General features: G+C 41.5%; 12 protein-coding genes across 26 annotated transcripts in view; 6 read left to right on the top strand and 6 right to left on the bottom strand.

Annotated features, from left to right (window-relative positions):
- LOC116044182 (myoferlin-like) overlaps window positions 1–26,954 on the bottom strand; it is a 30,029-nt gene extending 3,075 nt beyond the window's left edge. Inside the window, exons 1-47 of one of the 4 annotated variants that reach the window (XM_031291188.2) lie at window positions 26,692–26,954; window positions 25,761–25,816; window positions 25,270–25,361; window positions 19,959–20,067; window positions 19,762–19,855; window positions 19,486–19,646; window positions 19,061–19,189; window positions 18,816–18,878; window positions 18,047–18,097; window positions 17,904–17,934; window positions 17,127–17,242; window positions 16,867–16,993; window positions 16,585–16,688; window positions 16,407–16,475; window positions 16,078–16,121; window positions 15,378–15,460; window positions 15,137–15,175; window positions 14,678–14,802; window positions 14,440–14,553; window positions 14,143–14,320; window positions 13,911–14,035; window positions 13,620–13,729; window positions 13,314–13,506; window positions 13,007–13,162; window positions 12,699–12,830; window positions 12,442–12,605; window positions 10,930–11,044; window positions 10,517–10,619; window positions 8,323–8,465; window positions 7,943–8,113; window positions 7,610–7,697; window positions 7,455–7,532; window positions 7,135–7,316; window positions 6,387–6,545; window positions 6,123–6,224; window positions 5,867–6,028; window positions 4,800–4,965; window positions 4,629–4,702; window positions 4,435–4,494; window positions 3,365–3,376; window positions 3,180–3,278; window positions 2,943–3,071; window positions 2,655–2,810; window positions 2,461–2,552; window positions 2,188–2,358; window positions 1,930–2,078; window positions 64–203 (exon numbers count right to left, since the gene is read on the bottom strand). In XM_031291188.2, the coding sequence (XP_031147048.1) occupies window positions 64–203; window positions 1,930–2,078; window positions 2,188–2,358; window positions 2,461–2,552; window positions 2,655–2,810; window positions 2,943–3,071; window positions 3,180–3,278; window positions 3,365–3,376; window positions 4,435–4,494; window positions 4,629–4,702; window positions 4,800–4,965; window positions 5,867–6,028; window positions 6,123–6,224; window positions 6,387–6,545; window positions 7,135–7,316; window positions 7,455–7,532; window positions 7,610–7,697; window positions 7,943–8,113; window positions 8,323–8,465; window positions 10,517–10,619; window positions 10,930–11,044; window positions 12,442–12,605; window positions 12,699–12,830; window positions 13,007–13,162; window positions 13,314–13,506; window positions 13,620–13,729; window positions 13,911–14,035; window positions 14,143–14,320; window positions 14,440–14,553; window positions 14,678–14,802; window positions 15,137–15,175; window positions 15,378–15,460; window positions 16,078–16,121; window positions 16,407–16,475; window positions 16,585–16,688; window positions 16,867–16,993; window positions 17,127–17,242; window positions 17,904–17,934; window positions 18,047–18,097; window positions 18,816–18,878; window positions 19,061–19,189; window positions 19,486–19,646; window positions 19,762–19,855; window positions 19,959–20,067; window positions 25,270–25,361; window positions 25,761–25,816; window positions 26,692–26,779 (5,304 nt within the window). In that variant the 5' untranslated portion in view covers window positions 26,780–26,954. The remainder of the gene's footprint in view (window positions 1–63; window positions 204–1,929; window positions 2,079–2,187; window positions 2,359–2,460; window positions 2,553–2,654; window positions 2,811–2,942; window positions 3,072–3,179; window positions 3,279–3,364; window positions 3,377–4,434; window positions 4,495–4,628; window positions 4,703–4,799; window positions 4,966–5,866; window positions 6,029–6,122; window positions 6,225–6,386; window positions 6,546–7,134; window positions 7,317–7,454; window positions 7,533–7,609; window positions 7,698–7,942; window positions 8,114–8,322; window positions 8,466–10,516; window positions 10,620–10,929; window positions 11,045–12,441; window positions 12,606–12,698; window positions 12,831–13,006; window positions 13,163–13,313; window positions 13,507–13,619; window positions 13,730–13,910; window positions 14,036–14,142; window positions 14,321–14,439; window positions 14,554–14,677; window positions 14,803–15,136; window positions 15,176–15,377; window positions 15,461–16,077; window positions 16,122–16,406; window positions 16,476–16,584; window positions 16,689–16,866; window positions 16,994–17,126; window positions 17,243–17,903; window positions 17,935–18,046; window positions 18,098–18,815; window positions 18,879–19,060; window positions 19,190–19,485; window positions 19,647–19,761; window positions 19,856–19,958; window positions 20,068–25,269; window positions 25,362–25,760; window positions 25,817–26,691) is intronic. The other 3 variants (XM_031291191.2, XM_031291192.2, XM_031291193.2) reach the window with 3 other exon arrangements.
- A 1,525-nt stretch (window positions 26,955–28,479) lies between these two features.
- Window positions 28,480–41,949, top strand: LOC116044237 (WD repeat-containing protein 49). 3 transcript variants are annotated; one of them, XM_035997396.1, is made up of 17 exons: window positions 28,480–28,916; window positions 30,112–30,358; window positions 30,536–30,682; window positions 31,944–32,066; window positions 32,159–32,330; window positions 32,461–32,507; window positions 32,635–32,772; window positions 32,944–33,132; window positions 33,915–34,106; window positions 34,274–34,747; window positions 34,907–35,056; window positions 37,281–37,465; window positions 38,055–38,194; window positions 38,884–39,032; window positions 39,134–39,345; window positions 40,972–41,139; window positions 41,852–41,949. In XM_035997396.1, exons 1-17 carry the CDS (start codon window positions 28,846–28,848, stop codon window positions 41,877–41,879), a joined length of 2,832 nt encoding a protein of 943 aa, XP_035853289.1. In that variant the 5' UTR covers window positions 28,480–28,845; the 3' UTR covers window positions 41,880–41,949. The 3 variants fall into 3 exon arrangements, with proteins under 3 accessions (XP_035853289.1, XP_035853290.1, XP_031147129.1); XM_035997397.1 differs by lacking the exon at window positions 40,972–41,139; XM_031291269.2 differs by lacking the exons at window positions 40,972–41,139; window positions 41,852–41,949 and having other exon boundaries at window positions 39,134–39,412.
- Window positions 41,950–46,972: 5,023 nt separating this feature from the next.
- fam20a (FAM20A golgi associated secretory pathway pseudokinase) lies at window positions 46,973–57,192 on the top strand. 2 transcript variants are annotated; one of them, XM_035997400.1, is made up of 12 exons: window positions 47,691–47,784; window positions 48,350–48,473; window positions 49,061–49,254; window positions 49,528–49,578; window positions 51,452–51,530; window positions 52,343–52,435; window positions 54,209–54,324; window positions 55,391–55,571; window positions 56,149–56,258; window positions 56,358–56,439; window positions 56,523–56,582; window positions 56,746–57,192. In XM_035997400.1, the coding sequence occupies exons 1-12, from the start codon at window positions 47,706–47,708 to the stop codon at window positions 57,014–57,016; spliced, it is 1,440 nt and encodes a 479-aa protein (XP_035853293.1). In that variant the 5' UTR covers window positions 47,691–47,705; the 3' UTR covers window positions 57,017–57,192. The 2 variants fall into 2 exon arrangements, with proteins under 2 accessions (XP_031147130.1, XP_035853293.1); XM_031291270.2 differs by lacking the exons at window positions 47,691–47,784; window positions 48,350–48,473 and adding an exon at window positions 46,973–47,340.
- A 2,532-nt stretch (window positions 57,193–59,724) lies between these two features.
- Window positions 59,725–71,584, bottom strand: LOC116044257 (cAMP-dependent protein kinase type I-alpha regulatory subunit). Its single transcript, XM_031291300.2, has 11 exons — window positions 71,319–71,584; window positions 69,491–69,706; window positions 67,527–67,697; window positions 67,314–67,405; window positions 67,138–67,199; window positions 67,001–67,047; window positions 66,741–66,899; window positions 66,518–66,578; window positions 66,159–66,280; window positions 64,995–65,076; window positions 59,725–62,310 (listed from the first exon to the last, which is right to left on the bottom strand). The coding sequence occupies exons 2-11, from the start codon at window positions 69,662–69,664 to the stop codon at window positions 62,138–62,140; spliced, it is 1,143 nt and encodes a 380-aa protein (XP_031147160.1). The 5' UTR covers window positions 69,665–69,706; window positions 71,319–71,584; the 3' UTR covers window positions 59,725–62,137.
- Window positions 71,585–72,685: 1,101 nt separating this feature from the next.
- Window positions 72,686–81,353, top strand: LOC116044323 (WD repeat domain phosphoinositide-interacting protein 1). 2 transcript variants are annotated; one of them, XM_031291436.2, is made up of 12 exons: window positions 72,686–73,113; window positions 74,401–74,483; window positions 75,412–75,578; window positions 75,688–75,784; window positions 76,417–76,514; window positions 76,642–76,734; window positions 76,812–76,882; window positions 77,350–77,457; window positions 77,937–78,101; window positions 78,189–78,296; window positions 78,470–78,609; window positions 79,960–81,353. In XM_031291436.2, exons 1-12 carry the CDS (start codon window positions 73,028–73,030, stop codon window positions 80,079–80,081), a joined length of 1,338 nt encoding a protein of 445 aa, XP_031147296.1. In that variant the 5' UTR covers window positions 72,686–73,027; the 3' UTR covers window positions 80,082–81,353. The 2 variants fall into 2 exon arrangements, with proteins under 2 accessions (XP_031147296.1, XP_031147295.1); XM_031291435.2 differs by having other exon boundaries at window positions 72,687–73,113; window positions 75,409–75,578.
- On the bottom strand, window positions 80,696–93,624 carry arsg (arylsulfatase G). Of its 2 annotated transcripts, none has more exons than XM_031291433.2 (11): window positions 93,484–93,624; window positions 88,678–88,917; window positions 88,170–88,405; window positions 86,520–86,634; window positions 85,381–85,527; window positions 83,974–84,188; window positions 83,686–83,766; window positions 83,448–83,556; window positions 83,166–83,286; window positions 82,974–83,064; window positions 80,696–82,049 (listed from the first exon to the last, which is right to left on the bottom strand). In XM_031291433.2, the coding sequence occupies exons 2-11, from the start codon at window positions 88,902–88,904 to the stop codon at window positions 81,769–81,771; spliced, it is 1,623 nt and encodes a 540-aa protein (XP_031147293.1). In that variant the 5' UTR covers window positions 88,905–88,917; window positions 93,484–93,624; the 3' UTR covers window positions 80,696–81,768. The 2 variants fall into 2 exon arrangements, with proteins under 2 accessions (XP_031147293.1, XP_031147294.1); XM_031291434.2 differs by lacking the exon at window positions 93,484–93,624 and adding an exon at window positions 89,378–89,422.
- On the top strand, window positions 90,784–97,501 carry LOC116044320 (monocarboxylate transporter 7-like). Of its 2 annotated transcripts, XM_035997399.1 has the most exons (7): window positions 93,031–93,107; window positions 93,516–93,670; window positions 93,771–94,011; window positions 94,115–94,258; window positions 94,396–94,524; window positions 95,274–96,269; window positions 96,496–97,501. In XM_035997399.1, exons 3-7 carry the CDS (start codon window positions 93,774–93,776, stop codon window positions 96,780–96,782), a joined length of 1,794 nt encoding a protein of 597 aa, XP_035853292.1. In that variant the 5' UTR covers window positions 93,031–93,107; window positions 93,516–93,670; window positions 93,771–93,773; the 3' UTR covers window positions 96,783–97,501. The 2 variants fall into 2 exon arrangements, with proteins under 2 accessions (XP_031147290.1, XP_035853292.1); XM_031291430.2 differs by lacking the exons at window positions 93,031–93,107; window positions 93,516–93,670 and adding an exon at window positions 90,784–91,042.
- Window positions 97,502–97,597: 96 nt separating this feature from the next.
- Window positions 97,598–101,165, bottom strand: LOC116044326 (archaemetzincin-2). Its single transcript, XM_031291440.2, is given in 8 exon segments — window positions 97,598–97,967; window positions 98,536–98,697; window positions 98,901–99,067; window positions 99,387–99,515; window positions 99,929–99,961; window positions 99,964–100,101; window positions 100,890–101,090; window positions 101,093–101,165. Coding segments are annotated over 8 exon segments (1,065 nt in total). The 3' UTR covers window positions 97,598–97,805.
- A 5,636-nt stretch (window positions 101,166–106,801) lies between these two features.
- On the top strand, window positions 106,802–109,667 carry si:dkey-21c1.1 (protein FAM104A-like). Its single transcript, XM_031291437.2, has 3 exons — window positions 106,802–107,548; window positions 108,007–108,112; window positions 108,389–109,667. The coding sequence occupies exons 1-3, from the start codon at window positions 107,532–107,534 to the stop codon at window positions 108,644–108,646; spliced, it is 381 nt and encodes a 126-aa protein (XP_031147297.1). The 5' UTR covers window positions 106,802–107,531; the 3' UTR covers window positions 108,647–109,667.
- A 301-nt stretch (window positions 109,668–109,968) lies between these two features.
- On the bottom strand, window positions 109,969–116,934 carry tepsin (TEPSIN adaptor related protein complex 4 accessory protein). Of its 3 annotated transcripts, none has more exons than XM_031291427.2 (13): window positions 116,695–116,934; window positions 116,116–116,188; window positions 115,576–115,667; window positions 115,338–115,431; window positions 113,753–113,820; window positions 113,576–113,657; window positions 112,921–112,992; window positions 112,629–112,820; window positions 112,255–112,441; window positions 111,995–112,108; window positions 111,804–111,882; window positions 111,574–111,708; window positions 109,969–111,459 (listed from the first exon to the last, which is right to left on the bottom strand). In XM_031291427.2, exons 1-13 carry the CDS (start codon window positions 116,731–116,733, stop codon window positions 110,812–110,814), a joined length of 1,875 nt encoding a protein of 624 aa, XP_031147287.1. In that variant the 5' UTR covers window positions 116,734–116,934; the 3' UTR covers window positions 109,969–110,811. The 3 variants fall into 3 exon arrangements, with proteins under 3 accessions (XP_031147287.1, XP_031147289.1, XP_031147288.1); XM_031291429.2 differs by having other exon boundaries at window positions 111,813–111,882; XM_031291428.2 differs by having other exon boundaries at window positions 112,629–112,817.
- An 18-nt stretch (window positions 116,935–116,952) lies between these two features.
- Window positions 116,953–118,854, top strand: ndufaf8 (NADH:ubiquinone oxidoreductase complex assembly factor 8). The gene is made up of 3 exons (XM_031291439.2): window positions 116,953–117,256; window positions 118,331–118,441; window positions 118,531–118,854. The coding sequence occupies exons 1-3, from the start codon at window positions 117,176–117,178 to the stop codon at window positions 118,549–118,551; spliced, it is 213 nt and encodes a 70-aa protein (XP_031147299.1). The 5' UTR covers window positions 116,953–117,175; the 3' UTR covers window positions 118,552–118,854.
- Window positions 118,855–120,776: 1,922 nt separating this feature from the next.
- slc38a10 (solute carrier family 38 member 10) overlaps window positions 120,777–138,659 on the bottom strand; it is a 22,110-nt gene continuing 4,227 nt past the window's right edge. The window contains exons 3-19 of one of the 4 annotated variants that reach the window (XM_031291237.2): window positions 138,160–138,277; window positions 137,893–137,938; window positions 137,615–137,708; window positions 137,219–137,362; window positions 134,963–135,087; window positions 130,645–130,747; window positions 130,195–130,377; window positions 127,896–128,007; window positions 126,637–126,743; window positions 126,382–126,535; window positions 124,638–124,808; window positions 124,172–124,555; window positions 123,982–124,068; window positions 123,162–123,182; window positions 122,667–122,807; window positions 122,000–122,577; window positions 120,777–121,906 (exon numbers count right to left, since the gene is read on the bottom strand). In XM_031291237.2, the coding sequence (XP_031147097.1) occupies window positions 121,358–121,906; window positions 122,000–122,577; window positions 122,667–122,807; window positions 123,162–123,182; window positions 123,982–124,068; window positions 124,172–124,555; window positions 124,638–124,808; window positions 126,382–126,535; window positions 126,637–126,743; window positions 127,896–128,007; window positions 130,195–130,377; window positions 130,645–130,747; window positions 134,963–135,087; window positions 137,219–137,362; window positions 137,615–137,708; window positions 137,893–137,938; window positions 138,160–138,277 (3,117 nt within the window). In that variant the 3' untranslated portion in view covers window positions 120,777–121,357. Of the gene's footprint in view, window positions 122,578–122,666; window positions 122,808–123,161; window positions 123,183–123,981; window positions 124,069–124,171; window positions 124,556–124,637; window positions 124,809–126,381; window positions 126,536–126,636; window positions 126,744–127,895; window positions 128,008–130,194; window positions 130,378–130,644; window positions 130,748–134,049; window positions 134,175–134,962; window positions 135,088–137,218; window positions 137,363–137,614; window positions 137,709–137,892; window positions 137,939–138,159; window positions 138,278–138,659 lie in introns of all 4 variants that reach the window. The other 3 variants (XM_031291233.2, XM_031291234.2, XM_031291235.2) reach the window with 3 other exon arrangements.

The raw sequence follows: 138,659 nt of genomic DNA, 5'->3' as shown, positions 1-138,659 counted from the left end.
TTTTTTTTACAAAATAGCTGTGTCAGGGCATCATACAATATGTGTTAAACGGTGACAACTTACCTGAGAGATATTGGGCTGGAAGCTGCTGTAAAGGGTCCTGGTCTCCACATGTTCAGGGACAAGTCCCTGTTTTCTGAGCACGTGCAGGGAGAGTCGTTCTAGGGCCGGACCCAAGTGCTCATGAATTTCCTTGTTGTCCTCTGGATGTGGAAATAAGTTACCGCTTCATTAAGCTTACGTTATATATGATGCTAACATGCTAAACTGGATGGTTAACACAGTAAACACTAAACCTGCCAACTGCATCATGTTAGCGTCGTCATTGCTTGCTTATATTATATTAGCTTGCAGGGAAAAAATATTTTTTTATGGAACTCAATATACAGTGATGGTGGTTGAACAACTGAGTGGGCCATGGCTTTCAGATGAAGCTGCCTATCCAGCCAGTTGGTCAAACCATTACAGCATAGCCTGAGCAGATACAATGTTGGGGTTAGAGTAGTCTATATCCTTGATGTTACACTTCCGGGATTGCTCCGGTGCTGCAGGAAATTCCGCCGGATGCATGTATTTTCCGTTTCCTTCTGCTTTCTTTGTGTTGGAATTTTAAATGTGGTGGATTAATGAGGACTGTAGTTAACTGCTCCTCAGATCTCTGCAGGGTAAATTGAGACAACTAGATAGACTATCTGTCCAATCTAAGTTTTCTCTCGCGCGACTATTTTGCAGCGGCACTGTGCTGAGCGTAGCGCCACCCATGACGATTCTGATTGGTTTAAAGAAATGCCATTAAACCAGAGTACGGTTCCCTCCCATCCCCGAATGCTATGTGGAGTAGCCAGAGTCAGACCCTCCTTCAGCGCTTTGGAGGAGGGTCTGGCAAAGCAAGACTAAGGTTAAAGAATCTGCTCTTTGCTTGGGTGAGGGTAGGATTCAAAAGGCCTCTTAAAGGTACGTTAGCTCAAGGCTAGAGAATGGTGTTGCCTGTAAGAGGGCTTAGTAGATTAATAACGGCCAGGGCATGGCCATAGCACACAATTCTGAACCCTGTACATAGGCATTCTTTATGGGCCCCTCCTCGCATCCACGGCTATTCATTCTAGTATCATTGTGGGCCCACCTCATATGAGGGCCCTGAATACTCAGTCCCCTTTCCCCCCCCTTTCTGACGCCTCTGACGATTGCACAGCCTGATAGCCACTGCCGGGTCTAATCATAGGTCAAAACATACTTTAACATCAATACTGGGCTTGCATAGGGACACTCACCCAACGTTTGGCACATTTCACTGAGAATTGATCATTTTAAATGAACTGCAAGCTACTATACATTGTGCCAAGGGTAGGGTGAATCACACCAGTGGTGGAATGTAACTAAGTACATTTACTCAAGTACTGTACTTGAGTACAAATGTTGAGGTACTTGTACTTAACTTGAGTCTTTTGTTTTCATGCCACTTTCTACTTTTACTCCATTACATTTCAGAGAGAAATATTGTACTTTTTACCAATACATTATTCTGGCATTACAAATTTGTTACTTTACAAATTAAGATTTTTGCACACAAAACACATGTAGTTTATAAAATACGATGTTTTATTATAACTTAAACTACCCAACAATATAACGGCCTACAAGTCCAGGTGAAATAATTAGACGATTAAACCCAGAACTGTTTGGATCGTTTCCAGTTTCAAAAATGTGAGAATTTTCCTGCATTGAGTACCTATAATTTTAAGTACATTTTCCTGATGATACTTGCTTACTTTTACTTAAGTAACATTTTCAATGCAGCATTTTTACTTGCGACAGAGTATTTTTTACAGTGGGGTATTAGTACTTTTACTTTAGTAAAGGATCTGAATACCTCTTCCACCACTGATTCACACTCATTTACACCATTATGTTTGAAACCATTGACATTACCAAACTCAGCCAGCGTGTATTGTTTGCCATTGAAGGTGAGTGATGTGCCGTTGTCTTCTGTCCTGGGCTTGGACAGGCCTTTTAGACGGGCCAGGTTATTCAGGATCTCAGAAGGCTTCAGCTGGTCCCGCCACTTGTTGATACCAGAACTGAGACACAAAACAGAAATGAAAGTAAAGATCATTCATGACTGCAGGATTTTAGGAATATTTCCTAAATGTTGCCCCAAAGATTGCCCATGCCCAGCTTTTTCCTTACATGCAGTAGGTTTGTGGCAGGCCACAGTAGGAGTTATATCGGGACAGGAAGCGGTTCTCCAGGTCAATCACCGTCTCACCGACCTTCTCGTCGCGGGTCAGGAGATCATAGTCGTAGACGGAGATTTTCAGGTCCTTGTCCTGGGGCAGGAAACACGTCATCTCAAACATCCTAAACAAAACAAAATGTGTGTTTGAGAAAGTGCAATGATTTACCCTTTAAGCAAAACAAGGTGTATATTATATTCTCCATTGCTTATATTTGTCCATTTACCTTCCAAACAGAGGGCTGGTGGTGTTGGGTAAGTAATGGTCTCTGTCATCAACCGTGTTCCTTCCCAGTGACATCTTTATGTATGGATCACACTGAGCAGGAGAGGGAGCACAAGTTCAAGCAGAAAGTGCTGATTGGGCTGCATGTGTCGAAATATGCTGCTTTTAATCTTGGAAATACAGATTCATTCTTACGCTGCCATTATTGTCTTTGGGCTGCAGGTCTATGGCCCGCACCACATAAATCCTGACCAGACACTCCTGAGGTCCGCTCTCTGGCAGCTCTCTGAACTGACGGGGAGGGGGAACAACACCTGGGTCGTCCGACAGAGGGTACACCTTAAATGAACCCTGCAGGTACAAGAACACGCACACAAATCAGATTTTACTTACTGGGCTTGGTCGTGAGCTGAGGAGATTCAGCTCATCTTACAGCTTCACTTTTGCTCGATCCTGATCGAGTGTTTAGTGTTGTTAAACTACCTTCAACTCTCCAACCACAGAGGGGTCATCATCGCCACTTTCATTCTTGCCCCGCAGCAGTTTGAAAGTGCTGCAGAAATCAGTCAGCCCTTTGAACTCTGGGACATCCTCCAGTTCGCAGTCAAACAGCTGAGGATACACAGTCACATTCAAGTCATTTACAACAGCCATGACATACAACACATGTGAATTAACACTATAAAGTGGGTCCTGTGGGAAGAATACAAGCAGACTTACTTTGAGGGTATCGTATCCTTTTTTGAGGTAGGGGCCGCATTTTTGCTGGTCTCCAGTTGAAGCGTAGAATTTGCTCCACCAATCGACTGTCTCTTTTTCCTGAAGATTGAATTGCACAATGTCAATCTTCATATATGGTTCTCTGCATTTGGTTTAAGAATCTGGAGTCATATTCACTTGTTTACCTTCTCTTCAATCTTTTGGAGAAAGACGATGCGATGTGACATAAAACAGAACAGAAGTCACAAGTACATAGACATACAGCAGTAACTTACAAAAACCCATATACACAGTACATACAATAGGCTACAAATATTGACAAGAAAGTGAAAAGGCGAAGGAAAGATTGATAAGGAGATTTGCAATTTCACGATTGACAGCAAATCTGAAAACAAGGGCGTTATCAAAGGGCTGTGTAAGAGTTATGTATATATAATAATAATAATAATAATAATGTTATAAGCTTATTTGCTTTCTTGATAGAACTTAGACGTGAAGAATGATACCCCTCGCATGTCTGTATGCTAAATGTGAAGCCACTGCCAGCAGCTGGTTAGCTTAGTTTATCATAAAGACTGGAAACGGGAGGAAACGGCAAGCTCGTCTTTGTCCAAAGGTAACAAAATCTTCCTAAAGCTCACTAATTAACACGTTACATCTCGTGTGTTTAATTTGTGTAAAAACAACAAGTCAAGGGGGGTTTTGTGCTAGAATATTTCTTGGCTCAACGCAGTAACTTCCTGGAGCCTTTTCATCAATTCACCAACAGAGACTTCAGGAAGTGACTGAGCCTGACGTGTTTTTTTTTACACTTTGGTTTCTTCATGGATTAATTCCAGCCTTTATGCTAAGCTAAGCTAAGCTAACTGGCTGCTGACTGTAGCTTTATATTTAGTGTGCAGAAACGAGTGGTATCACTTTTCTTATTTTACTCTTGGCTGGAAATGAAATAAGCACATTATCCAAAATGTCCAACGTTTGCTTTAAGTAGAATATTGGTAACTGTACTTCCAGCCACGTCATGGCAGTTCGATAGCGTGTGAGTTAACTGCCTGGCGGCCTGTAAATAAATATTTACATGTTAACGCCCTTGCTGTGGAAATTAAATGTGCTCATTAAATTAGTGACAAATTAAGAACAATTACAGCCTTTGTCGAGCTCGCCCTAGCGCTGTGGATTAAGTGATCTCAGACTTCCAGTGTCATGGGTGCACAGCCTTGTGGATTAGAAAGCTATAATAAGTAATCATACATACAAAGTAGGAGGTAGTAGGGGAAGCCATTTTGTTGACAGCAGCTGACATGCTGTACATGAACTGTAAGCCAGAGCAATCACGTTTGTCAAATTTGACTAGGGAAGTCAAATTCTGCACTTTTTAGTGACAAGAGGAAAGACGAATAAACAGTAACTAGTTAGAAACAACACAAGGAATACGTTGGTAGAGTTTACCTGAGTTTCTAGCAGTGGTGTCTTCTCCTCCATGTTAATAGAGAGATGTTTGGAAGGAGAAGCCATCAGAGCCACTGTGGAGGACAACATTAGGCCAAGGCTTGTTGTCTCTCTGTCATTGTATCAGAATGTTCTGAGTCATTTTGTATTATTTTTTGTATGCCTTCTTACTTTTGGAAGACATGGCTCCCTCTGCGGTGACGATGTAAGGGTCACATCTGAACTGCTCCAGAGTAGTGATGGTGCACTGACCCACCACAGGCTTCCTGCCAAACGGACGGTGGTCAATCACCTTCAGCACAATGGGAGGTGTGTACATCTCCTCCTTTGGAAGGAGCTGGATGGAGGGTGTAGAGAAGGTATAGAAAAATATAGTATAACCATTATAAGGCTTAAAGGTATAGTAAGTGATGTTAATCAAATACACTTTTTGTCAAATTTAGCACTATCTCCTAATGGTCACCTAGTTCTTTACGGTTTAAAATACGGTGTTAAATGTAAAACAAACAGAAAGGAGTGCATGAACCACAAAACACTATTTCAGCCAATCGGCAACAGGTGGCAACAGTTGATGGTAGGAGGGGAGGCAGCACGTGAATGGGGGGGGGGGTTGTATTTGTTTGGCAATTGAGTTCAAATTGACGATCTTTGTGCATCACTTACTGCACCTTTAAGTGCAGCACCCAAGACGTTTTGGCCACCACTTAAGCCGATTGAATGTAATTAAATTACTTTTTTCATATCCAATGATTGTAGTTGGTCCCCAGTGGGCTTCTTTAGCAAGTTGTCTTTAAGCTTTTTGAGAGTTTTTTTTATTTATTATTATCTACTCTAATATCTACTCTAATCTAGCTTTTCCAAAGTTTTAGACACAGCTATAACAATGGTCCAAAATTATGTGAAATTGCATTTCCTTGAGAGCGGACCCCTAAACCTCCCTCCAAATACAAATACTAAGTCTTCTACAAATCTAGGGAAAACACTGATATTATGAATTTACAGTATTGTTTAAAAGCTCTAAGACTTTAAAGTTATTTCATGTTGAGGTTGTTTTTTAGGTTTCTAGTGCATATGTTTCTAATAATAATGTTTCTATTGATTTTGGCAAAAATTTCCTTTCCTCATAACTTTTTTTCTCCCAGACGCTTTGATTTCCACACACACACACACACACACACACACACACACACACACACACACACACACACACAGCCCAGCTTGTCCAACCCTGCCATTACCACTTTAATGAAGAGAACAGAGCTGGGGAAGTTGGGATTTTTCTTCATGTTCTTGATGATGGCTGACTCCACCCTCTGCCCCCCACACTCCACCACCAGGCTGGGGGAAGACACTGAAGCCAGCTGGTACGGCTTCATGTTCCTCAGGCCCCATGCGAGAATCTGAACACACAGACACACACACACACACACAAGTGATGTTCAATACATAATGTAAATCAGTTCAGAGGGACGGTGTCTAAAGGTTGTGTGTTACCTCTACAGCAGTGAGCTGCACCACAGGCCGGATTCCCTGAGGAACCATGTAGAGGTTCTCTGCTCTCTTTGGGGGAACCAGGGGAAGATTTGACTCACCCGACTACAAAGACAGAGACAGGAGAGTATGGATAATGCTGACCTTTTTCCCAGTAACTTACGGTAATAAACACTCTAAAATGCAACAACAACTACAGGCCTAGTGAACATAGCTGTGTTTTAATTACTGTAAAGAAGCCATTTCTCCACTACTTTTAGGACAAACCTCAACTTTAAGAATGAGTTCTGCAGCCACCAGTGCCTCTCCAGCCTTTTGACCTTTATGGATGATGGGCTGCCACAGCAGTTTGGGTGTCTGATCCATGCCTGGATTCAACTTCACCAGTGGTGCGCAAACACTGCGGCCCAGCAGCTCATCCTTCCCCTGGGCAGAAGATAACATGTCACGGTTATATTTTCACGCCTTTAGCTGATGGCTCTCAAAACAGGCATTACAGTTTTAGTGTAGAGGAAAGGTGGACATTACTATAAAGGAAGAAGAAGAACAACGAAAGACATCAAGTTTTTTTTTAAAATTGTAATTCATTCTATAAAAGTCTACCTTAAATCTCAAGAGCAGTAAAAGCTTCTGCTTGAGAGATATTTTTTTAAAACATTTTTAGGCCTTTATTGGCAGGACAGCTGAAGACATGAAAGGGGAGCGAGAGGGGAGAATGACATGTAGCAAAGGGCCGCAGGTCAGAGTCGAACCTGGGCCCGCTGCGTCAAGGAGTAAACCTCTATATGTGGGCCCACTATACCAACTGAGCTATCCGTGCGCCCTGCTTGAGAGATTATTACTCAAATAATTATTTATTTTTGCAAATTTAAGTTTCTAAGTGAAGTATTTGTTTTTCCCTATAGCAATTATCTGCAACAACCCACAGTTAGATTTAGGGTACATCATTAAGTAATAAAATCACACATATTTAGTTGTACAAATGCTTTCTCTATGTATATCTGCTACCACCTACCACTTGGTCTTTGTCATAGAACTCCAGAACAACATCAGGGGGGCGCTGAGCAGTGCTCTGGGGGTCTCCATAAATCTCCACATCACTGAAGATCAGAGTTTGGTCCCAGGTGGGGTTCAGTGTTGCCTGCAGGCTCTCTGTTGTCTTACTAAGATGCAGGAAGGAGACGTGTGCATAGGGATCTGCAAAGGAAAAAAACAAACATACGTGGTTTAATGGTCATCTTTTCACATCCATCATGAACAGCTATTTTTGCAGTCTTAATACTGATATTAGAAACTACATTTAATCATATTTTTGACCACAGAGTAGAATCTTACCAGAAAAACTATCTTTGTCCATAGATGCCAAGTTCTGTGCCTGATAGACGTAGACACGGAGATGATACATATGTGATCCTGTGGAGAAAGAACACATTCAGCGGCATATATTTGAGCATGATCATTAATTATGTGTCACTATATGCATCACTCACTGTCAAAGGAGCAGGACACAGTGGGCGTGTTGGCACCAAACAGCTTGGTGGCACCGTCCTTGGAGCCTTTCTCCTCAGTATCAACACCCTGCAGAGTAAACCAAACCAAGTAGACATCTCAGAGCTTTTACCTGTTCATGTTTGTTTAATATGTTTGTTTAAATATTTGGTGACTCAGTGAGCTCAGAACTGGTTTGTGCTTTAATGCCAGCCCTTCTCTGCGACTCATATGTGGACGACAGATACACAGTCACAACTACCTTCATGAAAGCACATCCTGACCCAAATAAGCGGTTTGAATCAGAATTACACATTTGTTTTCCGTTTACTCACCAACGCCCCCTCCAGTTGGAAGATGGCGGAAGCTCCGAGCCGGTTCTCTGGGGCCATCTTCCGCCTCCAGCGCCGTCGACGAAACGTATCCGATGAACGCTCCTTCTTGTGGAACTTCCATCCAATCAGAGAAGAGAATTCCCATCCCTCAGGGTCCCCTTGGTCCCGCTTCTGTGAGCAAAATATTTTAATAAACAAGTAGCTCAAACATGATTTCTATTAATGAAACTCTGAGTGATTATATACTGTGAAATAAAGATACACCTGGATATCAGTCTCCATTAATCTTGATCAAATAATCAGAATTTGCAATATTAGCTTCCTATATTAAACAATGCCACATAATATACAGTAGCACTGCCCTATTGGCCTTTGCTGACCTCCACAACGGCTCCTGGAGGCAGTGCGGCTCTCTTGCGCGCTCGAACCAGCCGTCTCCTGCGGTGGACGTGGTACACCTTCTCCGCAGAGACCCAGGACAGGGGCTTGTCTTCTGGGGGAATAGTGATTCCATACTCCCAGCCTGTGGAGTGCACACACAGAAACATTTACACAAACAATTTGACTTGAGGCCTGTCCTACGAAGCAAGATTTGGCGTTAACGAGGTAACTTCAGGTTCAACCCAGGGTTTTCTGTATCACGAAGGTGGATCACTTGTTACCGGGTTCAATTGCCGTGGTAACTTATGCTGAACACCTAACCTGGTCGGGAACAGGTTAAATTGGAGATCAGAGATCAACCAGTGTAAAAGCACCGCCTACTGACCAATCAATACTCGATTGATAACGGCGTCACCGTTCTTAGAAGATCAGACGGAGCTCGGTGCGCAGAGAGAGAGAGAGAGAGAGAGAGAGAGAGAGAGAGAGAGAGAGAGAGAGAGAGAGAGAGAGAGAGAGAGAGAGAGAGAGAGAGAGAGAGTATTGATGGGTATTTGATGGGTACTATGAAATATATACATTTTAATGGGAGGGAATTACATATCGGCTATTTGTCGGCTTCTTGACCGGTGTGTTGCCAATGTACATCGGTTTGAATTATGTTTTTATATATTTTATTTTCTCTCACGGTCGTTTCCACTGCCAGGGTTGCAACTGAAATAACAGGCTTAAGCAACGGCAGTAACAAATGTACAATGTAATTATGGTCAGATAATGTGCCTGACTGATAGGGAAGATATTGATAAGCGTTGTGATTTACGCATTTACAGCGTCGGCTATTTTTTTGCCAGCTTTCCTTCTGTTTAGGAAGCAGCGACTGTATTGCGTTTTGCCTGCCAAACCGTGTCTGTGTTCTTCACAGTGGTGTAGTCCAGGGTATACGCTGGTATACGGCGTATACCTACTTATTTTTCAGTCAGCATTGCGTATACCCACTTCTAAATCCCCCCTGATGCGCACCATTCAGTAATATCTGTGAGCCTGATTGCCCATTTTTTCCTCAAGGATAGTGAAGCCATGACCCACCCTCCTCTGCCTCTAATTGGCTGGTACTCGCTGCTTTCACTGATTAGATTGGTTAACTTTACTGATGAGCCAATCAGAGGTGGAGTAGGGCGGGTCATGCCGAGGAAAATATCGCTAATACCTCAGGTGCCAGTGAAAAAAAACAAAAAAAAAACTCAGGTGCCGGTGCCACTTGACTACGATAACGACAGCAGACCAAACAACAGCTGAAGAAATAACACAAGCGGCGGTGTGCCACCCCAGTTGATGGAAGACATAATTCTGAGGTAAGTTTTAAGGTGGTTTCCAAATGAATCATTATTTTAAACTACTGGCAAATTGCCAGTGGCAATATGACTGCACATTTAGAGGAGAAGAGATAACACCATGTTTGCCTCATGATAAATACATTTTACATTCATCCAGGCTGCTTGTGTGACCAGTAGTAACTACAAACTGCTCCTAATCAAGTCATGATCATTTTATAATAGTGAGCAAGTAGAAATGACAGATTTTTGGGTAAACTAAATCATAGTCTTACGTGTCGCTGTTTCTAAAACAGGGCTTTTTTCTGGACTACTTTAAAAAAAAAAAAGAAAAAAAAAAAGGTGAACACTGAGAGTATACCCACTTCTCCAGGGACCACTACACCACTGGTTCTTCATAATATGTAGAATTATAATTTGCTCTTCTTATATAAAATATGCGGCTCTAGTAGATGTTTGCGATTGGTCGTGCTGTGCAAACACCACCTCTTATGTGAATGTGCGCGCCGCTGGATTGGGAAACCCTGGGTTGATTGAACTAGTTGTTAACCACCGTCGTGACACAGTTTATGCGGGACCGCGGTTGTTAGGGTTAGTGAAACTGGGTAACTGAAAGAAATCCAGGACATGTTGATCTTGATTCGTAGTACAGGCCTCTGGTTTCATTATTGTTTGTTTTGGATACAAGAACATATAGTTTAAGTTTCACCATATGAGTTTAATTTATTGTTATTATGACTTAGCAAGGAGTTACGAGTGAGTCAGAGCCCTGGTAAACCAAGACGGAGAGGAAAAAAAGAACTAAATAAGAAACATCAGCTTGAAGCACTCTATGGATTTTAGCTGGTGAGGTCACTGTCTGCACCTTGATCATCCACGGCTCTGTTGTCATCCACAGTCCACTTGTCCTCCCACATCCAACCTGGAGGACAATCAAACTCTCCAGGGTTACGGCTCTTCTCTCCATTCTGGGCAACACAAAACCTGGGTTAGCGGCACAAGTTCATTTTTTTCATTTGTTTATTTTCTTCACGTCGTTTGGCCTACTTATATATTAGAACAGGTTAAAGAAGGAAAACCAAGAAAACCTGAGTGGAAATAATGGAACTGCCTCCAAAGTCAATGAATAATTACAGTAAGAGAAAGAGTGCCTGGCTGGTATTCATGCATGTTTTTTTGTGTCGTGTGTGTCATAGAGACAAGGGAAACATTAACTGTGTTTGTGTGATATTTAAAGCCATCAGCACATTTATTTGCATGTCAGCGCGTTGCTCTCACCACATCGGTGAAGGGCTCAGAGGCAGCCTTCCACTCTCCACCAGGGAAGCGACTCTCATTTTGGTACACCTCGTCCATGAATTCAGTGTGTCCAGCATCTGCCTCCGTTAAGAGACTGAAACGCAAAGTCAAACATATGTACCATCTGTGTGTAACTTAAAAACACATTTATCTATAAAGGCAAGAATCTGTGTGTGTGTGTGTGTGTGTGTGTGTGTGTGTGTGTCATTTGAATATCTCGAAAACCATTCATCCATACTACTTTACACTTGATGGGTGTATTGCTGGTTACCCAATGAACTGGCAGTTCTAGTTTGGACAGAGTTCAATATTAATAAACTGTGAATAAAACTAAGCAACTGCCCAATACAATTTTGAAAAAAACACACACAAGTGGTCGCTGTGTGTAGCTGCGGGGGCAGGGCTTCACAAAAAAAAAAAACACCTGCCATTTAAATCCATGCTTTACCATTACTTTATAAGCCTTTTTTTTTTTACAGTCGATGTAATGGTTCCTACAGAAAGGATGAAACAGCATCAACAGGTGTTTAACTCCAGAGCTTCACAACAGACTACCCTAGAAGCAAATGATGAAAAGAAACATACACAAACACATGAACGCCCAGACTCTCGGTCTCCCCAGCACGTTGTACAGCTAGCTTTTGTTGCCGACAGTTGCACCCTTTTCTCCGGCCGCTCTGCGCGCTGTATATTAGCGGCTGAGCCCGGTTCCCGGCTTCCCCACCGCCCAGGCAACGCTACCTACTACTACCTTGATGTGTGACGGCTACATGGAAAAAAAAATAGGTGACACGCCAAATCTTTAGAACAACCACAGCTGATCAACTCCTGATTGCACCGCTTGCAGAAAATTACATCACTTTTATTTTAACGCAGCCTTTAAAACCAGGAAAAGACAACAATTGCCATATAACGATAGCCAAAATCTAAGAAGATATCTAGTCTCATATCACAATATTGATATAATATCAATATATTGCCCAGCCCTACTGGATAGTTTAATGAATATTAATGCATCATATTTTGTGATATTTTGTGAGTAAAATCTTGAATCTGCTACGTAACCAGTAACATGTCTCTGTTCTGTAGTTGCTCACAGAAATGTACCGATAACATTGGCATGGAAAACCAAACAATTACACATGTACATTTGAGTCAAGATTGAATTCAAGAGACTTGCGTTGACAGAGGTAGATAAAAAAAAGTGTAAATAACGTCCAGCTCACTGGTACAGTCTGGTACTTTGTCATTAAATCATGGTCTAAGGCATGAGAGGAATGTAAACAGTAGGGAGCAGATGTAGCCCACTTCCTCTACTTAAGTCCAAAGAATGTGTGTGTTCAGTGGAAAGAGGTAAGACAAAAGACTTAAAACTAACTTGTGTTCTTTTTTTCTCATAAATGTAACTAATCTGAATCATGAAAAAACAAATCAAAAAGTCTTCCTCTTGAGGAGGAAATATGTCAAATCGCTATCTAAAAGTGTACTCACGCTTTCTCTGGGTCAATGAACCAGTCAGATTCCCACTCCCATCCTCTCGGGGGCAGGAAGTGCTCTTGTTTCAGCTTCAGTTTACCTGTTACGTCTGAAAATTTGTGGCGCCCCACTAGTCCCGTGGTTCCCCACTTCCCAAATACCTGGGCCTGGTTCTCGTACTGTAATGCAATAAAGAAGAAAATGTTTGGTTTCAGATGCTGACTGCTGGCTCTGAACTGGGCTATGACCATTTATATTTTGGAGTGATATACCAGCTCAGCAAACACGCTGAAGGTTCCCTCAGAGTACGAGTTGAACTTCTTCTCATGTGCAGACAGACCCAGCCACATGTTGACTCTAATCTGAACCGGCACCTTCAGGCCCTTGTTCTTATCCATGGGGTACTGAGGGGAACAACAACAAATAACTGAATAATTATAGTGCAGTGCCTTTTACAACTGCAAAGGACCAAATTGTTACACCTTTTAAAATTAATTTAGAAATTAAAAGCTGTTCAGACAAAATCTAATAGATTACTACATCAAATGTTCCTCTTTTTTCTTTGACTGCAGATGTGTACCTTTAAAAAGACAGTCTGTATCTTGCCACAGTGCTGACCGCAGGCCTGCTCACTGTATGTGGAGTAGAGTAATTGGTGAGCGGGAATGCGACTGTAGGCCACCCTCTTCTCACCCCGTATCATCCAGATGATCACATCGGGCATGCTGTTCTGGGGCTGGACAAAAGACATATGCACAAATGCAGAATTATGGATCGGCAAAACAAACAATATAATGCTTGGCAACGATATTTTACTGCAGGTCCCCCTCCTTTGTCTGAAGTGGAATTTCAAATGCTCAAATACTTTCTGTCTTTGTACTACGTACTTCCTCTGCCAGCAGTTTAAGTTTGTCCACCCAGGTCTCTAAGTCAGGCAGAGTGTCACGGATCTCTCTGGCCTCCTCTCTCATGCGTCTGGCTCCGTCCTTGATGCTGGTCAAAGCGCTGTCTCGCAGCTTCTTGATTTGGATGTCCAGAGATGTCAGGTTGGAGGAGCTCTCGAGCTCAGGTGTTGGGAAACTGGGAGGAGAGCAGAAATTAATAATTCCAGTCGATACAACACACAAACTGATTTATACTAAATAATTAACCAGTAAACTCTTACGACAATAGAAATGATCTTGATCGTTTACCTTTCTAGGTCTTCAATCAGCTGGTTGAGCAACTTCAGCCACACCTCTACAAGTTGATTTTCGGAGACTTTAGCCAAGATGGCTGTTTTAAATGCCTCCAAGTTGGATTCCTGCAACAACAACAAAATAGGGGTGAGGATTACAGTCTTATCTTAAACCTGACTGACTCTCACACTGACACATGTACACACACGTACCAAACATTAGTACAATACAGTACGATTTAATGGCTGCAAACATATCAATAAATCATAAAGGTCTTGTGGATTACAAGGGGTATTGCATTATTACCAGGCGGTGAGTAATGTAGAGGATGATGTTGACAGAGTCTAGGCGGTGGCTAATGTCCTCCCAGTACGAGAGAACCACAACCACTGGCTTAGTGTTCACCCAGGGCAGGTAATAGTAGTGGTTCCCTAGAGAAAATACACACCACTTAAAAATCCTCTTGACAAGAAAGCAGGTTTTAAATGTGTCTTTAGTGCGTGAACAGATCACATCACATAGTAGCTTCCTCACTCACCATCAAATACAGCACGGCTATACTGAGTGGTGGAGGCCAGCGGTTTGCAGGTGGTGTCCAATTTGTTGCCGTAGTTACCGATGCTGACCTCAAACTGGATTGGCTCTCCTGGTTCCTGTATCATGGAGGCACTGTAGAAGACTGCACACAAACTGTACTTCCTCCTCCTCTGGTACTTCTAAATGTAAACAAGAAAACAGCAAAAGAAAAGAGAAGTTGAAAATATTCAGGGACAAGTGAAACCACACTGCTGTCAAACTGAACCACACCTTTGTCAGGTTTAAATAGTTACATTACCTGCACCACCAGGATGTCGTCGCTGTGGATACTGTCTACTGTTTTGTCTGCATTTCGCTCTAGCTTAGTGGACAGCTCGACCAGAATCCTGCCCCTGTACGCCACTCCTTCTCCCTGCAAAGACATTGATATGAACTGTTGAAAAAAACAATAAAGGGGATGTAGTACAGGGGTAAAAGTGAAAAGAAAGATTACAATTGTAGATAAAATTCTACAAAACCAATCAAGTCTTCACTACATTGCCATAATTGAGATCCTCATAGGGGTCTGGCAGGCCGGTGAACTCTCTGGGGCTGCCGTACAGGTTGACATAGCAGGGCCCAAAGGCGGGCAAGAAACCCACTTCAGACTGCCCTGTGGTAGCTGTGGAGACATGGAGAGACACTTAACCTCTTTATGATTAGATGAGAGCTAAGCTAAGCAAAGCTTTATTGTTAGTAAGTGTGGTATTTGAGGCGGTGGTGATGGACAGACTGAGATGGAAACAGTGAATGCTGGGTAAAGTAGGTGGCAGGCACTACGATAACTAAACAGTTAAACACTTAAATCCTAATACTGACGTCAAAACAGAGCACAGGGCAGATGTTTTGGTAAATGCGCAAGCAAAGATTTAGACTAATTCAGCAAATTAGCATGCACAGCATGCTTATTGTATTACATCTCATGCAACACAGAGCAAAAAAGGACACAGTGGAACCTTCATATGACGGTATTTCCCCACTTCCCGCATGTTCCTCTATTCCAGGAGAAAAAGGACAATTCAAGTACCAATAAGAAGTTAATACACACAGGCACATAACCATAACAATGGATACAGTTTTCCACACGAGGTTTTCACAAAAGATCTGGACCTATTAATTAGGCAGTTTATTTCCAGCAGTGATGTAATAATTTTCATTATGTACTACTTTAAAAAAAAAAAAAAAAAAAAAGAATACCTTCTATCTCTCCACCAGAGGAGGCTATCTTGGCGAGGTTCAGGTACGTGGTGCCAATAGCATCATTTCTTGTCAAACGATCCCTGTAATCACACACACAACACCTTTAGACTCACACTGCACACACGCATAGCACTGCATTGTAATTAACTGTTAACATGCACATTTCAAAATGTAGGGGTTATTGTAATGTTCTGCTTTTTTACTATCTCTATGAGGAAACTACATTTAATTTAAAAAAACAATGTCTCCTTGTTGTTTATGTCTACATGTTTTCAAAAATGTATTAATTGGCTCTGGGATTCGAGAGGGTTTTCAACACCTTCTGAGGCACACATAGTTTTCCTAACCTTTCCTCTTGCACTTATTTCCCCTTCAGCCTTCCTGGACCCAAGTTAGCTGAGTGTTCGCTCAGAAATGCACAATAATGAAAATTGGCTGAGAGACGGTGCCAACAGGATCCCAGAGCATACTGAGGGGAAGGGAGTGGCCTGCACATAGTCATGGGCTGCTGAATTATTCTCATGTGGTTGGTGATGGGCCATGAAAAAACACACACATAGCACAGCTGACCACACTGACTAGAAGTTTTGTAGTACACTTTTTCAACCCCATGAACAAAATAACACTGCCTTTTCTTGAACACAAAATGACGCAGGCTACATCGCTTAAATATAAGTTGTAATCTTGTTTAACTTACCAATCAAACACTGTCAGTTTGACACGCTCACACATAGAGGGGAACTACAGAAAACAAAAGAAGCAGGTTATAAAAGACTGAAATTCATTCATGATGCATATTTCTTTAATGCTAGGTCTTTTTTTTTGGCTTTTATTGCCTTTATTTATAGGACAGACTAAGTAATGAAAGTGGGAGAGAGAGAGAGAGGGATGACATGCAGCAAAGAGCCGCAGGTCGGAACCGAACCCACGGCCGCTGCGACAAGGACTAATCCTCGTTACACGGGGCGCACGCTCAACCAGGTGAGCTAACCAGGCGCCCCAGAACACAGCTTTTCATCCTCTCACCTTTACTTGGAGGTTCAGCACTTGGTTCCACTCTGGGTTTGCATTCTTCTCAATGATCTGAGTGCACAGCTGGAGAGAAAAACAAACCATCAGCCTTTCTTCTGTTACACAATGATTGTTATGTCCAACATGCATACATTCACCACTGCAGCTAAAAAGAGACAAAATGATCAGGAACCTTCTTGCCAGCGAAGCAAGCCTCCAAGAAGGGATCCACCAGGTTCTTCTTGTTTTCTTCCCCTCCAAAAATTTCTTTCATGCTCTGGATGAATGCATCATCCACTGAAATGGAATGGAACTAAATTAAATTTAACCATACTTTATTTATCAGTAAATAAGTCTCCACAAGCTTAAGTTAAAGTTTTTTTGTGTACGAACCAGTATTTGTTATGTACTGCGTATGTTTCAAAAACTATTTGATTTGTTACAATTATAAAATAATTGCTACATCTTGTCTTACTCTGGGGAATGTCCTCAGCTCTGAACACCTTCAGTGACAGGGTGGCCCATCGCAGAGTCATGCCAGCTGGCAGCAGCAGATTGCTCTCTATGTCATCCTGATCATCATTTAACTCCCTCTTCTCCACCTGCAGTGTGTGAGATAGAAAGAACAGAAAATAGTCTATTAGAGAGAGTGGGGGTCATGGTCACCATATTTACATGCGGAAAGAGGAAGCAACCAGCGCCAGTGAAAGTCATCTGAGAGTCTGTCCGTCATACCGGAGGCTCATCTCCGGCCCCAACTACGAAGAGGCTGACTTTGAGGTAGCCTTTAGCCCCGGAGCTGGAGTCATCGGCTTCATTCAGCAGGAGCCACTTCCTCAAGACACAGTGGGCTGCAATGGGACACACACACACACACACACACACACACACACACACACACACACACACACACACACACACACATATAAATACACCACATGAAGGACACACATTAACAGACAGCACCATCGGGAATAATGATCCACACCTTGTGCTTGTGTGCACACATTGAGCTTATGCACACTATTCCCTCTCAAAGACATTATCATAAAGTCAAATTAAAACCAAGTTTAAAAAAAATTAATGTTAGAAACTAAAAAAAATAAAGTTAAACCCAGAAATGGTAAAAAATACATGTATTTTTTTAGTTCTCTAGCAACTTTGCCAAGCTATTTGTATATGTAGGCTAGTCGATAAAAAATACATTTTATAAGAAATTAGATTTTGTCCAACTTTACTTCATCTGGGAGCTTCAGAGTCGGGTGATAATGATCTCATCACTATGAGCAACACCATTCACATACTCATGTGACGTATTGTTAATAAAAAAAAGATTGATTATATTTGCTTTTAAAAAAAAAATCATGCTATATATATATATATATATATATGCAAGCCAACTCAAAATAAGCCTATAATAACCCTCTCACATTCTGACTTCCACTAGCCAAACAACAGCATTGTTAGACAAATGTAAATGACACACAAATCTGTGGTTTGTGAAGAGCTTACCTGGTTCATCATACACATAACCAACGTCCAGCTGTGTGCGAGAACAAAACCAGGTCAGCCAGTCTCATATTTAAAAAAAGGCATTAACCAATTTTTTTTTTTATTTATTTACAAGTATGTGAGGATGAAATGAGACCAGGTACCTTGAATTCTCCCATGATACTGTCAGCCCTCAGTGAATAGGAATTGTACACCTGCAGAGAGGAGAATTCACAGTTTATATAGATATTTATACATATAATGATAGAGTATAGGACCTCAAAATCGACGTATGTGTACCTGTGTTGTAATGTAACAAAGTATAAATACTTCACTACTGTACTTAAGTAGAATTTTCACGTATCTGTACTTCGTTGTTTATATTACCGGAAACTTTTATTTTTACTCCACTACATTTCCTAATTAAAATTTATACTTTTACTCCACTACATTTCCCCTAAGCATCTTAGTTACTCATTACTACAAAATAAAATCAGAAGATATTTGTTACGCTGGAAAAAAACTGGTTTGGCGAATCATTGCTACTAAATTGCCATGATAATGCACGCTCCATTCCAGTTGGTGACCTAATGCCTGTTTGTTGCCAAGCGGCAAAAAAAAATAAACCATAGGATATGGAAGCACCTGGTGCATGCTCTGCCACCATGGTAACAGACAATGACCACCCCGACCACAGTGGTGATGAAGATAATGTTACACACCTTTGGTCATAAAGTTCTTTTAAAAAAAAAAGTTTTTTTTAACTTTAACTTTTACTTCTAATACTTAAGTACATTTAATATACGAAAATTACTTTTGATACTTAAGTACAGTAGATATCAGATACTTTAAGAAGTCCTTTTCTGGTAAGATACTTGTACTTTTACACAAGTACTGCTTTCAAGTACTTTATACAAACTGATGTGTACTGACCCGGAAGCTGATGGGCTTATCAAACAGTTCCGATGGTAGCATGTGGACATTGTAGAAGAATATCTGCGAAAAATACAAAAAAGAAACATAGAAAACGTTTAAAGGGGACCCTGCAGCCCAACCTAAACCTTGCAAAATTGTTAATATTAAGTGCGAGACCGATGGAATCAAAAGGAAGACATTTTCACTCCATTTCAAATCGGTGTCGTCTATTGTCTTCCTGTGTAAGAGAGAAGTGAGAGTACCTCATCAAAGAAGGGGTTGTTTCCCCTCTTGATCCTGGTCCTGTGGGTCTGTCCGCACACATGAACCTTCACCACTGGTTTGATGTTGTTGCCAGACAACTGACGGGCCTCGATGATCCGGACACGAATCTACCAGATGGATAGTTTCACAGTGTCAGTGTGCATGAATAACTTATGACAGTATGAGAGCATCCGATTCTAACCAATTTAATTTTTGGGTGGAAAATAGGTCTTTAGTTTGTTAAGTATGTTCTTGTAGTTAATACAAAAAAAGTAATAACAAAACGTATTTCAGTTTTTGCTGGTTGTTTTCTAATTGCTGGCAGATCGTTCTGTTCTTGATACGTGTATTAAAAATTGAACGTGCAGTATATTGTTGGTCTTTGTTGATAATCACTCTTTAGCAAAAACGCTATGAAACTGACCTGGAAGTCCTGAGGTTTATCAACTAGTCGCTGGCGATTCTGTGACCTGTTGAACCGCTGGCGGAGGTTAACGGGCTGACCCGAGGGGACCCCTGAGGAGCCAATTTGGCCCCCATCTGGTAGAGTCTCGTCCCCCTCCTCACCACCACCCCCACCACCCCCTAATGAGCAGAAAAACAGGATGATCAAATACACGGCATGCGTCTAATAAAATGTATTGCTACCAGTAAACCTTTACTGCATTGCACTGCATCACTAAGAATTAGAGAAACATACCAGCATCCACTGTGGCATCTCCTGCCAGAGGGTCATTGAGGTTTGGTGCAGCATTGGCTGGAGGATCATAGCCAATCACGAGGTTGATTGTAGCCTGGAAGGAAATGATTGGCTGGTCTATTATTTGATTTCTTTAAAAAGAAGAAGGAAGTCTTCCTGTTGCTCAAATTCTTTGATTCATAAAGAAAGATACTTACTCCTATATTCTGTCCACTTTCATTGGCCAAAGGAATATTTCTGGATGGCAGTGATTTGGTTTGACCTGCGGCGAGGTCTTTCAGAGAGATTTTGGTTGACCCAATGAATCTAAAACACAGCAGTGAAATATGAAATACAGAAATAGATTTGAATCCACTGTACTGCACTAATTTCCTGATTTAATAAGGCAAAACTTAGGCTTGCCGTTCAGCTGACATATCCGTAATCATGTTAAAGACCATAGACATATGTGCGCTCAGTGGTGTCACATTTACAAAAGGGGAATATAGTGTGGCAGGTCACCTCCCAGAGCTAACAAACCCTGCCTGCTCAGACAAACAAGCACACCTCACAGTCACGGTGCAGAAGCTACCAGCCAGTGATTCATGATGTGTTTATTTATGTGTGACTTTAGAGAACTGAAATGAACCAGTTCTTCCATTTGCAGGTCCTTTGAGCACCGGCTTTGAACAACAGACCCAGGGTGATTTTGGACCCTTTCAAATTTTAGATTACCTATTATTTTCCATTGGTTAAATAACAAAACTTAATAAGTTGGCTGAAAATCAGAGGAACTTCCTGGTAACAAAAACATTATCCGTCTGTACACACTGAGTCATTCGCCTCTAAGTGAAACATTTCCCTTATGGAATTTTAATTACAACATTTCCTGCAAAATGAAATAATCAACATTTTAATGATTAAGTTGAAAATTAATAAAAACATTGTCAAGAAAAGGCGGTGAATAAAGGATACAGATTAAAAAATGAACTAGAACTCCTTCTTAGATAGTTCAAGGACCAAACTAAATGAAAAAAAAACCGATTGGACTAACTACAATACTGGACTCCTCTTATACAAGTACACTAGCCTTTTTCAGTTATAGTTTGTGGTTGATTGCAGTCTTTCTTGATGTTCAGCCAAAAGCTACTCAGCTTACTGTGCGGCTTGTTTATGCTCAGACACTCATGAGTAACTATGAAAGCAACAAAATTCTATTTGCTCTGAGAAGAAAGAAATGTTGCCAATGAACCATAAGAAGCCCAGATATTTGAAACACAGGTGTTTCTATTATTTTGTTCACCCAATTTAAAATCAGTAGGCTAAATAACAAAAACACCTATTTGTATAATGCAATACAGTACAGCACCATAACCTGCATCCTTTCAACAAACAGAACATTATAACCTTCATGAAGGAAAGAATGATTAGTTGCTATGTTAGACTGCATTAGTTTGAGCTAGGTGTACCTAATAATAAATAAAAATAAACCTAGTTAATGTTTGGCTGATAAATGATGTTCACTGTATTGTGTCAAAAGTAACACAATGTAGCTAAAGGAATGCAGTACCTCATTACAAACTATATCATTCTTTGGGTGGACTGAGTCATATTATTTTGGCAGCATTCCTGACGGGAGGAATTTTCCCAAGATGGAAACTCAGTTACTCACTACGGACACAAGATCCAATGACACCACTGTAAACTCAGAATCAGATACATCCAAGGCTGGCCTTAAAGCTTGCGATTAGACCCAAATATTCAACATTATGTCTTTATTTCCCCCTTTGCTAAAAACACTTGTGTAGCATTAGGTCATAGGATTTGTATGATCTTGTCTTAATACTGAGCAGCAAAGGGACTGATAACTTAGATGAGGGTATAAATTATTAAAAAGTAAACTATAAATATGCTAAATCATATTATGCTGCACTCCACTGACTTAGAGCAAAGTAAGATGAATATATAATTCAATGAATTATATACAATTACTCAGACAGCTGCATAACAGGTTAGCAACGATTTAGGTCACTACAGAAATAGTTGGACAGAGTTTTGTAGGGAGGAGAAAGAATTGTTTTGGCAGCACTACATCAGGAAGGAGGCTGACACAGGGATTCTCCTGGGAGTTAGTGACCTGGTATGTAGCCTCACTGAGGCACCAACATTGTTAGGTGTAATTTCGATGGCTTCTCAGCAAATATGTGGACAGGATTTGGATCAAGTAGGATGTAACTCATCCACTCTCCTAGGAGTTTTTCCTTAGACATGTCTGCCAACAGCTTCATGCTCCAAACTATTCAAAAAGCTTAGGTGACCCAATTCAGGCGTAGGGCTGTCCCTCTCAGACATTTTTCATTTTGCAACTTCTTTGCATTCTGATAAGAGCATTCAAATATGAAAGAGATTAAATCATACAGTATGTTTGTACGATATTAAACACTACACACACTATCCTGAACCTCTACCAAAAGTTATGGGACAATATTGACGCTCAGTGCTGTATGAATTGTGAACAGAATATGGAAGACGTGCTTAGACTTTCCCCCATTGTTTCATGTAAAAACAGAATGTAATGAACAAAACAGACTTTGTGACAGTTGCAAAGCCCTGGTGAGTCACAGGGGAATATCCCCACGTCCAAACAATTGCAATCACCCACAAACAAAAGATGATGTGCATGGAGTTATGGTTGGATGTATAGGTACAGTTTTCCCTTTTTTTCAGCCTTTAACAGCCAGTGGAACAACAGACAGAAGTGCTTCATGCCACCAGACTTTTAGTCATACATAAACAAGTTTATGCTGTTGGCCTTTTTCTGGTATAACTAAGTTCTAATTTATCCAAACCAAATAGCTATGATCGCCTTTCCATGAAGGGAAAGGAGTGACTTTCAACACAAGCGTCCTTGGCTGGATTTCAGTTCAAAAAGTTAATTTGTAATTCATTCAGTCAGAATTATTTGCTTTCACAGATGTGTTAGCATGGATGAGTGGGATGATACAGCTCAGATCTTTGCCTAGCGTGTGAAAATCAGCAGTCACAGATACCTAATTATTACTGTTACGTCATATATTAATAAACCGAGTTTTCAGCACTGCAAGGCCATAAAATCCAGAAATATTTTTTCATAAACAAGGTAGGTGAAAGTAGGTCAAATATTAGGACACATTGCGTTCTATAAGATGGAAATAAAAAAAAGGTTCTAAAGTAAAAAAAAAAAGAAATTCCAGCCATATCCTATGAAGAATTTTACCTAATTGTTTTTACCACCCCCACATTTTACTATTCCAAGTGTATCTGGGCAGAACAAGTTAATATTTAATGGTAATAATAATAATATTTAATTGGCCATTTCCTTGTCATGTTAGCGTTATCAAAAAAACATGCAATGACTTCTAAAAGTCTGCAGCGCTGTTGTAGAACCTCAGTGTTTTCCTCGAGATAATTCTTAATGTGAAAATGAGTAGGGTAAGAGGATCAAAAAAGCATGTATAGGAGATGCAAAGCAGGATATGACAATCCATTTTTAACCATGAACTAGTTTTAGTAGACAGGTTTTTTTGCTTGTCTAAATAAAAAAAGTGATGTTGGTCTGCCGACAGATCCAATCCCACTGTTAGCATTTAGCTCAAAGCACAGCTGTAAACAGAGCCCTTACAGAGCTGCTAGCATGGCTGTAGTCTTGTTTTGACCTGTCTAAAATCCTTTAACAGAACATGCTCTGTCTGTAAATAGCTTTACTTCTTTAAATATTCTCTTAAAAAAAGATTTAAGTTAAATAAAAAAAGATGGAACTCAAACCTAAATCATTTGTTATTTCACAAATAGGTGTAAGGAAATGAGACATTTTTTCAATGAAATGCACCATAGGTAGATCAAGACGGTGAGAGGAAGGGAAGGGGTTTTCAAGGTAAAGGTACTTTATTGTCACATACACATGCATGTAGCGAAATTCATTCTCTGCATTTAACCCATCCCTCAAGGGAGCAGTGGGCAGCCATTTACAGCGCCCGGGGACCAACTCCAGATCTGAGCCAGTGCCTTGATGAAGGGCACTGCCTGGAGAACCTAGTACCTAGTATGTTTTTTGATGGTGGGGGAAACCGGAGCACCCGGAGGAAACCCACGCAAACATGGGGAGACCATACAAACTCCACATAAAGAAAAGGCCCAGAACAACCTGGATTCGAACCCAGAACCTTCTTGTTGTGAGGCCACAGTGCTAACCATCTTCAGATTTCTTCCTGAAATCAAATTAGTTAAAATGACAGATTGCTTCTTTGTTTCCCCTTTCTTTGCCATGACAACAGGGATTACCCATGACAGCAGCTGGGAAACTATTTAAGAAAGGGAGAAGTCCTTTTCTGCTCCCACTGTGTAGATCTTTAGGGAATGTGTCAGACGGGCGAGCTCAGTGGAAAACTTTACTCAATTTAACATGGACTTGTGTGCTAGAGAGGCACCCTTGAAAAGCTCCTCCCCTCCTCCTTATGACAGTCCTATGCACTGGGGGAACTTTTACTAGATAAAGCTTATGAACAGGAGAAAAAAAAAATATATATATATATACACCGCATTTGATCTGTTAAAGATAAATCACAAAGACAGATATACTTCCATGTTCTTTGTTTGCTAACAATAGACAAGACTTTGATTCCAGTAATTAGAAATGTTGAGGAAACATTCTTTGCGGTTCGTCTAGATTGGTCCCATATGTGATTCTGGCTTTATATGGAAGCGACAACCTTGAACTGTTCTAAAGCAACTTAGAAGCATTTTGCATTACAACACCTCTCCTTACACAGTGTCAGTGTCGCAGTTTATTCATACTGTATGCACTGCAGTTACAACACTACAATATAGTTTGGCAAATAAATGCCACATTAAAGTATTTTCCTTTAAAATTTTCCCTGTCCTCAGTGACAGAGTACCACACAAACCACCCCAGAGAGAGAAAGAGAGAGAGAGAGAGAGAGAGAGAGAGAGAGAGAGAGAGAGAGAGAGAGAGAGAGAGAGAGAGAAGACAAACAGCAATGCATCTATCCATTGTTGCCCAATCAGGCTCAGTCATCCCACACAGCCCAGCAAGTTTCAGCATGGCAAGCAGGGTGTGAGGGGGTAGGCAGAGCCAGCTACATAACTCAGACAGAGGGTTACTATCATAATATCTAACTTACTTTCCTTGTGTGTTACTGTGCCAGCAGGTAGTAGAACTTTGGCATATAAAAATACTTTTTTCGCATCCAAGGTACTTCCAATTGAGACGGCCTTAAAGACAGCTCGTGTTAGACTGCCTGTGTTGTCTCTGAATAACTATAATCAAAAAAATGTACATGCATACAATAGAAAAAAGCTTCCGTTAGCTAACCTGCCGTCGGACTAGACAGACTAGAAAGTCGTTGTTCACACAAGAAGAAGTTTGTGTAGTGATTCAATAAGGCGAGACTCACATCTTCTCTTTCATCGTTGCACAAATGCCAAAGCAAACACAGAGCTCAGCCTCATCCTGGGTTTGTTTCCACTTACTTATCTTTGCCAATAGTTTCATAGTCTTTCACAATCACGTCTATGTAGGAGCTAGAGTCCAGCCCAGTGCCCTTCAGATCGAACTCAAGCACCTGCAAGACAAGATGAGGGACACACAGCCCGTCAGATATGATACTCCAACTGCTGTTATGTCCTGAAGAAGCAAATCTTTATCTAAAAGCAGGCCCTTTAATTGATGTAACCTGAGTAAATAATGATTCTGCAACTCAGCCAGTACAACCCAAAGCAGTCACATCAAACTCCGAGCTCGTAATCTGTTGACGTGGTCAATTCATCCTGACAGTCATATGATGACCATGTGATGTGTAGTGCTGCCTTTGAAGTGGGGTTATCTTTTAATTTGTCAATTATTTCTGCTTTCATTAGCAGCTGATTTAAACTAACTGATTCAAAATGAAAGTACAGGAGAGAGGCAGAGATACCTGCATGTCCCATGTGTGTGTTTGTGTGTGTTTGTAATGGAGATTTACCTCGTTCCACACAGGATTCAGCTCATTGTCAATCCATTTTGTTTTCTTCTTCTCTTCTGAAAGTGAAATCATTTTTTGAGAATATTTATTGAAAATTTGACTCTTAATACACATATAATCATTTTACTCACTTGTTTTGCTGGCAAAGTTAAGTTAATGTTGTGTCTAAACTGGTATTAGTTGTGCATGCTTTATGGGAAAGAGTGATATCAGTATGCTGCAGTTTCTGCCTTTACAAGGAAGAAGGGAAAAAAAGAGAGAAGCTGCCACATCTGGCTGGGTGGTGATGATGATGATGATGATGATGATGATGATGATGATGATGATGATGATGATGATGACATGGGTACAAAAAACAAACAGCTGAGAGCAACTGGGGCGGACTACCAGGATCACTTCCTCATCACGGTGGCCAATACCATTTTGTGTCTGATACTATTTTAATTCAGTAGCTGAATACTAATTTCCCTGCAATTTCTAACTTGTCTTTTCTCTCCATTAGAGCCTTTGTTCTGTCTGAGCTCATACGTACACACTACAGGTCCAAGCATGGGTTCTACCCAACTGCATTGGCATATGCTGTGACATGTTGAGAGCATTTTCAGTGATGCAATAGAAATTATGCTTAACTTTTTTTCTTTCCTTACATCATTTTGCATTTAGAAGAACTACACTGACACTACTGAATAGTTTATTTATTGCATGGGCTACCATATAAAAATCACACCAAAACAATTAAAACCATATAGTGACGTCATACTAGATAAAAGTATAACATAATTGAGCGACTATAAACTTAACATCTAGTCAAAAAGACACATTTTAGACCCTTCTTTGAGACAAAATGTTAGGCTACAAGCAACCCTTTTCTCCTGTAGAATGAATACAATTTAAACGGTATAAGTAAAAAAGAAAGAAAGAAGAGACTTACCTTTAAAAACCACAGTGGTAATTGGATCAGGCTGTCCAACTTTCTTTTTAGGCAGCCCTTTAGCCGATTCTACAACAACACGCAACATGGCACCAAAAAGTTAAAAAAAACCAAGACTAAATCAGTGAAGTTGATTTTTTGAGGAAAAAAGGTCTACAATGGATTGTCGTGCTTTGGCATGCACACTGCCCCATCACTGAAGCAGACAGGGCAGGGCTGTGGAAGTATATTTCCAGTCCCGATTGTGAGAGCGAGGGGAAATAAGGGCGGACCACGGGGATGTAATTATTCTGAGCGGAAGGTCTAGCGCTGCTGCTGCCACCACCACCGTGCGAGTAGTCTACAACTGAGTGGAGATGGCACAAAGAGTTCCGTGTTTCTTCATTAAATCCAGAAAAAAAAAAAAAATATATATATATATATATATATATATATATATATATATATTGCTGAGTGGATTTATTGTCGCCAGATGTTTGCTATATAGCTTTATAGCTTATTAATTACTGCCACTCTTTGGGTTAAACTTTCCTCTGCATGTCTGAGCACTGATCAAACATGTTGGCTGTGGCTCCATCTAGTGGCTGTACCGGGTAACAGCATGTGTCAACAACGACTCAGGGGGGCAAAATACCTGAATAGCATTGCATGTGCAGTGACACATTTCAACCAAAGGCAAAAAATGGACCTACCCACAGCATATGTATGCAATGTGTCCTGGAATATGAGCTCATATTACCATTGCTTGTTTCCGTCTTAGGACTGATTCATATCATTAGTGCTCCTGATTTCCACTGTAAAATACATTTCAAAACTCGTGATTATCTTGTGTTTTTAATTTTGGAAACAATTATATTCCAGCTTTCTAACATCATGGAAACAGCAGCTAAATACTGGTATTTTTGGAGTATTGTTCACATGACCCAGTGAATTTGTACAAAATACATTTCATATCCACTTTTGTTCACCTACCTTCTGTATTGTCTGTCTGTTAGTTTCCAGTCTGAGATGCGTGTGGTTACCTTCAAAGACCCACTGATGACATCATTGCTATGACAGAGCCTGCTGTAAAAGGTCTACAGGAAGCCATTTTTTTTATGTTATTCCACTTGCGCTTTTCTTGCTATAAATAGCCACAAATATACTGCAAAGAAGAAGTGTATTACTGTGCCACTAATTCTCTGTTGTCCATTTCTGGTCATTGGATCATATATCAGATGCATTATATAGATGATATAGATATAGACGTTTGAGCCAGTTACAGTGCAGGCTACTTGTGTGCGTAGGTCTCATATTAGACCAGGTACAAGGAATTGCCCAGCAGACCAGACTCCACTGGGACTTGACTACCTTCATTAAACATAGTGGGAGGCCACTCTGGATAGCTCATGCTCATTGAAGTGGTAAGCAGGAGGGCTACAGGTTGCCTGGCAATAATTAAACTACATTAGTTATAACAGTCAGTGAGGCTATAACAACATGACAAAGTATCATAGATTATTGCTTTTACTCGTTTTAACTTGTATATTTGCACAGGACCTATACTGTATAAATATAATTCATATTAATTAATAATTCATAGTCCTTATTGTGTATTGTGTGTTTAATTGTCCTTAAGCAAAAGTTACCAATATTAACTCTTCTGGGTCCTGACTAACTTTGCTTCTATAAATGATTAATCCACTGAGGGCTGTAGGGTTTGTGGCTCTGCTAGCCCCAGCAGACTCGCAGTTATTTTGAAAACACTCATCTCCCCACGGTCTTCTCACCAGTGATGTGTTGACTTTCCCCTCTCGGAGGGGTCAAACACTTGTGAAGGATGGCTTATTAATCTGTGGACCTGGACATTCCTTCCCTGTCTGGAGACAAAAAGCTTTGTTTGAGCAAATCAGGTTTGCCTGAAAAAGACAGAGGGAGGGATGGAAACAAAGGTCCTGGGTGTTTAGGCTCAGAGCATGGTGAGGATCTCAGATTGGCCTCAGCGCTTGTGGGTGCTGCATCTTTGTCTGCCACATGTGGATCTTAAAGAACCTGAAACACTGACCAATGTCGATTAGATCTGGATTTTAAACTAGAACTGGAAAAGATGGAGCAGTATCTGGTGTTTGGAAGAATGTAAAGTGGAGTTCAAACAGTGAGGCTCAGGTTAATAATATGAATACCTTAAGAAACAACAAAAATCCATGGGTGCTTTATGAGACAGAAGTACCACACAGCAGGATTTGGTGAGTTTTCTTTAACTTGTTCTAATTTATCTGATATTGCTAAATATACCTTATCACTTTTAATTAACTGTGTACTGTTACTGCATACCAAAGCCTGTTTGTCAGTTTTGCATGTGATATGTAGGCTGTACCTTATAATATTCCTCCATAATAGTCATCATACTGCTGTTTTTATTCTTAATGTGACACCAGTTCATATATTCTCAAACGTTTTATCATCTCAAATCTCTTCCTGTCAAAAACAAAATCACTCTGAATGAAAATGTTATGCTGGTTTCAATCGTCTATCCTTCATCCATCTACCCACGCGTTTATCCTTCCATAACATTACAAGAAGTTATGTAAAGTCTTCTATAAAGTTGAATGCCTGTCACTGGATCAGATTCACATATTTTCTCCACTCAGACACTGACAAGGATTTCTTCCACCCTTCCTACACAGCTTCACCAACTCTTTCAGATACAACAGCCTTTTAACACTCCCTTTTTCAGCAAGCTTAAACACTTTTATTACTTAATTATTTTATGGTTCCATTAGCATTGGTGAAAAATGTGTATGATGTAAAGGACCACTCATGCATGTACAGATGGACCTGGAAAAGAGCTCACAATGCGACTTATTGTTCCAGCTTGTAGTCTCCCCGAGCAACAGGGCCACACAGGAGCTGGTGGTGGTGAAGAACACTTGGATGTTCCCCAAACATAACTTATTCCCCCACCACTTATTCCCCATTTGCAAAATTTACCAAGCACACACATTAAGACCCACCGTTCAATTGTTATATATTCCTATTATTCATTGTATGTTTCAGATGAAACATACAATATAAGACTTCATAATGTGATTTTAAACTTTTTTGGCTCAGCAGTGTGTTGTCCTAGTGCTGCCACTTGGGAGTGCTGCATTCATTCTGCAGTGAGCCAGTCACAGACCAGATATCAGTGACTGGATGGAATTTATAAACAGTCAAATTCACTTAAAAAAAACTAAAATGAGTGATGCTTAGACAAAAAAATGGTTCCGGATTGATCGATCTTTGGCTTTATTCCTGGGCAGTGTCTTTATTTCTACTAATTCTTATGCCCTGCATGTTTTGAACCAGCTGTACACCTGCACACACAAGAAGGAAGTCAGTTGAAAAACTGTCCAATTCCTGCAAAAATTAAGATTTTCCTTTAAATGATCATTGCTGTAGTGATTCAGCCTGTGGAGTTAGTGCTGCAGAGAAACTGACCCCCGAGCACCTGCAGCTCCTGAGAAATGCATTTAACCGTCCAAAAGATGGCGCACAGATACATGAAAACATGTCGAAAGGAAGGAGTGGAAGGAACAGAGGAGGAAATGAAGAGCGTGGAATGAAGTTGGAAGAGTTTCGGGAAGTTCTTAGGTCTGTGTTTGGTCCAGATGTTGAGGACACATGGGTTGAAAGGTTCTTCAGTGAGGTAAGGAGAAATACTATATGTCTTATAAAAAAGAAAAGCACATAGACTACACACAGTACAAGACATTATTCAGTATAATACAGCACAGTCCATTAGCATAGACTCACTGTGGCATCAAACATGTTTTGGAATGATGATGCAGGGCCACTGAGAGTCTTCTAACTGTTTCATATCCAGGTAGATATCAGCTGTTCCGGGCAGGTGAAGTGGCAGCAGCTGTGTTCCTACCTGCTTCTGGAGTACACTGAGAGAGAACGCGCCTCCATTCCCAGAGCTGCTCCTCTGGACTCCCAGCCGCAGATCAGACACTGCTCTCATAACAAGGTAGATATCCACCGGTCCAGTGATATCTGGTAAAGGGAGAAGGAAGGTTGCATCTTCGTAGGATTTTCCAATGTTTAAACAATTACACAGAAAGGCCAAATGGGGGCGCCAAAAGTAAAGGTCAGATTCCAAAGCAGTTTTGAGTAGAGAGCATAGATATTAACAGTTTAGGAGAGACAGATTACATTGACGTGTGTCTAGCTGCTCAGGGACTGCAGATGGAAAGTTGTATGACATTAGCTAAATTGGGTAACGTTAGTTTTAGTACTTGGCTCATAACCTGACAAATACATACAGGCTAATAAAACAAAACATTCTTACAATAAACATAACGTTAACCCCAACCAACCCCAATTGAATTCAATGACCGAACATTACATTTAATGTAAAAAAGGGTCACTGACAAACCACAGTAACAGTATCAAACTTTATCGTTACTGGTCAGTCTTATCATTCTTACCATACTTACCGGGCAGAAGTTTTCAGCAAATAGCTACGGTGCTCAGCTAACTTCCCAGCACCAGGGGGCAGATAGCAATTATGCTAGCTGGTGAAGAAACTCCAATGTTAGCACTAACATTGGAGTTTCTCATGAATGTATTAAGAGAACACCGACTGCAACTTTTCCGCCAAAATTAACCGAAGGAGGGTCAGGCACTACATCCATGGCGTCAGGTGCGGAGTTTCTTCACCAGCTAGCATAATTGCTATCTGTGCTAACTTAGCAAAAAGCCAGACATTGCCCTCAGAAGTCCAAAACAAACCTAAAAAAGAAAGAAAGTGAATACTGGATTTACAGTTTTCAGGTGGGCAGAAACAATTAATGGTGTAGCTAAGTAGTCAGTTGTCAATTGTTTGCTAACATAAACATGTTAGCAAGCTGGGTGTCTATCAGCTAACGGAGGTATTCTGCCCCTTTGCAGCCGAAAATGAGAATAGTTTTATCTATTTATGGTCCCCAGGTTACCTAGGCAAAATGAAAAACATTGGTATTATGTATAAAAGTTATAAGTTTCACATATTCAGCAGTTTTTACAAATAATACTGAACAAAGGTGATAATGCTACAATGAAGACGAAGCATCTGCTAATCTAAAAGTTTTTTTTTTATTTTTTATTTTTTTTATTGACCAAACATCTGCTCCAGAAGTTGCCTGCAGCATCTGTGTGGGCTGCATTTTTCTGCACTCAGTTTATTTTTTTTCTAGTAATACTTGTATTCCTCTAATAACCTTTTAATTTATTAACTCATTCCTCTGCAGCGGGAGCCAACAGTGCGTGTGGTTGCTGTCTCCCACCCTCCTCCGCTCCGCTATATTAGTGTCAGTAAGGGAGGTCAGATCACTGTCTGGAACAGCAGCCTACACATCCTTAAAACTCTAGGGGTGAGTGACATCATGGTACTACTTTTACATCCACATGAAAGTAGCTACTCACACTCACACTTTTAAAAAATATTTATTCCTATTTAATCCAGCTTGCTGGAGACCCAACAGAGCAAGTTGCCAACACGAGGAGATTTAGAGGTTGGACCACTGATGCTGTCTACATGGGCAATGTCCACAAGGTTGCCATAGCAACTGACTGCAGGGACTTGCACTTTGTGAATGTCGCCATGGGCAGCGTATTTGAGGATGTCCACCTGTTTGGTATACTTGATTGCTTACATGTACCTACTAAATGTTACTAAACTGAGCTGGTCACTAATAAAAACCAGTTACTGTATAAAAAATATCAAAATCTTCAAGTGTTAACTCATTGTCTCATCATTGCCCCAAGGGTTCCGTAGCGTCCTGAGTGCACTTTGTTACTGGCATGATGTTCAGGTAGGACCACTATTCCTTTGAGATGTTCTTTACACCTGGACAAATTCACTCTAAAAGCAATAATCTCATCACATGAATCTGAAAGCAATACACCCATCATTTTAATCTATGTGGGTTTCCCTCCAAGTGTCCAGAGCGACCTTCTCTGCTGCTACTGGGGGATGAAAAAGGAGGAGTCCACCTCATGTGGTTCCTGAATCCATCTAAAGGACTTTTCAAGAATCCATCCAAGGCAGAGAATGGCCCACAGAGGATCTTTTTCCCAGTAAGCTTAGCCTTGTCTGTTTAAGTACTTCGCTCAGTCTCTGGTTCTTGGAGAGAAATGTATCATGCAGGCCCCAGTAGTAAACAGTGTAGCAATCAGCAATGCCAACCACTTGTTGATTACACTCCAATTTTACAAATAAGCATGTATTGTTACTCATCTTGACAACAGGACCTTGGTGAACACAGCAACATGGTGTCCTACCGTCACATCCCTAACATCCACCAGGAACCAATCAACAGAGTGATGTTTGAGCCCAGCGCCAATGTCATCATGACATCATCAGAAAGTGACACGACCTCTGTGGTTTTTATTAATGTGACACTAAAGCAGGAGCCTTATGTGTGGTCATTTAAGCAGGTAACTGACTTCATAGTGTGGTGTTGCCTGATCTAATGTTGAATAGGTTATTATGTGTTGTGTATTCTCAGTAGTACATATAACTGTGTATCATACCTTATTCTTTGGGTTAGACTTTTATAATGACACGTTCAAATTTTGAATTTTTGTATGTTTCTCGACATGTATTTCTCCATGAACAATTGTATGAGAAAATACAATGTAAAAGAGCAACAAGTGAGTTGTCGTTATCTACTTTTGATGTGGATCGAGGTCAGGTGGAGCTCACAGTACTCTGGTCTGGGTGACTCTGACCTAACTGGGTAGGTCAAGGTTTGAAAATCAACTTTCACTCCATTAAACTTGTTTATAAATCAATAATGTCCTCATGTGGCGAAATAGTACATAACTCATTCAGTGAATTATCCCCAGCCAGATTTATCTAAAAGAAAAGATACAGTATGAGATATGAGTCAAGTTATTTCTAAAGTTAACTCCTGCCCTGCATGTAGAGACAGACAGTGCCACTATGTGGAGAGAAAAAGTAATGCTGTCGGACAAAGCGTTATTAAACTGGGTGGTGATGCTTACTGTTATTCACAATGGCTTTTTTTTTTTTTTTTTAAATGAGCACACTAATTTTATACTCCAATAAACTGTCTGGACATTTTAACAATGAAGCCACTCCCCAGTTCAAAATAATGAGACCAGATGACTTGATTTGTATTATCAGAAGTGAGCATGCTTTATTTTTCAAGGCAACATATGCTGTATACCATTTTGCTCTTTTTATCTCATTTCAGGGGGCTAAATGTTTTGACTACAATGCCTCTCTGCAGTTGATGGTCACAGGAGGTTGTGACCGAGCAGTCAGACTGTGGACTCGATTTGTGACCACACGTCCCATAGCTACGCTGCTGGGTCACTGCACCACTGTGTTGGATGTTGCAATCTACCAACCTGTTGGACAGATCTTCAGCTACTCCAGAGATGCTGTGAGTCATTACAGATTAAGCTAAAAAATTAAAAATAGAGCACTGACCTGAAAAAAAAAGTACATTTATACTGTTTATCATATACAATTTGAGACTTTTTTTGTGAAACATGGCATATCACAACAGAGATTGTTTATTTTCTAGTTGACGAATTGTTCCTTTGTCAGGAGCTGAGGGTTTGGGACATTTCCAGCCATCACTGTCTGAAAACCATCTGCCTGCAGTTCCCATGCCAGCAGCCAGGTCGAATCCCAGAACACGGCAACTTCCCCTTCCTGTTGCTGAGCCCTCCTCTTCCTGAGCACACACAGTCTCATTTAGTGGTGGGATGCAAAGATTACCTGGCACTGCTCAACCTGGCTGAAACAAGAAGAGGAGGAGGCGGATGGTTGACAGATGAAGGAAAGGAAACTGGACCAAACATTCAAAGTGGTCCTGCCCTCTCTTGTGCTCAGTATAACTCCGCTCTGAGACAGTTGGCGACGGGACATGGCAACTCATCTGTGTCTCTGTGGGACGTGGAGTCAGGGAGGAGGCGGCTTCAGATCTTAAACGCTCATGGAGAAGATGAGCTCACCTGCATGACACTAGACTCCTCCCACAGAAGACTGATCACTGGGGCTCGGAATGGCACTATTAAGGTTTAATACCACTTCTCACTTTCATTTTGTACAAAAATACTGTGAATTTGACAGCCTACACCAGTGAATTTGGTGTAGGCTGCCATATGTACACATTTATTTGACATATTTGAGAAAGTTAAGAAGAGTTTGTTAATGAGAAGACCACTCCCCGAGCAGGTGTGGAACTTACTAAACGGCCTTAACTTGCACAAACTGGAGCCCGTCACCAACTCTGAGGTCACCGGGTTGACCTGTCTCCATGACAACCAGCTGCTGGCTGTGGGGTGGAGCCAGCGGGTCGCTCAGTACGACATCGCAGCTGCCAAGGTAAAGATAAAGGTGCTTTGAATTGATAAACCACCGCAGTTTCACAAAGAATAACTTGCCACTAGACTGAGAGACTTGAGTCTGTTGCACCTGTGACTACACTTAACAGTGATGTCATATGGGTTTCACTGCAACAAAGTGAATAATTCAACCCCTGCAGGGGAAGCAAAAACAAGATTTTCAGGGGGTATTAAATTACTCTTTAACTTTCTACTCATAACTAATGCAACAATATAATAATGTAACCTGGTATTCCAGGTATTACTTTCCCCTCTCATTCTTAATTGAAAGATAAGCGACAGAACATTAAAGGTACTCTGTAAAGTTATGTTTGCATTCACTGTTTCACACCAGAATCGATTATGTACATCCTTAACAGATAGTAAACATGTATTTAATGTATTTCCCAAAACATCACTGAAAAAAGCACGTTTTTGAAATATGTAAAACTTTGCATTGTTTATATACAGTATATTTGCTTGCTATCAGTCTTCTTCTTCCATGTATTCCATGCAGGACAATCAACTCAGTGAAATAGCATGAAACCATCAGCGAGGCTGTGTATTATGGGGACCCACTTTAAAAAGCATTGCTTCATAGTGGTACCAGTGGTCATAACCTCCACAGAATACCTTACATGTCAAACTTCAAATATTGTGGAGAAAATTCAGTGTAATTAGGACATGGGAAACAACATAAATTAAAACAAAAAAGCCAGACATTCTTACATTTTTTTGTGCATGTCTGGTGGGTCTTTTCAGAAGAAAATGCTCTGCAGGACAGGGAACGATGTGTCATGTTTCTACCAGTAAAAATTTGTTTGGAAAAATAGAAGAATAACTGTGTAGTTATCACGAGCATCGACAGAGATCATTACTCAACGAACAAACAGAAGCACCACCTACTGAAACGGAAAATCACAGCATTAAATCCATTACAAAAGCTTTAGATTGACAGGAGATTCTGGGAAGTGCAGCACACATATTCACTAATCACCAAAAAGCTTAAATGCATCAAGATGTACACATCAAGATGTCTTAGCCTTCACGCTTCTGCTCATCCATGAGTTCTTCCCCAGATGTTGAGCGCTGGATGATGAGTCCCACACAAACAACTGTCACCATAGTGACTAATCTGGTACAGACTTAAAACACTGCAGGTTTTTTTTTTTTTAAATAGATGCTGACAACAGTTTGAGCTTAAGTAATTTAGCTCAGCTTTTAGAAAATATGTCCTGCAATAGTAGCACACAATGTATTTCATTAAATCCAATAAATACGTAGTTAAATCTGTGTTATCTTTAAATCAGACCTCTTACGAATTTGTATTGCTAGGAAAATCAAAATGTCTAGAACATTTCAGAGCTTAAAAAAAGATTTACCGCATCCACCTGCACACACTCAACAACAAATAAAGATGAAGCATTGCCAGTGCCAGTATAAACACCAGTATGAACTGCGGTGTGAGACTAAAGTCTGGACGTGCATATTTTCAAACCTCAAATTCTTGGATTACATTTTACATCTCAACCTTTAACTACCATCTGCACTGCGGTTAGATTCATCCCTCGACTACAGTAGTAACATTCAGGATTCATGCTTCTCCAGCAAATTCTCAGTCCTGTTTCTCCTCCACTCATAATGTTTCTCATTGTGAAGCCCCCTGTGTCAGCAGAGCCAGCTTTTTGAGAAAACATTTTAGGCAAGGGACTTTTTAGGAGTTTTTTTTTTTTATGAGTAAATGATATCAGCAAATGACGTAAATTACATGCTACACATCACCTGGTGAGCTCAAAGACATCTGGGTCATGCAAGACATCTGCACCAGTATTCCTCTGCAGTCCACCATGCTGAGCTTCCACACATTTTAAAGAGCCAACACTGACTCAACACTGTAGCCCGGAGGTGTAAACAAAATCAGTAAACCAGAGAAGGAAATAGAGCTGCTTTTCGCAAGGCAACACAAACAATTACATGTACTTTCAGACCGTTTGTAAACTGTCACACAGTGGGGAGTGATGCGCAAAGAGTTGCACAATTTCAGCCAACAAGCTCATGCACAAAGTGGAGCCTGAAGGCAACATGGTGCTTTGTGATTTCTGGAAAACCTTTCCTATGTTAGCACGAAATGGGTCAATCCGAACACACACACATTTTTCCTTATTTTTTTTTATAATCAGTAAAAAACGTTGCTGTTTACTAATCATCATATACCGTACATATAGGATTTGTATGTAAGAGCAGACCTGTCGTGGAAGTCCAGCGGCGTTCACAAGTCAGACATCTTGGCTGTGTGTCAGTGCTCTGCTCTGGGGGTCGTTGCCACGGCAAGCCATGATGGAGAGGTTGTTATCTGGAGGCTGGAGATGCAAGGACCAGTGCTTCACCTACAGAGACCGACACAGAGAGGGTGAGAAAACACAGCCGTGATGTAAGGAGAGCAAAGATTCACCAGTGAAGGCAGTGGTTGAAAGTAACTGATTACATTTACACAAGTCCTGCACTTAAGTGCGTGTTTGAAGTACTTGTACTTTCTTTCAGTATTTCCATTTTATTCTACCTTATTCCTCTAAACTTCAGAGGAAAACATTGTACTGAATTAAAAACATAATAAGCGTGTGAAATACAATGCATTGTTAAAGATTAAACCAGTGGTTCCCAAACTTTTTGATTTGCGACTCCTTATTTTTCAAAAAGCAGTGTCTAGTTGGGACCCTTTGTCACATTCAAGACGTAAAATGATCCAATATGAAAAAGCAAAAGATTTAAAAAAAAAAAAAAGAAAAAAAAAGCAGATGAGAGAAAATGCAAAATAACAAATACAAATGTTTGTAGCAGAACTTTGTTTTTTCTTCTTTCCTACGCCATTAACTATGTCACAACCCCACAAACTCTGGTCTGGTGGTAAATCAAATTTTTGTCAAGAGTACTGCATCCTTAGTGGGTGGTATCCATTGTTATTGTCCGTTTGTTTTTCCCGTTTGCTTGTGTGCATCTAGAGTGGTGCCCCCTGTGGACAGCCTCTTGTTCCTGCAACATCGGGCTGTCAACAGAAAGTTGAGAAACAGAGGTGTCCTGGTCTCATCTCAGGCTGGCTTTCTCTGTTTTTGGAGCATCACTGGACAGACGCACACGTATGGTGAGTGAGTGGGGAAGAAAGAGGGAGGATGGTGCAGAAAGTATCATTCAGAAAAACTGCATGCAAAAGAAAAAAATACATGAATTTAGAATAAAACTCTCGCAGTATCAGGGAGGTGGAGGCACCACACTCTACAGTACAAGCAAATGACAAGCAGCTGTCAGTTTTAAGATGGATTTTCAAACAGCCAGAGCAGTGACAGAGAGCCTGCACTGTCAACTTGGCCTCCCGCCTGTACCATTCCTGGCAGCCCACAACTATGTCTCTTTCCAGATCCCATCTGTGTTTAGTGGTGTGGGATTCATGCACTGTGGCCACTGCATATGTGTACGAGCATTTATGGGTGTATGAGGGAGCCAGTGTGTGTGTGTGTGTGTGTGTGTACAGGTCTGTATATGTATCCGTGGATTCTTCTTGCAGAGAGGAATTTGAGAGCATGGGATAATAGGGAGATGTGTAATATAACATTTAGGGGAACATTTTGTTTCAGAAGTACATTTGTCATTTAAGTCAAGACTATTCTTGAAAGTGGCACACAATTTGACGACTTAGATTTACTTGCATGCAACTTTCTCCCTGTAGACCGTCAGGAACCCAAACCAACAGGAGACTATTGTAAATAAGAACATTCATCTAGATTTGACTTGGTTTCTTTATGGGTGCAATTCAGGTTTTCCTTCTTATTCCAGGCCAGTTCTATGCTCCGGAGCAGCCAGGTGAGCGTGTGCTGAGCCTGAGCTCAGATCAGCCTAAAAACACCATCCTGGTCTCTGGAGACACAACGGGCTGGCTTCAGATCTGGGACATCTGTCACTATGCACTGGACGTCCAGCATGAGGTGAGTGTATGTCTTTGTGTGTGAGAGCTGATGTAAATCAATAAAAGATGAAGGGTGTACTGTACAGTATATCCCCAAATACCTGTTCTCTTTCCACACAGCCAGATTGTGAGCGGCCTCCTCTGCTGCAGTGTTGGAAGGCTCATGAGAGAGCATTAGTAAGTGTGGAAGTCCTGGAGGTTGCAGACAGATTGTTTGTCCTCACAGCCTCAGCTGACGGCTCTGCTGGACTGTGGACAAAGGACGGAGATCATGTGGGTTCTTTCGGGCAGGAAGTGATGTGGAATATCACTGAGCCAGCTACTTACCAGAGGTGAGACTCATCCATGAGTATATGTCAAATAATTGGAAAAACAGTTAGAGAGGGAGCTCAGAAACGCCAGTGCATCCTTAAACTAATTATATTTAAATACATAAAACAAAATCGCATTAGTGGTGAAATAAAAAATGGCAGATTTGGAACAAAAATCAGTGTCCCAATCAGTGTGCTAATTCTTCCATGGTTGAGGCCATAAATGCTAAAAATGACTGCACACATGCTGCCTGTGAAGCATATTGGATCATACAGTCCAAATTTTGAGGATGACGTCTGTAAACATGGCAGCCTTTTTGGGATTTTTTTCATCAAGCAATGATGTCAATAGTGAATGGTTTGTGCCAAATCTAATATAAAGGAATACGTCATAGTTGACTGCTGCTTCCTCCAAAAAAAAAAACAGTGTTTCCACAGACCTTTGAGTCTTGAATAGAAACTTCAGTTTGGTTAGAGGGCATACACTCTGGCTTGGCCCAGGCCTTTGCAGTGTGCTTTGACTGTATTTCTGTCACATATTGGGTAACATGAACCATAGAGGAGGGAGCAGAATGCAGGGAGGTAATAGACAGAGTCAGCACATATGTGAGAGTGAGAGAGAAAAAAATTTGCGGTCTAAAAGTCACTTATGTTGTTTGCATCAACTTCTCTGCCCTACTCTTCTCTTCTGTCTGTCTGTCACTACCTTTGTGGCTTCTGATTGGTTGACCATTCACGGAGCGCTAGACAACATTTTAATGTCTCTGCTGTAGCTCTTGCATAAGTGTTGTATAATTCCGATTTTTCCGCCATGCCTGCACCGTGGCTCTAAGGATGGCAATGTCGACCAAATACCTGCAAAACTAATGACATTCCCATCAGCCTCATCTGTACTTTGTGTTTAGTGTTAAATTAGCAACTGTTAGCATGCTAAAACGCTAGTGAGCAGGGTAATCATTATACCGACTTAACATCAGCATGTTAGCATCCTGACATTAGCATTTATCATTAGTGCTGTGCCTAAGTACAGCCTCACAGAGCCTCTTGTATGGCTGTAGACTCTTGTTTTGGCTATGCATTGCCCAGTTCTTAGTCAAGCAGTAAATATTGTATTCAACCACATTTTAATAATGCATTAGCAAGTGTAAACATCCCAAATTTGCTTTAAAGAATTTCACATATGCATAATTGCACAAGATGTTGTCCTCAACGTAGAGGCTGCCAAGCATTCACTTTTTGCCACAAAAGTCTTGAATCATTCAGATGGCTTTTAGCAGCTAATCAGTGTAAAATTCCATGTGTTTTAATTTACCCAAGAAAGCAGTAAAATACACACACACGCGCACACACGCACACACACACACACACACACACACACACACACACACACACAGATAGAGAGAGAGAGAGAGAGAGACAGAGAAGGAGCACACAGAGTACTCAAGTGCAGGCCACCACAGAAATCTAACAACACATGGATATCAGACTCTGTGACCAAATGTCACCCAGCAGCGCTCATTGATCCTGTCTAGTTCAGTGACATGAACAAAATTGGGAAACCTGTTTAATCTAGAGTACACAGCTTTGTGTTTACCGAGTCAATTCGCTTCGGCATAGAGCAATATCTTTTGGTTCTGACATCCACAGGAAGATGCAAAAGAAACTGACAGAAGACACGGGGGAGATAATTGTAAGTGACGAAACGGGGATCAGCGAGGCCAAAAGTCAAGTACCTAGCCCCACCAACAGGGGTCAAACTTCAGAGGAAGAATGCTGTTCTGAAGGCAATCATTTATTGCCAACAGGTGTTTTGAGGTGCTACACACTCTGTCACACACACAGACAGACACACACACACACACACACACACACACACACACACACACACACACACACACACACACACACACACACACACACACACACACACACACACACACACAGATGGCCTCTCCCTGACCCAGCCCATCTCCAGTCACATTTTGGCTGTTCACTGGGAAATGTCCCTTCCAGTAATTATTACTTTCCTTAGAATCCCTCGACACATGTGGACGGGTGTGTGCAGCTCCTGCTGCTGCTGCTGCAAAAAGGGGTTTAAACGTACAGGTCAGGATGGCCTTCCAAGCTAATTTAACCTGATACTCTGATTAAATCATGTCCAATTTCACCATGTTATGAAGAGAAGAGTCAGAGCATTCTTCACATTCTCTTCCTCTGAAGTCTGGAGCTCAGCTCGGGAACATTTGGGCAATGTTCTGCTCCAGAGACGCAAGACAGATTGTTGAACACAAAAAAAAATTAAGTGCGTAAATGCTCGAGGTTTGTGTGAGTGTGTGTGTGCGTGCAAGACATTTCCTTCACTTTCCTTTCACTGTCTACCCGTTACTCAGAACTTGCCAAAATAAGCGATTAGCTGTGCTTTTTTAGCAACCACACCCAGGCAGACACAGTTATACACACACACACACACACACACAAACACACACACACATTACTAATTAATGTTGTTTCCTGTCATCCACTTTAGCTTCATCTGCCAGCCCAGCAGAGAATGACCATGAGCAACCTCAGCAACCCATGGTAACCTGCAAACACACACAATCAGCAGCTGATGAGAACACTTGTTATTCTCATCTCACTTGTTTTCTTTCGGTGCATGCTTATTTGCATGCCACTTGTGTGTGTGTGTGTGTGTGTGTGTGTGTGTGTGTGTGTGTGTGTGTGTGTGTGTGTGTGTGTGTGTGTGTGTGTGTGTGTGTGTGTGTGTGTGTGTGTGTGTGTGTGTGTGTGTGTGTCAGTAGCTTTATGTTACAAGAGGAGACATCTGTTTGATGACATCCACCACAGCAATCACTGTTGATTGGCTGTTTTCTCCCCATCAGACTCTGGTCCTGCAGGGGACTTTCGCACTGATTCCTGGATCCTTTCCCTTCTCTCCTCCTCCTGCTGGCTTGACAAATACCTGATATTTAAGTTCTGTTGGTGCCCAGTGACTGCAATAACAAATAGTTAATCTATTTTGAATGTACTTCTCTGTTGTTCAAAACGAATGCCCAAAATGTCAAACTTAAATAAATAGTTTGGATGTGAGGATCGATATATATCATTTGATATCACTCATCATGATATCACTTTTATTTTTGTATGGTAAATATAAAGATACAGCCAGTCAATGAGCTTAGCTTAGCATAAAACACGGAAAAGGGGAAAAAGGCCGGGGCCAGACTGTGGTTCTAGCTGGAGGCTAACAAAAGTCTCCAACTAGGAGCTCTTAAACTTACTCTTTAACACATTATATCTTTTTTGTTTAATTTGTACAAAAACAAATGTAAAAAAGAAAAAGAAAAAAAGTGGTTTTACGGGGGGTTATGTGCCAGACTACTGTATTTATTGGCAAGTCTTGTCATATCTTGTCATACTGTGAAAGTGCAAGGCAAACAACGAAGACACCCAAAGTGCTGGTTAGTAGATGTTGTTACCTTTGGAGCCAGGCTAGCTGTTTCCCCCTATTTCCAGTCATTATGCTAAGCTAAGCTAACTGTCTAGCTTCAAAATTAATAGACAGACACGAGAGTCGATCTTCTCATTAAACTCTAGGCAAGAAAGCCAATAACCAAATTTCCCAAAATGTCGAACTATTCCTTTAACTATTTAATCTGTTGCGCAGGAAGAACACAGATTTTAGCATACCATTATCCTGTTATTGGGACTTAATCAACTTTATTCCACCATTTATCCACATTCATTTTGACTGGCTGGTGTGCTCTACCTACAAACAGTGTGATTTTAATGTCAATGCATTATGTCAAAACTCTATGGGAGTGTTTATTGTCTTGGTTTGTGGACACCAGTAGCAGCCAGCATAAAAATACTGGTCAGCACATGCAACTATAAAAGGCTCGATCAATTCTGGAGGAATGTGAGGGTGCAGTTCCACTTCCTTTCATCCCGGCTGTGGCAATGGCACTCCATGCTCAGGCTAAAGTTGTCCAGAAAAATGAAATTGATGGGAAGGGATAATGAAAGAGGGATACAAGAAGAAATAAAGTATTCCTATTTTAGAAACATTTGATGGGAAAAACCTGATTTCTTTCATTGAAGTATTTGCGCGCATTTCTTTCCCACCTCCTTTTCTTGTTTTATCTTAACTTCTCCAAATCTTTCTCCTGACCTGTTGAGCTTTCTTATCCTCTCTCTGTTAACTTCTCCTCACTGTGACCTTGTCCCTTTATACAGTGTGTTGTGCTGCCGCATGCATTTGTGGCCTCAATTTTGAGAGAGGTCAGACAGGAAGTTAAAAAGACTTCCATCAATTCATCGCACTGCTTTAGATGTTTGCTGAAGGAAGAATGTCTGAAATGACTCTATGATGCTGCTCTGTTAACTCTGCTCCATCTTTATGAAAATAGTTTTCTAAAAGCTGAAATGTTCTTCATTTTCCTCTTTTTGTACTCAGATTCTTTTTCCAGGAGATGCCTCCACTGAGGATTTACCCACAATCCCCTGGGTGTGATATCAGAGTTATACTCTATACTTATAGGAAAAGTGAGCTCCCCTACCTGTCCAGCCAGATATAAACGACAACACAGGATATTAAACCTGTTTCAAGCCCTTTGAACCTGTAATTGTTTGTCCTCTGTCACTAACAGACAAGTTCGCAAACTCAAACTTGAAGCACTAAAATTGATTTAATAAAAGAATTAAACATTGTTGTTTTGTTTTTTATTATTATAATTTTTATAGGGGCTGAGATTAAATTTAGGGGGGCTTGAGCCCCCCTAAAAAGGGTCTAAAATTGCCAATGCTATTACCTTAGCATAAAGACCGGAAACGGGGAAAAACGATTAGCCTGGGTCAATCCAAAGGGAAAAAATCTGCTTTTGAGCACCTCTAAAACCAACAAATTAACACATTATATCTTTTTTTTTTTTTTTTATCCTTACAAAACAGAAGTGTAAAAATGACATGGGGTCATGTTGCCGGGCAACCAGCGGAGACCCTAGTCCAAAAATGAGTCTGGCACATAACATTTTGTTACCTTCTGACAGAGTCAGGCTAGCTGTTTCCCCCTAGGACTATTTCTCAAATATCTTCCAAACTAGTGAACTACCACTTTAAATTGTTTAGCTATGCATGTCCCCATGTATTTGTGAAACAGCAGCTTCACAATACCATTATTTTTGGAATTCTTTTATCAGCAGAAGTGAAATGTCCTGATATTTGAAACTGGGTCATCCAGACAGACAGACATATGAGCCTCCCAACCCTGTACTTGTCATCACAGGTCTGCTGAATTGCACAAATTGGTGACGCAAGACTCAATGGCCTATTTTTGCTTATTTTCTATTCAATTTTGCAACTTCTTTGGCATGTGCTTGCCTGCTCCTCCTGAAAACCTGTTTATTTTAAGCACCAGTCTGGATGTTTTAGCGTGGGAGGAAGCGAGGGCAGAGCCTTTTCTCCAGTTTGTTTCTCTGGGATAAATACAAACAGACACAGATGGGACAAACAGGGCAAGTCATCTAGACTGCACTTTTGCCCCCTCAGGCATCTGCAAGACAACATGGCATTACTGAAATGTGTTGTCAGAAATATCTTTGTCTGCTGCTTACAGAGTACAGACAGTTTGACATTGCATTTTGAATCAAAACAATTTATCTGTACATTTTTTTTGTGCAGCAGAATAAAAACTAATTGATATATTCATACATTTCTCATTGATACAGTGGAACATTTAGTTGTGGGAAGTCCGTTTGAAAACACAGTTCCAAGAGACCATGTACAACAGACAGAAAGTTACAATGGAAAGCTTGTTAAGCTGTGAAAGATGTGATTTCTGCTGGTTAAAATTAGGTATTTTTTTATATCATACATTTGGGTCAAAAGTGGACAACAAAAGCATCTCTTTTTGTTTCTGTAACTGTGTTCTTTGAAAAAATGTCACCCACTTAGCCTTGCTGTGTGTGTGTGTGTGTGTGTGTGTGTGTGTGTGTGTGTGTGTGTGTGTGTGTGTGTGTGTGTGTGTGTGTGTGTGTGTGTGTGTGGGGGGGGGGGGGGAGAACAGAAGCTCTTTAACAATCTGGCTAAATGGCAGGCTAAGATTCCTTTCACTAATTTACAACATCAGCAAAGACTTCTCTCAACCTCTCTTCAGAGAAGGTAAAACACCCTGAAGAACAACTCCCAGACATGCATAATTTTGCCACACACACACACACACACACACACACACACACAACAGATGTTCCAAAATACCACAGTAACAACAGCCAAAGCAGGCTGGGAAATGCCCTGTGACGTCTTAATTTCCTCAGTGTAAAGCTGCTTTAGGGCTTTTAGAGCCGTAACGGGCAACATGCAGCTATCCTAATTTATACACTGTATGTTTTTCACAGGAATCAGAGAGGGAGAGAGTAAAGAAAAGGTGGCCTGTGAACAAGAAGAGATGTTATTTTTCCCTTCGTGTTTCCTCATTTTGAAGTTGTGCAAGAACTTAACGGTTTTTTTTTTTTTGGTTTTTTTTCCAGCACTGCCTTTGTTGAACTTGCGCATCTCTGTTGATCAACGTGATAGGGAGAAAAAGCGAGGGATTCATGTGTGGGAAACTGCAGCAGGAAGAAAAGTGCAGCTGGAAATGTTGCCTAGAGCGAAACAGACCAGAGGTCTGTGGCAAAAGAGAGGAGAAGGAAAAAATAGGGAGAAGGGAGGAGAGATGTAGAAAAAAAAAGATGGCAGAGGAGCAAAGAGGATAAAAGTTTGAAGCAGGGATGACATGAGAAAGGGATGGGAGGAGGAGAGAAGATTTGATGCGATAAAGGAGGAGTGAAAGTGGATTTTACTTAATGAGGAAGAGACTGGAAGATGACAGAGGGAAGGGAATCTCCACACCTTCTTGGGATGTCAAGGCAAGTCACACACACACACACACACACACACACACACACACACACACACACACACAAACATGCATTGTAACGGAGTGGATAAGCCAGCTGGACATGGTTTCATTCAGATCAGCTGTGACAAGAAGCTGTGCAGTGTCTCCTCCCCTTCCTGCTCCCAAGGACTTCTGCTTCAGAGTGTGTGTATGTGTGTGGGTGAGAGAGAGTGTGTTTTTGTGTGTCTTCTACAGGGTTCACTCACTCTCAATCTACTAGCGTGTCATTTGATGTTTATGTACACACCTGCACATACACACCTACAGTTTACACACAGACACACACATACTCCCTCTCTACTCTCTCACACACACACACACACACACACACACACACACACACATACTCACTCTCACTCTCTTGTCCTCAGAGCAGCAGGTCCCTGGAAGCAGCCAAACTGTCAGTGACTGTTGCAAACACATGCTCACTCTCGGCTCGGCTCTTTCTTCAGTCGCTGCCAAGGAAGGAGGAGGAGGAGGAGGAGGAGGAGGAGAAGAAGTGAGGCTGGAAGGAACAGACTGCAAACACACAGATAGAGAAGAGAAAGAGACATACAGACTTGGACCAACCTCTGACTGCTTACCTCTCGCCTCTGCCTGGCTGACTGTGTGGGAGACTGGAGGCAGCCTACAAGTGATGCCTTGTACCCTCTGGAGCAGCACATAGTCAGGACTGTCTTTCTCTTTCTACATCTCCCCCTCTCTGTTTCAATGATGAGGAGAGACCGTCTCGTCTTAGCCACGACCCTCACAGCCATCTTCTCCGCTGACATCTACTTTATCCTCCTGCCAAAGCTGCGGAGCGTGGGGCAAGGATCGGGAAACTTTTGCCAATGTGGTCCCAACAACCTCACCCTTCCCAGGCATGGGGGTCTTGCCACCCCGCAGCTCTCCAACTGGACTTCTGGACAACTGGATGGTACCACACCTGAACCCGCTGATGGGGGCTCAAAGTTGGGAAGGCTGTTTGCTCACCCTCTGTACAACATCCAGCCTCCGGTGCTGGGTCCGGAGGAGAGGCTGCTGCAGGCAGAGCAGCTGATGGAGTACTACAGGAGGAAGGTGTCACGCTGGGAAAGGTCAGTTTCTGGTGTCATTTTTCTAGATTTAAAAAAAAAAAATCCCATTTAGACATTGCTAATTTTTTCCACAGTGCAAATGATTTTGCAACGGCTAACAACAATCTAAACATGACTTGTGTTGCTCAACTTAATTGTGAAAGAGGAGCATGGTCATTTTGGCTGACATCTTACTGTGAAGGGGCGCGTTGGGGCTTGACTGTGGTCGCGGGGCAGGTTCATTGACATCACGGCCAAACCCACCGCAGACGCACACAAACACATCCATGCACATAAACACACTTGTGCATTTGCTCATGATAACAAATGTACACCCACAGACAGACATCAGGATGTGTAGACATTCTGTGCGTCATGAAAGTCCAATGTCAAGTGGGCTGGTGGCAGAAAACCCTCGCAAACATGTCATTCTGAGAGCTTGCGTCTGGAAAGCTCTCTTTAAAGGTAAACAAGGATTTAAAACTGCTAAAGCCCATCTTAATCTGTGGGAGCCATAGCTGTCTTTGGCTTGTGAGGCTTTCTGAGTGCACTCCCTCTGAGGGATACAGATTTTGGGCTCTCACGGTGGAAAATAAGGAGAAATATGAGCAATGGATCTCTCCACTTTCTGCTGCCTTTTATGAATGTGCACAAAAATAATGGATAGCCCAAAGGCTTGTTTAAGACTTGCGAAATCTTGCAATAGCATCTCAACATTGCAACAAGCACACATAGGAGAGCTTTCTGACTGCTCAAACGAACAGTAAAAAAACAGAGATTTTTGAATGCTGAAAAAGATAATGGTCTATAAATAAATGTCCTGTTCAACCTGTGTATGTGTTTGCTCTTACTGGCAAACGTTGCAAGAAATTAGCACTGAAACATTCTCCACTTCCACTTTGCTATCTTGTGTGTGACTCTACACTGTCTGCACTTGCCCATTGTCCTGATTACCTTGATCTGTCACTTCAGCTCGCTGGGTGACTCATATTTATAGTCCTTTTCTCTATTATCTCGGCACTTTATGCAGTCCGTGATGGAGTTTGTTTGGGTTGGGAGATGACCGTCCCACTCAGTGCGGTCAGCTCTGGCGATGTGGTGCCGCTCTCTCACCACAGACTTGTTTTGGTCTCTGACTTCTTGTTGCTCAGGCTGTAAGTATAGCAGAGAGGAGGATGTGGAAATTTAAAATGTTGTTACAACTGCTGTTAAAAACAATAGAGAGCCCAAAAGACAACTAATATAATTCTATATGTGAATGCAAAATTGGGCTACAGGGAGAAATTGGCAAATAAAACAAGTTATAAAACAGTGTGTGTATAATCAATTCAGTAAATGTCTTCATCCCCATGTAGTTCCTCATATCCACTTTCATTTCAAACACATTCTTGTAAAAGCTGTTGCTAAGAAAACTGTGGAATGCACTTTGCCATGGATTCCTGCCACCAAGTACTGCTCCAAATCTGTGTTTTTTTAACCAAAAATAAAATACTGCCATTACAAAATGTTGTAAGAAGTGATTCCCAAGCAGGGGATTTGTTTAAAGCTAAGCAATCCAGGTTTAGCAACAGCACAGCAAGAGTCCTGGTCTCCTTCAGTCAGCTACCTCGTTGTTGTTTATGTAACACGGCATCCACAACCCGTCTGCAGCAAGAAAATGTAGAAAAACATATCCTTCTCTTGTAATATCACATTAATTAATTTTCTACAGTTAACCTCTGTTCGGCTTCTAACTCCTCAGACATATGAAAATGTACAGCGAGGCAGCGGCTATGTCCAACATCAGTGTGACTGAACATGAAGTGACCTTTGACCCCAACGCCAGCTGGCTGAAGTTCCACCTGGGAATAAGCCGCTATGCTCTGTACTCCCGCGATGACCCTGCTATCCCACGACTCGTCAAGGACATGCAGAGCATGGCGGTCGTCAGCGCAGGTGATGGATGGATGGATAGATGGAATTTAAAACATCTGTATGTCAGTGAAAAATGAATTCAATTACTTGATGTAATTGGTAGCCACCATTTGGTTTTACTTACTGTTTTGTGCCATAAAGTAGTTGTTTTCTGACTTAGTGCTGGATTATAGAGGCTCTTAGAGATTCTAATAATCTGGCGATGTGTCCAAATCCTTGTGGTTCTGAATTATTGACGTTAAAATGCTACTTTTAATACAAAAGCTTGAGCTTACAAACCTTTATCTCTTACAGATTACACTCAAGATGAGAAGGCCCTAAAAGGAGCATGTGATTGTACCCAAGGTATGGTCAATGAGATTTCTATATCTGTTTGATGTACTTTATCATGTAGCTTTATATTTTATGTACAGCGTGTAACAGCATCAGTGTTTGATTTCTGACTAGCCCCTTTGTTTCATCTCTATTTTTTGCTCTCTGTGCTTGTCGGTACCGTCAGAGACAAACACACTGCTGCCTTTGTGATAGCGAGGATTTTGTTTTTCGTTTAGCATCAAAATCCAGATATGTCTTGTCTGTTAGACACTTGCTCTGGGGCAACAAAGCAGGTGTGGGTGTGTGTTCAAAGGCAGAGCTCTTAATTAAATGTCTGATGTCTGCGTGCTCTGAGGGAAGACAATATTTTCAGGCTTCAACCTACACACCAGCCGCCACCTACACTGTCATCTAAAAACTACCATACGTCTGAGCAGCACTCTAACATTTGGATGGATAATTAATGTAAAAAGTTATCTGCAAAGCTTAAATAGCTTTAAATAGATGCTATTGTAGCAAAAAAACGAACATATATGTTGGATGAAGTAGTGATGCAGCTAGCTGTTTGGGTACAAATACATGTGTGAAGGCTGTAGTATACTTTTTCATGTAAAATATGAACATTAAAGGTCCCATATTATAAAAATTTTCAGGTTCATGTTTGTATTTTAGGTCTCTACTAGAACATGTTTACATGCTCTTAAGTTTAAAAAACACGTTTTAGCGCCTGTCTCGGTAGTGCCACTTTCTACCTTTTATTTATTTATTTATATATATATATATATATATATATATATATATATATATATATATATATACTGCCTTTTGTCCTGTCTGTGCCTCACCAGCACAGTGAAGTGGCTGACCACACAAACAGCATTTACTGCCAAGAAGAAATGCTTCAAAACAATTTGTCCCCTCCATTTAAATTTACCCTCAAAAGACTTTCTCATTATTTTAGTAACCAAAGAGCGACAGTTTTCATTGGCCAGGAACAGGAAGGCTGTTTACGCCAGTTTGTTCCTATTTGATTCGTTTCCAGAAAAAAGTAGTGATTGTAAACCTTGTATGATTGTTAACTATTAATAGTTTCACAGAGCGCAGCAGGGGGAAGGCATGTGTGTGGTTAGTCTGGCCTACTGCTGTGATATAATATGCAGCCAGACAGAGAGAAGCGAGCGCAAGTCGCTGAGAGAGCAGAGCCCAAGCTGTGTGACCAATCCCCAATTACTTTATCACAGGGAACTGGCAGATCTACAGCGTATTCCAGTTTGAACTGGCCTCTGGTAGTCTGGCTATCACCAGACCAAGTCTTTTAAGTTTGAACATTAGTCTGGGGAGTCTGCTCTGTATTCTCTACTGCACAAGAGGCGTGATCAACGGGCATAGTTCAAATGACTCTGTACGCAATTGGATAGTCCTTCAACCAATCAGACCAACGATCCGGGTGACGTACTTTGCAGAGCGAAATCTTTTAAAACGGCAGCGATAGCGGCATCAACGGGTTGCTGCCATGGATGTATTAAGAGAACGGTTGCTGCGCTTTGGTGGCTGCCATGTTGAATGTAAACAAAAAGCTGCTTGGTCGCTTCTCTATCGTCATCGTGTTAAACCCACCAATAGCGCGCCAGGTGGATAAGCCAGTTTGTGATTGGTCCCCGCAGATTTGTAACGGAAGCAGGATAGAAAAATGTACAGGTTTCCAGCCTGAGCTGCAGGGCGAAATCAAATCACCGGCAGATCGGGCTGGGTTTACCCAGTCTAGGCCTCTGGGGCATTAACCTAAAAAACAAATACTGACTCAGTTCCCTGATGCTCAGTGTTTACTTTCGTCAAGCTAACATTCAGGTTTCTGCATAATGTAAAGGCAATATTTCTTTCTCTTTCGGTGTCTCTGCTCTAGTTGTGAAGCCCAGCGGACATCACCTGAAATTGGCTCTGAAGATGCAAAACTTCGCTAAAGCCATGTTCAAACCAATGAGGTGAGGACTGAATCCACATTTGATTGAGTCCCCCTTGTCTATATCAAGCACCATCAATGGTTTTATTTCAATGTCCAATAGGTAGTATAACACTGTGGTTCTGCAATCCCTTTGTAACATATATACATTATATTACAGTGCATTATCTCACATTATGTCCTATGTTAATTTACGTCAGGCTAAATCATCTAGTGTCATGTTGATTACATACTAACTGACAGCTTGATCACTTGGTACGTCTTGACTGGGTGTGTGTGATGAACTATTTGTTATTGCAGTCACTGGGCCAACAGAACTTAAATATCAGGTATTTGTCAAGCCAGCAGGAGGAGGAGAGAAGGGAATGGATCCAGGAATCAGTGCGAAAGTCACCTGCAGGACCAGAGTCTGATGGGGAGAAAACAGCCAATCAACAGTGATTGCTGTGGTGGATGTCATCAAACAGATGTCTCCTCTCGTAACATAAAGCTACTGTCTGTCAAAAGTCCTCACACAGATACTGACACACACACACACACACACACACACACACACACACACGATGGTTGGACAGAAGGATAAGCATGCACTGAGCCAAGGAAAGAAAGAAAACAAATGAGATGAGAATAACAAGTGTTTACACTCATCAGCTGCTGATTGTGTGTGTTTGCAGGTTACCATGGGTTGCTGAGGTTGCTCGTGGTCATTCTCTGCTGGGCTGGCAGATGAAGCTAAAGTGGATGACAGGAAACAACATTAATTAGTAATGTGTGTGTGTGTGTGTGCGTGTGTGTGTGTGTGTGTGTGTGTGTGTGTGTGTGTGTGTGTGTCAGGCAGCAGAGGGACGAGGAGACTCCAGAAGACTTCTTCTACTTTGTTGATTTCCAGAGACACAACGCAGAGATTGCTGCCTTTCATCTGGACAGGTGCAAACCCTCCTCTCCACCCATAATGCTCATTATCACTTAATAGTTTTTCCTGTTTTACTACCATCTCTGTTACACTACTACTGTGTATTTTAAGTGGTCTCTCTGGTGAATTTATGCCGCAGTGGTGCTCGGGGATAATTTTAGTTTTTGTTGCACATCTGTCATTTTATTGGCCCCAGTTGCAACAAATGTTTTTTCTTTGGGCCTTTTATTTTAAATGCACAATATGTGACGCAAATGTAAAACTAAAAACAGGAAGTTAAGTAAAGCAAGTAAAAATAAGTTATTAATGGCTTCCAGTGCTGTGAACAGCAGTGTAAAATGTCTATATTTTAAATTATGACCAGTTGAGAAACACATAACTGCTTTGTCATCATTTATACATCAAAATTTGGATGTCACCCTAGCAGCATGGCTGTAGGGATGTCAATGTCGACTGAAATATCTCAACCGTTATTGAATGGATTGCCATGACATTTTGTACAGATATTTATGGTCCCCAGAGGACGAATCCTACAGACTTTGGTGATCCACTGACTTTTGGTCTAGCACCATCATTAGGTCAAAATTTGTTTAATTTGTTCAGTGGCCAAATATCTGCAAAGCTACTGATATTCCCATCAGCCTCAGCTTTACTTTTGTGTTCAGGGCTAATAAGCAAATGTTAGAACATGGTAAACTCTATACCTGCTTTGCATCAGCATGTTGTCATTGCGCGCATGTTAGCATGCTGACGCTAGCATTATTTTGTCTTAGAGGAGGACTGATGAAACTAGATTGTCATCTTAAAGAAGCAGAGGAAACATTCTTGTAGTAGCATAATAGAAACAGAATGCAATAATTTAAAAATCCTAAATGGTTTCTAACAAGTAGTTGTATAAATTAAAACTACATCTCCTGGTGCCGACAAATGAACTATCCACCCTAAGCAAAGATTGCATGTTTGCCCAGGATTTCCAAACTAGCTGATCAGTATAAAACACACACACACACACAAACATCTTTGTGTAATTGCACATTAGCTGAGGTGAGGTTATTCACTCTGACACACAGTCATCTGAGCTAGACAGTATTATTAAGAAGCCACACAATGATAAGTCATTGCTTCACCACACAAGACAGAAAACAACAGGAGTGCCACGTCAACAACTATCACTACAATTATTATTCAACTGTATATCTGCTCATATTTAAAGTATCTATTAGTTTTTAAAATGTAAGAATCATGAACTGTTTCTGTCATCAAACACAAACCAACAGATAATTTCTCTGCTCCTATTTATGCCGGTGTGTTTTTATTCCGTGGCAGTGTGCTCTCTCTCTGTCTCTCTGTTGTGTCTGCGTTGGCTGCCAGGCAAGCCCTTATCATGGCGAGCGGTCAGCAGTTGGGGAATATGGACAATCTGAGAATGCAAACCATTCAGACATTCAGCCATTCAGCTTTGCGTTGTGCGAGACATGACTGAAATATGACCCCTCGGGGGAGGTATTATAAGCTCTTGATAGTGTGTATGAACACAGCCAGCTAAATTAAACAGCATTAAGACTGTCTGAAGGGTTCATTCATTGATAAGAATCATTCACGGAATTGGTATCAGTACCGGAGGAGACAGTGATAAGGATACCATCATCTTGACAGGGTTCTCATTACATTTACATAAAACTGATATAAGCATGAACTGCGTGAACTGTAAACTTTTCCTCACACAAGAAACAGTTTCTATTGGAGTTTTCTCATCATCATTGAATCTCATCAACTTATTTTTTTAGGATCCTGGACTTCCGGAGGGTCCCGCCTGTGGCCGGCAGGCTGGTGAACATCACAGGAGAAGTCCTCCAAGTCACGCACAACGAAGACCTACGAGCTGTCTTCTTCACCTCACCAGGTAAAGAACCAGCAGATCTCTTTTAGAGGACTAGTTTGACATTTTTGCCAAGAGTAAGATGAGAAGAAAAGATACCACAGTCATGTAACAGGTACAGTTAGCTTGCAGTTAGCTTAGCTTAGCATAAAGATTGGAAGCGAGGGAAACCCGACAAGTTGTGGTCTTACAGGGGATTGAAATATATAACTGGCCTTTTTGACATTTTGTTTTTTGCATGGATTAAACACACAAAATATAATATCTTAATAAGTGAGCTTAAAGCTTTAGTGCTTCGTAGGGCGGGTCTTGGCGTGGCCATAGTGGGATTTGTAATTTCTCGCGGGGGGGGGGGTCGGCTGCGCTGACAGTGTTGTTGTTATTACTTTGAATTCCTCATGGGGGCGACAGAAACTACGCACTATAGCTTTAAGAGGTGCTGGTAGGCAGATTTTTAACCTTCAGACAGAGCCAGGCTAGCTGTTTCCCGCTGTTTCCTGTTTCGTTGCTAAACTAAGCTAAACGTCTCAAGGCTTTATGTCACATTTAACGGACAGACACAAGAGTGTTAACACTCTTCTCACTTATTTCTCGTCAAGAAAGCTAATTTTCCCAAAATGTCAAACACTTTGCTTCATGTGTCCTGTAGCTTATGCTGTTCGTTTGGGGAACTTTGAGAAGTTTTGAGGTTATATTTGTACATTTAAGCTGCTCTAAGTAGATATTTTGTGCCGCTTTTCAATTTTCTTTCCCCTATTTCATTTAACATTTTTATACCAAACAATTATAAATGCTGTTTATATTCCTGGCACGGGTAAAACTGTATCAAGATCATTTTCAGCAGCAATGTGACCAGTTTATTCTACATCATGCCGATATCTGATTTAAAGCAACAGTATATAGAATATCTACAGTCTGTCGCTAAATCTTTGCAAACACATTGTATCAGTGTCAGTATAAACTGAAGCCTATCTGTGAGTTATTGTGGTTCTGGTTCTTCAGTTGGAGGGAAAGGCAGAGCTGATCAAACAGCATGTGAACATTAAAATGTTTTTTTTGTATTCCATCATTTCGCTCTGCTTCCCATCAGCGAACAACACGTGTTTCTTTGCCAAGTGTCTGTACGTGTGTAAAACGGAATATGCGGTGTGCGGGGGCCCCGACCTGCTGGAGGGCTCCCTGTCGGCCTACCTGCCCAGCCTCAGCATCGCTCCCCGCATCTCCATCCCCAACCCCTGGATACGCTCCTACACCTTCACTGGACGAGAAGAGTAAGATCTCAACCTCTGTACACTCAAGACGAACAATTGCATTTGACCTCCTATGATATGAAATACACTGTATGTAGCAAGGATGTTGTTGAAAACGTCTTCGCCAAATGGTTTGGTTAAAGGTAACATTTACTGTCTTTTACTGACTACTGCGGTTGAGACAGTTGGAGGCCTCCAGTCAGATTGTAAATTCTAGTATTTTTAGAATAAAATAAAAGGCCAGATTTCTCGTAAATCCTGTTGTTACCGAATTACATTGGATGTTTATCTCTATGGTCAAAGGCTTTTCTAATTAGGGGTAAAAGATGTGGAAGAGTGCTTGGTTTAATTTCACCCTGTCTTTTCTTTGTTACACCATCCACTATTTTTATATCGTGCTCAGCGGGTTTCATTATTATATCATTATAATAATGTCTCAAAATCTTAAATAACCAAGGGGTAATTTTAGAAACTGTTTTCTCAAATTTGTTCCATAGTCTGGTCAAAACATCACATCCAAATGCAGTAAACAGTTAGTGGATCAAAACTAGTGTCATTTATGTCTGTCTATCTGTTTTTTTGTTTTATTTTTTTAAAGGTGGGAAGTGAATCCCTTCTACTGTGACAACATAAAGCAGCTGTATCCCTATAACTCAGGCAACAGGCTCCTCAACATCATAGACATGTCCATCTTCGACTTCCTTACAAGTATTTTAGACCACTTCATCATCTTCTCTTCACATAAGCACTACAGCTTTTACCATCAGAAAACAATCTTTCTACAAAGTGTTTGTCCCTATGTCACAGGCAACATGGACAGGCACCACTACGAGATTTTTACTACATTTGGGGACGAAGGGTTCCTTCTTCATTTGGACAATGCCAGAGGGTGAGACAAAAATGTCCCAGAGCATTACATGAGTGTGAAATTACCCGTTGTGGTTTCATTTCCTCATCACATCTTGTGCTCAGGTTTGGGAAGCACTCTCAGGATGAGATGTCCATCCTGGCTCCACTATCTCAGTGCTGCATGTAAGTGTACTGTTGGTGGAAACAGATGATTTGTGGATTCCAAATTATAATTCATAAATACGAGCAGTTCATCTATAAAATATTCACATCAAAAGTAAATAAGGGAGGTCTAGTGTCTCAAAGTTTTGTAAAGAAAATGAATTCCTCTTCTCTCCTTCGTCAGGATAAAGCGCTCCACACTGTTGCGACTCCAGCTCCTGGCCCGGGCGGAGTTCAGGCTCAGCGATGTGATGAGGGAGTCCCTGGAGGGAGACCCTTTACAGCCCGTCCTGTCGGAGCCCCACCTCTTAGCACTGGACCGCAGGTTACAGAAGGTCCTGCGGGCGGTCCATCGCTGCGTCCGCAGGCTGGGCGAGGACGAGGTGATCACCAAGGACTTTGTCAAATCCACATCGAGACCTCAGACCGCCACAGAGATGAAAAGGGTCAGGTAGCACAGGGCGAAAGGGGGTCGTCGATACTCTTCGTAGCTGCTCTTTGCACCCCGGGAAGACTTCAAGATAAAGTGCAGTGAGCAAACCAGGCTCAGATGGTTTTCAGGAACAAGCCATGAATGAAATCTTCAGAGCATGTCAGAAAGAAAGGAATCTCATTGTGGAGGGCAAAAAAACCCCGCAAATCACTGCAGGCCTCACATTCCTATCATATATCTTTTTGTTTTTTCTCATGTGTCATACATTCCCCCAAGGGTGCATTTTATAACAGGGATTTCACTTTTCATGTCTACATACACCATGAGGTAGATTTGGAATTGATACATTTAAATGAAGACCTTTTAAAGGAACAGTTAAAGACCAAGTTTAAACACCAAACAGCAGTAAAAGTATCAAGATGAAGCTATAGGTGCTCTCTCACTGTCATACACATGAAAATCAGCAATGGAGTTAATATTCATAAGAGAGAGAGCTGTGATGCACTGGATCAGTTGTTTACCAAATTAATGCTGGGGAATATTGTGATTATGGTGATTATGGCAAGGAGGATTTGTGTGTCCATGTGATGTTATAATTATAAAATAAAGTTATTTTGAGGAGAAATGATCACCTGCAAGTAACAGATGTCTAAGTGTGTGTGTGTGTAGATTGTGTGTGAGAAAAGTGCTACCTATTAAAACAGCCATTTAGTTTCCTCCACCCTGTTTTCCAGACTCATAATCCTTCTGTCTCATCAGAGTGTTGAAACAGCTTTACCACATCGCCGTCAATTAAACCAGGCGGAGACAGAGTAATAGCTAACCTAAAGCAACAGAGAAATATGGGTTATAGCATCCAACCGTAATAATAATTCTGAAGTAAACCAACTTGATATTATATATATGTGAATGTATTTTCCTCTGTGAACATGTTTCAGCTTTGGCCTTGGTTATTCTATTTGTTCTTGAAACGTTCCAGGTCTCTGTGTGATGTAAAGTAAGATGAATAACCACAGCTATTTTTTAGGAACTCTTAAGAGTTGGGGAATGATGCCAAATGATGTCAGACATCAACCTGACAAAGCAGGCAGGGAGGCTCATAAGCAGCGAGATCATGAAATGTGCTCTCTACTTTCATACCACAGTTTATCTTTACTAAAAACCCAGCAACAGCAGGAAGAAACATTTTAAACCTCTGCTGAAAATGAAGAATGAACGATTAGGAAACAAAAGAACAGACTGAACTCCAAATCACTAATAGCATCAATTTTAAATCAGCAAATGTTGGTAGCTTCCCCAGAGCCAAGTAAGATTGTCAATAATTAAGTGTAAAACTTTTGCTCATTATTTGAGAATATCACAGCATGGAAAAATGGCCTAAAGTCATAAAAGTCCTCTTAGAGGAAAAACGGAGTGATTACTAACAAAGCCTGTTTGAATATAATGAGAGTTCTCAAAAGAGGAATGGAGGTTAACACTGAAACGTGGGTAGAAATTAAAATATACTTTTTATATAGGTTTTGGTAAAGCATTGCATACCAATTATCATAAGGTTTTACTGGACTGGGCAGTGATATGTCTCCCCCTGGTGGATGGATGTCATGTTACATCCGTTTTCAGAGCCACCTTTAATAACTAATATTAGTCATAGTCTCTAAAATACATTTAACTAATTTTATCAAAAGCCCAGTTACAGTAATAGGGGGGAATGACTTAAAGGGACAGTTCACCCCAAAATGAGAAATACATATTTTCCCTCTTATCTGTAGTGCTATCCCTTGTTTTGGTGGGAGTTGCCTTGTGTTGGAGGTATTGGCTTCTAACAATATAATTAAACTAGATGGCACTCGGCTTGTGGTGCTCAAAGCGCAAAAAAAAAAAATACATTTGAAAAACTCAACAGCAATGTCTCTTCCCAGAAATCATGACCCAGTTACTTAAGATAATCCACTGACCTGGTTGTGAGCAGTTTCATGTAGGAACTTTTTTTTTCTTCTACCATAGTTCCTACATGAAACTGCTCACAACCAGTTGTGTGTGTGTGCTTTGAGCACCACAAGCCAAGCCATCTAGTTCCATTACAAAGTCAGAAGGCAGACATCTCCAACACTGGGCCACTCACACCAAAACAATCTAGATTATGGAAAAATGTTAGCCTGACAAGCCAGACGCACATCAAGATGTTGGGTCTGGGAACTCACCATTGGCAGGGCTCAATCCGAGGGGCGGGATAAACGGTTGTCTGTCAAATTCCCTCTGCACGCAACAGGATAGCGCTACAACCAAGCAGAGCAACGAAGAAGGTAGCGGAGCTAGTTGATAGATTAAACTTTTTGCCTGTTCTATTCTCAAAGAAAAACTTATCTCCAAGTCTTCCAGAGTTGCGGGCGGCCAAAGCCGATTCGAAAGACCGCTGTTCGCCAGCAGCAGCAGCCATAAGCCCGCCCACCAACTCTATACACGATGTGATTGGCCCGGCCAGAGTTTGGTTTTTCCAGCTCGCTAGCCAACGGAGAGTTGCTAGACTGACCCTGGCTGCAAATTACATTTGCTGCCGCTAGGGTGCGTCTAGATTTCTAGGCTAGAAAATTGTGTATTTTTGGGTAAACTGTCCCTTTAACTGGCCGCCCATGAGACGCATCCTGAACTGCAACCACCATTACGTGGTAAGTACAGTAACACAGTCAAAGGTGCAACATTAAAAAGGAAGAAACCTGAGACAAAGCTGAATTATTTTTACTTTTTTATTGCTTAAACTGCCATCTGGAACAATCTATACCAAAAGGATAAACATCTTTGCACATACAGGAGGTCAAACTGAATACAGGGTAGAATAGAAAAAGAATGGTCCTCTGATCGCCTGCAGCTCTCTCTGCGCTGCAGGCCTAACAAACTCACTGAAGGTCGGGCTAGCAGGAGTGACTGACTACTACTGTAAGCCCAGGTTAGGTAAGCTAAGGCAAACCGGGACAATTGCAGTGTGGCTAAAAACTGTTTTGGACTAAAACCGATGACGCTGCTATTTACACGAAAACAATATTTCGATAAAAGGTGAGTCCAACCCCACGCCCCTAACGGGTGTCATTCCCTGGGGATCAGGATACAATTTAACTGTAAAGAAAAATACATAGTACTCATGTCCATTAACACAAAAACTCTTCTCACTAACCTGACAACCCTGCAGCACTCGGCACCAAAATCACATCTTTTTTGGACGTACAAACATGAGTGAATGAGACAAAACAGAAACATATGACTGGTTCTATGTCCTTTCTGGTAACAGACAAGTGAGGCAGGAATTAAGAGTTAAGCCTATAATCCAGAAGTCAACATTGTGTGTTTTGGTAAAGATCTTTAAAAACGAAATATTTAAAAAACAAAAACAAAAAAAAACAGACTTAAACATGTTATGCCATCTAAATAGTCATGAAGCAGTTAAGCTAGGGAGTAACAAACCAAATATTTGACAAAGTTCCTGCTTCTGCACGCAGCTGCAGGTTGTTTTTTTTTTTTTTAATTTTTTTTTTTTTTTTTTATACACGCTTCCATTCATACCAGATCACTGGATGCCTAAAACATCATGCCAAGTAAGCATAGAGAACAGATCACAAGCTACTCTGATGAAAAGACAGCCACCTTTTCAACAGGCAATAAGCAATGACACTAGTTTTAAATAAATATCTGCTCACTCTGCCCGTCAGCTCGCCTGTGATGCTTCGATACATAAATACTTTAGATGTCCTGAAATCCACAAACCAGCTTGTTTTTGTTATTTTTTTCAAGACTTCACTTCAATAAACCTGGAATTACCCATTTGATCTATTTAAAAAAACAAAAAAACTTTTAACCCATGACGTTTTACACAATACGATTACATACTGTTTTTGTCCGCTGACAAGAAGAAGCATTTATTTACTTTGTGGCACTGGACACCTAAAATAGAATTTATGGAAAAATAAGTGTTTACAAAAGACAGTTAAACATATATTGTTTTTTTTTTTTTTTTTAAGATCACCATCACTCCAAACCATAAATTTATCATTTAGTCAATGATAATAATATAACTAGGATCGTTTTAACTATACTATGTATGATAACATTTTGATTACAAACCATAGCAGAAGAGTGACCAAGTTATTTGGTATATACTAAAAAAAAAAAAAAAAATTGAATACTGAAATACACTTAATACTCTTGTTTTTTTTTTCCTTTTTTTTAAATTGATTTTTTTCCTCAGAGTAGTCAAGGCAGTTCTTGTATGGTCGTTCTACCGATTAAGAAGACGATAAGGGTAATAACTACTTCCTGTTCGGAGCTCCAAATAGTCAGGGAACAGAACACGCACTGCGTTTCCACGGCTGTGCATCTTTGCGGTGTGACAAGAATCAACATTTGGCACCAGCCTGGTAGCTGCACAATAACATAAAAACCTTAAGTTGTACAAGCTCTCTCGAACTTAGCAAAACGGACTCGTCATTGTCTCATCGTGCCAATCAAAAAGGTAACCAATAACAACAAATGGAGCACAACCATTGTGTAGCTGAAACCTAAAAAATAAAACGTAGATGCGATCATATTCTTCCTGCCTTCTACAGTTTCTAGCTTCTGCTCTACGCTGTATATCTACTCAGGCTTACTGACGTCTAAAAGGAAACTCTTTAACAGGGAAGAAGTAGTCCTCTCTTTACTTCAAGCTACGACATAAATCTGTAACAAATTCACCAAAAGCGCCACGTAAAGTTTGATTGTCCTGTCTCATCAGTCTGAGACCCTAACGTCTTTCAGATCTAACAATCCTGCTTTGTGTTTAAGTCTAAAACGAAAGCGTAACCAGCGAATACATATAGAACATAGGTAAGGTGTGATGGAACTGTGCCTACAAGGTAGCGTACAGCAGCTGGTACGAGCGCTGGTGAATGGCTGAAAGTCACACCTCAGCGTGACGGGGGTGGTAACAACAAAATGATCTCCGTGTGTGAAACAAAACAAAAACAAAAATAAGGGAGAAAAGCGAAACAGAAAGAAGAAGAAGAAGAAGAAGAAGAAGAAAGTGACAAAGAAAGCAAATTGCATTGGTGGACCCTGGGTCTAAAAGGAGAAAAGAGGGAAAGGGTGGAGGGAGGGGGTGGGGAGAGACGCCCCTTCAGACAGACAGCGAGACAAAGCTGTTGTACTGTTGGATGTTACGTTTGAGAATGTCTGAACAGGGACCCAGGACGCGCTCGAAGCGAGGCCGGTCCAGCTTGACGCACTTCAGGGGGCCGCGGGCGACCACGGTGGCGGCGCGGGGACGGTTCATCAGCAGAGCAATCTCACCTAGAAAAAACACACACACACACACTTTAAAATCTAAAGAAAACTAAACATAAATCCTTTAATAACAGACATAGAACGCCATTTTTGTCACGTGTTTAGTACCACTAGTTCATTTTACCTTACAACAGTACCACAAAATAAAAGAAAATAATTAAATAAGACTGCATCATATCTTTCTCCTTAGGGACCGTTCAGTATTTATGGAATGGACCACCGGAGGAAAATAGGGGAGGGTCATGTCTTTTTATTCTTTGTTGAGGGGAGGGTCACCCAACGTTTTTGTAAAAAACAGCAAAAAATGTGTTCATTAAAAATGAAACATTACAGTTGGTGCTAAGTGGCGCTGTCCTGAGTTGAAACATAGCCTACTTTATGGCTTTACTATCGAGTTAATAGGCATGTGTGTTTGCGTCGGCCGTTGTCCATTTCATAAGGTTCTGAAATGCAAACATTTTTTTGACTAGCCTACTTTCTTTTTTTTTTTTAAAAAAAGGGCCTGCGCCCGTACGAGCACCCACGGAGGAAAACATAAATCGGCGCCTATGACAGAGGAAGACAGATCTAATATACATGTTATAATTTATTTACAAGACGGTCAAAGGCAGACGGGTATCTCTCTGCACCGTCACTGTGGATTTCCACAGGATGCGGAACGTCTGCGGACCGGCTCCGCTGCGGAACGGCTGCGTGCTCCGCCGTCCGTCAATACCCACCAGGTCCGGATTTGTTGTGTAACGGCTGCGGCCAGCCGACCACGAGATCTCGCGAATTCACGTATGTTCGTGCGATATAACAGGATGTAGTTTCTATAAATAGAACCACAAAACCAACAACAGTTTGTTTCCATCCAGAGGAGTAGAGGGGAAACAACTCTGTGCTGTGTTTTCAAGGTGTAGTGCAGGGAAATATGACCCGCCGTGAGCACGGTGTATTTTATTTTGAAAAGTATCCGAATGTTTTATTTTGTTTCTGTGCTCGACTTCCTGTCCTGCACAATCTGAATTGTGCTGAATTGTCAAAAATAGCAGCTCTGCGTATCTGCTCCGGAGGGCTGCGGACTGACGGAACTGGGACGGAGTAGGGACGCAGACGTTCTGCAGTCAGTGGAAATACACACATTGACTTTAGTGGAAACCTAATGACTCCGTCGACGTTCCGGAGACGTTCCGCATCCAGTGGAAATTGCCGGTCAGACGCTGCTCTCCCTCTCCTCTGCCTGCTCCGTGGCCGCGTGTGTGAGTGACAGCCCGGTCAGCGAGCTTGCGCCAGCAATCTCTTGTGGAGCTTTATAACTTCGAAAAACCACAGGTTCCAGTTAATCTTATAATGGATATGTGTGTTGAGTTATTTAAACAAACGATCGGGGAAATAAACACCTCGTCCGCGAGTCTCCTGATAGAGCTCCAGCTCACAGCGGGGTCTGTGAAGGTGGACAGGCCGGGCGGCAAGCCAGCGACCCCGGCAGGCACCGGCCGGCTGTCACGTCAGACTGTGGAGCTTCTGAACTCCGACACAGTCGGACCAAATTTGCTATTAGCCATCAATTTTCGTAAAACGGCCCATGTGTGAGCTCTACATAGTTGATTTCTCGCATTAAAAAAGTCTCAGAAGTGAATTTAGTAATGAAATAACAGACGAACAATTTATCAAGTTTCCAGTTGTTGGCCATAACGGTTGCCACGCTCTGCACACCAACGCACTTAACTTTGAATTTCTGATTGGGCGGGCCAGCTGTCAACGTGGACTGGCCTGGGCCTCAATGTTTTATTGCTTTATTTCATGTGGCTACTAGTTTACTAGATGAGTAACTTAGTATTTGAAGTAATGCAGTAATGCAGGAAGTGTGCATTTAGTTTCCATGCTTATGTGTGTTTCCACAGCAATGTTAGTGAGTAAATCTACTGAAATGGCCACCATAATAGTGGAGTGTGATGTGTAAGATGAGAAAGCAGAGGTTAAGTCATGTATGTCATGGTGGTAAAAACAAAAAAAAACAAAAAAAAATTGAACAGCTTTGCCAAGCTGTCCCAATCATTTTTGGAGGGTCATAGAAAATTCTAGTGCTGGCGAAAGGAGGGTCATTTCTTTTTTTGACTAAAGATCCCAAAACTCCTCCGGTAGCCCCTTAAATAAAAAACAAACAGTCCCTTAGTGTCATGGTTTGTGTGTGTTTCAGTTAAGCACAAGAATCGCCTAAATCAAATTGTAAGATGGTCAAGTAAGCCGAGTCCCAGCTTCACCCCACATCCCTGTATGCTAAACAACTACAGTGGATAGCTACGGCCATCTTAGAAACACCCTTTGAATAGGGAATTCCAGTATCTCCCCTCTAGTCCCTGGTTGTAGAACTACAAGATTTAAAAACAGTTTTGTCCCAGCGGCAATCACTCTGTTAAACAAACTTTTTTGCACATCTTTACTTGCACATAACGCACAAGCACCTTGGTCATGTACTAGCTGTAGAATTTCTGCATGTAACTGCACAAGTCAATGTGGTCATGTACTGTTTTTTTTTTTTATCCATGTTCTACTGTCTGTTTGATATGTTTTAATGTGTTGTGTGTTGCATGTTATGTGGTGGTCTACAAAGTTTTAAGGATGTCCTGCCTCTTAGACTGTAAACATAGTTTACCTACGGGTACCAATAAAGTAACCTGAACCTGTGATGATGCTTTAGTTCTTACCAAAGTAGTCAGAGGGTCCTAACCGCCCCACTTCCACAAACTCCTCGTTCTCTGAGCGACGCTGCAACACAGCTGCAGAACCCTGACACAGACATAGACACAGACACACACACACCTTTATCTTGTTCGTCTCTTGACTATAGCTACACGAGCGCCTGTATCAGAAGAAACCATATCATCACCATAAAAGTTGCATGTTTAAAAGGAGCTAAATGACTGCATGCATCTAATGGTAGCAAATGGGTTTTGAAATAATTGGTAACACTTTATAACGAATGTGAGTTTGAAGTCAATTACTGGTCCATTAAGCATCAACTAATCACATAAACTCATTTCATTTCTTAACGGTGAGCTACAGGAATACATGATACATCCTGCATTCATTCACTTAACCTCTTCAGGTTACACATGACTGAAGCATGTGGTCTTTACCATTATGACAGAGAGTTACCAATTCATTTTAGGTTCAATCAATCGATAAAGCAAATGAAGACATAAAAAGAACACTGAAGAGGTATCTAAACGAAAGTACAACTACAGACATTAGAAGTAATTTAGGAAAAGCTAAATGCTGTAAGCTGTGTCACAACTGAATCAGTTTGGTACCATTAAGCGACAACAATACATTTGGTATGATGAATTTGTAACACTGTGATCAAACTGGGGATGCAACTAATTTATCTATAAATCTATATTCTTGATGAATCGGTTAGATATTTTGTCTACAATATGTAATTTAAAAAAGCATCATCAAAATCAGTAGAAAACAACTGCCCATCATAATTCTCGATCCTAATCCTGATCAACAGAAATGTAAGCGCAACAAAAATCATATTTAAAGAAGCTGGAAGCAGTATTTGTCACATTTTAACTTTTTTATCTCAAAGCTCAAAGATCAGATACATGTTTAGGGTGAGGCAAGAGTTTCACGTCACCACAAGAGGGCGTGTATGTGAGGGTTAAAAACCCCCAGGTTGTAATAGTTTAAAGAGCTGAAAATATGAAACAGCATTGAGTGGATCCAACGCCTCCTAAACTGTTTGATGTAACCGGGCCAACAGTCAATTAAAGAACTGATTCAAAAGGTAGAATTCTGGTATTGTGACAAATGTATATGCAAGCATGTGTATGTATGTGAGAGAAAGTCAGTAATGAAGTGTATACCTCTAAGATGATGAAGAATTCATCTCCAGGCTCTCCCTGCACAACGATCTTTTGTCCGTCCTCAAACTGGACGGGCTCCAAGGCATCAGCGACTGTCAGGCGCTCCCATTTGTCAAGAGACTCTGAGAACACAGAAGAAAGGAGTCAGCTAAAATGACAGACAGCCCTGTTAAAAAAAAAAAAAAGAACCACCACTCACTAGAAAGGTTGAACGGCTTATTGGTTTTGATTTCAGGTGAGATATTTTTATATGCTCTTTCGGGTTATTTTAATCTCAGCACCAAATACAAGTAACATTGCCTCCTTTCATCTATTTTTAAGTTTTGGGAAGATGAGGAGGATTTGGAAAATGAACCCACCTAGAATGGACACTTTCCTGAGGAATTCCTCGTACATCTTCCTCTTTCTCAAAGTGCTTCCCTGAAGAGAGAGATATTAAGTTAGTTAGCGTAATTGAAGAATTTGACTAGAAGTTTGAAAATAAGAGCGAGGCCACACCTACAGGCATTACATTATATGTCATTAAATGACACACATTCACAAGCTTTACGAACATTACATTACAGACCCACATCTCCTTACCATAAGTATTCTCCTGTAGCTGTCTCTGTCGATGCCCCACAGCTTGACATTGGTCTTGGCTCTAACTGTGGCCGCCCTCGGGGTGCCGTATATCAGGGCCAGCTCTCCAAAGCTGCCTCCCTCCCCGATGCTTGTCACCCATTCATTGTTCACATACACCTGGCAGATTAGCGGGGTAGAAACAAAAAAAGGCATTACAATGCAATGGTAAAAGAAACAAACATTTTCTGTGTACATTATGACGAGGAACCGATACTTACATCCATCTCCCCTTGGTCGATGACATAGAAATTGTCACCTTCGTCGCCTGGGTGCGCACAACAATAGCGTTAGACTCACACAAAGACATGCTACGATTTGGTTTGTTCAACTAATCACTGAAAAGATGTCATCCTACCCTGCAGAATAACCGTTTCCCCGGCGATGTAGGTGACTGGAAACATTGCATCAAATATGTCACTGGAAAGGAGCAGATTTGTGAGTTGATCAGCGGAACACAGTTATCAAAACTTTATTTATAAAAATAAATTAAAAAAAAAAAATTAAAAAAAAAACACTGTTTAAGACAAGTACCTCCTCTCATTGTCATCCAGGTGTGAGAAGAGAACGTTCTTTTCAATAGCTTTGGCCAAGGCTGCCATCGTCTTGTAGTCTTTTGGAATGACCTAAGGAAAAACAACACAGAGATGTCACACAACTTTTCGTAGCACTGATAGTATCAGATTGTTGACGTAGATTTAAGCGTTGCCACACTCTCGCAGCTGCTTGCACACATGCATGGCTAACCTTTCTGACATATGAGGCTGCATCCTCCTCTGTGTACACCTCTGCGCTGAAGGCTCCTCTCCGCCGGCGGCCCTTTACCACAGGGTTCATGGGTGGAGACACCTCCTCATCGCGCGAGTCTGAACGGGAACTGCTGGCCTTCTGCTGGTTCTGAATCTGCTTGGTCTCCTCCTGGTAGGGAGGTGGTGGTGGTGGTGGTGGTGGGGCGGGCGGGGGGGGAGTAGATAGTCAGCCAACTAGGTTTATAGCCGCTGCAGTTCATCTCAGTTAAGTCAGGGGTTGTTTATAAAAGCACTTTTTGTGCAATAAAGTGCGACACAAAGTAACATACACAGGCACATATAAAACACAGCTTACAATAGAAGAAACCCAACAGATAGGTTCAAATAAAAGCTCAACTAAATCTAATGTCTGAAGCCCCTCCTTAAATGATCCAGTGTTAAATATATACAGGAAAACTATTTTCAGCCAAGTCTCTCAGGTCCATGTTTTGGTATAGCTAATAATATGCTACAGGACGATTTAAAGGTTACTGTCAAGTGAACATCTGAAACTAATCTAATTATTAAGGAGGATGATAAGCTATGAAAGAATTCTAAAATAAATCCTACCTTGAATTGAAAAGCTAGCTAGCTAGTTAGGAGTGCATCGTTCTAGCTTTAAATAGCAGACCAGCAGTAGTTTCAGAAACACTTTTGCAAACAATTCGTGGTAGTGGTAATGTGGAATTCCAATGTGCAGTTGTGTGTTTTAATTTAATTTATGAATTGTTTGAATCAAGCAACTTTGCCTAATTCTTTTCTTTCTGATATTTTTAGTAAATACGGTAGTAGCATCTAGTTTTGAACATTGCTTCCTCAAGCCTGATCCAGGTGTGTATGTACACTTACTGTAGAAAGTCCAAAATCTTGTCAAAGCATTCCGTATGCATACATTCTGTTATGCAGTGTTTTGAACACTAAGCACAGATGCAGAGTGAGCAAAACACAGACACAACTGAAAACAGAAAATGCTAAAATATTACGCACATAAAAAAGGAGCAGAAGCATTTTTGCTATTGTTACGCGTTTCTTAGCCAAACTGGCAGCTGTTCTTGGACCCGATGGTTGAAAAATTTAAATGTAAAAAGATTATAGAGGCTTTAACTAAAAACATGATTAGCGAAGTTATTGAAAACAATCACAGAAAAATAAATTGCAAATATTAGCTGGCGTACAAGACAGTAAGCACCTGCTGTATTATAAGAGTATATAAGAGTTATATATAAGTATATTGGGAATTTATTTGTGGGGGTGGGTGGTGCAGGATGTGACTTCGCGGCGTGTGATGGCTGGGTTCAGTAATAAACTAGTCAAACAATGGTTTATTAACCATTTATGGAAAACAATGACTATATAACATTAACAAATATTTTAGAGAGAAAGAACTATTTACATATTAAACAAACTAGACTAGAAGATGACACAGGTGGAGTGTTTCTTTTGTGAATTTGTCAATTAAATCTGGTTGGTTCAGCAGATAAAATACCTGAATACCTGGAGCCCAAATGTTATATGTATTAACACTAACCTTAAAATCATACTATGATCCAAACAGAAAGTTACATGTTATTATGAATCTCAACACTGCATGTCTCCTCCTAACTCCTGGTAAATCATATTAGACTAAGGCTATCCAAAGTTAATTCTTGTTTATTTTGTTTGTTATAGGTGAGTGAATCATTGGCCCTGTGCCATGCATGCGCGACTTCAGGAGAGGGGAGGGAGGCCGCTGGTCTGTGTGACTTATAAAATTCATCGTTGTTTGGGGAAAAAAAAAAAAAGTAATTTCGGATTTTATCTACCTGGTCGGGCCGCCCAAGTAGAACCTATGTATGGGAAACATTGTAATGCTCATTTTTCACTGAATACTGTTTTGCTTTCCATCCACTGGCCAATAAGGACAATACACACAACCACACACACCTTCTCCAGCCTCTCGAAGTACTCTCTGAGGAAGGCCATGGGCCTCTCCGGCCTGGAGGTGCACAGCTGGACAATGCAGTCCTTCAGCAGCTGTTGAATGTTGTGTTTCTGCACGTACTGCTCACACTCCCTCAGGCTCCGCTCCTCCTCGCTGCTCGTACTTCCAGATGCCATGACGACAACCACAACCCTGCTCTGTGACCTTTAACCTTTGTACTGGAGAGAGTGGACAGTAACGGGAAAAAGTAGCATGGTTACAGATCATCGCTGTACAACGTGGATTTACTGGATTACCAGAGAGCAACACAGAGTAGGGCTGACTGTGTGTCGTGATGATGAGAATTGGACAAAGAGAAAACGTGAGAATGTGAGAAAAATAGAACCAGAGTGAGAAGGCACTGAGAGATTGGGTGTTGTTTTGGCACTAAGGAGCCTGAGTGCTTCTTAGTGTCAGGAGTGAAAACTGGTCATATGATGTGACCACACATATCCGATCACAAACAACAAACTAGGACAGGCACACTGTCCTAGGCTTATTTACTCAAAACAATCTCACTTTTTACCAGCCTGAAAAAAAGTATTCTGTCATAGAGGCAATATTATACAAATATAATATAATTTTAGACAAATGGTGAAATGAAGGCCAATGATAAAATCTGCTGTGAAACAGACCAAACCATAAAAACAAGTGCACATGCTTGGGGTTTCAACATTTCAGGCCATGATACTGCTGCTGAGCAAAATAGCCTGACAGATCCCACATCATGTGATCAACCACAGTGCTTCTTCAGATAGCTGCTCTTGATCTAGCTGTGTAGTCTAAAACAGGAAGGCCTCGTGTAACCAACATGTGCATTTTAGAGGAGTAAATGAGTGAACAAACCGACCGATTCCATCCTGTCCCTGCAAGTGTATCATGCATGTGCATCAGTATAATAGGATTCAGATCATTTCTAATCTGACTAGGCCCAGGGGAGATTACTAGCCATGTTATCAAAGATGAGGCTGGCACAGCCTTTATGCAACTAACTACACTCATGGTGGAAACTTGGCAGGCTTGCTTTAATCTAAACCTACCACAGGAATAACTAAGCAACAAATTATACGGTTTTCGGACCAGGTGGGATAATTCAAAAGCTAGACTAGAGACCCAACAACAGGGCTATTCTGCCTATTAGTAAATCTTATTTAGTTTGAATTGTTTGAGACAGTAAAAGCAGGTTATATAATTAACAAGTTAATTTTCTAATTTAGTTACTGAGCTGCAGCATCACCTCTGCTGTCTGCTAAGAAGCGGGCTGTCAATTAAATTAGAGAAAACACTGCGATGCACAAATGACCTTGCTGAACTAGTGACAACGGGGTATGCTGGGGGATGGATGATAATAACGAATCTAATGGTTTACAAATTGAGTAAATGTTATCGCCTTTAAGACGGTGTGAAGCAAAATGCCCTGTCTGTTAACACCGTCTAGGTCAGGAAGGCTTCATATGAGGAGGTTGACGGCTGCAGCCAAGTAACTTACAGCAAGCAGCCTAATGCTGAAAAGCTACCTACGTTAAATTATAATAACCAGTAAACACAAAATATGTGAATAATAAATGTTTTATACGTTTTCCTAACTATCTTTGGCCGAGGTTATGTTAGAGAGTGTGTCTAGTTTAACGCCTAACGTTAGCTGGCTAACGTTAGCTCCGTGCAAAGGCAAAGCTCTCTTCCAATGACGCCATCTTGAGTTCTATCATAAACAAACGATAGACGGAGGAAACAAATTTCACCTATCCAGAGGTCATATGGTCCATTTACTGAAAAAACGCTAATACTCACAAGAAACTGTAAATTCCTGCCGAGCCCTTCGATAGCGACTCGGGATGGATGATATTTCTTAAAGCGTACCGTTACCAGATCCTCCTCGCTTCGATTTTTTCCCGAGCCCTGGACCGCTGCCCCACCGGATAAGGCTGAGAACCAATCAACAGCCGTCACTGACGTCAATTCTCCTCGTTCTGACATGTGAGCCCGTAACCCCTAGCAACCTTAAAGGAGACTGCACGGAAACCGTGACGTCAAGGAAATAGTTTAGAATTGAAAAAAAGAAGAAAGAAAATCGATTGATATCTGATTAAAAAATAGCCTGAAAATACCAGGAATCTCTCAGTGTTGTCTTTATTTAGACCTCCTGGTTCACTGCAGTGTGCATGGACTTGATTTTTAACATGAGGGTATTTTATGGGACAGTCTTAAGAGGGTATTATCTGCAAAACACTTACATTTCAATGTAAAAGAAGCCTACTTATTAAGCAAAAATATAGCCCCTATCGGAATTACATTATTATATATAATATTATTACTGATGTATTAATATGCAAGCAGTATTTTATTCTTTTGGTTGAAATGCAAATATTTTAGTTGATTTATATACTACTGGCTAGTTTAATCTATAATAAAGCATCACATGTTATGTATGTAAAATCTGCATATGCAGAGTAAAAAGTAACTAAAGCTGTCAGATAAATGTAATGGAGTAAAACGTATAATATATCTCTATGAAATGTAGGGGTGTACAGGTATAAAGTAACATAATATGGAAATACTTAGAGTAAGTACATACAGTAGGCTACCTCACAAAATGACCTTAAGCACAGTAAATGTACTTTCACTAGTGACTATATCGTACAAGTTTTCCCAAGCATATTTATTTCCTGCAGCCTAATAAATAGGCTATATTACAATTTAGGGAATGTTTCAATATTCAGCACCTACATTTGGGTTAAATAATTGAAGCTACGTAAACAAAATATTTTTTTTTACATTAATTTAAAATTAAAATATAAGTAAATCTACCTAAATATAAGCTAAAACAAACATAAACATAATCTAAAAGGTCAAATAAGACCAACATAGCTTTGTTTAGCAGTTGCACATCTCTCCCAGGGGTCGATGGTGTTTCGCCGTGTGTCGCTGCATGGACGGGCAGTAAAAATGATACGTCTTTTATCCAATGAAATCATCAAAACAATTCTTAGTAAAAAGACTGAAAGTAGAATTGGCCAATCAACCATTTCCCCTGGAAATAGGCGGCTCTTGGTCGATTGGCAGCTGTGTTGTTCAATCAAATTGAGGCCATAAACAGCTCGACCAATGGAAACGCCGGAAAGGAGGGTTTGACGTGTTGCCGCCAGCCAATCGTGATGAACCTTAGGGTGACGCATCCCCCCATCAGCTGTTTTTGTTTTGCTGTGTGAATATTGTAAGTTAATAACATAATAACAGTGATCGACTGGCTCAAGTGCAACGGCTCACTAGGGAGGTGTTACCCTTCCTCTTTCATCCTGTTCAGATTCGGGATAGTTTACTCGTTGCGTGATGTGTTGCATCTGAGCCAAACTGCCCGGACATTCCGCTCTCCCTGAAGAGTGTGAGCGTGGCGCTTGGAGTCGGGGGCAGAGGAGGGGAAGCGGGTTCCGGCGTGGATCGACCCGAGCCCAAGGCCTCCGACTTCGGCCAGCGAGAGGAGAGGGTATTTGGCGGCTCCGATGGAGTCCCAGGAGTCCCAGGACGCACCGGACGGTCCCGGAGTGGACCGAGCCTTCATCTGTGCCTCGTTTAACCAGGATACCACGTAAGCGACCTGCGGGCTGGGCCCACTCAGCATGAACTCAATCTCCTTGATGCACCTGACTGTTGCATAATTATTTACTGTCTCATGTACATACTCTGGTTTATTTTCTGTCACTATAAGAGCGCCAACAATCAGGCAGTTGTGTGTGTGCGTCCAAAAGGACTCTACAAGCTACTGTATGCCTCATTAAAACTTCTAGATTAGTCCATAGCAGCTGAAAGTGAAGTAGGCCACTGTGTTAATCTTCAAGGCCCGCTGCATATTAAACTAGACACTTAGTAACCAAACTTTTGTTTTATTGACAATTGATTCAACATAGGACTATTCTATAGCGTCTCTTGCAAGTTTCCATCTTACTGCCTCCTTGATTCACAACACCAGTTAAAACAACATGTTAGATTCTAACAATTAACATTTAACTGTGAGAGCAAATGTGAAATTTGGTTATAGCAATATTATTTAAAGTAACTTTGCAATCAGAGGTTCCTGTGTCATTTACTGTGACCGGCCAATACTTTTGACCACTCACACCTGTGCTGTAGGTGTCCACTGTCCCCTGTTTTACTAACCATAACAAACAAGTCCAGCTGAACGGTGTGTCTCTGTGTGACCTGTGACTCTGGTTGTAAAACTAACAAGGTGGCCTAACCGTCAACCTGGCCTTCTTATCACTTTGTCATGTTTTATTTTTCAACTTCAGCCATGATAAGATAAGGCAAGCTTACTTGGGGGAAATTAACATATTTCAATGGAAGCTGCGTTACGGCTGTGTTGTCTAAACAAGATAAGATAGTCTGGAAGAAATCATGTCATGTAAAGAAGTCCTCTCAGTTTAATACGAGTATATGGTGATCACACTAATCCTGCACTATTTCCTTGATGGAAACTAACAGTCATAGCAGCCATTACATGTTATGCAGTCCTACACTAGAGATTGCACATGTGCGTGTGCATTGATAATCCTATTCTTTTCAAAAGCAAGCTATTCATTTTAACCACTTTATTCAATAATCTGTTAGTGTAGTGCTAGTAATACCAAACAAGTAAAACAAGGTTTTCTGGGATTATTTCACTTTGACAATAGTAGACTTTGTGTATGAAAATGTTGACAACAAATGTTATTGTGTGTGCTATCTGTGTGACAGCAAAACATCAGATTTTATATAGAATTTTAATGTGTAAAATGTATTTGTGAATTGAAACATGTAATTACAGTGTTGTTAAGGTGTTTTTCACCTTACAACAATTGTGGATGTGGCTGGTAAGATGGTTTGTGTTTTATTGTAGTTCTCTGTCAGTGGGCACCAAGACCGGCTACCAGCTCTTCTCAGTCACTGCTGTGGACAAACTGGACTGCATCCACGAGGGAGGTAAGATCGACACTGTACTTTTCTCTCTGCAGAAGTTAAAAGAGTTAAAATGACAGGAAGTATGTAATGTCATGTCACATAACAGCTCCCCTGCAGCAAATGTACTGCATATGCAAATAGCATATACAGTAAGTACATTGTGACACAGCAGCATCCCCTCCCAAAGGTAACACTACTGCAGACGTCAGAAGTCTTCTGCATATGCAAACAAAGGAACGTTTCATTTTCTTATTATACACGACAGACCTCTTATACTCCACTACATACAATACACCACACCTTCCAGTTTCAATTATATCTATATTCTGAAGGTTTTTACAAAGGGGTTTGTTCATATATCATGTATAACCTGACTCATATAACATTTTATTCCTAAAATATGACGAAGGTAGTGTTTTTTTATGTCTGACAGTATTTTCTGATTCATGGAGTGATGAAAAGAGATATTCAAAGTTCCCTCTTTAAAAACCTTTGACTCTAATATGTCAACAAAATAAACAAGAACAAGAGTTTTAAACCTGGCTTTAACCAATGTTCAGATTTCTGTTTTGGAATGCAAATTAGCACATATTTAATTAGATAATGCCTCATTTGCATAATTAAACACAATATTTCAGAAAACTTGTAATACAAAACCAATTATTGTCTTTGTATGTATGCAAGTAATCAACTGGGGAAGTTTCAAGGTGATATCTATTACTATTAACATGTTTACCCTATTCACCTGTAGTGTCTTGCCTTTATGTTTAACAAGCACTGGTTGGTAGCTGAGCATGATAGCAGTAAAGCCAGTGTCATTTGTAATTAATTGTATAGGAATTGACAACAAAAGATATCGCATTTGCTTTCTCTGCACTGGTGATATGAGCTAACATTGCTTCTCTGAGTAAAATTATTCAAAATCTTTCTCTCGTCCCTCTCCCAGTAGAGTGTCCAGACGTGTACATAGTGGAGCGACTGTTCTCCAGCAGCTTGGTGGTGGTGGTCAGTCTGTCCATGCCACGGCGAATGAACGTCTACCACTTTAAGAAAGGTACAGAGATTTGTAACTACAGCTACTCCAACAACATCCTCTCCGTCAGGCTCAACAGACAGGTGAGACAGGAAATAGATCCTCTGTACCTTTGAAGTTGTTGCTTCTGCTTTGTGCAATCATATATATTCTATTATGGTGATCTGTCTCCGTCTGTCACTGTTACCTCAGCGGCTGGTGGTGTGCCTGGAGGAGTCGGTCTACATCCACAATATCAAAGACATGAAACTACTCAAAACCCTGCTCAACACACCCATCAACCCCACGGGTACACTCAAACTGTGATACAGACATCTATATGTAGACCATATCAAAAATCTGTACATTGATTCCTATTGACTTTGACCAAAATCTTGTTAATGACTTCACTTTAAAGTCATATGTAACTTTTGCTGAATAGAGGCAACTATTGCCACAAATCATTTACAAGAAATGCTATCACACATAGTGTAAAAGTAGCACAGGCACAGAGGAGTCATAAAGCAAACTGACTCATTAATGCCAGCTGTAGAACAAGTTTGCTAACATTAGCTACCAGAAGCTACTGGTCATACCAAGTAAGGCTGTATAGAATAATGAATGTGTTATTTCTTCTTTCAGAACGCACATGGGGTTGCTTTCGAGCTACTTTCCACGGTGCACAGTACCAATAGTCTTGTAATATAAAATAGATACTCAAAATGAAAAAGTACTCAAACCATGCATGGTGTTGATATGCATATCCTGCTGGATCTGGACTATACTAAACAAATAATAGACCCAGACAGATAAGCGCCATTGTAAAGCAACTGGCAAATATTTGTCTAATAGGTGTGTTGAAGAATAAAGACAGGAAAAGAAAAATAAGGGAGAAAAAGAAGAAAGGAAACTGCCTAAACCATCCTCTGTACTCCCTTGTAGGTCTTTGCGCTCTCTCCGTCAACCACAGTAACTCCTACCTGGCGTATCCTGGCAGCGCAACCATCGGAGAGATTACTGTCTACGATGCCAACAACCTGGTGAGGCCACATTAAACTATAACATAACAACAATGGAAAATAATTGCAGCTGTTGTCACATCTCTTGAAATCCCCACGGTAACAAGTGTTGGTGCCAATGTCATTAGAAACCTATTTGCCCCTTTAGAGCACTCTGACGCTGATCCAAGCCCACGACAGTCCCCTGGCGGCCCTCACCTTCAATGCCTCTGGCACCAAACTGGCCAGCGCTTCAGAGAAAGTGAGGATTCCTTTTGTTCATCCCTCCTTCTGTTTTTAATCGTCCACCAGCCTGTCTGACCTCTTTCTCCTCTGCAGGGCACCGTTATCAGAGTCTTCAACGTTCCTGAAGGACAGAGACTGTTTGAATTCCGCCGAGGGATGAAAAGGTTAGCGCTCATATTTTCTATTGTTCAATCAGAAAGCATTAACAAGCAATCTGTGGACAAGATGATTCATGGTGGTTGCAAGCCAGAGATTAAACAAAGGGCTTGTGACAGGAAGGTCAGCAGTTTAAATGACCCTTCCATTACTCAACAGTTACTGTTAAGGTGAGTAAGACATCTCCTGCTGCTCAGTAGCCAATGGCAGTTTGGTAGTTGGTTGTGGATGTGCTGTGTCAATGACCCAGTATCAGTGATTAAGACTACAGAAATGTGAGTAGCTGATTGGTGGAAACAGTAGACTACAAGACACTGTAGTGGCCGCACGCACGCGCACACACACACACACACACACACACACTTTTGTAACGTGTATGTGTTTGAGTAATGCATCCTTGTAAATAAAAATGTACATTTAATCATAATTCTTTTCCTTTTCTCTGTGCGTGTGTGTGTGTGTGTGTGTGTGTCAGATATGTTAGCATCAGTTCGTTGTCCTTCAGTGCGGACGCCCAGTTCCTGTGTGCCTCCAGCAACACTGAGACAGTCCATATCTTTAAACTGGAGCAGCACAGCCCAAGGTAAGCACACACACACACTTAGTTTCTGCTTGATTAATATTTCTAGTTTTCTGTAGATCAGCTAATTACTTACTTGACTAACAATCTTAGACCCAATGTGCCGATAAACTGATGAAGTATTGCTTTTATTCAGATCAAAATAAACCCTGTTATTTGCTGTTTGTTTTAATCTTTGGTAAGATGCTTTCCTCTTTACATTAATTGTGCATGTTTTTTCCAAAGCGACTTAAAATAACAAGTCATTTCTCTGTATTAGAAGTCTTCTTCCCATGAACCTTGCCTGGTTCAGAAAAGGACATAGCATGGAATGACCAGCACCCTCTGCTGTATTTCTGATGTAAAGCAATCCAGTACTGTCCCTGTGAAAATCAACCAAGTGGCTTACTATGTAAAATCCAGTTTTACAAAAGAAAAATCAGAATGTCTCCAGTAATGATTTATTAATGTTAAAACGCATGACTCATGTTGTTTCCGACCAGTCAAGATGAGGAGTCTCCCACATGGTCAACGTATGTGGGCAAAATGTTCACAGCAGCCAGCACCTACTTGCCCACCCAGGTGTCCAATATGATGCATCAGGACAGAGCCTTCGCCACAGTGCGACTCAACATGTTCGGCCTGAAGAACATCTGCGCCCTGGCCACGTAAGGCAGAGCGAGACGAGAGAGGGATGTTTTTTCACAAGGTGTGTATTTATGTGTATCACATCTTGTGTGCGTTTTGTTTGTCAGGATTCAGAAGCTCCCTCGCCTGCTGGTGGCGTCCTCAGACGGGTGTCTCTACATTTATAATGTGGATCCACAGGATGGAGGAGAGTGCGTCTTAGTCCAAAAACACAGGTGTGTATGTCTAAGTGGGCTGCACCATGCATACATGTCTGCATGTTAACAATATGCCATAACTTTGTTTTACATCAAAATCTTGCAGATTGCAGTTTTAAAATGTGGCATTGGTTTCTACTTCTTTTATCTGTAAATGATATTGTTAAATCTTTGTATGCTCTGTCTGGCAGGTTGTTTGACTCCAGCGAGGAGCAGGTAGAACAGAAGGAAGAGGAGAATCTAGAGGATGTCGCTCAACAACAAGCCAGCCAATCATACGCTGCCACTGTGGCTCTCCCTTCAACCCCACCCTCCTCCACCACTCTTATGGGTACAGTATTGCTAATCATAAACTGATGGAAAACCTTTCCAAGATTCTTAACCGAATACCGTACAGTTATCATTAAACTCTACAGTGAACATTATTCTAGCTCTTATACTAAGTGGGATGTTTTAACTAAGGCTTCCACTGTTGTTATGCAACTCCTCAAATCGGTTTAAAATATGCTGCTGTTTTGCTTAAAGTTAAAGCAACTCATATGCAAATAATGTCAGAAATATTTTAATATGAAGCAGGTCGAGGTGCTATATAAATACTGTGAAAGTATTAAAACATTATATCCAGAGAAATGCACTGTACTCAGAAATAGTGCCTTTAAATGAGCTGTCAGGACTTCCGTACAGTTGTGATTAGAGGATGGATACCTGACCCGAGCCCGACAGGACCCGACGGGACCCGACAGTACCCGACGGGCCGGGCCAGGTTCGGACAGATATTTAGAAATGATGTTCGGGTTCGGGTCGGGCTCGGTCACATCAGCGAGATAAGGCATTTGTTGTAAAATGGTGCCGCGGCTCCTTTAAGAGAGCTCAGTGCGTGTGGGTGTGTATGTGTGGTAAGTGGGCAGAAGAGAGATAGAGAAAGAGGAAGCAGACGTGTAGATGTGACTGGAGCAGAGTTGGTGGAATAAGTTTTGTACACAGTGTGTGCGGTGTCCGAAATAAACCCCAGACTGAAAGCCAAGTTCATTCATTTCCCAGAAACGGGATTTTAACCCCAACGTTATTCATTTTATAACGTTGGCCCTGGAGGTAACGAGTCTCCCCTGGTTTTCCCCACGGTCTGAAACGAAGCAATCAGGGAAGGTTAACACATTGGGCATTTTAAATTAAACAGGTTGGGCTCGGACATAAATACCTTAATGCCTGTTGGGCTCAGGTCGGGTTCAGTTACTGCGCTGTCGGACAGAAAAATGCGGCCCGATCCGCACTCTAGTTGCGATGTCACAACTATATATAGTTAGAAAGTGCCGCTACAGTGCAGTTACAGTCATTCCCCGGCTGCTATGGTAGTGCAGAGACGGTGGGAGCGCAGATGTGGAAGATCCGAAAATGCTGACCAATCAGAGCAGACTGGGCTTTTTTAGGAGGGGGTCTTAAAGAGACAGGTGTGTTTTAGACAGAGGGTGAATACAGGCATATTCAGACAGACAGTACGAAATATAAAGTGTTTTTTGAACATTAAAGCAAGTTAACGTGTTCTAGTAGAAACCCAAAATACAAGTATGAACTTGAAAATGAGCAATAATATTGGACCTTTAAAATTAGCTTTTATCTCAGCAATGGTTTCTTAAACTTCTCAAACCGCTCATGGCCTTTGCCTCCTCCCTTCTCTCATCAGGTTACTCTGAGGATGGTGGAGCCCAGAAGGGTGAGGTTTTCCCAGAGCACGAGTTCGCCGAGGGCCCTGTCTGTCTGGATGACGAGAATGAGTTCCCTCCATTTGGCAACCAGAGTAACTGACCAAACCCCGCTCTCATGAAACATTCCCTGCATAACAATCAGACTGTTACAAGCAGGGAAAGGAGGACAATAAATATCCCTGTGTTGAGACATTGTGGCACCCGTACCTTTCCATATCATGCACCCCTGTACCCCTGCTGGCCTAGGGTCAAATGCCAGAAGTTTACTTCCTGGTGTTTCTGTGTTCTGCGTTCCTCTTACTTTTTTGTAAGGAATTAAAAAAAAAAAGAAAGAGTGGAAGGTTCACTCATCATTAAAACACATTCACATGTTAGAAAGCTTCAAAGACAGACTAAGAGTCCCACCATTAACAACAGTGTTTTTTTTAGTAATGAAACCTTGACAAAACAGTGACATTATTGTTGCGCAATATTATTAGTAATCAGATGGATGTGATTGTCTAGTATTAGTGAGCAGACTGAATAAGGTAGTAGAGGAGACTGCAGCCGATGTAGAGTAACCAGGGGCCAGATTCACACAAATGCAGCTTCTAAACAAGCCAAGTGCAATCAGACAATAATATAAATAAAATATAAAATGAGTCAACTCTCTCCAGATCATATCTTGTTTTCTGCCACTTACAAGTAGCATCTGAAAATCTACCATATAGGCATTTCTTTTGTCAATCAGGCCTCTGGAATCTGGGAGCTTATCAATGGGCATTAAATGTGTCACACCTCAGTAACGAGGAGCAGTCATTTACTCAAGAAGGAAAAAGGATTAAAGTGTGATACACTATTTAAATCATGTTACATGCAGTAAGTATTATATGACTTGCAGATGCAGCTGTCATACTAATTCTGGTAGCGATAGATGAGCCTAAATGTAACCTGATAATGTATGTGGAGGAGTATGCTCTGTAGGAGGAGCGGTCGACAGCTAACTGTGAAAAAGCTTGATGGTGAAGCTGTACGCGACAAAGTTACAGGTCCTTCAATCTCAGTGATATCTTGAAGATCTTTCCTATTTACTACATGATGCTGAATACAGTACATTAACATGCAAGTCAGTCATTTCTACTTTGATGTATTAAATATTCTTTTTGCAAAAATGTTTTAAGTATTACACATCAACGCATACACTTACCATGCGTACATATATAGATTATATTGAGGATTTTTACTGTGTGTATAATGTATATATAACATTTATATATAGGACTGTTGTAATAAGTAACATGGTAATACCATTTCATTTGCCAAAAGGTGGCGCTGTTAGGACACCCACATGCTTGAACTGTTCAACCAGAGACTCATTAAAGCTGAGAAGTAATTCAACTTCTGTGTTGTAGTTTTAATAACAAAAAAAAAAAATAATAATAATTTTTGTTGCTAATGTTCCTGCATCAAATCTCATCAAATATCCAACACAATAATACTAATAATAAAGTTAAGGTTTTGGACATCAACAAACATTAACTAACAAACTAAACTGCAACAAATTCATAAATTGTAGCTTTGTCTTTACTGTCTGATAGATGTTGTTTTCCCCAAATTATTGACCTCCCAATACTCTTCTTTATGCTTGTTTGCACGTCTCCTGCTATATCTGGACATTGGACCTCTCAAAAAACATATTCACATAACAGCTGAGCACATCTAAAGTAGGTATTTGTCTCCATATCCGTTTGCTTACATCTGTGTGCTCTCTTTCAGCCTATCGTGTGTGTGTGTGATTTCGCCACCCCTCAGCGCTGCGTGTGGCAGCGGCAAACAGCCTGCCGGGGGTCACAGCAGGGCGCTGCTGATGCGTCTGTGCTGTAGTCTGCTGTGGACACTGACTTGTCGGTGGCAATGTCCCACAACAACGTCTCCCTCCTGCGGGTGATCTTTTCCACTACTGTCTGGTATTCAGGTGTCTCCACTTCCAGGGGTGTTTCCTCAGGCTTGTCGCGCTCCAGATCAAATACCAACGGCGGGTCGTGGAGCTGCTGCCTTCTTGTTGCACCACCACACGCCTCAGCTGCACCTGCAAAACAAAGCATATGTGTATTTCTTATTGCACTTTCATGCCTTGCCCAATTCAATTCATCAACTTTTATTAATCCTACAAGGGGCAATTACATACAGCACACAAGCCTATATGTAGCCCTACACCCTAGAGAGTAGTTATCCGTTTAATAGTCAAATTGCAGAAGGAATAAAAGAGTTAAGAGTGGCGATTAGCAGGTCAAATATAACGACATCTTGATGGCAACAGAGAACATTCCCTCTTAAGAACATGGTCTGAAGAAGACCGTTCGTTGCTTTACGCAAGATTTGTTGATTACAAAGAGAATTCAAATCGCTCTGTTTCCCACCAATAGTTTTAGAGAAGGTTTTGTCTATACTGTTCAGGCTGTTTCTGTCTTTCACTGTGAGACTGTGAAACCAGCAAATAAAAGAAAAAGTCATGAGGGTTTCGATAAAAGATTAACAAAAACAACAGAGAATGACTGGCCTGACAAAAAGTTTCTCTGTTGCCCCTTTTTCACAATACCCTCCGTATTAACACTGAATTTAAGGAGGTCAACACACACTAAAATGGTTACACTTTATTTTTCTAGACAAAATATAACACTCAACTCCAAAACATGTAATATTCCAGTAGGATATCTACATTTTCTTTTTGGTGAGTTGTTATCCTTTGTGTACTAAATGACGGAGCCTGAGGTTATGCGTGGTTTATAAAAAACGGCAAAATGACAGTACCTAAATGCCGCATAATGCACTATGAGAAGGAAGCTGCTAAAATGCAGCCTCTTTGAGTTATGCTCTGAGAATACAGACAGGCCACTAGACTTGACATAGTTGTGCATACCATCGATCCACCATGGTGGACATACGTCAATGAACACTGACTGTATGTAGTGTGACTGGTTTTGGACACACATAGCCTGTATATGCCCCGTACCTGTGATGTAGAAAGCTTTGTGTTTCCCTGTTCGAACTGTCTGCAGGTCACCAAACGTCCCTGCAGCACCACTGTTGGGGTGGAACAGAAACTTCAAGAAAAAAAGAGAAGAATTAATGTTGGCAACAAGACCCTAATGCACCACCCCTGCTGACAATAACCAAAGTAAGATTGACTACTACTAGGGAGTACCTCATGACCAGTCTGTTCACCATGCAGGAGGATATTTGTGGCGTCAATGCCATCGTAACGTCGGTCTGAGGGGGGAGTTACCCCTGCCAGGGACAGAAGGGTTGGAAAGATGTCCATACCACTGCAAGAGGGCATAAAGAGGAGAGGACTGTTGACATTTTAAATATTTGACCTGTTGGGGCCGCTAGATGAAAAGCCACAGAATCACTAAAGCCATTAGGATTCATCCTTCAGTATTTGAAGGATTTAAAGTATCTCTGCTTATTGGCAAAATGGAAGTACCTGAGCAGGGATGAGCTGCTGGTGTTTGCAGGGATCCTCCCGGGCCAATAAGCCACAGTTGGCACCCTGTGACCTCCCTCCCAGGTGGTCTGCTTAGCTGAGCCTCCACCTAACACACAGGCAGCGAGTGACTTTAGGAATATGAGAATTCACAGCAATAAAATGTACAGTATCAATCCCCCTCATAAAGCATGCATGGAAGTCGTTTCCAATTTCTCAGTAAGTTTATTTTTTATACCTCTGCTGGTCTGCCACTTTCCCATGAAAGGGCCTACACTTCCTGCAAACTGGCACTTCTGTTCCCAAGGGCCGTTGTCACCTAAACACACACATAAGACTGTGATCAAGGCTTTTTTAAAGATAACAATAGAAAAGAACAGAAAAAAAACACTTTATTGTCCCCAAAATGTATCTTGGGCATAGTGCTATAATCTGTTGCTTCCCAACACAAACATGTAACAGAAAAAACGGTCAAAATCACACTGGTAGTGTGGAAGAAAAGACATAATCCATACAGCTGACAAACCGGTGAACCAGATGAGAGTATTGTCTTTGTCTGTGTCATCAGAGGCGCTCTTTACCGCCCCCACCAGGCTGTCCATCTCTCGCAGACTGGCAGTGTACACTTTGCTGTCATCTGGGCGACGGCCGGCAGCAGAGACTTCTGGGGGGAGTGGAGGGGCCAGGGGAACATGCATGTGAGCCAACGCTATGTAAAGGAGATAGGGCTGTCCTCGCTCCCTGCAGGGACAATTAATAAGGTGACACAAATAATAACCATATCTCACGTATTAGCTCATGTTCAGTGGCTTGCTAGCATACAATACTGCCACCTCTAACATAACATTTACAATTCTGTTTAACTACTTATTCATTTTTGAACTCAAGTATATTTTGTTGTATTAATAAAGCTGGAAACGGGACGCCCTGTTAGCAGACCTGGCTGGCAGAGCGTGAGCACCATGTACCAAGGCTCAGTCCTTACTGCAGCGGCCCAGGGTTTGAAATCCGACCTGCGGCCCTTTGCTGCATGTCTTCCCCCTCTCTCTCCCTCCTTTCCTGTCTACAACTGTCCTATCAATTAAAGCCTGAAATGCCCAAAAAATAATCTATAAAAAAATAAATAATGCTGGAAACTATTCTGTGGGGCGCTGATAGGATGTGAATGTGCACGCTGAAGCATGTTTCCTTTAAGTCTGTGTTGCCATTTCATTTTTCTTCATAGGAATGTGAACTTTCCAACTTCCTGACATGTCTGGAACACAGCCTTAGTCACTTTAAAGGACTTCACTGAGTGAAAGCCTGTACATTGTTGGGTGATTGATAACTGCTGCACTAGTCCACATGACCCCACACTACACCCAAAGGCATGTTTACTTTCACAGACAGCTGCAAACAGCAGGGTTTACGTTATCATCATTTAAGGGGAATTGTTTTGGTCCTATCATGATCGGGTTACCAATTCTCACGGCACATGGGAGACAACAGTGCAGTGGCCTTTTTAAAAAAAAGTACCAGAGTGTGTTTGGGTGGCTGTTTCGTTCCCCTACTGACAAACATGTTTTACTTCCTCAGTATCTTCTCAATCTCCACATCTTTCACACTAATACACACTTGACAGACCAGGTTTCACCGGCTGCTGAGTCAGTGAAAGATGTACTGACAACAAAAGTAGAAGCTTACTCTCTATGGAAGGAGGGCCTGTTTGGCTCAAGCACACAGGCTGCATAAGAAGGTTCGGTAAAAGCTGATCTTACACTCCCTTTCATTCATTTACAGCGAATATTTACAGGGAACTCAAACAGAAACACTCAGGTTCTGTTATTATGATTAACAGCTACATCTAGCATGCTGTTTTTTAATATCGTATGAAGAAACTGGAGCAGCGCAACCTTATGATTCACGTAAGCACTATCATGCAGCTGTATTGTACCTTGCATTGCGTATAATCCTGGTTGCAGTGGATTTGTATTGCTCTGTTAGCGTCCACAGGTCGAGCGGCTGCTCCACAATACTGCTGTTTTCAATCAGAGGAAGGCCCACTTTGGAATAACAGCCTCCATGTACACTCCTCTTCAATCTAGACCATGGGAGCATAATAACATGATTAATGGTATGTGTGTGTTTATGTGTGAGTGAATGAGGCTGTACAGTTTCTTTGAATTAGTTAGGGAGTTGTAGGGAAACAGGTGTGGCCTGGTCAGCACTATTTACCGTACTGTATGTACTGTATAGCTCTAGAGCTTGCTAAGTAGGTTGGGTAGCAGAGTCTGTTTGTGTTCTGTAAGTCAAGAGCAAAGTTTTGCAAGTCCCCGGATAACAATGCAATGCTCTCAGTCTTACATTAGTTAAGAAATGTCAGTTAGGTATAAAGAGCCACAAAAAAAAACGCACCATAGCAAAAAGCCACACAACACATGCACGTCCACACTACAACAGCAACAGTGTCTTCCAGATCTAATGACAGTCATAATACATAGCAGTTTTCATAGTTTTTTTTCTCACTTAGATTGACTCAGTGGGAAACCTGACAGTCTTTGTTATCCACAATCCTTTTCAGGTCTTGCTTGAACTCGGTTGTGGCCACTCGAAGCAACTCTCTCACTCATTTGTCACTAAAGGGGCTTTCAAACAATCGGATTCAGCAGTGAAAGGGTTAACGAGGAAGGTGATTTGTGGCCCCTGTTTTTCCTCAGGTTGCAGAATCTGTCCTCAAAACTGCTGCATTATTTTCCATTTTAAAATAATTGGCAAATGTATTGGCAGTATTGGCAGATGCATTCAAATGTGTTTTTTTTTTACTTATCTGAAATACTGTATGTTTCAGAAAAGTTAAAGACAACAATCAACCAATGACACAGCCCCCAGCCACACAGTAAGAGCCTCACAGGAGCAGGCAAAGAGCCGCATACGACTCAAGAGCCACAGGTTCGCCACCCCTGGTCTACAGTTTCTGTAGTGCTTTGTAGGAACACATATGCATTTGAACGTCTGATAGAACACTTGTCAGTTGAAGACTTGTCATTATGGACTGAAAGTGACATATTTATAAATAGGAGCACAGAGCCACACCTGATCACTTGAGGTCCAGATGAGTCACAGGCAGGGCACTGTGGCAAATTATATCCAGGTAAGTCAGTACAGCCCATGTCATTACTGTAAGGAATACCTAGGTAGTAGTCAAAACCTGTCCAAGAGACAATAAACATGGTGCAAATATTTATAAATGCAGCTGTAATTACTGGTGAACTAATACACAAACACATTGTTATTACATAGTAGAGAAAATCTTGTCGATGGGTGCTCCGATAACTTAAAGTTGCTAAAGTGTGGATCACCTGTTACACTAGCTTACAGATATAATGTGATTCACATGCCGAGGGTGTTTGAGGTGAGATGGAGGAGGGGTGGCTAAGGGGTAAGTGGTAGAGGGGGCTGTTGTTGAGCCAGCTGTAGGCGAAAAGTCAAGAGCAAGTGTGTCGCCTCGCAAGACACAGCTGCAGGGAGTTGTGTCCTGTGTTCCCTGCAGCGAGGCCGAGGGATATGCTTACACACTCGATGTGGCTGGAATGGTCTATAATAACACTGATCTGGAGAGATACAGTACAGTGCAACAGGAAGTGTGTGTTAGCTCATATCTCAATGTTTTACATGGCGTATCCAAATATGTTTGCACTTTTATAATGAAATCCTTCAACTGTTAAATAAATGTGTGTATGTTACACTGAATTTGCATCTCAGCAACTCTTCTGTTACGGAGAGTACTGATGCTATTTTGCACATCTTCAAGGCTGGACTATAACCTCTGAGTAGATTTATATTTTGTCGTGGCCGGGTTGGTTCAGTGGGTATAGCAGGCGCACATGTACTGAGCGGTTATGCCTCGACGCAGAGGTCCAGGGTTCAAATCCGACCTGTGACGATTTCCTGCATGTCTTCCCCCTCTCTCTCCCCTTTCTCACCCAGCTGTCCTGCCAAAAAAATTAAAGGTGGAAAAGCCCCCCCCCCCCAAAAAAATAATTTATATTTTGTCTTCATCATAACCTTATACTCTCTGTTCTTTATTATGTCTGAATCTTGAATGAATCTATGAATGATCCTATTTTTGTTTATATCTGTAGCGTGCCACTTTCCTCATTCCTCATTTACTATTGCAAAACATTTCTTTTATAAATTAGTGGTTTACTTTAAACCCTACGTTTGCACACAGCCCACACGTTGGCTCCAATCTTCAAAGTACCTTTCCCCATTAGTTAACTTGCGAGCTAGCTTTCTCACAACATGTCACATTTCCCGTGTATGTATTTGACAAAGGAATGGATTTCTTTGGCAAGGATTATGTCCGTTTATGATATGTAAAAGGGTTAGTTTCTATATGCATATGACATGGTTCCGTTAATTTAAATGTCTGTATGTATCTACGTAGCCAATGTGTATGGTTATGGAGTGTATATTATATATATATAGCTCTCAAATTTTGATTTGTCCATTCCTGTAGGTAAAGAAATCTTCATACCCAAAATCAATCACTATTGAATATCAATTTAGGCCAAGTGGGGTGTTTTACAAGAGCAAACTTTAGGCTCCTTTAGTGCTTTAAGCTGAAAATATGAGTGACTAGTTTAACCAGAATTCACACGCCACTTCCGGTCTGATCTGTGCCTAATGTGTTTAGTTGGGTCCCCAGGGGTTTTGGGGTATAAATGCCAAGCTCCCACTTACCTCTGTTAATTGGACCATATGGTCCATTGTGGCCGAGATGCCATTTCCCGATCATGGCGGTGTAATATCCCGCCTTCTGTAGGAGCTGGGGCAAGGTGACTTCAGACAGAGGCAGACCGGCCACAGAGCCTACAGCAAAGTTATGAGTCACCCCGTTTCTCAGGCCATAACGGCCGGTCAGGATGGCAGCACGGGATGGGGAGCAGGTTGAGGCAGGAGAATGGAAGTCTGTCAATCTGGGAAAAGTAAGGACATTTTTAGGAGAAATGACACTTTACACTTGTTGGCAATTGAAATTGAATTTCACAGAGGGGAAGAGTATAGAAAATATCCAGTCATTCATACTCAAGGGATATATAACACATAACCTTTCCTGTGCAGTACAAGCCCTAGAGATTATCTATGATATCAAAAAGGTTAGGTAATTGGATTAACTTTAGACTTTGATGATATGACATGGAGTTCAGTGTTACATAACAGATGAGGTATACACTCATAAATGATCCACCTTTGTCCTTGCTCGGCCAACAGGTTGAGGTAAGGTGTGTTGTTTGCCTTCTCTTCAGGCTGGTTAGCATCCAGGTCACCCCAGCCTATATCATCTGCCAGTATGATGATGAAATTGGGCTTCTTACTGGGCTTATCAACATTGGCTCCATGCTGTGACACCGTGTGGAGCAGCAGTCCACACATCAGCATCCCAGACAGAAGAAACAGGGTGAAACCCTCCGCCATATTGGGTCAAAATCTGCAAAGGGTTACATATGTTTCACTTAAACCTTAGCTGGCAAGGTTATTTAAACTATGAGCGGCATAGCGTACCAGCCCGTGGACGTGATTGTATACAACACATGCAGGACACAATGCAAACGTAAACTTAATTAAATTAAAGTTGCATGATAAATGTATGTATGACAGTCAGTGAGGGAGTGGTGTTTGGAAACACTAAATCAGTAAATCAGTTCACGAGATATGAAACCCTGTTCTGTAGCTGAACGACGACATTATTCCTTTCTGCTAGTTCTGCTTATACCATACAGAAAATGATGAGTATATTTTTGGACCTGCAGTGAAATCGTCCTCACAAAACATATTTCTGTAGAATTTAAGTATACAAAATCTATACTTGATAACAACTCTATTAACTAAAATAGCTTGCCACAGATGATAAAATCAATGGGTGGTATGTGTCTCTGATGAGGACTCACATTTGGCCCAAAGTTTGCATCTACCAAAACGTCTTCAAGTCTTAATATAGAGATAATATCAGCAGTTATGGTTGAGAAACAAAAACTGTGTCTGTAGAAAAAGTCTATATTTAACAGGCGCAATCAGAGAGTTTATAGAGGAGATGGTCACTCAGAGATTGCTGTAATTTCACCAGTCAGACAGTGGTGGAGTTGGTGATTTCACAGTGGCTGAGCAAAGGCTATTGAGAAAGGCCGCCACAGGCAGACCTGGCTTCTTAATGAGGACAGACTGTGCACCACCCACTGCACACAACACAAGGTGGAAACGGAGCTGCTCTTTTTAACCACCGGCTAACTGTACCAAGACATCAGAGACATATACTTCCCACACATTACAAACACCCAAAAAGGCTTTGAAAACATGACTAATAACAAAAAAACATCCATACCTGCTGGGTGAAATACAGCATATGTGTAGGGCTGCAACTAGTCTCACATTGCCAGACCTATCTCCACAGCACTGCGGAGGTGCAACTAACGATTATTTTCATTGTCGATTATTCTCTCGATTATGTTCTCGATTAATCGATTAGTCTATTAAATGTCAGAAAACTGTGAAAAATGTTGATCAGTATTCACCAAAGCCCAAGATGACGTTCTTAAAATGCATTGTTCTGTCCACAACTCAAAGATATTCATTTTACTGTCACAGAGGAGTGAAGAAACTAGAAAAAAAGTCACATTAAACAAGCTGGAATCAAAGAATTTTTAAATAAAAAAATTACTCAAACCGATTAATTGAAGTCAAAATAGTTAACGATTAATTTAATAGTTGACAACGTGTCGATTAATGCCAATCTAGCAATGTGCAAACAGCAGCAACATTTGTGAGCTGTTGTGACAAGGACGTCAAATGGAATCAAACCACCATGAAGACCGTCAATCATCTGTGTATTCCTGCACTGACCAGATAGATCTCTGTTCACAGACACACTGTACACCCGATACAGAACCTCGAACATGTTGCAGTGTTTACAGTTCTCACTTATTTGTATTTATATATTTTCAACGATCTCCAAACTTTTCTATTTTTATCTTAAGTTATCTTTACTTATATGCCTATATATCAGTTAAACTTGACCTACAGTATTTTCATGTATATATTTGGCTACAATGTTGCAATGTTACAGAAGTCTTTTTACATTTTCTTCTAGTAGAACTTTGCTTTACTTATTGTATGTACATTTTTCTTTCAATTTAACACTTGATATGACAATGTAAGAGTGTTTCCCATGCCAATACGCCCCTTTGAATTGAATTGAATTTTGATTTGGACAGTTGCTGAATCTCTCACACACCAGCCATGAACTCAGACCTTTCCTAAACAACTCTGCCCCGCACAGTTGAAGGGGGCTGGGGTAATGTGCAGACGCAGAACTGGCTCGAACCAGATTTCTTTAACCCCTTCCTAACCCCTTCCCTGCCTGTAAAAGGGACGGGGTGTTCATGAATGCGAGCTTGTATCAGACAGAGCATGTTTGTGGACACATGCACGTGAGTGTGTAGGAAAGTGCTGTAGTTCATTGAAGGCTGCGCGCGACAGCAGCGGGTTTTGATTACAGCGGGGATAGTAAAGCCGGTCAAGCGAAGGAATACCGTACTTCCGTCTGAAGCAACATACAGGTGAGACCGACTAAATAAGTTATTTTATTATGTATAATATCTTTGCTTTGGTAACAAAAAAAATTGAAAAGACATAGATTCAGCACGTCTTGAATTAAATATATAGCTAAAAAAGGCGACATATACAAGCACTTTCAAAGTGTTTGCTAAGCCCGTCTTGGTGTTTGTTAGCGGCTACTAAAGTCACATGAGCCGCAGCCGGACTTATTGCGTCAGCCGCATGCACGTTACGGACCATCTGCGACTGTGGCTATGCAATATCAACACCCCCTCCCACCACTCTGAAATAAAAAAAATAAAGATAATCATAAATTATCCTGTTGAAAACAACGATTTATGTGTGCAAAACATGATTGTGTGTGTGTTTAATAATTTAATAATAATTTGTGTGGTTGGATCCTGTAACAGGACAGGCACTGATAAGCAATAACGTTGAACATCTAGCCACACAACAAAACCAGTAGCCTATAAGGGGAGTTATAAGGTTTTTTTTCTGCCATTTAGCTTCAGGAAATTGATATAGCCTATATAAATTGAGTAGCCTATATAATGGAATTTAATAATCATTTTGAAAATATTTGGTCTTAGTGGAACTACTTTTAAAGTGAAAAAAAGTGTGCTTTTTGGATACACACAAAAAAAAAGAAGGTGAAAAAGGTATAGCAATTAGAAACAAAGCAAGAACTTTTAAGTAAATCCAAATTGTATACTTTTTGCCAGAGCAGTATTCATCCACGCCTTGAACTATATATTATGTAAACCCTAATGTCCATAATATTCATAGCTGTTGCTTAGTTTCAGCTTGTGACTACTGTTCCTTTGTTGACGTATTGCATTTGATTATACACGAGTAACTTGAGAAAGTGAATTGACCCACTGACTGAGTTTTTTTTAAAGGAAAGTCAACTGTTGTGAGTAATGGAATAATCCTAATTACAAAGGTTGAAAAAAAGTGTTCATGGATTCAAACTGGATTGAGTTTGTTAAAAAAAAAAAATGTCTACATTAACACGTTTTCAGTTAAGTGTTCATTCATGACCTTAGATATATAGTTGACATAATAATAAACTCAAGGTTCACTAACTTTTTCCAGAACTTTCAGCTGTCAACTACTAAGCAAATATATACACTATAAGGTCAATGTTGGGGTGTGTGTGTGTTCAAAATGTGATGGTACACTAATGACTCACTTATAATACCATACATAGGTAGGTTGAGACACATGGGAAAGACTAAGCAGAATAAAACATGTTTCATGTATTTAGGTTTAGAAGTGATGATGTATTGCCCCAAACAGTATTGCACATGGGAAAGAGTGCAAACTAGTTTAAAGACAATGTAATTTTATGTCACCTTGTTTCATGATATTAAAGGTACCATGATCTGTACCTTGATTGAAGTGGATGAGGATTTATTTTATATTATGTCAAAGCTGTTAAAAAAGGTTTGATTTTATAATTTTAGAACAACTTCTATATGGGACTGAGTTGCTTGTATATTATTCTTTTATCCATTCTTTAAAAACACAAAACAACATGACGACGATGCTATGTTTAGGTATTCGGGTGTGCCGAAAAAGTAAAAGTGAAGAAGACAGTTTGTGTTACCCTGCTTACCGTAAAGACTCTTCAAGCAAAAGGGCTGAAAAAGACAAATAAAGTTGTGCAACATTTTGCTCCCATATGACTTAACATAACCCAACCTAATGCTTTGCCTAGAATCAGGATCAAAAGGCCATTTTAATGTGTTGTAGATTATTGATTATATGATTTTGCATTAATCATTGATTAGACCCATGTCTTGTGCAAATAAATGCTTAACTTTAACTAATGCTGGCTTTTCCTTACCATCTTTGGTTACAGCAGTGTTTGTAGCTTATTACTTTAAACAGACGCCTGCATACTACACTGAAGAAAGAGGGATGGCCACATAGAATAATCATATCGGAATCATATTTACTACTTCACAGGTGGGCCAGCAGCTTTCAAATCAGTTTATTTTTTGTAACAGAAGACTAGGAGCAGGTTTGACCTAATTCCAGAGGAGCATCTTAAAATACTGCAGAGTAAGTAAATATTTGAAACACTGGCAAAACTTGAAGCGGACTGTTGTGCGACAGTCTGCACAGGACGGAGGCGCGCATAGCTGTTTACTTTTGATAGTTATTGTTGTTAGCTAACGTTAAACTCGAGTTCTTTTACCGTAAAACTGTTGCCTATTAGGTTATAAACACCCCTGTATGTCTGTGTAAAATATGTTTTTTTGGTTCTTCAGGGTAAACAAAACTATTTTGTTTAAAACGTAGCTACACTGGCAGTCTCCCAGGCAGCTATGCTAACGTAGGCTAATCCGCGTGCAGTGCGCGTTTACGTTTTATTGGTCACCTCTGCAATACATGCACACTACATTGACTTAACAGATTCACAGCTAATGTTACTTACTTTGTTTCTTTTTTTTAAAAAAAAAAGAAAAGCTGTGGTAGGTACTTCATTTGTGGCGTGGCTGGGCAAAACTTCCATCATAATATTTCAGCATATTGTAATTCAAGTGTCTATTTGTTCCTATTGGCTGTTCTGCGCATGCATTGCTCGTGCGACAAAGATAGGAGAGGGGGAGCTGCAGGAAGAGGTCTCACTCTACTTCAAATTATAGCAATTTTTCGCATTCTACTTATTGCAGCTGCTGACCCACTATGTCAGTCACTAAAAATTGTCATTTCTCTCTACAGCTCATGGCACTGTGTGGAGTCAAGGGTACACGTTTCTTGGGGCCCAATGTGTACCCAGAAGCCCCTGATGGAGGCTGGGGATGGGTGGTGGCTGTGGCCTTCTTCTTGGTGGAGGTTTTCACTTATGGTACCATCAAGATATTTGGTATCTTTCTGCAGGACCTAATGGAGGAGTTTGGAGAGACCAACAGTCGGGTCTCCTGGATCGTTTCCATCTGCGTGTTTGTCATGACCTTCAATGGTGAGTACAGCTGATAAGGTTATGTGAGTGCTACCCTGCAAAAGCAAAGTACAGACTATTGAAATGACCACAAAGTTGTGAGTTGGTCTCCATGGGTCCTCAGGTCCTCTCTCCGCTCTGATGACTAACCGCTTTGGGTTCCAACTGGTTGTTATGATTGGAGGATTACTTATTGCCGCTGGGACCATTGCAACCAGCTTTACCAACTCAGTCAATCAAATGTACATCACCTATGGATTAGTTGCAGGTACTGACTTCCTTTCTTCTTCCCATGTCTCCCTATTTGAACATCACATACTGCTATTATTCTTTGAAATTTTTTTCCCCCAGCAGCTTGTCTAGGTGAATTACAGTTTATAAACTTGCATCTTTTGAACTGTGCAGGTCTGGGATACTGTCTGACCTTCCTGCCTACTGTGACCATCCTTTCCCAGTACTTTTCTCGCCGCCGGTCTCTGGTCACAGCTGTGGCTTCCATTGGAGAGTCCCTGTCCATGTTTGCCCTAGCACCAGGTGAGTGCAAGAGCTTCCACTGATGTGTTATGCACATTGGAGAAGACAAGCATTTGTAAAGGGTTTAGGAAAACCATGTGATGAATGTGTTTTTTATTTGTCTACGGAGGTTGCAACTCTTTAAGGCCGGGTGACTTGTAATTTAGTGACATCTATGAAAGAGTACTAAATAAAATGTGTAAAAAAACAATTTCCATTGGAAGATTCAGAGACTATCCTAAAGAATAAGAAGAATAAATAATAAATATATCGTTTTTGTGCATGTAATAGGTTTACAAAGTGAAAAAGCCCAAAGTCCACCCCAAAGAGACTTACCAACAGAAAACACTGTTCGCAAACTGCTCTATTGTAGCCTAGCCTTTACTTCCCTGACGAACGTGCGTCACTTTGTAACACGTTATAATACACGTTATATTGCTCACCTAGCTGCTAGCGTGGCACGCCCTCATACTCTGCAACTGACTAGCTAGCAGTGCTTACCTAGCTACTGCACATGTGCGACTCCCAACAAAGATGGAATAGAAGTGCGATGCCTCACTCTGTAGCTAAAACAGAGAGCTCAACACACAGGGTGAAAAGAGGAGCTGCAGCAATGTGCAGTACAACAAAAATATGGTGTGTTTTTGAAAATTAAACCATGTAAACCTATTCTGATATAACCTCTAAATACAATTATGAACCTGAAAATGAGCATAATATGAGCACTTTAAATGATGAATACTGACCAAATACCTCCTCTTGTCATTCAGCCTTTTCTGCATTGAGGGACCATATTGGCTGGCGACATACCATGGCAGTGATAGGAGCTTTGCAAAGCACCATCATCATCTGTGGTGCTCTGCTTCGGCCAATCATTATCAAACCCAGAGCGACCCCTGAGACAAAGACTGACGGATCGTCCCCAAAGGAACTGGAAGCTCTCAGTACATCAGAGAATGTAGAGGGCACACATCCAGAAGACTCTATAATAAACAATACCTCATATGCACAAAATACCTCCCACAGTCTGGACAATGAGCAAACCAGAGGCTCTGTGAGCACAGGAGACTCTGGTGTCCATTCTCTAAAGGACACAGACGACAGCAGCCCAGAGGAGAAGACTTTACTGCACAAAGACGCAGGGAAATCTGTGGAAAACAGTATGGCAGAGGTTATAGAAATTGAAACCAGGGAGAAAAAGAATGAAAATGCAGAGAAACAAGCGATGAAAGATGATGAGGAAATGAAATTAGGCGATGAAAAGCCATCTGCAAAGAACTCAAAACTTCTAGACTTTTCTGTCCTCAGAGAGTGCAGCTTCATTCTCTATTCTCTGTTTGGACTGTTTGCCACGCTCGGTTTCTTCGCCCCTCAACTCTACATCATTGAGCTGAGTGTGAGTCGAGGTGTGGAGCGGGACCGCGCCACCTACATGCTCTCCACCATGGCTGTGGCTGAAATCCTTGGCCGATTCTCCATTGGATGGATGCTGAACCGGGAGCAGTTCAGGAAGAAGAAGCTGCTGGTGCTTCTGGCATGTGTAATTGCAATGACTGCTGATCTGGTTGGATTTACTTTGGTTACGGAGTTCTACGGCCTGGCTGTGTGCTGCGCTTTGTATGGGTTCTTTATGGGAACCCTAGCATGCACCCACATCCCAATGCTGGCTGAGGATGATGTGGTGGGCATAGAGAGGATGTCTTCAGCTGCTGGTGTCTATGTGTTCATACAGAGCTTTGCTGGGCTGGCTGGACCCCCACTCGGAGGTAAGGGTTATCTTGTGGTGATGCATTTATTCTAAATACTGGCTATGGTTTCCGTTTATTACAGCTTTGTAGATAACCCTGATCACATTGGCACCATCAGGTCTATTTTCTCAGCCTCAGAAGACATTATACAACTGTTTCCACATGCTGAATTATACTCATGACAAGTTATTTGTTGGAGTGCCACTTTTTTTAATGCTTCCTTTTAATTCTCCTCTATCCCCAGGTGTACTGGTGGATGTGACTGAGAACTACGGATCAGCCTTCTATTCCTGTGCAGTCGGCATGGGAGTTAGTGCATTGTTCTTGGGTATGGTAAAACCTGCTAAGAAAGGATTACTGTGTAGGAAGAGGAACTATAAACTCCCTGAAGGCATACATGAAAGAGAAGGGGACTCCGAGGAACAGATTGCAGTGCATAAACCGGACGAAAGAACTGACCGTTCTCTGGGCTGCTCTGAAGTAGACGACCAGGCCACACAAGATGTGGAGGAGGTTATACGTTTTGCTTGAGCTGATGAGATAGGATAAGGGTAATAAAAGTGTTAAGCCGTATGAGGGTAAAATGCTGAAGACTACAGCTGGCAAGAGGAATACAGAGAAGCCGAAGTGACATGAATGCAATAAAGAGAAAGACCAAAAGTGTTTATGATCTGCCATTGTAGATCTGGCCTCTGAGACCAATCTTTAGAACTTTTACATCACAGTATTTATGTAGCAATTATGCCTCACATACCTAATGTATTTTTCTAGTCAAAGGATATACTATGAAATTAGCTTTAAGTGAGTGAAGCTTTTGATGTAGTCTTGCCTTAATGGACAATAGTGTGAGATATGGCTGGAAAGTATGGACGTGTTGAAAATGGACCACAAGTGATGCAGCGTTAATGGAGGTGCCTCAGTTTTAAATATTTCAGAAACAGGACTTATTAGTACACTGATACTTGATGAACTAATCACCTGCTGCCAATCAATGTACCATAATGAATGTACCAGAAAAACTGTGATGCAAATTTAGCTGCAAGAACAATAATTTGCACAGATTCTGTAACACGTGTTATAGAAAATACATAAAGCTCAGGAGATGTGATTAAAAGTGTTTCTTTTTTAATCAAACTGTCACCAAGCTGACTATTGCACTGTTATGTGATATGAGATACCACTCAAATCTATTTTTGTAATGAAAATGTGTTCAATCACAATAAAGCAACATAGTGATTTGAACCACTCAATCATGTTTAAGGGTTTTATTTCTATAAACTCCAACCTTAAAGCAACTTATTCAACTACTTTTGTATTTGTCACATAATTATGGCAAAAAAAATGTAATACACTTTCACATAAAAATATTTTATGTACATATTGCATCTTTAATTTAGATTTATAACATACTTACCTGAACTCAGCATTTCATTCTGCCTTGTCTTGTAATCAAACAGCAGCAGAAATGTTAAGCACATCTTTTTAAATGGTATCTTAAATAGGTCAGAGCTGTTTGGTTTCTTTCGTATCCTGATTTATGGACAGGTACTATAGTTAATCGTTTCCCCCCAGTATGTCCAGACACCTGTGGAGCCACAGTCTGGATGTCTGAAAGGCTTCAGTGGGTTTTGGAAAGTGGAGCACATACTGACAGGCAGAGGCCTCCTCTGGTCTGGGTGTTTGACTCTGATCCCCCTCCATCCAGTGCAGTGAGGTCTGTTGACCACAGAGCACAAAAAAGAACATAAATGTACAATATCTGATCATGTCTGTGCATTAATCTGTAATCAGATCTTTTACTAAGCCTTACTCATGGGTGAAAAACAAAAATTGCTCCAAATTATGTCTTTCTTTGTTATATTGAAGAGCAGCTCCTTCTAATACGTGTAATCTACCTTTAAGTATTTCCAATTTGTGTCGATGATTCTTACATGATTGGCTTTAGATTTGACAACCTATTATGATTCAGAAAAAAAAAAGCTTCCTTGTAAATGCTGCAACAAATTACTTCAGTGTAATGAAGTTGCCATAGTAATAGGTACTGGTAATGTTCAAAACAAAATAGATGAGAAAAACATACTGGAACTGAAATATACTTAATTATGGTTAAAATTCATCTTGTCATTGTGAATGAATGTCATGATGGTCCTGTCTTAATCAGGACGTAATTATGCTGTTCTCATTTTAACACCAGAGCAGCACTGTACTGTATGTCTACTGTAAAAAGAAATTAAAATGATGGAATTGGGTTTATCATCACAAAAAAAGTGTTTATTTTTTTTACCTTGTATCTATCAGCTATGTTGGAGCCGACAGCGAGGCAGATGAGACAGAAATCCAGCGGCCTATGATCAGACTCCTCCAGGTGGTTGGAGCCCTGCATGACGCAGCTCAACCACTGGCAATGCTTTATTCCAAACATATGGCCAATCTCATGGGTCATTGTCTAATGAAAAAAATAAAAAAATAAAATAAATATAAATATATAACATTAGGGTAAACATTAGGGGGCAAAAAAAAACCCAACAGTATTAAGTATTTTTATCAGCAGTATTGATAAAAGCAAAGGTATGGAGGACCGTTGGAAAGACTACTCAAAGGTTCATAGTACCAATATTGAGTGAATGCTGGAGCGTGTCTCTTAGAAACCTTGCAGGATCGAAGCAACAGCTGGGTGCTGGTGATGGGGGGAGTATAATATCTGTCAAACACAGAGTAGTCCCCCTGCTTTGGCTGAAGCCTTTTCTTCAACCTCCAAGCATAGCTGCTGCTGTGGAAGGTGTCATCATACCGGGGAAAGCTGAAAACACCCATTCCTGCAAGCAGGTTTGAGAAACAACAGTGAGGATACAGGCAGTAAAAGCTCTCCTGGATTGTATATATTTCTCTTTAGCACCATCTAGTGGCAGTTCAACCCCATTACATCATCAGAGACTATTGATAATAATGAATAGTTTATGATTTACTTTGACAAAATACTCCTCAACTATGAAGCAATGTATTAGGGTATTTTGCCAGCAGATTCACAGTATTTTGAGATGCATTGGAGCATTATTATTAAGTGTGGTAGCCTCTATCTTTAATAATCACGGAGAGTTACATTTTCTTAGTAAAGGCTTAGTGGTAAAATCTCACCCTCACTAAGAGAAGCCTTTCCAAAGACAAAGTTCCATGAGTCATTGGGGTAGAGGTCAATCATTGTGATTCCAATGATACAAAAAGCATCTTTTGGTTTCCTATTCAACAGGAAGTGTAGCAGGTCACACACATTTCACAAGAAAACAATAACAAAGCAAAATCATGCACAACCTGGTTGGAGATCACTGCATTTACCTCTCATCCTCCTGCATTTCTACATGACAAAAAAACTCACAAAATGAAATGGGCAAACACTTAATCACTTTATGTGTTAACAAAAGTCAAATTGATCTCTCACGTCTGCAGACATTTAATTAACTAATAAGGTCCCTTTACAAAGAGTCTACAGGTCTGCAGTCAAACAAATCACATAAATAGCAGGCTACATTTTTTGTGGATGAACCTAGGGTAGTATAGAAAAAAGTGCCATCATACCATTTGCCTGATAAAGGTCTACTGTAGTACTGAAATATTGCCATTAAATTTGACTTTGCAAGTTAGACAGTGTGCAGGAGTTTCTTTGCGACTCCCCAACTTATCAGTGAAGATCTGAAGGTTGTGTGAATTGCTGTAACCCTGAACGAACATCTTGTTTTAGTCACAGTAACCGCTGGCAGAAACTTGACAGGAAGCCCATAGAAGAAGGCCTGGCAGTATTCTCTGAGCCCCTCCAGATACTGGTCTGTCTGGGCCCCCACCTCCCCAAAGGAACCTACAAGAACAGCCAACTATGTAACATGCTGCATTTGGGAGTTCAAAAAACTGCTGTAAAACATACTGTCCATGCCTCTTCCATCTGTATAGCCCACAATGTAGTTTGAATATAGTTTATTGCATGTCTTGTCATTTTTTGGTCATTCAGTGACATGAGCTATGGTCACACGTTTATTTTAAGTGTGTTATGCAGTATTTAATCTCGCATTGCCAGACCTTCCTCCACACCACTGCTGAGGAGGGTCTGGCTGGTCCACACGGCATTCCGGGATGGGAGAAAAACCTGCTCTGGTTTATTGCCGTTTCTTTAGACCAATCACAATCGTCTTGGACAGTGCTAAGCGCCAGACAGCGCTACGGTGCCTCTGCAAAATAGCCTCGGGAAGGAACTTGTTTTGGTGGAACATGTGTACCTTAAAAGGTTGTTTTAGTCGTGCAACAGAAAACTCAGATTGGACAGATAGTCTAGCTAGCTGTCTGAATTTACCCTGCAGAGATCTGAGGAGCAGTTAACCATAGTCCTCAGAAATCCACCGCAGTTTAAAATTACAACACAAAGAAAGCAAAAGGTAACGGACAACTGGCCGAAAAGAGTGACATACGGCGGAATTTCCGGTGGCACTGGAGCAATCCCGGAAGTGGAACGTCATGGACATAGAATATGCAGTATTGTACTGGCAAAAATGGCCATCTTATTGTGGCTAATGCTGTGGCAGAGTTTTTCACAAATACACCCATACCATTCATGACTGAGGCTCTAGCCCTACTAGACACAAACATACTCACCTATGGTTTGAATATATATAGTATTGTGGCTTGCAATGGGCGTCTTGCGAGAAGGGTCTCTTTAGAAGCTCTCAAAGTCTTGAGGCTCCCCAGGGTGAGCGGAGATCCAGTCTGAGTCAGAGGGTTGGAAAAGGGAACCTGGCTGCCCTGGGTGGAATCCCTCCTCCAGTAGATGCCTTTCTTCTTTTGGGTATTTGTTTTAAGTTTAACCAAGTCCTGACGATTGGAGAGCAAAGCTGTTTGCAGGGTCTCCACAGAGTGCTGGATCACCTTCATCTGCAAGAGAGATAAACAGCATTAACATGGTTACAGATGAAGTCAAGGCGACATTTTGCCATGTGGCTTTGCTGTCACATTTTCTGACCCCCTACGGCTCTGTATGGATGCTCATGACAAAAATGACGTGACAATGAAAATTTGATCTATTGCCAGTCATGTGTACCTTTGTAGCAGCTAAATATGGAGCCTGCTAGCAAATGAAAGATTATAATATGTGACAGAAAATATTAGACAATATATACACAATGGAAATGTATAAATGTGTATAAAATACAGCACAATTAGGGTATGTAAAATAGCAGAAGTAGTTGCAGACAAGATATACTATCTACAAAATCTACAAGGAATGTTAATGTGAAAGAAAACCTATAAATTCACAGACATGAATATAAAAATATTATTTATACCATGATCTGGGCGAATACTTGATTCTGATTGGCTGCAGACAACACTTAGCTCAACAACAGTGATTCAATCATATCTGTAAGCAATATCTGGCCACTGTGCTGGGTCACTGATCCACTTGGACGGGGGGAGACTGAGGGGACATGACGGCGATTAACCTGCATTTAGTAGTCTCAACAAGACTCAACAGGGTTTTCCATAGTAACAAGGGTCTCATTTATCTACATAAATACGTTTATTTGTGGGATACACACAATATCAGGCTGTTTTTCACCTGATATAATGTGTATCCCCTCCCCTAACATGCAAAGGGTCTGTCCTGTCCTCATGTGTGTTATTGTCTGTGTTTACCAGGTCACAATAAACGACTTGAGATAATATGGAGATGTCTGCTGTTTTCTAGCAAAAGTTACAGAGGGGATACACATTATATCAGGCTGTTTTTCACCTGATATAATGTGTATCCCCTCCCCTAACATGCAAAGGCCCTGTCCTGTCATCATGTGTGTTATTTTCAGTGTTTACCAAGTCACAGTGACCAGAGGCCTGTACTACGAATCAAGATCAACATGTCCTGGATTTCTTTCAGTGATCCGGCTTCACCTAACCTAACAACCGTGGTCCCGCATAACCTGTATCACGACGCTGGTTATCAACTAGTTCAGTCAACCCAGGTTTTTCCAATCTAGAGACGTGCGCGTTCACATAAAAGAGGCGGTGTTTGCGCACCACGACCAATCGCAAACATCTACCAGAGCTGCATCTTTTAAACAAGAAGAACAAACTATACTTCTACATAAATATGAAGAATACAGACACGGTTTAACAGGCAAAACGCAGGAAAGAAAGCTGAGAAAAAAGCCGACGCTGTTATGCGTAAATCACAACGCTTAGCTTATCAATATCCAGTGGTGTAGTCTACGTGATAGTAAGCTCCAGAATTTCCATATACTCACTTAAAAATGCCCAATGACACGTAACAACATACTTTCCATTATATGTTTGATATATTTTGAATTGTCATCTGTGCTTTTTTCTTCACATAGGCTCAATGGAGGTATTTCACCATAAATTGGTGCATAAAAGTGTATCGGAATGCAGGAAATGAAGTCGTTGATGCTTAAAACTTCCCTGGGAGAGGACACCCAGACCGGGGTATGATATGCCCCCCTCCTCCCCCAAAGGCAGATTCTGGCCAATATACAGTACAGTACACCCACTACAATACATTAGACTAAACTGTTCACTTCCCCATCAGTCAGGCACAAGATCTGACCATATATAATTACACTTTTGCTTTCCATAAACTGTCGTTGCTTTAGGCTTTTATTTCAGTTGCAAATCCAGCAGTGGTGCGCGATCGTGAGAGAAAATAAAAAAAAACATAAAAACATAATTTAAACCGATGTGCACATTGGCAACACACGGCTAAAGAAGGCAACAAATAGCCTATAAGTAATTCCCTCCGCTGAAAATCACTGCGGTCAAGCCAGCCGACACTCGGATCTCCGTGGTCAAATCAGCCGACACTAAACTTGTAATGCGCTCTTATTCCGGCACGCGTGGTAAATGCATTCAAACGGCCCAGATCGAGTAGCGAAGTTGGCGAGATGATGCACATTGGACTACTTCCGGTTTTCAAAATAAGATGTTAATACAACGTACATATGAAAACTAGTAATGGATTATATTCACCAGAAGTAAAATATATGTAACCTGTGTCTGTCCTTTATACAAAAAAAATGAGTGAATTGTGAAAGGAATGTATAGTTTGAGTTTACAAGAATACAACAATAATTCCAGACTGATTTATTTCAGGGGACACCTCTGACTACACCCATATTTAAAATCAGGCAATTAAACGGTATCAATTTGGAGATTTTTTGGAAGCAAAGTCCCATACTTCTGCTGTGAAATGACTAAAAAAATTAATTTGGAGGTGCTATAAAAAGACTTTGGTCCATAGTTCCAGGCAATGACTGACATATTTGAGTACAGGGCATCACTTAATACGGTCATACTGAAAATCAAACAATTTTACTGTATAATTTTGGAGATTTCTGGAAGCAAAGTCCCTTACAGCTGCTGTGAAATGACTCAAAATGTGAATTTGGAGGTGCTATAAAAAGACTTTGGTCCATAGTTCCAGGCAATGACTGACATATTTGTGTACAGGGCATCACTTAATACTGTCATACTGAAAATCAAACATTTTTACTGTATAATTTTGGAGATTTCTGGAAGCAAAGTCCCATACTTCTGCTGTGAAATGACTAAAAAAATTAATTTGGAGGTGCTATAAAAAGACTTTGGTCCATAGTTCCAGGCAATGACTGACATATTTGAGTACAGGGCATCACTTAATACTGTCATACTGAAAATCAAACAATTTTACTGTATAATTTTGAAGATTTCTGGAAGCAAAGTCCCATACTTCTGCTGTAAAATGACTCAAAATATGAAACTGGAGGTGCTATAAAAAGACTTTGGTCCATAGTTCCAGGGAATGACTGACATATTTGAGTACAGGGCATCACTTAATACTGTCATACTGTAAATCAAACATTTTTACTGTATAATTTTGGAGATTTCTGGAAGCAAAGTCCCATACTTCTGCTGTAAAGTGACTCAAAATATGAAACTGGAGGTGCTATAAAAAGACTTTGGTCCATAGTTCCAGGCAATGACTGACATATTTGAGTACAGGGCATCACTTAATACTGTCATACTTTAAATCAAACAATTTTACAGCAGAAGTATGGGACTTTGCTTCCAAAAATCTTCAAAATTATACAATAAAATTGTTTGATTTTCAGTATGACAGTATTAAGTGATGCCCTGTACTCAAATATGTCAGTCATTGCCTGGAACTATGGACCAAAGTCTTTTTATAGCACCTCCAAATTCATATTTTGAGTCATTTTACAGCAGAAGTATGGGACTTTGCTTCCAGAAATCTCCAAAATTATACAGTAAAATTGTTTGATTTTCAGTACGACAATATTAAGTGATTCCCTGTACTCAAATATGTCAGCCATTGCCTGGAACTATGGACCAAAGTCTTTTTATAGCACCTCCAAATTCATATTTTGAGTAATTTTACAGCAGAAGTATGGGACTTTGCTTCCAAAAATCTTCAAAATTATACAGTAAAATTGTTTGATTTTCAGTATGACAGTATTAAGTGATGCCCTGTACACAAATATGTCAGTCATTGCCTGGAACTATGGACCAAAGTCTTTTTATAGCACCTCCAAATTCACATTTTGAGTCATTTTACAGCAGCTGTAAGGGACTTTGCTTCCAGAAATCTCCAAAATTATACAGTAAAAATGTTTGATTTTCAGTATGACCGTATTAAGTGATGCCCTGTACTCAAATATGTCAGTCATTGCCTGGAACTATGGACCAAAGTCTTTTTATAGCACCTCCAAATTAATTTTTTTAGTCATTTCACAGCAGAAGTATGGGACTTTGCTTCCAGAAATCTCCAAAATTATACAGTAAAAATGTTTGATTTTCAGTATGACAGTATTAAGTGATGCCCTGTACTCAAATATGTCAGTCATTGCCTGGTACTATGGACCAAAGTCTTTTTATAGCACCTCCAAATTCACATTTTGAGTCATTTCACAGCAGAAGTATGGGACTTTGCTTCCAGAAATCTCCAAAATTATACAGTAAAAATGTTTGATTTTCAGTATGACAGTATTAAGTGATGCCCTGTACACAAATATGTCAGTCATTGCCTGGAACTATGGACCAAAGTCTTTTTATAGCACCTCCAAATTAATTTTTTTAGTCATTTCACAGCAGAAGTATGGGACTTTGCTTCAAAAATCTCCAAATTGATACCGTTTAATTGCCTGATTTTAAATATGGGTGTAGTCAGAGGTGTCCCCTGAAATAAATCAGTCTGGAATTATTGTTGTATTCTTGTAAACTCAAACTATACATTCCTTTCACAATTCACTCATTTTTTTGTATAAAGGACAGACACAGGTTACATATATTTTACTTCTGGTGAATATAATCCATTACTAGTTTTCATATGTACGTTGTATTAACATCTTATTTTGAAAACCGGAAGTAGTCCAATGTGCATCATCTCGCCAACTTCGCTACTCGATCTGGGCCGTTTGAATGCATTTACCACGCGTGCCGGAATAAGAGCGCATTACAAGTTTAGTGTCGGCTGATTTGACCACGTAGATCCGAGTGTCGGCTGGCTTGACCGCAGTTGAAAATCTATATCTTTCATAAAAATACCCATCAGGGAATGTTAACGGGGTTGTCGGTCTCTAAATGTTTTAACTTTTATGAGCGCACCTCTCTCTCTCTCTCCGCGAACCGAGCTCCAGCTGATCTTCTAAGAACGGTGACGCCGTTATCAGTCGAGTATTGATTGGTCAGTGGGCGGTGCTTTTACACCGGTTGATCTCTAATCTCCAACATAACCTGCTCCCGACCAGGTTAGGCGTTCAGCATGAGTTACCACGGCGATTGAACCCGATCACAAGTGATCCACCTTCGTAGTACAGAAAACCCTGGGTTGAGCCTGAAGTTAGCTCGTTAACGCCAAATCTCGCTTCGTAGTACAGGCCTCTGGTAAAGTCAGAAAATAACACACATGGTGACAGGACAGACCCTTTGCATGTTAGGGGAGGGGATACACAAAATATCAGGTGAAAAAACGGCCTGATATTTTGTGTATCCCCTCTGTAACTTATATGGTAGACAGGTGAACAAAGCGGTTAACTGAAAAGCCATATTAAACTAAATTAAATTAAAACAGAAATCACGTTAGAGGGCAGGGAGGGACGGGTTAGGAAAGACGAGGAAAAAATATTAAATTAAATAAATCTCAATGACTCACATAGATAGGCCTATCAGTCTGCCTATGTAGCTAAGGTGCATGTCAATATGGAACTTTAGAAAACACTGTCAATTAATCCACAATAATAAACGACCCATTAAACAATTCACACGTCGTCGACGTTGACTAACGTACCTAATAGACACCTCGCGTGGCATTAACCCTTACATGTACTTCCGTTCAACAACGCAAAAGCCTGTCCTCAACAAATAAAAAAAAAAAACAACCTTAATTAACTTATTAGTGGGGGAAAAAACACAATATGCTCACCATGTTGAGGTTCTCTTAATACATCCACGGTTGAGGTTGACGCCATTGACACTGGAAGCCGTTTCCGCTTTGTGGTGACGTCAGGTAAACAGAGGGGTGGAGCTCTTCACTTCGGGAAACGTTGACTGACGACCAAAGAAGAAAAGCTCGCTGCCTGCTACACACCTAGCTAACGACCTCGGAATATAGCTAGGTTATCCTACTTCAGACAACATTAAAATCGAATGTATTTAAACTGCACTTATCTAGCTAGTTTCTTGCGTCGGAGTGCTGTCAAGTCAAGGTAACGGTTAACCTTAACCACGACTAACGGCAAGTTGACGGAAAACGAAAGCGGAAGAACTTTCAGTTAGCTAAAAGTAGTTAGCTAGCTCATACAACATTGCACTGTAGCAGCTAGCAGGCTAGCTTGCTCCCTATGCTTTCATGACTGGTGTAGTTACTCGAGATTTCACTGCGTAAACGAGAATACCTTTAGTTAACGTTAGCTGGTTAGCTTTCGGACGCCCAGCAGCAGTTTGTTCCACAACCGAGGCGTAGGCAGGGCGGACTGGACTTGGAACAGTGACAGGTCCGAACTAGCTCATAGCTAAGGTTTGTGCTTTCCTACAGCGACCTGTGCTTCAGCCGGAGATTGGTCACTCACATGACTTTCTGATGAGATAACAGGGATCTTGCCATACTGAGTTTCTACGAAATGGTCGTGGAGCAGTAGCTAAGCCAAAGCTTTAAAATAAGATATCGCAATCCGGGCTCACAAGGAGTGTCAACCTTTTTTTTTGGGGCCAAAAACATACGTCAAGACTGCAGAAATGCTGACTGACAGCAGGTAACGGGAGTAACCATTTTTACACATCTTCGACGTCATTATTACAGCCTCATCATTGCACACAATATAATAATTGTATCACATGTAATGCAACATTGTAACAAAATCACGTATTACAGTAATCAAAAGCCAAGAACTAGACAATTTAGGCTGTTAAAGCAGTATATATGTAATATCCACACTGTGTGTTCCCCAGTGAATGTAGCTATGTTAATCAATGTGTTTTCATAATGGGAGCGCCACATGTCTGATCATGTAACTGCCTGATATGAGTGTGTGTTGCTATTTTTGGTTCCTCTTCATGTTCTCTCTTTCTTATACTCTTCCTTTCTCTGCCCAATCTCTTAACGCATGCCTACATAGTTTCTGTCACACTGTCTCCTTCACTTTTAAGTTTACTCTACTGTCCTATGCACTCACAACACTCTGTTCCTTCCTTCCATTTCTGTTTTGTACAGGAAACGTCACCGTAGCTGTGACAGTGAGGAGGACCAACAGCTGAGTCCTCAGGCCAAGAGATCAGGAGGGGGTACCAGCCTGCTTGTGTCAGATTTGGATTCAGAGGTGAGACTGAATTGATCTTTATATTCATCTTTAGACCATCACACAGATGTAGGTTTACCCAGATTTCATTTGATAGTGTGATGGAAATCCTCTTCAGGGAACGGATAAATCCGCCAAGGTCATTTATGCTCTATCTAATGTAAAGCCCATTGACATTTACTGTATTGATGGAGCAAGCAGCCTGGCATCATGTGTATACATACTTATGACTCTACATGCAATGCTTCTGCATCCATCCACAAAACTACAATTCAGATCTCTGTCCTGGTTTTACAGTCTTCCTGCAGCGACAGCAGTAATGGGATCAGTAGTCCAGAGAGAGCAATAGTGGTCAGCGCCAGGCCATGCATACACAGCCAGAACAACTGCACCACCCAGTACTCCCTCAGCCCAAAGCCTGAAGACTCTGGGAGCTCCTTGCAGCATGGTTTCCATGGCGACGGCAGCAGTGTGTCCTACGACTACATCAACAGAGTCCTGAGGGAGGCGCACTTCAGTAGTCTGCAGACCAGAGGGCGTCCAGGCTCAACATGACGGTGACCTCTGACCCCTCTCCTGGCCTCTTGTCCCTCGCCCATCAGTGCTGACACTACTGGCACTGTGGCTCCTCCTTGAAAGCCTCAAGCGACACCCTCGGGTCAGGGGGAAGGGGATGATGTGTGGAGGTTTACAGATTTTGGGCACAAAGGCTCATCCCCACCTCACCTTGTACCATTTGTTAAGACCATAAGCACATCCGCCTTTCCATGGCCCAACCACTGTGGTTTTTTTGTGCAGTGTTGATGTGTAAGTGTGTTTGTGTGTATGTGTGTGTGCACGCACCCTGTGCACTTTATAAAGAGGTATTGCTCTCTTTACATGCGTGCGTTGATGCGTGGACATTTTCATTGGTGCTAATCACAAGAAAGGTGTGATGAACCAAAGTGCTTGCAAAATGATATAAAGCTAAGCACTTTACTCAATAACTCCTCATTCTGTTTACTCTCGACTGAGGAAGTCAGCCGCATGTTTGTGTCTGTGAAGGGGGAGTTGTTGTGATCCTATTCACAAAGGAAGTTCATGAAGGCTAATGGATTAACTTCCAAGGAGCATTATTAAAACAATTCAGTAAAATAACATTATAGGCCTTCTTTGTTTTCTCCAACCAAAGTGACAACGTTAAATTATAGTGTATTGCAGTTACTTTCACTATCTGAATGAATCCAAAATGTTTTGGCGTGGCAGGTCAATGGGTTTAAGGTAATGGAACAGAGATTCTTCATGAGCCTCAAAATCCAACCTCAGATTAGACCCTGGCTAATTATAGAGCTGTGAGAGCAGGCACTGGAGTCTGCGGCTCAGGCAGTGTAATGCTCAGCACAGTGCGTCTAACGAAAAAAGCCTCAAGAAAAAGCTCTCTCAATACGTTTGTAACCATGTGTTTATTTCTATAACATTTTACACGTGTGTGTATGCGTCATATGCCTGCCAGCCATACTTGTTTCTGTATGGTTCAATATGACCAGAAACACTGTGTTGCAAATAAAGTGATGAGAGTGGTGAAAGTGATTCATAATTTTCCAATTCATTTGGCGTTGAAATAAAGTGTTGCTGAAAGTTATGTCTGCACATGTCACTCATACCATTTAAATACAGTAGAACAAGACTCATTTATGTAGTAGTTAGTGCTGTAACAAAAATACAGCAGGTTTTATTCAGCATGTGCAACAGCATAGCTTGTGTTCACTGAAACAAAATACATCAGTAGCGTTCATTGTATGTATCGGTAGGTTGGCTTACCATTTTGGCATGTAGTGTGCGTACCACATTCCACAGTCCTCAACGCCACAGTACAGTATGTAACTGAAACAACGTTGTTGAGATAGTGAAGGTAATTTGCCTTTTATTTGGTTACACAAGCAACCGTTCATGAAGTTACTGATATTTTTTTGCATTTTGCTGATGGCAGATGTTCCGCACATTGGTTATTCACACAGAACATGTCAATAATGAGTTCCTCCGTCAGTTCTCCAAACTAGTCTTTAATCATATACATGCACTCTACAACCATTCTCACTGGTATGTTTTAATCAATACAGGGGTAAACATAATAAATAATTTGTAAACTAACACTCATAACATTTACACTGACATAATAGTTTAGTACCAAAAAATATGGAAGACAACTCTCATTTGTAGGTTTTACGAGTCCATAACAAAAGCAATTGTAGTGCAAATTACAAATCAAGGGATTCTCCCTCAGAGGTTCTGCAGAGGCGCAACAGTTTCAGTTAGCTTAAAGGAATCCTGAGATAAAGCAACTGTCAATAATAACCTGTAATGCAAGTCTACCACGCTTGTTAAATATGTTTGAGAAATTAGACCTCAGCAACATCGTTTACAGACCTCATAGTCCTCCCGTATGACAGGTGAGGGGGTTCTCATGCCAACTGTGGATTGCACTAACTAATAGGACTATGGTTACGTGTCCTAAATTTCTGTCCCTTAGCCCAATCTGCTGCTTAAATACAATTTCCAAAGAGGCACCATACAGATAAGAACAAAAAATCCAAACATAACTGTGAACCTGCTGTTTATATACTGTATAGTTATCTGATCTTGGTTTAAAAAATTAAATAGATTTCTTAGAAGGATATACATGAAGACATCATTGGTTTAACTGTGACAGTCCCAACCGTAAAATGTTGGTCAGTCAGTGTTTAAAAGTTGAGAAACGAGAAGGCAGATACGGGTTGGCTGCTATCACATGCAACTGAATTGCAAATTAAAGGAGCGTCGTCGCTGGTTTCACTGATGCCGATACTGTTATGCCCAGCTGGATTCTCCCTTAAGCTGTAGCCCATCGTGTCCGTCTCTGTCTGGGACGTCTCTCTTTTACACAGGGGCTTCCCCTTAGTCACCAGCTCCATACCGCTGAACAGAGACAGTTTGCTGGGACACGGCTGCCCACCCTGAGGCTCAGCTGGAGGGGAAGAGCTCCTATCTGCGTTAGGCTCGGATTCTTCAGCAACAAATTTAAACTTGGCAGTCTTGACTGGCTCCACCTGGTTTTGCAGTAACTCACGCAGATTAGGAGAACGTTTCTCCTCATGGCCGTCATTCATCAGCTCCCCTGAGGAGTCTCTTTGGTCCAAGGCCAGACCACAGGGGGAAGATGGGTAATTTGGTGGGATGTCAGGCTGATAATGGTTGTGGTTGGTGTTGTCAGCAGAGTAGGCTGGGCGTAAAGGGTCTGAGTATGTCGATGTGGGAAGCTGATTAGTTGTTGCCTGATGGCTGCTGTTGGCTGTATCCTGCCTCGGAGCGTGAACAGACCCACCCATCAGAGCCTTAAACTGTCGCAGGATCTGGTAAGAGGTGATAAAATTAAAAAAAAATACACCCTCATTTTGAGTATTATCTAGTTCTGTTCTATCAGTCTTCACCATGTGTGTAGGTTTCTCTTTATTTCTCTCTCTTACCTTGGTGGCTTTGTTGGCCACAGGTCCTGGAGCCCCGTCGCTCAGCTGGCGGAGCCTTCGATGTGTAGCTCCAAACATTTGTTCCAGAGAGAGGAGGTCAGAGGTCATGAGGCATGACTCAGCACATAGTGCCCGCTGCAGGATTGAAAGGACAAACAAGATATGTATATTAGGATTGCACGCTAGAATAAAGAAAACCTAGATCTTTGGTGAATTTTAACCATTGCTACCATCTTAACAGTGTTTGAGGGATCCTGAAGCTTGCTTGAGAGCAACTCCACCACGACCTCGCAGTTGAGAATGGAGCACCTGACAGAAGACAAGAAATCAGGCCATTTAGAAAGAAAATAGACAAATAATACAGTTTATTTGAAAAAAGGAGAATAAGCAGTATTCTCAGTCTGATTTGAGATGCACTGACTCTTTAATGAAGTGCTGGCTCTCCTCTCTGGACAGAAAAACTCTGGATCCTTCAGTCAGCCTGCTGATTAGCGCCATCTCCTGGCCACAGTCCCCCAACTGCAAAGCTTCCACCCTGGATACCAGACCAGTGTGTGAGGCAGAAATGACAATGATGTGGAGAAAGTGAGAACATGTGTGTTATCTTATGCTAACACTGGACATTCAAAGACTAATCCACCAGCTCTCAAATGGGACTACAGTGTGATTTTAGACACTCACCGTTCCGATAGGTCCCCACTGCTCTCTCTACTGGCCCCCGAATGACTCCCGGTACCAGCTGACTTGCTGCCCACAGAGGCCCTGCTGTTAGTTGTGGTGTCCTGAGAAGAGTTGTGAGAGGAGCTGTTGCAGCTGTCGGCCTCTTCCCAGCCGCCTCCTACCTGCCCTGGGCACCGCTGGGTCAATGCTGTGTGGTAAAGACACACGGTAGTTAGGTGTCAAAATGAACATTTTTAATCATACGCAAATAAGTCTTGCCACACTGCTACATAGTGAGCAGATCAATGATTCATACACCGCCAATATATTTGAGATTCAAGCCTACTATTTAGAAACCGGAAGCCCAGCTTTCCATCACACCAACAATGTCTCACCTTCTGGTGTTCGAGCAGGCAGGTTATAGGCACACGCAGGCACCGCCACCTCTATGGGAGCGGACGGCGCAACTACGGCCCGGTAATGGTTGTCATGGAGACGGATGCCCTGGTGTTCAGTTGGGGGAAGGACAGCACTGGCCATTACCTCTGCAGCTTTCTGGATCTTATCCAGGAGTGAGTCACTGCCTGCTGGGAGGCCCAGGTACAGACATAAAAGGTCCAGAAATGTACACAGAAGATAAGTTTGACTGGATTTGTGTCGGCGTATGCGTGGTGGTCTATCACTCACCTGCCCCCTGCTTTCCTGGACTGTACCCAAAGCCCTGCATTCCTGACCTGTGGGAGGTTGCTGAACCCATACCTGGACAGAAAGACACAGGGGACCTATTGTACTCAAGGCTTTCAGTTTACAAAATACAAAGAACCTTATGTACTTGATTTAAATCATTCCAGCTCCTTATAGACACTCTGCTCTCTCTAATATTTCAGATGATGAACATTATTATTACATATGACAGTGAAAAGGTTAGCTGGCCAGGTTAGCTCAGTTGGTAGAGCAGGTGCACATATACAGAGGTTCACTCCTCGACGCAGCGGCCGCGGGTTCGACTCCGACCTGCAGCCCTTTGCTGCATGTCATTCCCCCCCTCTCTTCCCTTTCATGTCTTCATCTGTCCTGTGAAAATAAAGGCCTAAAAATGCCCCCTCCAAAAATCTTGATGTCTATCCAGCAAAACATCTGCACAGGTGTTTTATTTGCCTAATCAACCCTGTTCTTTGTAGCTGTTTGTTAGTTTGATTAGCCAGACCAAGTCAACACACATGTGAGGGTATAAAGGGCATTTACGCTATTTACAGGTTTTGTAAAATAGAGTAAACCTAAAAAAAGATTTAGTAAATAATTGTAGGCTGTACGGTCCTTACAGCCTACAATTATTACTCACCCACTGTTGGGGGGGCTAGGTTGAGCGGGGAGATGCCACCTTTGGCCGAAATTGTATCTGTGAAAAGCAACCTGGCCACTTCCTGCAAATAGAAAAAAAAGGTACAAATTGATTGCCTAGCTGCCACAGATATAGGACTGACATGATGATAAAATATAGCTTTACTGTTGCTCTTACCTGTGCTGTATTTCTCACTTTCTGGTACAACGCTGTGCCATGGATAGGATCAGGAGGGCCGCTGTAAACTTAAAAAGCCAAAACACCAGACAGCGAGTGAGTGTTCAGGTTATGTTGTGAACGATGTTGTTACCGAATATCCTGCTGGACGTTTCCTTGATGACAGGGTCAACACTGTGGCACTGTCCATGGTTTACAGAAATGCTTCATCTGCTGGTTTATGTTTTTATTTTTTATTTAAATGCTTTACGTTTAAGTTTGCTAGTACATTTAATAAACAGTGAATCAGCATTGGTTCACTTCTATCTTACTCGTCAGTTGACTTAAAGTCCCCCATATTATGCTCATTTTCAGGTTCATAATTGTATTTAGAGGTTGTACCAGAATAGGTTTATGTGGTTTAATTTTCAGAAAACACCATATTTTTTGTCAAATTGCACATTGCTGCAGCTCCTCTTTTCACCCTGTGTGTTGAGCTCTCTGTTTTAGCTACAGAGTGAGACATCTCACTTCTGTACCATCTTTGTTGGTAGCTGCACATGCGCAGTAAGTACTGCTAGCTTGTCAGTTGCAGAGCATGAGGCCGGCTACACACTGCCTGCGTGGCGTTTCTGTTGCGTGGCGGCTGCGTGGATTTTTTACACACCAGAAACGTCTGACGCGGTGCTGCTGCTGCTAGCCTTGTCTGTACACATGTATGTTTCCCATTGATAAAATGAAATACCATGTTATACATAAATATATACTGATTTGATTACAGCAAAGACAACGTCGGCAGTATTGATGGTAAAATAGGCTACAGAATATTTCGTTCTGTATTGACAGGTGCAATATTAGAAAATCAATTTTTTTTTTTTTTATTACATTTATATCTGCATTTATATCAAAACCTAGATACTTTCAAACATCAACATGTCATTTATTACTATGTATTAGTGTCAAAATGACATAAACATTTCCTATTCTATTTTGCCTGGAAACACTTCCAACATTGTCGCGTGAAAAATAGGCAGCTCTAACCTGTTAACATGGGAGCTGAAATGAAAACGGACACGCCACGCAGCTGACACGCTCGCGCAACGCATCCAGTGTGTAGCTGGCCTGAGGGAGTGCCATGCTAGCAGCTAGGCGAGCATTATAACGTGTTACAAAGTGACGCACGTTCGTCACGGAAGTAAAGGCTGGACTACAATAGAGCTGGTTGGAGCAGTTTGTGAACAGTGTTTTCTCTGGAAGATGGTAAGTCCCTTTGGGGTGGACTTTGGGCTTTTTCACTTTGTAAACCTATAACATGCACAAAAAGATATATAATACAATAAAGGAAAGGGAAAAAGCCAAAAATCATAATATGAGCACTTTAACAATGTAAAAGGACCTCTGTTAACGCCCGAACAGCGACCATATCTGGGTCAAATGCCTGGACTCGCAGTCGAGAGAGAATGAGACTTTTCCCTGAACTTTTTACACAGTGCGCAGGAGAGATGCACACTGTTGCCATGGCTTAGCAAGGGGAGTTGTGCTCTGCAATTCCGTGAACGTGTTGAAGACAAATCAGAGCTAAAAGCACAAGTGACCAATGTCTGACCTGATGCTTGCTGGAGGAAGGTGGAGTTCCTACGAAGTTCTGTGAGGAAATGGTTTGAGCCATGACCGCAAAGATGGACAAAGATCTTCAGCACCTGAAACACCAGCAGCATGAACAGTGAGTTACTCACAGACAGGAACGGGAGGACAATCATCTACATTTGAAACTTAATACATTATGGCTCCACTTCACAGTTTCATATTACAGACAGAAACTTGAATAATAACACTGTTCTCACCTTAAGTTTGACATGACAGGACTCCACCTGCAGCCTCTCTAGAAGGTACTCCAACAAACACTGACCGCAACCTGAAGACTCGTGGGAGATTTCTACAGCGTGATGATGGTTAAGGATATTCACACCATAGCGTAATGGACTCAATATGTTTGATTTAGTCAAAGTGATTCTTCCCTGGTTAGAATACCAGAAGATAACAGCATAACTATGAAGAAAACGTTCCTGCTGGTGTGTCTCTTCATGTGTGGAAATGTAAGAGGTGCCCTTTTTTTAATTACCAACTCCTACTAAGGGCAATAAACCTATTTTATACAATCTATGCAATAAAATTTAAATCCTGTCCTGATTTTGGATTCAAATTTAAACCATGGATTCCCATCCATATATTCTCAATGAAGAGTTGTTGTTAGGTTTTCTGAAAAACAACAAACATCTGACTTAAACTGTCATCTTCCATTTGACATATAACATATATATCGTACATTATTGTCAGAGGTTGCAGCTGCTCGCTGAGCCACAACAGAAGATGACAAAGGATACTTCCAATCTCTTGGAAAAGGTAGCCAGGACAGGGGTTTTCATCATCTGCTGTAGCCTTCATCAGAGTCGGGACCTTCGGTTGGTGGAAAAGATGATGGTAAAACAAATGTGATACAAGTGCAAAGCTGACACTAAAAGGACTGTGTTGTATCCCACGAGTATTGCACAGTCCACAAACAAAAACATGTGATTACAATCTAACCTGTGTACTAACAGTTTGATTAACGGTGAAACACACACTGACATGGACACAAACCTGGCATGACACCAGGATCTGAGTACCAGGTTAGCATTGGCCAAACAGGCAGTTATAACAGTACTGTATGCCTGTTTGCTGCTTTACAACTTCAACGAAACAAGCTGACATGTCAACTGAGAAATGACATGGAGACGAGTGCAATTGCCAAAGGTGTTTCTTCTTGCTGTTAGCTAAGTTAGCTGGCTAATAGCAAGCTAGTGGTGGCACTTGGCTAACAGTTTCAATTGGACACGTCAACGTACGTCATGCTCGTCATGCTCCGTTTAGCTGCTACTGGTTTTAACAACTAAGTAACGTTAATGACCGTAAACAGCACTTACTTTCTGAAGAAAAGCTAATCGTTCCAGAAATGTTGCCATGATTTAGCAATCCAGGCTGCGGGTTACTCATCTTCCTCTGAGGGGTACGAGGGGAAGGCGGAGCTCGAGGTGACAGCTAGCCAATAATGAAACCGCAAGTAGCTATCCTAAAGTCTATTGGCGTCGTGGTTACGCCTAAAGGTCGAAAAACAGCGAATCAACTTCAGGAAAGCTAGAGCTGACATTTTGATTGACGGTGACAAACGCCAATCGCATTACCGAATATCCTGCTGGACGTTTCCTTGATGACAGGGTCAACAATATGGCGCTGTCCATGGTATTACAGAAATGCTTCATCTGTTGCTTTATGTGTAGTTTTTTTTATTGAAATGCTTTACATGTTTGCTAGTACATTTCTGAATCAGCATCGGTTCACTTCTGTCTTGCTCGTCAGTTGACTTAAAAACGTAAAAGGGCCTCTGTTAACGCCCGAACAGCAACCATGTCTGGGACTAATGCCTGGACTCGCAGTCGAGAGAGAATGAGACTTTTCCCCGAACTTTTTGCACAGTGCGCAGGAGAGGTAAGCACTGTTACCATGGCTTAGCAAGGGGAGTTGTGCTCTGCAATTCTGTGAACGTGTTGAACGTAGACATAGTTCACATTAAGTGAAGCTAGCTGCCAATGCTGCCACAGAAAACAGTTTCTCGTTACTCAATATAGGACTGCAAAATGAAATGCACTTAAAGGTGCCCTAAGTGATGTGACGCGTTTTTTAGGCTACAACATTTTTTGTCACATACAGAAAACATCTCCACACTATCCGCTAGCTGCCTGTCCCCTGAACAAACTGTAAAAAAAAAAAACGCGGTTTCTGTAGACAGCCCAGGCTCCACAAACGGCAACAAAAACAAACTGCGCCAACCTGCCCAACGAACCATAACAAACAGTGTTCCAGCCAATAACCGACAAGAAGGCGCTGGTTGAGTCATGAATATGCATTGTGGGAGTAGCCTACGTGCTAACACTGCTGCAGTGATGGCTCAACCAGCTCCTTCTTGTCAGTTATTGGCTGGAACACTGTTTGTTATGGTTTGTTGGGCAGGTTGGCGCAGTTTGTTTTTGTTGCCCCTGGGCTGTCTACAGAGACCGTGTTTTTTTTACAGTGTGTTCAGGGGGCAGGCAGCTAGCGGATAGTGAGGAGATGTTTGCTGTATGTGACGAAAAATGTTGTAGCCTAAAAAATGCGTCACATCACTTAGAGCACCTTTAACGTTACCACTCTATGCTACACAAACAGTAATTGTTTGAAAATTATGAAGTAATCAATTTGCATAGGATAAGCATTTGTAAAATAAAATAAGATATAATGAAAGAGTAATAGCAATAATGAAGAGCACTTACAGTACGTTACACATGCAGTATACACATAATGTACAATATGTCCTCACTAAAGTCGTAGGGCAAAGAAACTATGTAGTGAGAATGGCTAACGATGTGCTGAAACAAACACAAGAGGTCAGCAGACAGTAGAATAACAGAGAAGAGAATTATCATTTTATATGTGAATTGTTCTTGTAAATCACTAAGTCACCCACTATCCTGGACACACAGTGACAAAGATACATTTATTTTCCTTTGTCAACGTGTGATTTAGGCAGCGACGTATGGGAAGTGTGTGGCTGCTACCACAACAGGCAGACAGGAGCTAAGGAAGGACATGTGTGCCAAGGAATTTGAAGCACTGAAGACCTGCTTCACAAATGCAGTAAGTGACAAAGGCGATCATCATCCTGCTGGTCTCATGCTGTGGCTATAGATGGTTGGAATTCAAAAGTTTTTCTTTTTTTATTACAGGCCAAGAGAAAAGCCAAATGAAAAGCCAACTGTGGCTTTGTTAGAGCGGACAATTCAGTGGACCGACCTCAAAGGTGAAAAGGGAAGAAGTTCTAAGTGTTGTTGGACTTTGTGACAGCAGCATATTGTTTCATTTTGATGACAACACTTCCTCTACTTGGCACTGTTAATGGACTGAATATGTATGTGTTGAAAAATTAAGACTCTACAGTTGAAATTAAGACTACATGTTGCAATTGAGCAAAACCATGAAATACTGCTACATTCTTTAACATGCCAGACTGAATAAAATATATACGGGTGAATAAAACATTCCTGATATCATTTGTCTTGAATGTCGGAACACAGTCACAGATGTAATAGTTGTTTTTAGTTATTCGTAACCAGAGGTGTCAAGTAACGAAGTACAAATACTTCGTTACCTTACTTAAGTAGAAATTTTGGGTATCTATACTTTACTGGAGTAATTATTTTACAGCAGACTTTTTACTTCTACTCCTTACATTTTCACACAATTATCTGTACTTTCCACTCCTTACATTTTAAAAATGGCCTCGTTACTCCTATATAGACAACCATACAAGGTTGTACAATTTTCTTATACAGTTTTGTTATCCTACATCCGTTGCCCTCACAGATTCCTGCAGCTAAGCTTGGATGTACATTTACATTCCAATAAAGGCTATTGATAACATGCCTCTGAAGTTTGACTTTTTGCACCATTACAATACTTATAGGCAGCTAGTCATCATATCTTCCGCTCCATGAAACACATGTTAATGCTCAGTAGTACACATATATGGTTCTTTAATGTATGTGCATTGTACTAAAATGCGTTCATTTTCAATGGGCATAAATGCGGCTTAAACAGGTGCGTCCCAAATTTTTAAACATTAACATTTTAATACAACATTATAGTCATTATGGCCTTTAGAAACATGTTTTTTTGTGGAGGTGGGGTAGTGCACTATAGGCCCCTGTGGTGCAGCCTAAGCTTTTGTCCTTAATGGCATTTTTTTCCCCCCTTACATTACTTTTACACTCTTAAGTAGTTTTGAAACCAGTACTTTTACACTTTTGCTTGAGTAAAAAGCTTGATTTGATACTTCAACTTCTACAGAAGTCTTTTTATACCCTAGTATCTATACTTCTGAGTAATGAATGTGAATTCTTTTGACGCCTCCGTTCGTAACAGCAAAATGTACAGAAATTCAAAGACACAAAAAATAGAATAGCCTCTTGTACAAAGCAAAGGTCCAACGTGTTGAAGTGCCAACTGATGGGAGGAATTTTTCAGAAAGATTGAATTACTAAGAACACTACAAACTTACTCCATATTTCCTTTTACTGTCCTTAACACTGTTGTTTTCTTATATCTTCTTTGTTGCTCTTCTATGAAAGCCAGTAGTTTTTCCTGCTGGTAAGGAAGTCTCTTCTGTTGCTCTTGCTGCTCCTTGATCACCTGCAGTAGGATGGCGTGGTCCAGCTGGCCCTCTACAGGACAAAAAGGTTGAATTAAAAAAAACTCACAATGTGCTCCTCAGAACATTGCATTGGAGCTGAGTTGGACTGATGCAGGGCCAGTCTCTACATGAGAGGGGAACGGAAGTACCGTCTCATTGATCCATTCAAACACTGTAGCCTTAAATATCAACTTTTTTATTACGTTGTTGAAATAAAGACTACATGTTGCAATTGAGCAAAACCATGAAATACTGCTACATTCTTTAATATGCAAGACCGAATATACAGGGGTGAATAAAACATTCCTGATATCTGTCTCTATTGTCTGAACACAGACCAACAGCCATGGATGTAATAGAGATGTTTTTATTCATTATTAGCAAAATGTACAGAAATACAATGCACATAGAAAAATAGCCTCTTGTACAAAGCAAAGGTCCACCAGAAATTTTGAAAAAGATTGGATTACTAAGAAACACTACAAACTCCTTCCACTGTCCTCAACAGTGTTATTTTCTCATGATTGCTCTACTCTTTGCATTAAGAGTGGAAGCAAAAAGAACACAAATTGAGGAAAAACTGCCACATTTGTTTTGATAAAACAGCAGCATATACATTGGAAGGCACTGATAAATCAACAAGGAACAGATATTTAAGATGGAATGATTAGTAACTTATGATCTGGATCTATATGCTTTATTGTCCACAGTTTATCAAACCCTAAGGCTACACTACATACCTCGTAGCTCCAGCATGAGGTTGAATTCAGTTACTTTCATTTGAAAATATAGTGAAACAAGTCTTACTCTAAGGCACCTGAACCCACATTACATCCAATACGCGGTACATGTAGGTTCAAAGAAACCTTAAACCGTAACAGATATTACAATATTTACATCTCAAAGTAAGAGATACACACAAACTGAACTTTTAACAGAAAATCGGCACAGGAGAGAGCACAACAGATCCTTCAGAGAGCCAAACTCCACAAAGCTGGTGAATAAAAAGGAACTTGGGTGACTCAAATACAAACATTAATACATCCTCCCTGTCTAATCACTCTATGGAATGGTATTTGCATAGATTTATATACATTTCAACAGTGACCTCTTCAAAATTGTCCTCCCTAAAGACAAAAATAAGTTAATATGTACATGCACTTTGCTCTTTAATAGACTGTTATTTCCACAGTAGACAGTATCAAGGAAGAGAAACTGTTCCTCTTTGTCAACAACATTTCTGAAGGAGAGAAAGTAAGGCAACAATATCACGGTCCACAGTATTAGAAGTTTCCTGCAGCTGTACAGTATGTGTCGAACTTGCTGCCCGATCATTGAGTGAGAATCTGTGTGCGTCTGATGCTTTATTTCGTTCCCTCGTCCTCTGAGGCCTGTTTAATCTGCCGCGTGTGCACCATTGCCCCAGCCAGTAGCTGCTCCTCCAGGGCCGCATGCAGGTCGGAGCCCCCCAGCTCCAGCAGGGGCTCTAGCCTCGGCATCCCCCTGGGCACCCCGGGCTCCTCCGGGGGCCCTCCAGCTTCTCCGGGTCCCAGTTCCCTGCGCCTCCGCCTTAGATCCATCTCTCCCTGGTCCCTGAATTTCTCGTGGGAGCCCTGGGGCTGAGCCCCGGCTTTGACGGCCCCGTCTTCCACACCTTCTCTTGAGTCCGCCTGAGCAGCAACATCCTCTTTGAGGTCTCGTCCTCCTTTCTTCAAAGCTTCACCGTCTTCCCTCTCAGCCCCCTGTGCAGCCTTTCTTTCTTCTACGACTCGCTCCAGCTGGGCCAGCCTCTCCCGAGCCTCCTCTGCCTGTTTCTCTTTCTTTGCTCTCTCAAGTATTTCATTGTGTGCTTTCTGCATCTCCTGATGAAGTCTCTCTTCTGCAGCTTTCTCCAGTCTCTCTTTCTCCAGCTCCTGTTCTCTGGCCAGCTTCTCTCTTCTCTCCCTTTCTAGTTGTTCTTTTTCCACTCTGGCCTGCACTTCTTTCTCCATCGTTTCTTTCTCAACTCTCTCCTTCTCCAACTCCTGCTCTTTGGCCAGCATTTCTTTTCTCTCTCTTTCCAGCCGTTCTTTTTCCAATCTTGCCTTCACTTCTTTCTCTATCCTCTCCTTTTCTACCTCCTGCTCTTCGGCCATCTTTTCCTTTTTCTCCCCCTCAAGCTGTTCTTTTTCCAGTCTTGCCTGATCTTTTTTAAGATTTTCAGTTTTTTCTTTTTCCTTATCTAGGCTTCTTTCTTCATCTTTAAGTTGAGCTGCCTGATCATTTTTAGGTACAGGCTGACGGTCCTCAGGTCTTTTCTTTCCCAGTGGCACTCCCTTTGCCCCAAGCTCACTCTGCTTATTGGATTCTCCTCCGAGTGCAACATGGCCATCCTCCTTGTAAGCCGCCTGCTTAGCTACAACCTCGACACCCTTATCCCCGGCCTGCACTTGATTCTGGGCCGCGGGATGAGGCTCGGCAGCTCCGGCTCCAGCTTCCTCCTTGGGCTGCATCAGGTCTGAGTCCAGGCCAGGCTCTTTGGGCTTTGCTGCTCCATCTTCCACCCCCTCCTGGATGCCTTTCTCTGCCTCACCATCAGCAGCCCCTTTAAGTTAAAAACACTTTTGTAACACCTATGATACCTGTGATCTCTGTCAAGTGTTGTGCCTGCAAAAGCATTATGTGTATACCCACCAGCCGGTTGTTTCTGGTGGATTTCCTTGTGTTGCTCTTCTATGACAGCCAGTAGTTTTTCCTGCTGGTCAAGAAGTCTCTTCTGTTGCTCTTGCTGCTCCTTGATCACCTGCAGTAGCACGGCGTGGTCCAGCTGGCCCTCTACAGGACAGAAACGTGGAATTCAAAATAAGTCACAATCTGCTCCTCAGAACATTGCATTAGTTAAGGAGCTTAGTTAGACTGATGCAGGGCCAGTCTATACATGAGAGGGGAAGGGAAGTACCATCTCACTGATCCATTCAAACACACATCTCTAGATTGTAGCCTTAAACATCAACTGGAATGGGCAGCTGTAGACACACACAAACTATGTCAGGGGGAAAGGTGAGTGGGTGGATTCTACACGGGCACATTATTTAGTTATTATGATAAAATGTTAATTCATATATGTACTGTGTGTATATTTGAGCGACAGACCGAGATAAAGAGAAAAAGGCAAGAGGGAATTCATACCTGCAACCAGCTTTTTTATCACTGTGATAGGAGTCCGGCAGAGAGAGAAAGACAAAAAGGGGGTAAAGATAGAGAAGGAGAGTGAGAGAGAGAGGGCAAAAGTAAACAGAACAAGAAAGTCAACAAAAGACAACAAAAGACTGCCTCGGTGGTGTATCAAGCCAGGTCAAGAAGTAGGAGAAAGAAATGGATTTGAATATCTCTGCTGTGTTTTAAACCATTTGAACCGTCACAAACAGGCACAATAAGCAAGACCAGATCACAGAGACTAGATTACATAAGATAAAACAAGCGAAATAAGGAAAGGAGAGGCAGGGGCATTAACAGCATGCAGCACCTTATTTTGTTTGTTACAATGTAGCTAATTCAAGAAGAAAAAAAACACCTTAATTAATGATTTTCAATCTGTGATGAAGTTATTTTGTGACTTTCTTTTTATTGTTGAATTTGCGTTGCGTTTCACATGCTATAAAACACTATCCACATAAAGCTGCGGCTGCATTGCATTCTGGTCAATGGAGGCTACTGGTGTTGTTGGAGAGACTGGTATCCCCCACCTCTTCTACATGTAATTCTTTCTGTAGGATTGTTGAATGTTGCAAAATGTGTACCAACCTTAAGTCAGCAGGACAAAAACATTTTTATGCAGCTATATTTTAGATTACAGCCAGTCCATTGTATACATTAAAAAAAACAAAAAACAAATGCATCATCACCATGCATGATACATTTGCAGTGTGACTTATTTTAAACAGCTGCTAAGTAAGTGACCTATCGTGTCTATGGCCCTGGACCCCTGAAGGTTTTCTACTCCACTCACCGTCCATCTTCTCGTCTGCCGTATCTTTGCTGTCTATACCTGGAGCCTCGTCTGCAGCAGGATGATGCTCTCCTTCAGGAAGTGGAGCTGAAGGATCACCAAATATCACCGGGTCAATGTTGCGTTTACCGAGAACTGTTTTTCAAACCCAGCTGCCTTAAACTACAGTGATACAAAAACAGAGACTAACCCTCACGTTTCCCAGCAGCATCTGGAGCTTTGCCCGCTTTATCGACTTGTGCCACCGCAGCCTGATTCCCTGCAAGAGGATCTTTCACAGGCTCGAGCTTCTCCACTTCCTTTGGCGGGGGGACATCCTGCTTTTTGTCTGCCCCAGCAACCGGCTTCTCCACCACTTCATTGGACCGGACTTCCCCACCACCCAAATCCACTTCCTCTTTCCCCACAACAGCCTCAGCAGGCTTTGGTTTCTCTTCAACTTTGTCGTCTTTTTTGTCCGCTACCTGCACAGCGTGCCCTAAACCTGGCTCTTCATTTCTTGTGTCCACCTGGACCTTGTCATGGGGGATGGGGGGTTCGTGGCGATGGGCTTCGCCCTCTGGCACCGCGACACCTGGCAAAACAGACCAGGCAACACTAAGTCTACACAGTTCAAACTCCAGATCAAGATTCCAGCTTTGGTTCAGTTTCCTTACCAGCATCAGGGCGGTCCAACTGCACCTCTTCATCCTTCTTCCTGTCAGGTAGTTCCACTGGTCCTTTAATCTGGGGGGGCTCAACTGGGCCCCTCTCTACAGGCTGCACCACCTGCACAGCTGGAAGCTCAGCTTTCTCGATCTCCGCTGGCTTCTTGTTTGCTGGATTGTCTACATGCAGACACACAAGACACAAGCTATTAAAACACAGACCAGTGCTACTGGAGATACAACATATTCCCAAGATCCTTTAGCCAAACTGTTAAGGCAAATGTAAGTCATTTAGTAATAGATTTATACAACCATAAAAAGTTGTATATTTTTTACCTGTTTAGTACTGCTGCTGGTGAGCTTTTTAATTTGCATTTAAAGCCAATATATACAGTCAGTCTGAAAATTATGAGACACATTACTGTGACTAAATTAAGAAGCAATAAATTTGACACCTAATTTATTCCACTATTTTCTCTTGTCTGAGAAAAGTCAAATGACTGTATTCTGGTGCATTACTATTTAACACTGGCCCTGACATGTACTCTTTATTTTACAGTTGTGTTTATTACACACATTAACTGCTGGCATTAAAATAAATTAACAACCCTGCATATCTCACATGAACTGTGCGTACTGATGCTCTCAGCTGTAATGGATTTCAAGTCGACTATTTCTGATGAGTAGATCCACTAGGTGGCGGCAAATACCGACAATGGCAAAACTGACGCAATTGGTGGGGCAGAGTAATTGAGCAACAGAGAGAAGAGAAGAGAAGAGAAGAGAAGAGAAGAGAAAGTGAAAGTGACAAACAGGTGTAAAGGTTGGACCACATGGGTGTCCTCTGGAGTCAAAAACAATTCAAATCAACCGTTAATCAGAGTAACAGAAAGAATCCAAAGATGAAGGCAAAAATACTTTGCTGGTGTCAGTGAACAGGTTAGAAAAAGATGCCACTGAGGAACGATGGGGTAAGGAGAAGTAGTAGTAGTAGAAGTAGTGAAACTAAAAGCGCCATCCTTTTTCACCCTAAAACTGAGAACATTAACTCGAAAAAGGTTCCCCTCCGTCTAATCTCCATTTGTTTCGTCTGCACCCCTCTACCCTCCCCAAACCCATATCACCCTCTTCCTTTATACAGCCAGAGCTTGCAGGCATTTTATAGCTGCCACAGGAGATCTGGGGGGAGACGGGGGTGGGTAGACAATGTATTTTGGGGGGAGGGGGCAGCAGGAGAAAAGAACAGAGGTAGATGGGTGGAGAGAAATTACTGGAGTTTGAAGGGCATCACTCTCGCTCCATCAATGTCAAGCACTCAGCGCTGCTCTCAGATATTATCAAGAGGTTATCTCCTCGCCCAGCCTGTCTGTCTGTCAGTCACTCTGTCTGTCTCCATCTTTTCTTCTCACAGAGATGAAAGAACCCCTTTCTTTTGCTGTGGCTTTGTGCTTTTGTTTTAGTCTCGCTGGCCCTTTGCCACTGGCTCACATTCTCTTTACGTTGCCGTTTCAGGGCGCTGTAGTCCACGACTTTGAAAATAAAACAAGAAATAAACATGTCTCACGTGCCGCCGGTGCCTTTTGCATGAAATAATTACATGCAGCACTGCTGTCTGATCTCAGACGCTGCAGACAACCCTGGCTCCAGCCCATTGAGGTAAATGTTTCCATGGCTCATTAGTAAACCACTTCCTTCTATCGTCCGTCAAGTAGATAAGTGATTGCCAGCCATAAGCCCATGTCACGATCTTTACCGTGCAGTTCGGGGAAGTCCGGTAGGGGCAGGTCGTGCTTGACAGGTGCTGGAGGAGGAGGAGCTTGGACCTTGGTGCCGGGGCTTCTAGATGAAATTGAGAGGGTGGTGAAGGTGCTGACCAGTAGGATGCCCAGACCCACGCAAAGCACCAGCTGCAGGACAGAGAGAAAGAGGAGAAGCAACGCAGGTTAGTGAATAAAACATATTTACACTGAGCAATTGATTACGAAAGTGCCAATTCTGACTATGTAACCTGAGAAATGAAGCCATTCTTCTGGATCTTTCTGTAGATGAGAGCAGGGCATATGAAGCAGATGAGGCTGCCCATAGTGGCTCCAGTCAGACCCAGAATGGTTTCCACTAAAGAGAGAAAAACACAGGGATTATCTTGTGGTCCTGTAACTCCCAACCAAGGGTACTTGTAAGATAAATGGTTTAAATAATTAGGTTAAACGTAATAAACGTTTTATATAATTAGCTACGTTAGACAGAAAAGGTTGGGACCCACTGCTGTAGAGCTCACTGGGCCAAACATGGCACCAAAATTACCAAAGTTGAGGGGTTTGCGTCCTGCTGAGCTCACTGTTCCACATCTCCCAAAGCAATTCCCCATATCTACGCTATTTATCACTAGCTCCATTCATACCTGCCTCTGCCATTCATAACCGGCACCTGCCCAGCCCCAGGCTCCCATCCATGGCACCCTGCTCCTGGCAGCAGCGAGCCCTGGCCCCACCCCCGTCTCTGTGGACCAGGGCCGGCTGGGCGCCGGGCCTAGAAACCCATCGTTCTTCCAGAGGACGGACACCATATTGTCTGCCTCAGATTTAGTGTCCATTCTCCCCAGGGTCCTTACCTCCCTTCTCCTCAGTCTATTAGTCTGATTAGATACACAAAGAGCCAGCCAAACCCGCTCTGTGTGTGTGTGTGTGTGTGTGTGTGTGTGTGTGTGTGTGTGTGTGTGTGTGTGTGTGTGTGTGTTTGTGTATGTCCAATCAAAAGTTTAACAAACAGCCACCATATAAAATGATGAATAAAACAAACTCATTCTAACCTTTACATCCCCACCATTTTGGAGCCATTTGTGAGTGGGACGGAAAGACTCAAAGAACCGGACAGAGAGACAATACTGGTGTGTACATGTAATTTTGTGTGTGTGTGTGTGTGTGTGTGTGTGTGTGTGAGAGTGTGTGAGAGAGAGAGAGAGAGAGAGACAGAGTCTGAGAGAATAATAGCCCTATCTTCCTGTCTGCCTGTCTAAAAAGGAGATAAAAGTTAGAGCCCTGATTTAAGGACTGTGTTAGAGTGTGACAGTCACTGACTCGTAAAGTCACATTCACACTTGTCGTAAAGCTCCCCGGCTACTCCGCCCACATAAAGGAACACATGCACCTTAAAGACCTCCAGTCAGCGAGCTGTACACATGCGCGCACGCACACACACACACACACACACACACAATTTCAATCCATTCAATTCATGCCTGATTGTTCACATACACACAGGATGTACCGTTGGGGATGAGAATGCCTCCCAGCATGGTGCCAAACACAATGCAGAGGGTGATCATCTTGAAGCGCAGAGGAGGCATGTATCCCCCGGCAGCAAACGTCCCATCCTTCTGCTGTAAGATGTAAAACAGAGAGTGAGATGAGAGGGACAGACAAAAAGACAAAACAAATAAATAAAATATCTCACAAATCTACAATTAAATTTTCTTTTTTTGAGGGTACGATTTGATTTTTGTTCCTTGGGTAGCTTGTTAGCATTCCCGCTACATTCAGTGAAGTGTTGTGGACACACCAATCCTTGTGCGCAATATCGCCTTTTTTTTCTCATCATCATATTGCCAGTACTACTGGTCTGGTTTTCACCAAAAAAACAAAACAAACTTTCTCTTTTCCTGGCAGAGCCAACAGAACAAATCTTCAATATTGTATTCGATATTGTATATGCTTTCTAAACCACAAAAAGAATTGTGTGTCACAGGATTTTTACAAGTCAGATGTGTTTATGTGCCTGTAATGTCTAGATACGATTTCAATTAACGTCACAGTTGAGTTCCTCAGAAGGTGTTTCCAGTAGGGCTGCACAATTAATTGCATTTTTTATCGAAGTCCCAATATGGACTAGTGCAATATCCAAATCGCAGGGGAGGCGCAATATTTGTTAAAGGCAAAAAAAAAAAAAACGTTCTTAATGAAGTGATGTGGTGCTGCAGAGATGTCGTATCCTACACAGACTAAAGAAAACATCTTTGCTTGGTACAGATCCTCGCATAAATCACACTATAATCATTTCAATTTCAAATTTGAATATTTTTCAATGAAAATGAGAATGATACACAAATGATCATTTCCTCCAATATCGTGATTCATATCGCAATATCAGTCCAAATAATCGCACTTAGACGTTTTCCTCATATCGTGTAGCCCGTTTCCAGTGGGCTCTGTTAACATGGAGTTAACAATGTTTCTGTTTTTATTTATTGTCAAACCTCATTACATAGAGCATGGGAGTGCCACTTCCACAATAATAAGGCAGCAAGTTACACTGTGTATTATCTTATGATTAATCTACTTTAAAGTAACAAGAACAAAGCTAAACGAGGATTTATAGTCTCCAGCCAACACATACCAAAAGGGGGGATGTTTTATGCATCTGCGTTAAATTGACGCCGTGGCTACGTCCGTAGGTATGTGGAGATGCCGACCTTAAGGTCCAGACACACAGAGCCGATAATCGGCCGTTGGACAGTCTGGCGAGGTCAGTGACTCTTGTCTGTTCGGTATGTTCCGTGCTGTCGGCCTTCATTTTTGCCAATTTGACATGTATAATCAGCGGGGCGGGCACTGCCGGCAGTCGGACTCAAATGACCCATCTGATTGGTAGAGTGCTAACCCGGAAACGGGGAGCGAACTGACCTTTGTTGATCTGAAATGAAGACAGATTCAGCAACTGCATGGCCTATTTCTCACTTAAAATGTTTTCAGAAACATGTTTCGGTGAACTATTTTAGTACAATATGAGATCGTATTCTGAACAAGTCGCCATGACAGTCTGTCTTTGAATTTCTGGAGAAACCAGACCCACGTGACGCGTTCATCCAATCAGCTGCCGGTTTTCATTTTTGGGCGACAATACAGTTTAGCGCCGCCTGCTGTTATGGAGACGTATTACTTCTCGTCTCTTCGGTGTGTTCCGTGGCACTTTTTTGACCAACTCGGGGATACTGATCAGTCCAACTGCCTTTTCTGCCGAGGGTCGGCCGTCTGGTCTGTGTGTCTGCAGCTTTACGCTACGTCGTAGCCTGATGTGCACCCTTTAAAAAATGTAACTACAAGTCGCAGCGATGCACGTCTCTTTGCCGTGGCTTGGTAGCGTTGCATTTCCCCCTACTCATTTCCTGGTTCTCCTTTTCCATAAACTACATGAAATCAAGGATAGGGTTAACTTTTCCTGCTACAGATTTCTGACCGTGGTCAGAAAGAACAGTCTCCCACTATGCCTTTCTAGAATCCTTGCTCTGAAGCAAATCACCATCACTCTCTCACTCGCTGTACCATCCACACACATTCTCTTAAAGAGATCGACACACACACAAACGCACAAGTATCAACTTCAGGCCACATAGGTAGGCTATGGCGAAAGCTCTGCGTGGAGCCTCCGCAGAACCAGAAATCAGCCTTTCCACACATCACACACTAACTTTGGTTTCTGAATTTGTATCTAAATCTTTAAACCATTAGCATTCACAGATATTATTATTATTAGTAGTAGTAGTAGTAGTAGTAGTAGCATTTAGGTTAACCTGCTGCTCAAAAAGCATGGTGTTGATGGCCTGGCGGCAGGGCAGGATCATCATGGGGAATCCGACGGCCACAGACATCATAAAGCCCACGCGAATCATCTCAGTCACAAGGTTGGACGGGAAGTTCATCAGCACGTTGCCTGCGATGTTATCAGTGAAACTGACGTAGCCAAAGAAACCCACCTGGTTCAGAGAGAGGCGGAGTGAACCAAATACAGGGTCGGGAGGAAAGCAGAAAGAGGGAGACATAAATATGTAGAACACTAAGTCATTAAAAATGGTAACTGACAGCATTCAATAACTTTTTAGCTGAGATGTTTGATCAGAACAAGCAGACACTCTGTAATATCACAAAATCAATAGGTTTCCATGTTAACAGCAGTGACCGTGGCAAATGTAGTCAGTGTAAATGGCGGTGGCTCGTGCGCGTGAAAGTGCGTTTCCACTCACAGTGATGTAGAAGATGGTGACTACGTTGAGGGAAGAGGTGAAGATGGTGCTCATGCGTTTGACGGACGGCTCGTCCAGGCTGTCGTAGGTCGGCAGCACCTGTCTGTGAGAGACAAGCAGCCCAACAACAACAAACTCTGCATGCTGCGTGACACAAGACCACACTGGTACTGCTCTCGTGCATTCATGTGCTGTCCGGATTATCACATACACAACTTTTAGCTATTGGATTGAAGTCTGGCGGTGAGAGTCAGGGAAAGTAGACCCGTGAATGTTACATGAATCAGCTTCTTTTCTTTTATTCTCAAACAGCTGACAACATGCAACATATGACAGTCAAGATATCTACAACTTCAATAATTTGATAGTGGAAACTGCTCTGTAGATTTCTTTAATGAGCAGCCATATGGAGGCCCATTTGTGCCACTCAATAACCAAATGATGCATGTCTTTTCTCATTTTCTTGTGATTGCTTATTGCTTGTTTAGTCCATTTGAATGTTAACAGATTTCTGGTTTCCCAGATGTAACTTTGCAGATTATCTGCATTGTTTGTTAATGAATGTAGTTCACTACCAACTTGATCTAATCTCTTTACAAGTCAAACAAGCAAATAAAACTAATTACAGCTTGCTTAAATATTTTGTTTTGAGATAATAAGACATCACAGTGGCTTAAAGTTATAGTGCGTAGTTTCTGCCGCCCTTATGAGGAATTCTAAGTAATGACAACAACACTGTTGGCGCGTCCACGATACAAACCCCTTCGTGACCGTGCACCCTTTTTGCCCAAGCATCCAGCAATTGTTTAACTAAGTACATTGACTGAATAATTAAGTGATGGATTTGTTCCCTGATTCTTTGATTCTTACAAATCCATACCGCCAGACAGAATTAAGGCGCTTGTAAGTCCGGACGTAAAGCACAAGCAAGAACATCTGACATGCACATGAATGCAACAAGTTTCTCAGCATGTGGAATTTTTTACATATTATGAATTTAATGCAAATATTAATTTACTAACAATTTGTGTTTCCAAATGTTTTAATTGCAGTAGATGGAAGTAACGTCATGGCAGTGGGGGTGAAGCATGTAGGAAGTGTACGAGAGCGTGCATGTGTGTGTGTGTGTGTGTGTGTGACACACACAGAATGGGCGACAGTAGTCAAGGCTGGTTGAAGTTGCACCTGAGTCTGTCTGTCTGTCTGTCTGTAAACCCAGGTATCTGTCTCCCTCTGTCAAGCTCTGTTCTGTGCTATAAGAGAGCGTGGCCGCTTGGAGGGAGCCGTCGGCACATTAACCCGTGAATTTACAGTCTTTATATATAAAAGTGATTGCCTGGCAGGTTTTAGAGCATTATAAACTTTTCTGGCAGATTCTTTGTGCTTGCCTCCTCTCTTTCTCTCTCTCTCTCTCTTATATATATATATATATATATATATATATATATATAAAAAAAAGGAAAAAGAGAGAAAGAGAGAGAGAGAGCATAACTTTTTCTGCCTCTTGTCTGTCTTTGCCCGTCTTTCTTTCACACACTCCGGTTTTATGAGCAAGCACTGTCCCGTGGCGCTTTTTCTTGACGCTTGTTTAATCCGCAAACCAGTAAATCTCATAGCCAAGGTTAAAGAAAACGGTATATTGTAAGTGGGGAGCTAAAGCACCTAATGGTCACTCAATAGTCCTTACTCAGAGGCTAATGTATTTTTGCATTAACGCTCTTAAATGTAGGAAATTTGAAGGAGAAGGTCTTCAAAGCCAATGTGGGGAAGTGTGTGTGTGTGTGTGTGTGTGTGTGTGTGTGTGTGTGTGTGTGTGTGTGTGTTGGGAGGGCTTGAGTGTGTGCTGCAGATAATATCATTAACTTGGAGTTGAATGCATGCTGGCAGTAACATCACAGAGGGACATTTTTCGCCGCACGTTTTTCTTATGTCCCTCTATTGTGAGCTAACGGCTCCTCGCTATTCAAATGAGCAGCCAAAAAAGAACGGGCCAGCTCCCATCCCGTCATAATGGTGATGTTAAGTAATGTTTTAGCTGAAAGTAAACACATTTCATGAATGTAATAAAAATCCAATGTGCTGAGAGCTGTTTAATCAGCCTGTGAATACATCAGTGTGTGTCTGTAAGATGGCGACAGTCCAATGTGTTGATTAGTGGTTTGGCTTTAGCTGCCTGCCGCCGAACGGAGCGCCTGCCTCGCTCGGCCTGACCACAGGCCAAGAAACCACCCTGCCAAATATCACTCAGCGCTGCTAGTGGGAAACAACGCACAAAACACACATGCATAAACACACATAAGTGCACACTTTCTTCTTCTTCTAACGTGCGCCCACCTCGCTCGCTAATAAACACGCCTGCCGTACCATAATGTTATGTTGGCTTTGTGCAATTACATTAATTAAAGTCTCGTTCTAGTCTCAAGGCGACGGTCACCCACTCCTGCCACTTACCTCACTCTCTCTCACACAAACAAACCCATATAGCAGCACCACCCAAACATCTGGCCCCTAATGACCTCACCATAACACTCTCTACATCCTTCCCCAGCGCTGCATTCAAATTACAGATAAGACTTCGTACATCCAGGTCCCACTAGACCTTCAGACGTTACCCATCGCCCGCTCAACTCACTGCAAACCCAGAGCAAGCACTAAAGCGTAGTGGACAGGACAAGAGAGGCAGTGACAGAGCATGCAGATGGGGGGGGGGGGAAATGGAGAAATGAATGTATACGGTGAGTCAGAGAAGCTCTGATTAAAGTGTAAGAAGTGAAATGTAGTGGTTTGATCTCTGCAGTCACTGCAGGGAAAGTTAATGCAATGCGAAGATTGCCCTGAAAACCCTCTTACTGTCTGGCAAACTTTTTGTTGTCGTGACATTTAAAAGTCACTACACAACCCAATGACACTGTTTTGCAACAAATGGTTGCTTTCCGTAACTGCCAAATTGACTCGTATTTTTTTAGAATCACAATCAGAATCAACTAAAGCCTCAGGTTAACTCTAGAGAGGGCAGGCCTAATGGTGGAGCAGATTTGGACGAGCTGACTGTGAAAAGCACATTAGCAAAAATGAGTAGCCTTGCTCTGCAACTACAAATCCCTCAACAACCACCTCATCTCCACCACAAATGTGTGCATCTCTCTGGCTTAAAGGAATGATGCAAGTGCACATGCAGTAATTATGATGTTTGCTCAATTTCTACATGCAGCAATGAAAGATTCAATTCACTGTGCCACTGCAGGAGTTAGACAGTGGAAAAGCACACGGTTGAGCCATCTAGCCACCACATGATTTTAGGACTTCTGTCAGATTTTCCATATTCTGAAGCTTGTTTAGAGTCTTGTTTGACGTTAGTGTCATTACATGGTCCTTTGCGGGCGGAGGGGCGGCAAAAGTACTTACGACTGACAGGCGAAGGCCATCCCACAGATGGGGAGACAGCGAAACACACCCTCCCAGCGCACCACATTGACCTGCCCTAGCCACCAGTCGCTGAGCAGCCCGTGTTTGAACGAGGACAGCACCATCTGAGGGGAAGGAGGGGGAGGGGGGGCAGGGGGTTACGGCCCGAACCAAATGAAGACAAGTGGGGGAAGAGCACGAAGAAGAGGAGGGGGGCTGCACCCATGCTGACGGCTCACAGACAGATAATGGAAGTAATCAATGAGGAGAGAAAACCAGAGAAAACGAAGAAAGGGACACAACAAAGAGACACGACAAGAAACCCCATACTGAACAAAAAAACCTGTCGTAGCTGAAGAAAACGGAGTAATGAAGGCGATGTGTAATGAATGAAAGTGAAATCATAAATTTGATCAAAATAAAAGGCTCATGAAAGGGTAATCTAGACAAAAATGGCCCCACAGGTTTTCGATCAGCATGTGTCTCTTTAGTCTTGCTCATTTTATTACCTGATAAAGTCCCAAAGGACAGCAGAACCCTCCCACATCCACACCCAGGCTGCTCATCCTGGGTGTGGGGCGGTAGCGGAAGGGCAGCAAAGATGAAACTTTCACTTCAGTATGTTACACTTCTCTGCCTTACTACTACTGCCACCAAACAAACACACACACACACACACACACACACACACACACATATAGGCACACTCACAGAGCTGAAATAGCTCAGACCAAACCCAAATTAAAGGTGAAAAATGGGGATGACTGAGAGGAGTGGGTGGAAGACTAGGTTGGAGGGGGGTTTAAAGATGCAGGGGAAAACATCTGGCTTCCATCATTCTCTCCCCCCCCCCCCAACCACGACTGTCCTCACGGTGGTGTTATATCAGGGGTGGTTTCCGTGGTTTACTTACGGGTGACAGCAGAAGGTTGTGGCGATAATAGGCAGGCACTGAATGACGCCCTTGAAGCGCCACAGGTGAACCCGCTCCACCCAGGAGCCAGAGATTATGCCATAGCGCAGAGACGACAACACTATCTACAGCAACAGCAGCAGAAACAGCGGTGGGAGAGAGGAGCAAACAAAGGCAGTGCAGAGGAGGAGAGGAGGTAGTCGAGGAGAGTGAGGGATAGCAGAAGAACACGTGGGAAAAAGAGGAGGACAAAAGAAGTAAAGGGGTGCAAATGAGCAGATAGGAGAAACGAAGGGTAGGATGAAAGGAGGGAAGGAAAGGAGATACATCACTGTTAGAGGGTTAGGGGTCTGGACTGGGCCGGGCCTGGATCTAAAGCCAGACACACACACCACAGCTCCAGGTTATCGCCATGCTACGGAACTACACGTCACATCACACAAAGGAGACTGTAAACAGCAGTGTCTGTGGAAGCAGCGACACGGGTCAGAAAAACAGAACCACACAACAGTAAAACGAGCTGAGTCACACCAGGCAGGAAACTGCTGCTGAACTCAAACATTTTAGTATGTTGCACCTCTGAACACACTCCCAACCTATGACGCAACACTCCATCAGAGCTGTGTGGTCAGTGTTGCTTAGCGTTAAATGCAAACAGCGGAGCACTGAACGTCCTAATGGGAAGTTGTACCAGTTGCTACTTTAGTGGCATAGGAGTGCAGTGCTGTGCGTCCTCATTCAGCAACATTGACAGCAAGTATTTTAATATATGTTAATGGAGCCCAAACTGTGCTTCATGCTGTACTGATGGCTGATTGGACTGGACTGTTCACATGAAAACATGTGCAATTCTCTGCTGAGTTTTCACTAGTACTGAAACGACTAGTCCATTAACTGGGAGCAGTGTAATATCTTTAAAAAATAGCTATTTGAAGACGTCACCGAGGTATCTAGGAAATTGTGATCAACATTTTCCCCCATTTTCTAACATTTAATAGACTTTAGAGTAATCAGCCTAGAGTTCGTTCGATTAATTAAAGGAAATTCAAGATAATCGATTAAGTAAAAGTTAATCGATCATGAAGAGATATTGTTAGTTGCAGCCCCAGTTTACACTGTACAGTAGATGTATTGTTTTTACCTTGCAAACAAATCTGAAATGCTACTGCAAAACAACCTGCACAACCAGAAAAAAAGGAAACATGTTGTAAAGGGGTACACAACTGTTTTAAACAGTCCCCTGCTAGGACATCATTGATTGGAGTGTAGCCAGAAGTGTAACACAATTGAAATGTTTCAAAGAAATTCACAACCCCAACACCATCAAAAGGTTGAGTTAAGGCTACATGGCTAACAATGTGACTTACAGTATGTGAGTCCTCAACCTTGAACATTCTCATTTTTCCAGGTTCCTGAAGGAATTATTTCCAAATAACCATAAAGGCTAGTATTAACATTAGAAATATTACAGCCAGCAGCCATAGTGGTTTTAACTCAATGCTGATTGAATGGGGCAGAAAGGTATTTACAAATAGCAATGTTGTACTGACTTAGGAAAATAAAAGTCTTTCCAATAAAAATAACTGTGAAATATATCAAATGCATTTGACATATTTATATCTGGCAACAAATGTTTGTGATTTAGTGGAGTTGACTATGTGACCTCCATTTACTTTGCACTTAAAGTGCTTAAAATGTCTCTAGTGGCCATTTCCAAGTGGTGTCTCCTTCCCAGGGGAGAGCCTTTGTTTCAGCCTACAAAGAGCAGTGCAGCAATTGTTTTCTGCCGGATGTGATTTAGTGTGAATTTGCTCTTTCAAAATGAGGCGCAAGACAATATTGTGTCGGTAAGAAGGACATAGTTCTGTACAATGGAGCAAAAAAGGAGGAATTAACACAGAACACAGCGAAATTCAAACGAAACATTCATCTGAAAATTATTCTGAAAACCAGGTAAGTTAGAACAGACAGCAAGGTGTGACACTGTGCTGCAAGTTATAAATGCATCTTTAGTATTTATATGTACTATTTCTGTGGGGAAGAAGACTAAAATAAAGAGCACGTTGGTTTCAAAATCAACTCTGGTACTGGAACATAAAAACCCTCCAACAAAATCTAAACAAAAGCAATATTCAAAAGGCTGTAAAAAAAAAAAAAAAAAAAAAAAACCCTGTCCTCCATAAGCAATGCCACTGCAGTCTGTTTGTCTGCATAGCATGCAGTGACGCTACGCTGTCTGTGTGTTGCTGGGCTCACCGTGAACATGAAGAGGGTGTAGAACATGAGCGCCATAGCAGAGAAGGACTGGATGGAGGACATCATGTTCCTCTGCAGACTCAGAGGGAGGACGATGAACAGAGACACGGCGATCAGCAGCAGCACGCGGAAACTGCCAGTCACCTTTAGAGGAGGGGGACATAGGAGGGGGACATGAGAATACAACGTTGTTTCTTCAGAACTTATTTACAGACTTGATTCTACCAATTGTTAGTTTGTCCATTTACCTCTTATTATTCCAACATTTACTACAGTGATTAGCTGGTTTGGTTGCTTAAGAGTAAAGTTAAGGGGAACGCAGAGGGGAGCTCTGGATATGAAACACATGCTCAAAGACTGAGAGATGAATTTATAAAGCAAATAACGATCTCAAACCTGTAAACCTAACATCTGAGCGAAGAAACTTGAGCCCAGATCAGCTATCACGACGTAGAAGGCAATACAGGTCCCCAACATCAAACCGATCATACTGCAGGGAAAGAGAGAGATGGGACAGGGGGAAATCGGCATTATTATTAGTGTCTATGGTTTTGGAAATAAATACACTTTATTTGTATACGTCTATGATAATTATATGGGGGGAAAAAAATCAAGTCATAATATACACTTTGAATACAGCATAATGTGCGTAGTGAATTACTAATAAGACTTGCCTCATCTCCACCACTGTTTTTCCTGGTTTCCCGTAAGCATGGAAGGCTGCAGAGAAGGGAGTGACGTCAGTGTGCGAACAACATGTGGACAAACAGATGGCAGTGTTGGGAAAAAAAACATTGTGGGTAGTGATGTGGTTTTCTGGAATTGAAGCTTCCGTTGCTGACACCTTTTTATCTGTCTACTTCAGTCACGATGGCTATTGTTGCTACTGCGAACTGTCAGCGATAAATACAACAACGTCACTCATTACGGTTTAAACTCACCCAATCCTGCATAAGTCCTTCTTTTGGTGCTGCTCGCTGTGTTGACCAGGAACATGCAAGACTTGTGGGTCATCCACGAACAGAAGAACAGCAGGAGAGTTCCCAGCACTATCCCACACTGTAAGAGGACAGAGGGACACTTAAACGCAGAACACATACAATAAGAGATGTCCCAAAATCTCGGCATATTACTGAAATACTAAATGCTTCATCATGTCTTCTATCATATCATACAAGCATCAACGTAGGGCTGGGCAATATTTCAATATTATATCGATATTGTGATATGAGACTAGATATCGTCTTAGATTGTGAAGAATTGTAATATCGTTACATGGTAAGTTTAGTCTTTTCCTGGTTTTAAAGGCTGCATTACAGTAAAGTTATGTCATTTTCTGAACTTACCAGACTGTTCTAGCTATTTGCCTTTACCCACTTAGACATTATATCCACATTATGATGGTTATTTATCTAAAATCTAAATGTGGAATATTTTGTGA

This window comes from Sander lucioperca, chromosome 22 (assembly GCF_008315115.2).
Source record: "Sander lucioperca isolate FBNREF2018 chromosome 22, SLUC_FBN_1.2, whole genome shotgun sequence".
Taxonomy (NCBI): domain Eukaryota; kingdom Metazoa; phylum Chordata; class Actinopteri; order Perciformes; family Percidae; genus Sander; species Sander lucioperca.
The sequence above is the reverse complement of the archived record's forward strand: the minus strand, read 5'-3'. Positions and strand labels throughout refer to the sequence as shown.

What these genes read in the sequence shown, in the direction of transcription:
- fam20a (XM_031291270.2), top strand. Translation starts at nt 46,973, where the DNA reads ATGATGAGGAGAGACCGTCTCGTCTTAGCCACGACCCTCACAGCCATC. An exon ending in AAGGTGTCACGCTGGGAAAG is followed by an intron (nt 47,341 to 49,060) that starts GTCAGTTTCTGG and finishes CTAACTCCTCAG; the next exon opens with ACATATGAAAATGTACAGCG. An exon ending in CATCTTCGACTTCCTTACAA is followed by an intron (nt 56,259 to 56,357) that starts GTATTTTAGACC and finishes CCTATGTCACAG; the next exon opens with GCAACATGGACAGGCACCAC.
- si:dkey-21c1.1 (XM_031291437.2), top strand. An exon ending in TGTCAGATTTGGATTCAGAG is followed by an intron (nt 108,113 to 108,388) that starts GTGAGACTGAAT and finishes CTGGTTTTACAG; the next exon opens with TCTTCCTGCAGCGACAGCAG.
- LOC116044320 (XM_031291430.2), top strand. Translation starts at nt 93,774, where the DNA reads ATGGCACTGTGTGGAGTCAAGGGTACACGTTTCTTGGGGCCCAATGTG. An exon ending in GTTTGTCATGACCTTCAATG is followed by an intron (nt 94,012 to 94,114) that starts GTGAGTACAGCT and finishes ATGGGTCCTCAG; the next exon opens with GTCCTCTCTCCGCTCTGATG. An exon ending in GGCTGGACCCCCACTCGGAG is followed by an intron (nt 96,270 to 96,495) that starts GTAAGGGTTATC and finishes CTCTATCCCCAG; the next exon opens with GTGTACTGGTGGATGTGACT.
- arsg (XM_031291433.2), bottom strand. Translation starts at nt 88,904, where the DNA reads ATGGCGGAGGGTTTCACCCTGTTTCTTCTGTCTGGGATGCTGATGTGT. An exon ending in TCTGGACCTCAAGTGATCAG is followed by an intron (nt 85,528 to 86,519) that starts GTGTGGCTCTGT and finishes CCCATGGTCTAG; the next exon opens with ATTGAAGAGGAGTGTACATG. An exon ending in TACTCTCATCTGGTTCACCG is followed by an intron (nt 83,767 to 83,973) that starts GTTTGTCAGCTG and finishes GTGTGTGTTTAG; the next exon opens with GTGACAACGGCCCTTGGGAA.
- LOC116044257 (XM_031291300.2), bottom strand. Translation starts at nt 69,664, where the DNA reads ATGGCATCTGGAAGTACGAGCAGCGAGGAGGAGCGGAGCCTGAGGGAG. An exon ending in ACTTCGAGAGGCTGGAGAAG is followed by an intron (nt 67,698 to 69,490) that starts GTGTGTGTGGTT and finishes CCTCCCTACCAG; the next exon opens with GAGGAGACCAAGCAGATTCA. An exon ending in CAGGAAAGTGTCCATTCTAG is followed by an intron (nt 66,281 to 66,517) that starts GTGGGTTCATTT and finishes CTGTGTTCTCAG; the next exon opens with AGTCTCTTGACAAATGGGAG.
- tepsin (XM_031291427.2), bottom strand. Translation starts at nt 116,733, where the DNA reads ATGGCAACATTTCTGGAACGATTAGCTTTTCTTCAGAAA. An exon ending in CCTTTTCCAAGAGATTGGAA is followed by an intron (nt 115,668 to 116,115) that starts GTATCCTTTGTC and finishes ATCACGCTGTAG; the next exon opens with AAATCTCCCACGAGTCTTCA. An exon ending in GCCTGCTCGAACACCAGAAG is followed by an intron (nt 112,442 to 112,628) that starts GTGAGACATTGT and finishes TTTACCACACAG; the next exon opens with CATTGACCCAGCGGTGCCCA.
- ndufaf8 (XM_031291439.2), top strand. Translation starts at nt 117,176, where the DNA reads ATGTCTGGGACTAATGCCTGGACTCGCAGTCGAGAGAGAATGAGACTT. An exon ending in TTGCACAGTGCGCAGGAGAG is followed by an intron (nt 117,257 to 118,330) that starts GTAAGCACTGTT and finishes CGTGTGATTTAG; the next exon opens with GCAGCGACGTATGGGAAGTG. An exon ending in AGACCTGCTTCACAAATGCA is followed by an intron (nt 118,442 to 118,530) that starts GTAAGTGACAAA and finishes TTTTTATTACAG; the next exon opens with GCCAAGAGAAAAGCCAAATG.
- LOC116044237 (XM_035997396.1), top strand. Translation starts at nt 28,846, where the DNA reads ATGAATACCTTAAGAAACAACAAAAATCCATGGGTGCTTTATGAGACA. An exon ending in CACAGAGGATCTTTTTCCCA is followed by an intron (nt 32,773 to 32,943) that starts GTAAGCTTAGCC and finishes TCTTGACAACAG; the next exon opens with GACCTTGGTGAACACAGCAA. An exon ending in CACTGGACGTCCAGCATGAG is followed by an intron (nt 39,033 to 39,133) that starts GTGAGTGTATGT and finishes CTTTCCACACAG; the next exon opens with CCAGATTGTGAGCGGCCTCC.
- LOC116044323 (XM_031291435.2), top strand. Translation starts at nt 73,028, where the DNA reads ATGGAGTCCCAGGAGTCCCAGGACGCACCGGACGGTCCCGGAGTGGAC. An exon ending in CCGTCAGGCTCAACAGACAG is followed by an intron (nt 75,579 to 75,687) that starts GTGAGACAGGAA and finishes CTGTTACCTCAG; the next exon opens with CGGCTGGTGGTGTGCCTGGA. An exon ending in TCTACGATGCCAACAACCTG is followed by an intron (nt 76,515 to 76,641) that starts GTGAGGCCACAT and finishes TTGCCCCTTTAG; the next exon opens with AGCACTCTGACGCTGATCCA.